The following is a 144,179-nucleotide window of genomic DNA, read 5'->3' on the forward strand; positions in this document are numbered from 1 at the left end:
AAAGGGCATGAGCAACATGCTGTGTGGTCCTGACATGCACCAGAGCCAAAATAACGTTCATGTGCCATAGCCAGGTGTGGTTGCAAGGCCTGGTCATAGTCCCCTTCCCCCCCCCCCCACACACACAGAGAATATTGACCATAACAATGAAGCAGACAGACAGATTGGGAAAGGGGCCTCCAGGGCAATGAGTTCTTGAAAAGTGATAAAGCCAATAGACTAAGGCTGCTAAAAACCTGAGAGCACAGGAACTGTTCAGGCTTACCTGGTGCCTTTATAGACCCAGACAAGAGTGAATCCCTCACAGAGAGGACACACCAGCATAGAAAACCCTGTGATACAGAGAATCACTGAGGAGCTCGAAGCTCTTCCTTTGGTCTAACACCTGGGGAAACCCCAGGGCCCTTCTCAGAAAAGTCCAGCCCAAGGCTACTTGAAGAATATTCATCTAGAAGCCTGGCATGGAAGTCGTTCAGGAATCTCTCTGCCTGTGAAGAGGCCCACGGTCTCTCTTGAGTGTTTTCCTCTTCCCTTCCCTCCCATTCCTGAGAATTTCTAAATAAAACCTGTTTATCTCACTGCTCTTCTCCTGAAGTTCTTTTCTAGTGATGGAAAGGCTAGGACTAAAAAGCCCTGTTTAAAGTCTAGAACTGGTTGGAAACTTGCCACAAGTATGTGGAGGCCCAAGGGCAGTTAGGATAGAGAAGGGGCCAGCATAATGACAATAGTTGGAAATGATCACTTTGGATAGGAACTGAATATTGAAAGTAGGTAAAGGAATACACCTGATAACCTTTCAGTATTTGTACTGAAAACCATAATGCCAAAAAGGAAGAGAGAGAGAGAGAGAGAGAGAGAGAGAGAGAAGAAAAGTGGCTGTGATGGAAATGGGGATGGGGGAGGGAAACTGGTGGTGGGAAAATGACCACTGGTGAAGGAACAGCTGTTGAAACATTATATGACTGAAACCCAATCATCAACAACTTTGTAATTGTGTATCTCACTATGATAAATTAAAAATAATAAATTTAAATTTAAAAATTAAAATAAATAATTTTTTTAAGTCTAGAACTGACTTTCTTTTCCTGCAAAGCGCAATTTCTAGCTCCAGCCTGAATTCACGCTCCCTGAGAAATCAGGTAATGGCGATCAACTCCCACACCACCAAGGACAAGTGGGCTCAGGTGCAGCCTGACGGCTGTCTGTGGAAAGAGTGGGTCATGAAGTTGGGACTTGGAGCTGACTTGATAGTAAGAGGATGTGTAAGGTTCCCTGGGCCCCCGAGGGAAATTCCAGAGCGAAGCTCTGCTAATTAGTAATTCTTCCTTACCTGCCCCCTCCCTAGTAAAGCCTTGAGATGCAAATCCTGCCCCCTGCCTAGTAGAGCCCTGAGCTGTAAATCCACTCTTGACTCTTCCTAATTGGGATGTAAATTCTGTCTCCACTGTTGACTCTTCCTTATCTGGCCCTCCCTTATCCACCTCTACCTGAATGCACGTGCCATGAGTTGTAAATCACAGGGAGCAGGATAGACATAGAAGATAACCAGATGTCTGAGTTATGAGATGCCCGCTAGCCACAATACCCATGTACACAAATTCTGATCTTTGAATCTATAGGCTAAGGAGTGATGTACTTTCAAATGGATTGGTTAAGAAAGTATACGTGTTATGAATCTATTGGCCATGAAATGTGCGGGCTTTGCTGTAACAGCCAGTGAAGGCCTATATAAGATCTCCTTTGAAGAAGTTCAGAGTCTTGCCTAACCTATCGGACCTGCGTGTCTGTGTAGGCGGCTCAACCCTGGCTAGCCAGTCTTACACTAAAATTGCTTGCTGTTTGCAGTCTTTGGAGTCTCTTTGTCGTTAAAGGGAGATCACGATCCGTATCCTAACAGATGGTAAAGGTAAGGTAAAGGCCCTCCCGTTGATCGTCGATTTGCTCGAGCGGGCCCAGTAACATCTCCATTGGAGACTTTGTTGTTACTGTGTCTGGCATATCGAATACTCTCGGTAGCTTGCCGGGCTCTCGGAGAGGGGCGGAGGAATCGAACTTGGGTCGGCCATGTTGGCCGCTTGTAAGGCGAACGCCCTACCCGCTGTGCTATCGCTCCATCCTAACAGATGAGAGAGAGGAATAGATAGTGAAAGAGAGGAAGGGAGGAAGAGAGAGAGGGAGAGAGAGGGAGAAGAGAAAGAGGGAGGGAGAGAGAGGAGGAGAAAGGGAAAGAGAGATGGAGAGGGAGGAATAGAGGGAGACGGAGAAGAGAGAGGGGGAAAGGTAGAACAGAGAGAGGGAAGAAGAGAGAGAGATGGAGGAAGTGAGGGGAGAAAGATAAAGAGGGAGGGAGGGAGAGAGGGAGAGAGCAAGAGAGAGAGGCATTCCCTTCTCTGGGCTGCTGCCTCTATCTTCCCCATTAGACATAAATCATCTGGGGCCCCCTACCAGCATCAATAAGGAAGGAAGGGGGCAGGGAATTAAAAATAGAATGAAAATGAATTTTCAAAAACTAGAGCCTTCTCACCAGCTCACCCTGTTCCCAATTCTAATCCTAGGTTACCTGGACCCCAAGGTTTCCCAAAAGCAGTGGTCAGAGATCTCTGGTTATTTGCAGAATTGTCCAGACCTGCAGACTTGCAAGATGTCACAGCTCAGTCCTTGAATGGCACCACCTCCCCCTCCCAGTCTGTATATTTTCCACCATCTTCCCACACTCCTCCCTCCAGGCAGGTATAACAGACCCACATAAGCTATTTCGGCATTTCTGGTTTCTCAGTCCAACCTTCTATCTTCTCCAACCTCCATCCCAACACATTCAGGAGGTATTTGCTGTTTGGAAAACTGTTGTGCTTGTGTAAACTAGTGTGCTGTGGGACTCGATATTAATGTGTGGAAGGTGCTGGCTTTAAATGCTGCAGACCTGTGTTTGAGCCTCAGCAATCCACAGAGTTCCCTGAGCTTCGGCTAGTGGGATTCCTCAGTGCAGAGCCAGGAGTAAAACCTGAGCGCCACAAGGTATGACACAACCCAAACTAAATGCAAGAGCCATTCGTGTGGTGTGGCAGGGAATGACAACTGTGGAAAGCAGACTGTGCTCCACATTGCCCCCAGTAGCAGCCTGGCACATATGTCCACATCTACACACACTCCTCCCGTCTTCCCACAAAGAGCAAAAAGGAGTGCAGTGTAGTTCTTACCATACCTTCTGGAAGCTTCACACTCCCAAGTCGGCTCTGAAATTGGCCACATGGAGGTTGTTCTAAGAAAAGGGAAACACTCCCACAAGCTGCAAAGGTGCCTGGTTTTGCAACCCTCAAGTCCTCTTATGAAGCAAGTCAGGTAACACCAGAACTGACCAGTGCATTCTACTACTGGGTGTGTTTCTTTAGGCAGATGTGTGAAATCAGTGTTTTAGTGGAGCCCAAGAAACATGCTGGCCAGGGAAAACCTAAATTCCATCTTTCACCACATACTTGTGAAAAATTCTAGGCTAAATAGGATTAATTTAGAAGCATCTTGTAGACATCATGTGAAGCTTGGTCTTTTTGTTGTTGAATGTTTTTTTTTTTCAGTGGAGACTGGTGAGACACAGTATAGAGACTGGTGAGATATAGTGCAGAGGACAAAAAATTTACTTTGAAAGTTACCCCTGGCCCCCAGTTCAGTCCATGCATTGACTCAAATATGGTGACATGAGATTGGAGTAGATCCCTGCGCATACTCAGCAGAAAGTTGTGAGCATTGCTGGATGTGGATCCAACATGACAAAACAAAACAAAAAAAAGAATTACACCAGTACACTTTTATGAAAATCATTTTTATTAAAATGTCTAGGATCACACAAAAGTTATAAATCAAATGTATAAAATAAGAAACAATGTGTATACAGCTATAAATCACCAGGAAGATGGTGCAGCCCACAGGTTCCCCCGGAGCACAACTCCGAGTGCTGGAACCCGGGTCCCCCCACATCCCCCCCCCCCCAGAGCTTATGTTTGGGTATCCCGGCAAAGGCAGAGGAGGGGGAAGCATCCAAACACGTCCTGAGTCACAGGCAAAAACGTCCCGCAGGCAGCAGAGCACACACACTCGGTGCCAGGCTGGGTCCGGCGTTGCTGGGCTGTCAGAGGCGGGGCCCCCGTGGGAGCGGAAGGCTGTGCAGGACCCGCAGGCTTTTCTGGCCTTTCCTGCTCTTCCTCTTGGCGGCCGTGGCACACGCTTCCGGGACAGCTTTCTGGGGCGCAGGCTGCTCCCAGGGCGCCCCGTGCCCGCACCTGGAGCCGTGGATCACCACAGCGTCGGCAGGCAGGGTGGCCTCCGTCTTCCTGAGGTTGGGTGGCGGCTTGGGCCGGCTCTGCTCCTGCAGCCGCCTCCAGCAGTCCAGGCTGAGGCCAGAAGAGTCCTCACCAGACTCGGGGTGCCCGGACGCCGAGGGCTCGCGCTCACTGTCAGGGCGGCCCGGATGCTCCCCGGGGATCCCCGAGGACACGCAGCCCGGCCCGTCCGGCCCGGCCCAGCCCCAGTCGCCGCCGCCTCTCTCCCACTCGGCCTTCTGCGCGTAGAAGAGGACGTAGGCCTGCTGGCTGAGGACGCGGGACACGTCGCAGGCGCTGACCTTGGCGTCGTCCATCTGGTACCACTGGCCGTCCGCCGCTCTGACGTAGCACAGGTAGTGGCCGCTGTGGGAGTCCCAGCCGGTGTGCACCAGGACGGCATAGAGCGCGTAGACGAGAGGCCCCTCCTGGCGCTCCGACGTGCAGCCGCCCACGTCCAGGCACTCGGGGTAGCGCACGTGGCCAGCCAGCTTGGCGCCGCCGCCGTCCTGGCAGAACCTCTTCAGCACCAGCATCAGGACCCGCGAGGCCGCGTGCAGGGTCAGCGTCTTGGTGGCGGGCGACTTCTGGCCGCAGGTGCCGCACAGGTAGGCGTCCGGCCCCTCCAGTCTCTCGGGCTTCACCAGCTCTCGCAGGGCTCGGGCCACGCTCGGAGCTGCTCCCACGTCCAGCGCCACGTCCAGGTACGGCTCAAAGGTGTCGGAGACGGCCAGGCAGCGCAGACACTGCATCTGGGACCGCCAGCGGCCTCCAAAGATGCCCGCGACGTCGGCCGGCTCCCGCCCGCCACCCTGCGGGCAGCCTTGCTGCATGGCGTCCAGCGTGAACAGGAGGAATTCGTGCGCGTCTTCCTGCCGCTGCCTGTGGAATCCGGCCAGCAGCGATGGGCACGGCTCGAGGACCTCCCCGGGGCGCCGCAGGGCCCGGCTGATGTGCTGCCGCACGCCGCACGCCCTGCAGCAGGCCCGCTGGCCGGGGGCGCCGCCATGAAGTCCGGACGCCGCCCAGCTGGCCAGGGCCGGAGTGTAGGTCAGACACTGCAGGGCGGCGTTCACGTAGCAGCTGTTCCCGACGTTCCGCAGCCCGGCCCCCACCGCGCGTCCTGTCTTCCCCTCGGGCGGGGGAGCCTTGGCGCCAGCCCGCGCCTGGCCCCTGGGAGCCAGACCCATCTGCGACGTCGCGGGCAGCGACTGGGGGGCGGCCTCAGCCAGGGGCGCGGCGCTGCTGACCCCAGCCTTCTTCTTGCTGCTCCAGGATGCGGCTTGGGCCATCCCTCGGCTTGAGTGCAAGCTGTCCAGGGCAGAGAAGGGGCCTCCGTGCCTCCAGAACTCGGCGATGAAGGCCTCGTCGCAACGACGACGACTTCCCTTGGCAGAGCGCTGGAAAGAAGCTCAGCCCCCTGGCGCGCGAGTCCCTAAATACCTGGATGCAGCCCCGCCCAGGCACAGTCTCTGCCCACCGATCTCCAACCTGTCCAATCCGGTGAGGGAAGAGTAGGGTGTGTGACCAATCCCTGAGCTCACATGAGCCCTAAGCAGCTGGCCACGGCAGGGTGTGGCGGGCGTAGGGCGTGGCCAGTTGCGGAGGCCCTAAGGCCACCGGAGCCCTGGGATGCTGTGTCTCCAGAGGCCCTTCAGACTGACCCGCAACTCTTCAGGAAAGCTCCTCTGCTGCACCTTACACTGAGCGAGGAACCCTACTGAGAAAGACATCTTGTAGAGGCATCAAAATGAAGAACCGAAGAAAAAGATGGATAAAAGTTGAGAGATAATGGCGTCATTTGCTCTTTCTAAAAGAGAGTGGGGGATAGAGAGTGAGAGGGAACACTGGTGTGCGAGTGTAAGAGAGAGAAGAAAAATTTCTGCCATAGTGGTAGGCTGGAAGGGTGGTTTGTGGGAGGGAATCTGGGGACACTGGTAGTGAGAAACATACATTGGTGAATGGGACAATTGTCAGAACATAGTATGACTGATACCCAACCCTGAACTACTTTGTTACTTTGTAACTCACAAATAAATTTAATTTAAAAAAACTAAATTATAAAAAAAGAGGAAAATACATATTCCAGGCTTATGCACTGGAAAAATTAATGTCTTTTATCATAAATTTTTCCATTCAAGGCCATGGGTCCTGATGTGGAGTTCTTCGGCTGATCTTCTTGGTCCTATCTTGGCATTAAAATCACCGACAATGATCTTGTAGACGGTATGGTCTTATTTATAGAACTTCTCCAGCTCCATGTAGAACTTCTCAATTTCTCCTTCATCATAATTGGATGTTGGTGTACAGACAACGAAGATAGAAACTGCCGGCAGTGAGCCACATCTATTCAAGTGTAGTTGTCCGATTTGGGTTGTTTGGCATTAAAATGAATCAATGCTTATGGCCAAGTTCGTGTTGACAAGGATTCTGACACAACCAACACCTCTTTTGTCGAATGTTCCTAGGAGCAGTTCTCCAGTGTCGAAAAGGGCATGATGTGATTGATGCCTTCTTGTCTCAGTCAGACCAATGATGTTGTACTTGATCTTTCGTGCTTATACCATCAAGTCCTTGATGGATGCATCCGATACCAGTGTGCGTGCATTGAAATTACAGACAGTCATTTTTGTCTTTCTTCGTTTTGGCAGACTAGTTCGGCCTTGAGATTTTATCAGCCTCTCCTTCCTCATCCTTCTTAACGCTGCCATATTGGGGGCTCTTTCAGGGTCAGGGGAATGAGACCCATTGTATTTACTGGTTTTAGCATATCGAATACGCCACAGATAGCTTGCCACGCTCTGCCGTGCGAGCAGGATATGCTCAGTAGCTTGCCAGGGTCTCCGAGAGGGATAGAGACTTTTAGGGTGGCCTCTAATCACCCTTGTAGGTGTTCCCATGGTTTAAACCATTTTTTATAGAATAAGAAAGGATATTTATTTCTATTTCTGAATAGAAAACAATACAAAAATTGCATTCAATGTGTCTGAAATTGAACACAATCTGTGGTCTATGTTTTTCAAGATACACATAAATATAAATTTATAAGAGTTTTATTAAAATAACAAAATGTTAACACAGTCAAAATTTTATCATTGAAATATCAAATTTACAGTCACAAAGGTGTTTTCATTAATTGCACTATTTGTATTGAATTATGTCATATCATTATAAAATATAAACATATTTTACCCACTCATTGCAACAAAATAACATTTTGAGGAACATCTATCATTGCCCTACTAATTAAAACTCAGTTAGTTATTAAGAGAAGTTACTGTATATGTGTTATTATATTTGCATTTTAAAGTAATAAAACTTTATAGCAATGTAATTCAAGTAATAAAATTCATTAAATATCCTCATATTTTAGAAATAATAAAAATAGTGAATTATTAAATTGTCCTAATACCAGAGAAGTTTATTTAGAAAAGTTTCTTTTCTAATGTTTTATTTAAATATAACTATGACTCAAGACAATTTTTTATGTACGGTGATTTAATTATATTTTTAAAATTTCAATGTCATAAGAAATATTAATCCCTTAAATTAATATAAATTAGCAAAAGTGCAACCGTTTCTTTAAATTCTTTGTTTTTACTGCTTTAGAACACCATGTTTCACAGAAGTTTTTTTTTTTAATTTTTATTAGTGACAAACCAAGAGGTATAGGAGTATACTTACAAATTTTTGTGCTTGGGTTTCAATTATACAATGATTAAGTACCCATCCCTCCACCAGTGCCCATTTTCCACCACCACGGATCCCAGTATCCCTCCCACCCCCATCCCCCCATTCCACCCTGCCTCTGTGGCAGGGCATTCCGTTTTGTTCTCTCTCTCTCCTTTTGGGTGCTGTGGTTTGCAAAAGAGGCATTGAGTGGCAATCATGTTCGGTCCATAGTCTACTTTCAGCATGCTTCTTCCATCCTGGGAGGATCCTCCCAACACCCTTTATTTATCAAACCGTATTTGAACCCTATCAAATATGGTGCGGCAATCCTGGAAGATGGGTATTAAGTGTCTTATGATGTGTCGCATGGTCCAGAAACCATCCTGGAGTGTGGCAGCGGCTGGATAGTGAAGGTAGTGGAGGTAATGGAGGTCTGCTGGTAAGGTATTTCTCTGGTACCGGTAGGGTGGGTCTTCTTTGCGTAATCCTGGGGTCACAGACAGGGCAGAATAGGGTGGGGCTCCTGGTTTTAATCCCTTGGTCACCTGTGGTTGGTGGGAGCAGGCAGAGGATCTCTGTGCCCAGGTCCCTTGAGCCTGGACTCCAAGGTCTCAGAGTTCCTCTTACCTGGTTCTGTGGGGCTTCACTCATGCGTGAGTCTTGGCCCGAGCATCCAGAAAGTGTCTTGGAGCATGGTGGCAGCTGGGTAGTGGAGGTAGTGGAGGTCTGCTGGTGAGGTATTTCTCTGGTACCGGTAGGGTGGGTCTTTTTTGCGTAATCCTGGGGTTGCAGACAGGGCAGAATAGGGTGGGGCTCCTGGTTTTAATCCCTTGGTCACCGGTGGTTGGTGGGAGCAGGCAGAGGATCTCTGTGCCCAGGTCCCTTGAGCCTGGACTCCAAGGTCTCAGAGTTCCGCTTATCTTGTTCTCTGGGGCTTCACTTGTGTGTGAGTCTTGGCCCGAGCATCCGGAAAGCGTCCTGTAGTATGGTGGCATCTTGGTAGTGGAGGTAGTCTTGTTTCTCAAGGCATCGAAAATCAGATGGGTGGACACATAATGAGATTTGGAGATGACCACTGGACTAGAGCCGTTACCAACTGGATTCCACTTCCACGGGACGTCAAAAGACCACGTGGCGGCCCACCTACTAGATGGTAAGACTTCTTTGTCAAGACCCTGAATGATCGGTTTGAGGCTCTTCGTGTTCCTAGAATGCGCAGATGCCATTGGACTACACTAGTACGTGACAGGGACTAATGGAGACATTAATGGCACCCGCTCGAGCAAATGGATGAGTCATGAGATGTTGAGTGATCAAGTGATCATAAATTTATAAAAATATAATGCGTTATTATATGAGTATTATACATTATAAATAAAATAATATATCATATATGTGAAACATGTAGTTAAAATCTTATGAATATTCTTCATATTATATGTTATTTATTTATTTTTAATGTAGGAGTACTGCTATTTATTCAGCCACTGGTTAGCTGATTGAATTTTGCATGAACTCCACTATATTATATATTATTTATGAAAATATGTCACTTGTATCACTTGTCATTCCAGTGATCTTCGATTTGCTCAAGCAGGCGTCAGTAATGTCTCCATTCATTTCTGTCACATGCTAGTGTAGCCCAATGGAATCTGTTTGCTCCAGGAACACAAAGAGCCCTCAAGCCATTTGTTCAGGGTTTTGATGAAGATGTCTGGCTATCTTGTACATGGGGGCCCACGTGTTCTTTTGACTTCCCAGTTGGTAACAGCTCTAGTCCACCGGTCATCTCTAAATTGCATTACGTGTCCAAACCTTCAGATTTTCCACCCCTTGGCAAATGAGGCAGCGTCCCTGACCTTTGATCATTGATGGAGTTCAGAACTCTGGACTCCTTCTCTCATTTGAGTGGTGTCATATTCCAAGCAAAGCTCTTTCAATTCCTCTTTGGGAGACCCGAATAGCGTTCTCATCCTATTTTTGTAGGGCCCAGGTCTCTGAGGTGTATGTTAGTGCAATGAAAATATAACTAAATATAAATGTGTTTAAATTTTATAATACAAATTGCATAAGAACCTTCCTTTGGGAATGCTTTCCTGAAGAGTTGCGGGTCAGTCTGAAGGGCCTCTGGAGACACAGCATCCCAGGGCTCCGGTGGCCTTAGGGCCTCCGCAACTGGCCACGCCCTACGCCCGCCACACCCTGCCGTGGCCAGCTGCTTAGGGCTCATGTGAGCTCAGGGATTGGTCACACACCCTACTCTTCCCTCACCGGATTGGACAGGTTGGAGATCGGTGGGCAGAGACTGTGCCTGGGCGGGGCTGCATCCAGGTATTTAGGGACTCGCGCGCCAGGGGGCTGAGCTTCTTTCCAGCGCTCTGCCAAGGGAAGTCGTCGTCGTTGCGACGAGGCCTTCATCGCCGAGTTCTGGAGGCACGGAGGCCCCTTCTCTGCCCTGGACAGCTTGCACTCAAGCCGAGGGATGGCCCAAGCCGCATCCTGGAGCAGCAAGAAGAAGGCTGGGGTCAGCAGCGCCGCGCCCCTGGCTGAGGCCGCCCCCCAGTCGCTGCCCGCGACGTCGCAGATGGGTCTGGCTCCCAGGGGCCAGGCGCGGGCTGGCGCCAAGGCTCCCCCGCCCGAGGGGAAGACAGGACGCGCGGTGGGGGCCGGGCTGCGGAACGTCGGGAACAGCTGCTACGTGAACGCCGCCCTGCAGTGTCTGACCTACACTCCGGCCCTGGCCAGCTGGGCGGCGTCCGGACTTCATGGCGGCGCCCCCGGCCAGCGGGCCTGCTGCAGGGCGTGCGGCGTGCGGCAGCACATCAGCCGGGCCCTGCGGCGCCCCGGGGAGGTCCTCGAGCCGTGCCCATCGCTGCTGGCCGGATTCCACAGGCAGCGGCAGGAAGACGCGCACGAATTCCTCCTGTTCACGCTGGACGCCATGCAGCAAGGCTGCCCGCAGGGTGGCGGGCGGGAGCCGGCCGACGTCGCGGGCATCTTTGGAGGCCGCTGGCGGTCCCAGATGCAGTGTCTGCGCTGCCTGGCCGTCTCCGACACCTTTGAGCCGTACCTGGACGTGGCGCTGGACGTGGGAGCAGCTCCGAGCGTGGCCCGAGCCCTGCGAGAGCTGGTGAAGCCCGAGAGACTGGAGGGGCCGGACGCCTACCTGTGCGGCACCTGCGGCCAGAAGTCGCCCGCCACCAAGACGCTGACCCTGCACGCGGCCTCGCGGGTCCTGATGCTGGTGCTGAAGAGGTTCTGCCAGGACGGCGGCGGCGCCAAGCTGGCTGGCCACGTGCGCTACCCCGAGTGCCTGGACGTGGGCGGCTGCACGTCGGAGCGCCAGGAGGGGCCTCTCGTCTACGCGCTCTATGCCGTCCTGGTGCACACCGGCTGGGACTCCCACAGCGGCCACTACCTGTGCTACGTCAGAGCGGCGGACGGCCAGTGGTACCAGATGGACGACGCCAAGGTCAGCGCCTGCGACGTGTCCCGCGTCCTCAGCCAGCAGGCCTACGTCCTCTTCTACGCGCAGAAGGCCGAGTGGGAGAGAGGCGGCGGCGACTGGGGCTGGGCCGGGCCGGACGGGCCGGGCTGCGTGTCCTCGGGGATCCCCGGGGAGCATCCGGGCCGCCCTGACAGTGAGCGCGAGCCCTCGGCGTCCGGGCACCCCGAGTCTGGTGAGGACTCTTCTGGCCTCAGCCTGGACTGCTGGAGGCGGCTGCAGGAGCAGAGCCGGCCCAAGCCGCCACCCAACCTCAGGAAGACGGAGGCCACCCTGCCTGCCGACGCTGTGGTGATCCACGGCTCCAGGTGCGGGCACGGGGCGCCCTGGGAGCAGCCTGCGCCCCAGAAAGCTGTCCCGGAAGCGTGTGCCACGGCCGCCAAGAGGAAGAGCAGGAAAGGCCAGAAAAGCCTGCGGGTCCTGCACAGCCTTCCGCTCCCACGGGGGCCCCGCCTCTGACAGCCCAGCAACGCCGGACCCAGCCTGGCACCGAGTGTGTGTGCTCTGCTGCCTGCGGGACGTTTTTGCCTGTGACTCAGGACGTGTTTGGATGCTTCCCCCTCCTCTGCCTTTGCCGGGATACCCAAACATAAGCTCTGGGGGGGGGGGATGTGGGGGGACCCGGGTTCCAGCACTCGGAGTTGTGCTCCGGGGGAACCTGTGGGCTGCACCATCTTCCTGGTGATTTATAGCTGTATACACATTGTTTCTTATTTTATACATTTGATTTATAACTTTTGTGTGATCCTAGACATTTTAATAAAAATGATTTTCATAAAAGTGTACTGGTGTAATTCTTTTTTTTGTTTTGTTTTGTCATGTTGGATCCACATCCAGCAATGCTCACAGCTTCCTCTTTACTCTGTGCTCAGGGATCACTCAGTCCAGGACTGTATGATTCAGGGGACTGAACTGGGGTGGACAGTGTGCAAAGTTAGTTCTTTTGGTCCCAGGATCAATTGCAAACAAAGGGACAAGCTTCATGTAATCTTCACAGCCCACTGTTTCACCCTTCCTATTTGGCCATACATCTGTAATGCTGATGTTCTGAAATATGGAATCTTAGATTTTCTGCACCATCTTGCTCCTTAAGCTGCACAAAAATGAGCAACTTCACATGCATTATCCTAAAGAAACATACAAACTAATAGATTTTACCGGCAGTTTCTTATGTTTACAGATCTGAGTCAAAGAAGGACGCCAGCAGGCCCCTTTCACTCCCTAGAGAATATTCTGCTATTTCAACCACCTCCTATCGTCTGTACCCAGAGTTGTCTCTGCATCGGGGAAGCTTCAGAAAAGCATTGTGGGAATGCGCCACACTCTCCTGCTCCTCATGCGAGGCCTGGACCTGGAGACAACATATCAGACCTGTGCTGAGGATACTCTGGGCATGTCACACCAGGGCTGGACCTTGCCACATTTGGGCAACACTGTATCATGTCCCTCTACACATGTGAACACATGTCTCTGCCACAGCTGAGGATCCGTGTAGTGTATCTGGCAGTGAGGGATGCAGTGAAACTCTTCAACCATGTGTAGGTGTCCACAGGTCGAGTTTTAGCTTCATGGACTGACTCCAAGACGGTCCAATATGAGCTGAGCCCCATAATGGAGAAGCCCCTTTCCTAGCCTAACCCCCTCCCATCATTCCATCCTTGAAGATTTGAAGTCAGTGGAGGAAGCCAGGCCATACCTCCAGCCTAAGGCTGGCCCAGGTGTGTCCTCAGGGGTCACCCAGTAGACACACAGGTGGAAGGGACACGACTTGTTCACCAATGAGCCCTCAGGCATAAAGAGCTGTCTGCAGCACAGGCATTGCTGTCTGCTCAGCTCTGTCCAGCCTGGAAACGGGCATTTTTCTTAGTCTTGCTTTAGTCATTCTATTTTAAAATTATAGTTTAGGGAATAAGGGTTGAAACATATTTTTGATATGAAATGTTAGCAAAGCACCACGTGCAAGGCTATGAGGTCAGAGTTACAGTGAGCATCTCCCTCCTTCTCTCTCTCCTTTCCTCCCTCCCTTCCTCTCTCTCCCTCCCTCTCCCTCCCTCTCTCTCTCACTTTCTCCCTTGTGGTTGGGGGCCATGTGGAGGTGAGGAAGGGGGAAGCTGATTAACACATTTGCAAAGGTCTCATGGAACTTGGTGCATCAGGAGGAGTTAGATGTCCCCTCCTTCAGAAAGACCTGGGAATGAGGCTGTAGTTGCTCAAATTGGGCCTGGAGGGGAGAGGAGAGAGAGAGGGAGAAAGAGCATAAAGTCAGCTTAGGGATCTCTACTAACCCTAGAAAAGGAGAGTTGGCTGGGGGCAGTGGCAGTGCTGTGCCTCACCCACAGGCATGGACGAGAATTGTCCTGGAGACTTGGATGTTGAACCCAAACTCACAGAATCCTTCGGAGACAAAGTAGGAGGTCCAGGAGCTCCCCCTCAGAGATGCACTTGGAGCCTCAAGTCCAGCGACAAGGGAGACTAAAGCAAGAAGGAGGAAATGAGTCTGTGGCGTGACTACCTCAAGAGGAATTAAAAAGCTTTCCCATGCCAAAAGCCCACAAACAAGTCAAACCCAGAAGCCATCTCATAGTTTGGAGAAGATAGTTGCACAGCATATATGCAAGAGCTTCCTCTTCAGACTGTATCAAGATAAGGCTGGGACAGTAGGACAATGGGGAGGACCTTGCACACATCCAACCTGGGTTCAATCCCTGGAACCCCATCGGGTTTTCCAAGCACCACCAGGAGTGATCCATGAGCACAGAGCCAGGAGTAAGCATTGAGCCCCAAACAAAATAACAACAACAACAAAACTCTTTCAAGATGTCACCTAACTCAAGACCAAAACAGAAAGGAATTCAGCTAAAAATAAATGGGCAAGTGGCCTGAGGTGTGGGTGAGTGCAGAAAGCCTGCTTTGAGATAATGCATCCCTAGGTTAAGAAATGAAAAGCACATATATAAGGGCAAAAACCCTAAATAAACCCTCTCTGAACCAAACCAAATCACTAGCCTATTTATAATGAGTCATTGGCCTATTTTCCAGCCCTCACATTACTGGTTGTTGCCTGCTCTGAGGAATAATTCTCCCTCTCCTCCTCTCTAATTAGCAAGCAGCCTCCTGACTACTGCTTATAACGGGGAGTCACACGTTAGAAAGTTGCTGAGAAGCAGGTCCTGAAAGAGCTTATTGGTGCTGATACACATAAACACACACACGCACACACACACGCATGCACAATCACTCACGCATGCACACAGCTCATCCTAAGGAAACAAATCATTGTAACTGCAGTGATGTAGGGTTGGCTTTGAGGATCATTTCATAATATGCAGAAACTTCATATTGTAAGCCTGAGAAAAATGTGCTTAGATTCATGCATATTTATGGTAAACATTACATATGTATATATTCATATTCATATATATATTAGGCACTCTGCATTATATTATATTGTATTAAAAGAGATATTGATAATGGTGGCAGTGTGAGGGTGGAGCACCAGGTCACACATTGAGCTAGTGGAGCACCAGAAATCCTACTTCCACTGCTGGTTATTTTAATTTTGCCTACCTGAAAAGGTGTTCAATCAAGAATAGATGCTGGGGGACCAGAGCGAAAGAATTCCGGTGAGGGTTCTGGCCTGGGTTCTATCCCTGCACCCCAGAGGGTTCCCTAATCACTGCCAGGAGTAATTCCTGAGTGCAGAGCCAGGAGTAACCCCTGAGGCATCACCAGGTGTGACCCAAAAAGCCAAAAAGAGAAAAAAATAGATGATGGGTAACAATTAGGAGGAAAAATAGCAGGAGATAAAAGGAATATCAGGCTGGCTCCTGGCCTGCTCATTCTCTCCTCACATTCACCTGCATGCGTGCAAGTGGCAGAATCAGGCAGGACTTGAATGCCCAGACAATGACGAGGGACTGAGCACAGGAGTCTCAGCTGCATGTATGTGACCATGGTTGGAGGAAAGCTGGGCAGGGACAGAGACTCACTGGGGCAGAGAGAGAGAGAGGCCCAGTGACAAGATTTCAAACTTAGGGAGTTGTACATTAGATTGGGCATCAAGGGACAAGACTAGGCCATCATCCATTGTAGGCGAGCAGGACGGTATAGTGTAGGGACAGCCAAATCATCATACACAGGGAATAGCGGGGACCGGGAGCAGAGAGAGGCACAGGGTGAGTGGTATGGCATTGCTATTTTTTTATTTTGGTTTTGGGGACACACCTGGTGATACTCAGGGTTTACTCCTGGCTCTGCGCTCAGGGATCACTCCTGGTGGGTTTGGTGGACTATATGGGGTGCCGGGAATTGTACCCAGGTTGCATGCAAGGCACATGTTCTCCTCACTATGCTATCTCTCCTGCCTCGGGTGAAAAAAACTTTAACCTCTGGAGCACCTGGGTTTTATCTGCAACTCTTTTTTTACAGTTCTCAAGAACCCAGCGGCACAGAAAAATCCACTTTTGTGGTAACAATATTAGTTTATACTGAAGTTGTTAACAGTTTTTGACACACTGGAATATTTGTTAATTATGTTATAATCAACCAAAGCATTGAACTTGGCACCAACAAAGGTACCAAACATTGAAGAAGAAGGGGAAAACTGGGGAGAGGAAAAGAGAAGAGAGGAAGGGAGGGGAGGGGAGGGGAGATAAGGAAGGAGAGAGAAGGGAAGGGAAAGGAGAGAAAGGTAGGAGAGAAGGGGAGGGGGAACAAGAAGGGAGAGAAGGGAAGGGGAGAGGAAGAAAGGAGGGAAGGGAAAGGAAGGGAGAGGAGGAAAGAGAGGAACCCAGACCATGTACTTGAACTGTAAAATAAACTTTTTGGGGGCCATACCCAGTCATGTTCAGGGGTTACTCCTGACTGTAAACTCGGGGATCACTTCTGGTGGTGCTCAGGGGACTCCATGGGATGCCGGGGATCAAACCTGGGTCAGCTGCATGCAAGGCAAATGCTATCCCCGCTGAACTATCACTCCCACCCCTATTACATGTTTAGAATGAATCTGCCCATCTCAGCCTCTGGGTCTGAGGGGAGTCACTCAGGTATGAAATGTGGGTTTTAGTGGTGAGCGCTCCTAGGGCCCTGGGCTTTGGGTCTGCCCTTCCCCTGGTGGCTCAAGGTCTGGAAACAGCTCCCCAACACTCTGGCAGCCTCCAAGAAGTAAAGTATCCCCTGACTCTGAGCTTGGTGACACCTGATATGCAAGTCCCATGTCCTGAAAACAGATGCTCAAATGAGACTCCAGCCCCACCTGTGTCATCTGCATCCAGGCCCAGGTCACTGTTTGTGCTGCACACACACTTACCAAGACTGGATCAGTGTTCTAGGAGGGACCACCCAAGTCTCCCAATGTAACTGAGATGTTTGCTTCTTTGCTGTGTAGAAACAGCACTCCCTCTCCCTTTATTTCTAAGTTTTGAACCTGAGCTCAACACTTCTGAACATTTTGGAATCTTCTGAATCAAATTGAATATATGCTTTTGGGGCATTCTTTCTCCAAAGTTTCACCAGGGTTTTCTCTGCTGATGGCCTGGAGCGGCTGCAAGAGAGGGCCTGGAAGACCCAAACACTATCAGTAGGAAGCAGAGACCCAGAATAACATAGGAAGGTGAGCCTGCTCAAGGGAGCTGGAAAGAGAGTGCAGGGATCAAGATGCTTGCCTTGCATGCAGCCAATCCAGTTCAAACCCTGGCACCCTGTAGGGGCCCCAAGCTCAAACAGGAGTAATCCCTGAGTTTAGAGCATGAGTCATCACCACAGGGTGTGGTCCAGCCTCCCAGCACCACCCTCCTCCCACCCTGCTGAAAAAGGAATGGACAGAAGCAGATCATTTTAAGGGGGTGGTAATTTTTCCAGCCTTCTGATATTTTTAACGTTGAACAGTGATTGAGATGGGACAGCAAGGGCCCAGATATACACAAGGAAAGCTAACACTCCTTTTGACTTGAAAATACTTATCTCAGCAAGAACACTCATTGTTACTCTTAAGTATTTCTTTATTTCTGCAACATTCTCCTTGCCTCAAATGAGAAGAAGGAGGTGGTCAGTACTAACACAGGGCATGCAGACAGCAGTGGCCAGTCTCACTTAGCACAGAGAGAAACACGGGCAGAGAGATGGAAAAACACCGAGCTCCATGATGACAGAAGATCCTTCAACACAAAGATCGATAGCTTCCGCATGCAGGTGAAAACATCTGCCAGGTCTCTGTCAGTTTACTGCGCGTATAACTCCCCGCGGCCCGGTGCTACGGTCTGATGCTCTCCACTGCACCTCATTTTCCTCAGGGAGGTCAAGGGCATTAGGGAGAAATCATGAGGCTAGAATGCATCCCAAAATGCTGCACCCAAGCAGAAAGGCAAGGCATATCCGAGAGAGTGCTCTAGAGGCAGAGTATAGGCATGGCCCTGAGTTCCATCCCCAGGACCACATGCCCCTGAACACTGCCAAGTGGGGGTTCTGGTGGCCCCTGCAGCTCACTGGGCCAAGCACCCGATCATCAGGCTTCCACTGCCATGCTGTGCATGTCTGGGGGTGGCCCTCATTGCCCCCCCACACATGTTATACATAGAAAAGATTAAGGGGTGGGGTGTGTCTGCAAAGCCCTAGACCCAATCTCAGTGTGATATTATTCAATACCCCCTGAAATGCCTGGTTTATTCTTCCTCCCCATTGAAGGGGGTTGTGGAGGGAGTGAAGGGTCGCATACTTCAGAATTTTGGTTCACTCCTCACTCAGTGCTCAGGGTCCGAATGGTGCTGAGGGGTCCATGCAGTGCGAGGACTTGAACCCTGGCCTCCTATATGCAAAGCATGTGCTCCAGTCTGTTGAGGCCTCTCTGATCGTGGACTGAGTTTGAACTGAGAAGCTATTGTCTGGGGAGGAATGTTCTAGAAATCCCATGAGCACAGACTCCTTTACAGAGCCCCTTGAGGATCTCAGTGGAATTGGGAAACATATGGGGTGCAGGGGGGTTGCAGTATTCTCCCACAGGGGCAGAAATTAAATGAATGTGATTCCAACCACCATCCACAAAGGTATAATCAGAATCTCCAGCCAGTCTGCTGGCTATATGCATGAAGAGCTTCTCTTCTCTCTGAATCAAATGGCATGGGTCTGATCCCCAGCACCCCACAGTCTCCTGAGCATCACCTGGATAAACTCTGGAGCTCCCAAGCACCTCCAGAAAGGCCCCGGGATCCCCAGCACCAAATGGCCCTAATAACAATGCTTCATCCCGCCCTTGTAGGGAACCCCTGGCTAGATGAGCTGAGAACCTCCTGAGCATCACCTGGGAGGTCAGTTCCCCAAAACTTACCTCAAAGCATGGGTGTATGGGAAGTATTGTGGGGCGGTCCAAGGCCAAGACACTCAATGAGAGCATCAAATCCTCCCCAGGAGCTTAAATGGGAGAGTAATGTGAGATTTGGGGAAGAGAGTCTTAAGCTCTCACAGATGGAAATAAGGTCCCCCACACAGGAACCCAAATTAAGCAGGAGGAAGATGAATTGAAGGACTAGAGAGATGATACCAGGATAAGATGCACATAGCCAACTCTGTTTGACCCCCTGCACTGCATGGGATCCCCCAGTCCCAGCACAGCCAGGAGCAAGCCCTGAGCACAGAGCCAGAAGGTGGCCCTGAGCACCACCAACTATGAAAAAAAATGTATGCCTCCTGAATTATTATTATTATCAGTTACATCTGCCTCTTCTCAAAAGCAACTGGCCAGGAACAAGAAATAAATAATGAAAAAGAGACACAGAAACTCTTAGATATAATAAGAAACCGAAATTATAGTAGTTGGTTACCTGAATACACAAAATCAATTACTTTTCTCTATTTTCAATTAGAAAATAAAATGAAAGAATCATTTCACTGAGAATGGTAACAGAATGATAGGATCCCTAGAAATAAAAAAAAAATTCATGGAGTTCTATCTCAACAAAACAATAAAACCCCTGGAGTGGACCAAAATCTAATATTTAAAATTAGATTTGAATATGAGCCTAGATTGTTCTTGTACTCAATTCATCTATGGAGTCAGTATGATTTAAATTAAGAAATAAGGTGCATGTTTGTGAGAGGAGGTAGATGAGTGGAATGTGTGTGGGGTGGAGGGGGGTGCTGTGTTGACTTAAAAATACTGATTACTATAAATATTTGATACTTATGTAATGAAACTGCATCAATTGAAGACATCCTTAGAGAGATAAATTAATAAAACAGAAAGAGATACACATACTTAGGAGTTTACAATAAGGTAGAATTTTAATATGTGGAAAAAGACTATAATTATTTTATAAGAATGCAATGTTACATATTTTTCTGGCACAACTGGTTAACTGGTAATCCATGTTTACCTTCATTTCTTGTGAAAAAGAAAAAAAATCTAGGAAAGTAAACCATAAGTACTTAGAAAAAATAAAAACTAAAACCATAAGGACTTAGAAAAAAATATGAGTACGTTTATTTATAATTTCAGAAAGGAAAATTATTGAAAATAGAAACAAATTCCAAGAAAATATGGAAAAGCTGCACATAAAATCATACATTTTCTACATACAAATAAATAAATTAATAAATAACATCAAAAGACAACTAATAAATGAACCAAAATATTTTCAAGATATAACAGAAAACTTTCATGGTGCACAGGCAAATTAATAATTAAAAAAATCCAAACAACCCAATTGAAAGTTGCATAAAAAACATAAATTTATAGGAATGCAAAGTACCAACAAACCATTTCCAAAGAGTCTTCACTTTGCTCATGAGATGAACTAAATTTGAATGCTATTGCAATATGTTTTTTTTCTTACTCACCAGATTGGGAAAAAAGTTCCTTAATGATTCATAAAACAATATGAGGAATCACCCTATCTATAGGTGTTATTGAGAGGCTAATCTGACAGCGTCTATGAAAAGGTTAAATGCTCACAGTCTTAACGGAGAAATTCCATTGCCACTTTGGAATTTACACCAAGACAGTCACAAGAGGATGCCGGGCTCCAAGTCCACGGATGCTAATTACAGGTTTATGTACAAAAATAACAAACAGCAGATACTCTATAGATTCCCCAACAATAGCCTAATCAGAGAAATGAGAGGCCACCGAGATAATGGAATGTGAAGCATCAGTTAGAACGAGGTAGCTCTTCCTATGTTGCCATGGAAAAGTTCTCTAAAATACACTCAACAAAGAAAGCAAAGTGCAGAGAAAGGAAAGTGCATCTGTGCATAGCAGTGTCCAAAAGGAATATCTCCCTCACTGAGCTCCCCCTTCTTCCCTTCCTTTCTGGAAGGACACGACTCCCTCCCCACAACACACACACACACACACACACACACACACACACACACACACAATCCACAGTAGCTTGCCATGAGCATCTATGAAGCAGAGAGGGAGACAGATTTGACCTTCTCGTGCTTAGCACTCACGTATCTGTTCCTTACTAGGTCCTTACTTGGGTGTGCAAAACCAGAACCACTTTGTTTTTTTAGGTTATGCCATCTCAAGTGCGAATCCAAATGCATTCCTTTGTTTTAAAGCCAAAGATGGAAAAAGTGAGTCTGTGAGCAGCAAGAGAAATGAAGTCTTCTCTTTAGCTGGAAAACACTTGGACTTGTTTTATTTTGCTTTCTTTTTAAAAAAAAAGACAATAAATTGGGGGGTGGGGGAAGTGCATCAACCATTTATCTCTTGTAGAATAGGGAAGGGGGGGACAGGACCCTGAGGACACACACACACACACACACACACACACACAGGCACACGCACACACACACACAGTCTTCCATAGCGCAAGCAAATTCATCCATTTTCCCCAGGAAGGACTGAAATACACAAGTGAATACATGTAGGCAATTCCTTTTGCTCTGAAAATCAATCTTCTCTTATGATGTGCCCATGGCAGGGGGAAAAGCGAGTCAAAGATGCCCTGGAGCTCAGAAGCCCGGAGCTCCGAGTTCTGAGCCACTCCTGGGTACACACAGAAGGACAGAAGAGATTTTTCTAGGTGAATCACCCTCTGATCTCACTAAGAATGGGAAAGGGCCCAGAGGACTATTATCAGACAATCGAAGGGGCGTGCCCTATCGCCAGGGTCAAATGAAAGTTTCTTTCTTGAAACACACGTCTTGACTGTTTCCTGAGCTGGAAATAAGAGTGAAAGGGGGACAAAGCCAGAGGCTGGAGTTATGGGGACCGGACAGCTGTCTTTACTCATCCTCCAGCAAAGCCCAAGCCTTTCTGACACATAGGGAGCATGATGAGGTCTAAACTGCCCTGATATGGATAAAAAACAAAACAACGTGGGAATGCTCACTTTATGTTGCCTACTTGGATCCACGAATGCCTAAATCTAATCAACTGCAACATAGGTGAAGCATTTAACAGGTGAAGCATTTAATAGTGTACAATTTAACACACACACACACACACACACACACACAAATTCAACTTCACTTCATTTAGCTTTAGCTGTTATATTGGACTGATAGTTCTGAAGCAACCCTTTCCTGTGGTCTCTGCAGACAGCAGTCACTCCACAGCCCAGGGTTTAGCAGAAATGCCCTGGGATTACTGGGTCCAACAACCCTAGTCCACCATCAAATGCAGTCAGTAACATCCTGATTCCTCGGACAAGGTTGGGTTGGAGCCATCAGGCTGGTGAGAGACTTATTTACAAGCCCAGTTTGTCTGAACATAGCATCAAACTGTCTCTTGACCAGGGATTGGTGGAGGAAAACACAAAGAACAAAATAAAGAAACTTTCAGTTTTGGTTTCATGTCCTCTTTCCTGACTTTCCCTCCCACCAACCAGTCATTTGAGTGGATTTGCAGTCATTTGAATGGGTTTTGAGAGTTTTGAGGCAATCTGGGTTCTTACACAGGCAGAAGCATACAAGGGTTTTCCATGGAAATGCTTCATGGTGAGTGACATGCAATCATGCATACTGACCGTCCAGTGCCCACCCCGGCCTACTTCTCTGAAAGGCTTGCCTCTAGGGGTGAGGCCTTATGGGAATGGGGGGGTCCTTGCAGATCTGACGCTACACACGGTGATGACAGAGCTGGGTGGGAAGGGTGAAGCTGAACCAGGATGAGCCCCTCTGCAAGTGACAAGTGACAAGGGAACCAACATGACAGACAACGTGGGGGACAGACACTTGGGGGGCACAGACATCCCAGCAGCAGGGTCCATCTGACCCAGCTCAAGCGAAGTCTTTGGACACAGCCTCCACAAAGTTGGGAGCCGACATGAGGATGCCGATGGTGCAGATGATGGTGAAGACGGAGAAGGCCATGAGGCACAGGCGGTCCACGACGCAGGCAGCAAACTTCCACTCACTGCAGATGGCCTCGCTCTCATCTTGGCAGCGGAAGCGGCTGGCGATGTAGCGCACCTCCTCCAGGATCTTGACCAGCTCAGGGTCCCCATCAGCCGGTGGCCCACCATGCAGCAGGTGCTCATCGTGCGCAGGTGAGCAGGCCAGGCGGCCGCACACCACCCCGGAGTCTGGCGTCGGGGCGCAGTGCATGCCATCCAGCCCGCGGAAGCCGATGTAGAGCAGGTTGCCATTGGCAGCTGGGGGCCCCGCGGCCACAGCGCTCATCTCCACGCTGGCCAGGCTGCAGCGCCGCGGCTGCTTGTGCGGGCAGGCCGGACGCACTTTGTCCTCGCCCGGACGCTTCATGCGCAGGAACCATGCGCACCAGTTCAGAAGGATGATTCGGGTCTGCAGGACACAAAGAGTGTCAGGGGCGGGCGGTCACACTACCCATACTACTGACTCTGCAGGAGCACCCCGCACCTTCCCCTGGCAGTGTACTCAGCGCAGCAGGGCCTCAGCGTTAGTGCTTCATGTTATCATGGTGGCAAAAGAGCAAAGCGAGGTGAGAATAGAAGAGGTCAGGCAGAACAGCCTCCTCCCCCCCCCAGAAGTCAGACTATGTGGGGGTCCTCAGCTGTTGTGTGTAGGCAAATCGCCAGCCCTCTCTGATCCTTTCCTCATCTAGAACCGTACTTCCTAGAGGGCACCCTAGAATGCCACAGCAAACTCAGGATTCTATGGGAGAATTGAAATGTTTTTCAAGTTAAATTTTTTTTTGTTTGGAGCCATACCCAGTAATGCTCAGGGGTTACTCCTGACTCTGTGCTCAGGAATCATGCCTGACAGTGCTCAGGGGACCCTATGGGATATGGGATACCGGGGATCAAACCCAGGTGAGCTGCATGCAAGGTAAATGCCCTCCCCATGTTACTAATGTTTCAGCCCAAACACTTTTTTTTTCTAAAAGTGCCAAGTAACTGGGCTGAAAAGAGAGTGCAGCAAATAAGGTGCTTGCCTTGCACGCAGCCTGATGCCTGGGCACAGCTGGGGTCCCTGAGCACAGAGCAAGGAGTCATCCCTGCGTGAGTCCCTGTGACTGTAGGTAGAAAAGCACTTTGAAATGACAGGCCAGGGCGACAGGCCAGCAGGGAGAGCACTTGTCTTGCACACGGCTGACCTGGGTTCGATTCCTGACACCCTATTTGGTCCCCTGAGCCTGCCAGGACTGATTCTTGAGCACAGAGCCAGGAGTAAAGGTAGCCCTTAAAACCAAAAACCAAGAACAGTCTAGCCAAGGCTGGCTGGCTCATGGCACAGGCCACGCAGGAACATCATAGCTCAACAGTTCTGCCCAGCTGCAAGAGAGCAAAATCCATCACAGACAACAAGCCTGTTGCTCCTGCTCCCAAGGGTTCTGTGTGAACAATGCCTGTGGAGTTAGAAAATTCTGGATGCTAGGGCTAGAGAGGCAGGATAGTGTGTAGGGCGCTTGCCTTGCACATGGCTGGCCTGGGATAGATGCCTGATACACTGTATGGTCCCCTGAGCACCACCAGGAGTCATTCCCTGAGCACCAGAGGTGTGGCCCAGAAGCAAACAAACAAACAAACAAACAGAAGAAAATACTGAGTGCAAATCACTCAGCATTTCTATTGCTTTTCCTCTCAAGGAGAGAGAGCCACCCACTCAAACCCAAACCTGCAGAACCCAAGTTTCTATTCTGTCCACCTGTCACATGAGCCCTAGCTCCCTCTGGAAGACTGTGCAGAAGAATGTGCAGACCCAGTGGGCAGGATCTGCCCAAATCCACAACTGTGCCAGGCTCCTCTTTTGCATGTTTTGGGGGCTGCATACCGTGGGGAGGGGGAACAACTCAGGTGGGCACGCTGCACATTCCAAGTCTACTCTGAATTCCACAGCGTGAATCATTAGCTTTCAAAGCTCAGGCATCTGAAATGATGAGATTATCCCCGTGGCATCGAGCGCACTGTGTACATGACCTCTCCTGTTCTGCGACTGTCTGGACTCTGGCTGTGCAAATGTCACCTAATGCCACCGCTTTCGGCAGTATCTTCTTCATAGCAGCAAATCATAAGAACCATCCCGGGGAGGCCATTTATGCTCCAAATGCACAAGGGAAGGCAAAACGTAGGGGGCTGGGGAAAAGTAGAGTGTCGACTTCCCCACTTCCTCTGCCGCCCTCAGTGTTACCGTGATCGTGTACTGACGGGAGTGATGAGTCTCTGCTCAGAATTCAGATTTCTCTGAAACACGAAAGAGCTACTAGGTCATGAAAATCTGCTGGGTGTTTTTATGCCTAGACTCTTTTATATTTTCTAGGGGTAGGGGGGTGTCTTTTAAGCAGTGGAGAGGCAGTCCCCAGATTTCTCCTATCGGCTGGAGGGTCAATGCATGGAGGTGAGGATGTGGTGCAGCTCGGACCCTTGGAGCCCAGGATACCTGGCGGTGCTCAGGGAACCAGGTGGTGCTGGATCTCGAACCAGGGTCAGCCACTGGTGACTCCCCAGTTGCACCAAAACCAGATTGCGCAGATAACCGAGAAGTACAGCTGGCACTGGCCCTGCCAATGGAGACTGTCAAGGCATGCGTGACCCCGGTCAATTGCCACAAGACCATCAAGAACAACAAAGGGTGGGAGGAAGAGAGAAGCGATTTTCGAAGTTGATAAAGAGCGGGAAAGTTCTGCTAGGTGGACCATGGATCTGTGCAGGGAGGCGATGCAGGATCCCCACGCAGCCTACTCAGAAGGATATCCCGCAAGGCTGGTGCTGGGGTTTACAGAGTCAGCCTCTTGGGCCTCACCTCTGGGTAGAGGCACCCCGCTTTAGGTGGTGGGCCAGAAGGACAATGTCCCTCGCAGTGGGAGGGGCCTTGAGCAGTGGGAGGAGCTATGGCTCAATGGTGGTTGGGGTCTATTCACCTATTCACAGTGGGAGGAGCCATGTGTCCATAGTGGGAGGGGTCTTGTGGAGGGAGGGGTCATGTCTCCATAGTGGGAGGAGCCATGTCTACAGAGGGTGGGGTCTTTGCAGAGGGCAGGGCCATGTCTTCGTGGTGGGCGGGGCCTTGCAGTGGGAGAAGCCATGGTTCCATGTCTCCATGGTGTGAGAGCAGAAGGAACATACCCATTTGGGCATCTTGCCGCCATCAGGGTCATGGTGGTGGTACTGCAGCACGATAACCGTCACCACCACCGAGAGCCCCACGATGATCATGGTACTGGCAAAGTACTGAGCTGCCGGGAGAAGAGAGTGGGTGAGGCCAGGAGCCCATGCATTGAAGGCCCCCATGCAGGGCACCGTTGCCACGTGTTCTCAGATGCTGGGGGATGGGAGTGCCCAGGGCACAAAGCTCTGCTGTTCCCACCTGGGGCTCACTCACCAATCAAGGGCACCGAGTCGGAGGTCGCAGGCATGATCTCTGCCACCAGCAGCATAAAAACGGTGAGTGAGAGCAAGACGGTGATCCCTGAAACACACACACACAGTGGCGCTGTCCAGGCGCAGCAAAGTACTGAGCTGCCGAGAGCTCCACAAGCTACCCACTGGGTTCCTTAGTCCTGGGGAGTTACTGCAGGAGGCGCCTGGAGCATCCTGAACCATAATACATGCTTCTTGGGGCCAATGGGCAGGACACTTGCTCTGGAACTTGAGAAGTGTTAAGAACTGAGCCTGGCACACAGGGGGATGATGAAAGAAGGTGTGTGCACACAGGAGTGGACCTGACATTAATGGCAGTGCCTGAGACTTGGGTAGGAGAACAGGACACTTTCAACACTAAGAAGGAAGTTGAAAGGGAGGCACTAAAAAGGAATTCGGAAGGGAATGAAGCTGGTATGTCTGCTCTTCATTTGCTCCCCTATCTACAGGCTGAGGGAGGGAAAATCAGTGCCAGGTGAAATACACAAGAAAGCCAGTAAAATATACAAGGCAAAAACTGAAATATATAAGGCAGAGGCTGAAATACACAAGCTAGTTGGTGAAATGCACAAGCCAGAGAGCAAAATAAATACACAGCCAGTGGGGTGGGGTATCTAACCAGCAGTATCAGTTCTATCTTTTCTGTACCCCTAACCCACAATGTTCCCCAGCAGCTAAAGTGAGCAGGGATGTGCTCAAAGTACCTCTCCTCCACTGCAAGCTCCCAACCACCCCCAAATCTCAGAAAACAGCATAAGGTTCACCCGGACTCTCAAGATTCCCTCTCTCTGGGGTCAGAGCTAGGGCTGAGGGGCATGTGAGCCTGGAAAGAGTCAGACCTAGGGCTGAGGGGCATGTGAATCTGGCAAGAAGAGAGAGCTCACAGGTTGAGCTCAGTGTGAGTGGAATTTCTCTTGCCCTTGAATAGACCCATTCAACAGTTTCCTGCCCACCAGAAATGCTGCTGGGCGCCAGGAAAGCAGTGGACAGAGACCTGCTGAGGAAGGGCATAACCCAGCCTTCCTGGCCAACTATGTCCTAGTGCTGGCCCAGGGGAAGGTGGTGGGGGGGGGGTGGGTCTGGGACATGCACATGACCATGGGGACAGAGCCCCGGGGGGCCCAATTTGCTTGGACATGGAATCAATGGGTGGTAGCTCCCTCCTTTCCCCACAGGCCCTGGGACAGTACAGAAATCCCCAGTCCCCACTCTGTGCAAGTACTGTGGGTCCAGCAGTGCTGCCTTCAGACAGGGTCACCCCACCCCCACCCTATCCCATAGCAGACCCCCACCAAAGTCAGACGTGGAAACATACCAAGGGAGATTTTCTCCCCAGAGTCAGCAGGCAGCAGGAAGACCAGGAGAGCCAGGGCAGAGATGAGGACGCAGGGAATGAGCAGATTGAGGCCATAGTAGAGGGTCCGGCGGCGGATAGTCACTGTGAAGGTGACATCTGGGTATGGCTCCTTGCAGCACTCATAGAACTTCTCACTCCGTTTGCCCGGGATCCCTCCAGGAAGGAAGGTGACATTGGAACTGAGAACCTGGCTCCACTCTGTCCATTTTTTTTTTGGCTACTGCTCAGAGCAGTGCCAGGGTGCCAGGAACAGAACCCGGGGCCCCACGACCTGTGCCCCTTCCCAGGCCCCCAGCACACTCACTTTAGTGGGAACCACACAGCCAACACACTCACTGAATCTTTGCTTTCTGCTATACTGTCTCTTTGGTTATCTCAGGGACATTTGAGCAAACAGATTCTGGTTTTGGTGGTGAGAGGGGCTGGATATTGAGCCCCACGTCGAACTAGTACTTCTCCCTGGAGATGCATTCCTAGCCCTCACCATCTGTTGGGACAGCCCGATATTCTATGGGCAACAGACGAAATGCTTGCATCAGCTCCAAATCATGTTGGCTCCTAGAGCCTTTGGAAGGTGATAAGCATGGAACCCACCTGAAAAGGATTAGTAACTTCAAGGAAAGAAGGCCAGAACTCCACCACTAATTATCAGGGAAATGCACAAACAAACACCAGTGAGATATACCACCTCACACCAGTGAGACTGATGTAAAAAAGAACAAAAGCTGCCAGTGCTGGGGGAGTGGGGACCAGACACTAGGGACACCCTCATCAACTGCTGGTGGGAATGTCGACTCTGGAAAACACCACGAACACTTATCAAAAAAGCTAAGAACTGAACTTGCATCTGTTTCAGCAATTCCACTTCTTGGCATCTACCCCCAAAGGCACCAGAACACTACTTTGAAAAGGCATTGGTGCTCCCTGCAGAACTACCCACAACAGCCCAAGTGTGGAAATTACCCCAGTGTCCATGAATAAATGAGTGGATAAAGAAACCGTGATCCATATGCTCAATGGAATACTACTAGGTTGTAAGGTGGGGGGGGGGGGGGAATCAAGCAATTTGATGCTAAGTGGATGGGACTGGAGGGGATCACGCTGAGTGAAGCCAGCCTGAAGGAAGGGAAAGGGATAGACACAGAATGATCTCTCTCCTATGTGGAATATAAAATAGCATAATGAGATAATAACAAAAAGCCAAAGGCAACAGAATCCCAGAAAGAACTGAGCTGACTATGTCTAGGTGGGGTGTGGGGACACTGAAGCAGGGGTCAGGGGAAGTGGGCAAATCTGGTGGGCGGCGTGGGGCTGGCATGTTGGATGCATGGCACTCTATAATGAACAATACAATAAGTCATGGTGCTTCAAATGAAGAAATGCACCGTAGCAGTGTCACTGTAGTACTGTCCTCTCGTTGTTCATCGATTTGCTCAAGCGGGAACCAGTAACGTCTCCATTGTGAGACTTGTTACTGTTTTTGGGCATATCAAATATGCCACAGGGAGGTTTCCAGGCTCTTCCCATGTGGGCGGGATACTCTCGGTAGCCTGCCGGGCTCTCCGAGAGGGATGGAGGAATTAAAATATAAAAAAAGAAGAAATAAGCCTCAGAGAGTTGCCTGGTTTCTTCTGCTCCAGGAGGACTAACCAGGAGACAGTCTATAAATCAGAAAGTGAGTCCCCACCAGACTTGGAGTTCTCTACAAGATCCAGGGCTTCCTAGATGTAGGTAAGGTGACCTTGTCTGAGGTCGACTCTGGGAGGCTCATGGAGCCAGCACCGGGAGACGTCACTCCTGTCTTTTGTAAGGTACTTGTTCTGTGACACTCAGTGAAATCTGGCCTTTTCAGGGCTCATCACCACCAGTCCTCATTCTCCCCAGACATATGCCGGGTGACTGAGGTGGAGAGACAAATAAAACAACAAACACACCTCTCAGGTCTGCCACTCTGTTTGTCCCCCTTGACATAAATCACCAGCAACAATCCCTGGCACTGTGTGGTCCCCTGAGCACTATCAGAAGTGACCCCCAAACACTGAGTCAGGAACAGTCCTTAAGTACCAATGGGTGTGGCTCCCCACCAAATTAAAACCACAGACCCAAACACACACAACCCAAAAGCAACTACCTGGGTCCATTGCTTGCCAAGTGAGCTGACCCGCCTAGCGAGAAGGATATTTGACAAATGCAGAGCAGACTCTCTGCTCCTATAAATGTCAGGGCTATTTTCCAATTTCAAACCAATGATTCTATGTCCTTCTTCCCCCCATCTACCCCATGCCATTTGCAGTCCAAGCAGACTGGGTGTGAGTAACGAAGGGCTTCCTACAGCAATGATTCTCCTCCAAGTTCCTCCTGGAAAGCACAGGCTTCCTAATTGTTTTTCGTTTCTCCTGCTATAGCTCTCTGTGAATTATGGACAACGCCGCAGGCTCCTATAAATGCTCATACTAAAATGCGGTCAGGGGATCGGGCATTTTTCTTCAAGGCTGCTAAGTTCAGCTCCTGGTTTTTGCTCTGTGTGTGTGCGTGTGTGTATGTATGTGTGTGTGATGGAATCTGCACACACACAGACACACAGACACACACACACACACGTGGCAAAAGCTCCCAACTGCCCCCACTCAGCACGCCCCTCCCTATGCCTCAGGCTGGTCGGGAGCTCCTTACCCACAAGGTCCCACTCGCCATTGGGGATGTAGCCGCTGATATCTGCTTCTTGCATCTGGAGGTCCAGGGACCAGCCTCCGTAGGACCAGGAGCCAAACTTGAGCTTGCACTGCTGCACATCAAAGGGGAACCAGCGCACATCAATGTAGCAGGAGCTCTTGAATATACCTGCATGGGCCACAGGTGCCGTCAGGGGACATGGAGAGCTGATTGGGCTTTAAACACAAACTGGCAAGCACCGGGTCCTTGGGGCTGAGGACACACACCTCAGTGGAGTCTCAGAGGCTCTTTGAGAAATTACAAATAGAACATCCACGTGCTCCAGCAATCCCATACCCGGGGCTGTGGTCAAGGCAATGAGGTTGCTGCCCCCCAGGAGACATCCAAAGCCCACGGTCTCTGCAGCCTGACCCATGACAATAGGAAATGAGTGCAGCACATTTCCAACAGGTGTGAACCCCTGAGTCTGGCCTCAGGCACGATGCACACCTACCTCATCACTCAGCACTGCCACATGTGGCCCCTGTAAAATCAGTTTCATCAAAGATACCTCCATAGAGCTAAACGCAGAGCGATCAGGGGTGGTCCCCAGGGTGCTTGGGAGGTGCAGACACCAGGCCTGGCAACTCTCGATCACCCAGGACAGTGGTTCAGTGCTAGGGCCCTCGGTGGCTGTGCTGGAACCACAGGGGTCACATTGGGAGTGCTTGGGGGTACTTCAGGGATGCCCCCTGACTATGGTGCCAGGGACTAAACCAGCTGGCCGCAGGCAAGGCCAGGGCCTTAAGCTCTGTGCTCTGTCTCTGATCCAGTGCATTATTTATTTGCAGTACCAGCACTTGACAAGAGAGTCACATGCTCTCCCTGGCCCTGGGAAACTCTCTAGCACAGAAACATGGGCAGACCCTGTCTCTGTCCTCAGACCCTATCATGCCAGGCAAGCACCCAGGCACAGTGAAGAGAGATCTGTCAGCCCACAGAGACAGGCGAGCTGCTCCTGAGCCGAGCTCAGTCATTGCCATGTTGCACATGTCTGTCTGTCCACTCTAGTGTGTCCTACAGGAAAACATTGCCTGATTGTACCATCACGTTGGACTGAATGACCAGAGAAAGTGCAGCAAGTTGGCACTTCAGAGGCTGCAGGTTGTCACGAGCTGGCAGCCCAGGAGGGGGGTAACCTCACACAGACAACATAATCTTTCCAGAGTTCGAGTTCCATGGCTGTGAAAAAAAAATTCAAAAACAGAGTGGGTGACACTCGTGTCAGTCTCAGCCTTTATCAAAATCACCAACTCCTGCTCTGTGCAGGGCAATATTCACACTGTCCCAGTGAGAATGCAAAGAGAAGATGAGATGGAGAGTAGAGTAATTTTCTAGTCGAACTTCTGTGGCAGAGCTGCCCCCCGCACCCCCCCCCCCCACACACATACACACAAAAAACTACTGTGCCAGGGCTTGGCTGCTGGACAGGACAGCACTGTCATGGTCTCTGCCACCAACAGCCTTTGTCACACAGCTCAGGACTGTCCAGCCAATATACGGTGAGTCCTGTCATCATGGCTCAGTTCCCTGGGCGCCCCAGAGCCCCGAGATCCTGCTGGGCGGCCTCGTGTGGTAGGTTCTGTGGAGCGGCACTGTGCCCCCCTTGTTGAGTCTTTTCTGGTTACATCCTGCTCTGTGAAGAAGACTTGGGTGAGTGGGGGCTGGTCTCAGGCTTGGGGTCGGATGGGGTCTTTGTGCAGTGGGTTGGGGTCTGCCACGGTTTGCAGGCTAGAGGGGAGGAGGCTCAGGGCACAGTACATGTGATCCCCAGTGTGGATTGTCACCACAAACAGGACAGGCGCACAGAGCAGGTGCAGAGCGGGGACCTGGGAGGCGTGGCACATGAGATGCAGGAAGAGGCATCTGGGCACACACGTGGAGGGGAGTCTGGGGGATGACAAGCAGGAGGGGCCATCTGACTGACCACTGGCTTCCATTCTGGTCATGGGGGCCAAGGAGGAGGCTCTTACCTGGAGGGAGGTACTGGCAATGCCCTGAAGAATTCACTAGCACGTTGGTGTGGAATGTGGCATCAAATCGCTCGTCAGCGCTGCAGAGAGCCAAAGGGGACTGGGTGAGCGACTTTGCACAGACCCACCAGCCTCCACTGTTAGGGGTTTGATGATGCCAGGTTTGATGATGCCAAGACACCATTGCCTGGAGCCGGGCACCAGTCTGGGAGGGGGCCCACTGCACACACAAGGCCCTAGGCACTGGGGCTGCTTTCCTGAATGTTACATTCATTATCCTCACACTTCAGATGGATCTTGCATATTTTGTTTGGGGGTGGGGAGGCCACACCTGGTAGTGCTCAGGATACCAGGTATAGCTGTGAACCAGACTATTGGGGCACCTGCAGAGGCACGCCTCTATCTGCATCTACAAACATTTCTTCGTCGGGTTGTGGGCCATACTCAGCTGTGCTCAGAGCTTACTCCTGGCTTTGTGCTCAGGGATCCCTCCAGGAGATGCTCAGAGGTCATTTGTGATTCCAGAGACCAAACCAGGGGCAACTATGTGCAAGGCAACAGTCTTAACCTTGGCAGCTCACTTATATTTTTATCCCATCAATTTTCCTTAAAGCTGACAGCTCTCTGTTCAGCCTGAGCAGAAGTATGATGGAGTGCCTTTCTCCTGCAACTTTTATCAAGAACTCTTTCTTGGGGCACTATTTCCCAATATTTTAATGACACTTTATTTTAAGGAGCTCCAAGCTCAGCATTCTTATTTTGCATATTCAAAATTGCTCATATTTACTGGAATTTTTACCAGTTGCTTTGCTTTCTAATCCTGCCCAAATCCTGTTACTCAAATGTCTATTCTGAGTGTCTCCATAATAACTAGTGTTTCTGAGCCTTTCTTTCTGGCAATTTAACCTCTGCAAAGTAGCTTTGATTTTCTGAAAATGTCCTGATTTTGCCTCTCCCGCAGAGAATGGTTTAATAAGTGACAGGATTCTAGGTGGATAATTGTCTTTCAGTACTCAGAAGATAATATTTTTTTCTGGCTTCTGTTCTTGCCTCCGAAATGCACACATCAGTGCAACTGGCATTCCTTTCTGGGTAACCTAGGATCTTTCTCATGTTTGTAGGGTCCCCTAAGCTTGTGCATCCTCTAGCTTTCATCCGTTTGTCCAGGGCCCTTTTATGACCTATTTCCTCAGACTTCTTCCTAAACTACTTTGGCCATTTGAGGATGTCTGTTTTTCATCAATATCACTGCATTGTCAGCCATACCTTTGGCACATGGTTTCTGTAGAAAAGAAGTTTGCTTTCAAGTGGAAAACATGGATCTAGGTTAGCTGTTGCACCCTGCCTTGTGTAGACAGGACTTCATAGCTCTTGCTAAATTGCAGGCAGCCGAAAGATATATAAATTGGTGGTAATTTAATTGTCAGGGATTTGACTTCCTGCATCCTGTAGATAAATAGCTGACGTGACCCCTTCTACCATTTATCTCAATATTCTTTTCTACCAGATAAATTTGTCCTGATTTAACATCTTTGAACTCCTTCTAACATCTGCTTGATCCCCTTACATCAGACGCTTACAGCAAATTTTCTAACAGGTGTTTATCTTTTCAACACTGAGATAAAGCTGGCACGAACACTGTGTACCTCTACTGTCGACTGGGTTACATTTCTGCATGGTGATTTCCATGGTACATTTAGCTCCCACTTCTCACAGGGCACATCATTGTCATTAGTTTTTGGTGTATGCAGTGAGATTAAGATCTAATTTTGTTTTGATTCTTTTTTCTTTTTTGGCCACACCCGCTTTGCTCAGGGCTTACACCTCATTCTAAGTTCAGTGATCAGATCACTCCTGGTGATACTCGGGGGTCCCCAGGTGGTGCCAGGCATCAAACTCAGATTGGCTGCACCTAAGGCTACTGTGCTGTACATGTATACATACTAGAATCTATATATTGTATGAATTACATAGAACATGCGATCTATATATTATACAATTGTATATACAACTTGTATGCAATATATTAGAATATATCATTATAATGCATATTTTTAAGCATAATACTTATTATAATTTTTTGTTTGTTTGGGAGCCACACTCAGCTTACTCCTGGCTCTTTGCTCAGGGGACCACATGGAATGCCTGGATCAAACCCAGGTCGACCACAGGTAGTGCAAGCACCCAACCTGCTGTACCCCAAGTTCTAGTCTTTTTTAAAATATTATTTTATTATAATGTATTCAATATGGCAATAGAGGTAGCTAACAGTGTAAATGTTTCTGGTATTGACATATAGTTTTTGCACTCTCCCACCCCCCAAATGACCAAGACCTTCAATCACTGTCACTGTGTCTCTCTTGTCCTCCTTTTCCTTCCTCCTTGTCCTGACCTCCCAGTGCCTCAGAATTTGGGTTTTGTCAACCAAGGCCAAGGGACTACCATCGTTCAATACTAGCATAGAGTTTCTTCTTTCTATACACCATAGATGTTTGAGACCATCTGGTATTCAAGGAGCAACACGATCACAGAATGCAATCATTTCTTTGTTGTGAGGAGTGCATAATTAAGACAGTCTTTGGAAAAATTTGATACATTTCAAAACCATAAGAGCCAACACTTGTTGAAGCATCTGACCCAAGCAATAATCATCTTTAAATGTTTGCTAAGGAGGTGGGGTGGAGTGGGCAGGAACACTGGCAGAGGAAGGCGCCGACACTAGTGGGGAGTTTGGGGTTGACACACTGACCACCTGAAACTGTGACCAAAAACTTTGTAAATCACAATGCCAAACTAAAAGCAAAAACAAATGAATTGTGAAAGATGAAGAATGGGGCTGAAGAGATAGTACAGAAGATAGAGCACTTGCCTTGCATCTGGAAGGTCTGATCCCCAGCACCACACTGGGCCCCTGAGCCCCACCAGGAGTGAGCCCTGAGGACAGAGCCAGAAGCAAGCCCTGAACACCACCAGATGTGGCCCCCAAACAAAATATGAAAAACAAAGTTCGAAACCTAAAATACAGTATTGCTACCATGTGCTCATTCTTCAGTAACTGCATCCATCAGGATTTGCCTCTGGAAAGTAATCACACTTCTTACTCTCATTCTTTTATGGTTTCCTTCTATGATAGCAGCGAATGTGAGTGACCCTCCCCAGAGGTTCCCTGTGCCTTACAGGGTCAAGCTTTTGGGGGCTGGGTCTGCCATCCTACTTTCTCTATGTCCTTGGCAATGTGCACCAAAATGATTATGACAGCACCTTCCTTAAATATTGGGCCACAGTGGAATGCATTGTACACAGAACCTGGCACTCAAAAACTCCAGCCAAGTATGGCATTCGCTGTGTTTTCCTTCATCTTTTCCATCCATCTATTAGCTCATGGGGATTCACCCAGGAAATGCTTCTTCAACGGTGTTCTATTGGTCAATCTGAACTTTCTCTGAGTTTTTCATTTGGATATTTTTTTTTCCTCCTTCCTATTCTCCTGCCTTTTCCCAAGCAGATTTTTATTGACACTGAGGGAGGGAGGAACTTGGGGCCACTCCTGGCCAAGTGCTGCCTGGCAGCACTTGGGGGACACCAGTGCCACATCATGGGGTGTTGAGGTTGATGCCAACCTTTTGGGAAAACAATATGAACACTTCTCAAAAAAATAAGCATTGAGCTTCCCTATGGCACAGCAATTCCACTTCTGGGCATCTCCCCCAAGAATCCCAAATCTCTATTCAGAAAAGGCATCTGTGCTCTTATGCTGCAGCACCATTCACAATCACCAACATCTGCAATCAACCGAGTGTCCAAGAACAGCAACTGAATCAAAATACACAATGGAATATCACTCGGCTCTGAGAAAAGCGAAATCATGTGACATGCCACCACTTGGCTGGATCTGAACAGGCTCATGTTGGGGGACATGGACCAGAGAGAGAAGGGCAGACATAGAATGATCTCTCAGAATGGCCGAGATTAGTACCAGGAATTTTGCTCCATGGCTTGGAGGCCAGCTACACATGCTAGGGGAAAAGGGAGCTCAGAGAAGGGTGTTGGGAGGATCCTCCCAGGATGGGAGAAGCATGCTGAAAGTAGACACTACAGACCAAACATGATTGCCACTCAATGCCTCTTTTGTAAACCACAACACCCAAAAGGAGAGAGAGAACAAAAGGGAATGCCCTGCCTCAGAGGCGGGGGGATGGGAGGAGGGATACTGGGATCCGTGGTGGTGGGAAATGGGCACTGGTGGAGGGATGGGTATTTGATCATTGTATAATTGAAACCCAAGTACAAAAATTTGTAAGTCTACATACAACTGTACCTCATGGTGTCTCACTAAAAAAAAAAAAAGAAGAAGAATAGGGCATAACAAATGCCCCAAGGCAAGAGAAACTAAGAACTGGTCTTCAGTAGGAAGTTTCCCACAGGACCATGGTGGGAAATAAGACAGGTGGGGAGGCGGGGGAGGAGATATGGAGACAATGGTGGGTAGGAGTGGACATTTGGGGGGTCAGAGTGGTAGTGGACATTTTAGGAGGGACAGAGTACTGCTGGATTGTGTTAGGAATGGAACGTGACCATTAATAGTATTGTAAATCACAGTGCCCAAAATCAATAAATATTTTTAGCTGCTCCCTGAGGGGATTGGGGAGAAAGAAGGTGGCCCCAATTTTGCAGCCCAGAGGGTACCAACCTCTCCCCGACTGGTTCTGACCTGGAGCCCTCCCCTAGCTGAGCCTCCTCCAGTGGAGTTTCCCGCACATTCTCCTACTCCAAAGAGCAAATGTTTCTCTAGAGCTGACACTCCCAGCTTGCTGGCGGTTTTCCTGGTTTTGTGCTAAGTAAGGCAGGGGAGCACTGCTAGAGATGCAGGCAGAGAGCAATATAAGACCGAGACATGGGAAATTATTTAGAGAGGAACTGAGCTGGATGGAGCGACGGGAAAATCGGGGTTGCAGACAGAACCCTGAACCTACCCGCATCTCGCATAAAGCAAAACTCAAAGGGAGTCACAGACCTCAATGCGAGTCTCTAGACGCCACCAGAAAAGAAGCAGGAAAGAAATCAGGGAGGATTTTGTTCCACGCTCATAGTTCTTTGACCAAGCACACAATCCATCAGAGGGGAAAAAAAACAAAAACAAAAACAAAAAAAGACTTGATAAGCCAGATTTCATTACAATGGAAAAAGTACAACACAGCACAAACATTTGTTCTGTGAAGATCCCATGAAGGCCTTAGAAAAACACAGTTAGGCCAAACACAGATCAGATCTATTTAGAAGAATGAACTCTCCAAATTCCATGGTAAAAATACACTAAAAATGAATGACTCAAGGCCAGCAAGTGCACAGTTAGGAATGAGTTATCATTCCAGTTATTGGAGGGGCCCAAGTGAGAAACAATGAAGGCAGAATGCAACTCCTTTATTTCAATGTTTGGGGGGTTGGAGGGAATATAAGTGGGGCAGATACTCTAGGAAAAAAATATAAAGACAAGTTTGGCAGTTTCTTCGAAAACTGAACATCTACTTATCATAGAGCCCAGCAATCACACACACCTATAAATAGGTGATTTATACCAGAGAAATGAAAACTTAGGCTGCCATACAAGTTTAATCATGCTTCTTCACAGAAGGTAGATTTATGTTAGCCAAAATATTAAATATTTCAAATACCCCTTCAAGGTGAAAGGTTAAATACAGTACATCCAACCACAGAACACCCTCATCCAGTGCCTCTAGGTTCCGGGCTGTATGAGTTCATGTATCACCATAACAATGAAACCCAGTAAGTCTAGAGGTAAAGAAGTGTTAAACCCGGCCCAGATGTCCCTAGAGGAATCACATGAAGACAAGTTGTGATGCAATAAGCAGAGTCTTTATTGGCTAGCTCGGGTAGTTCGAGGTAGGGCCTTCGTCCGGCTCACTGACACAGCAGCAGCCTTCTCGAAACAAGCAGACCCGAGTCTCAAAAGTGAGGGGCTTTGATAACATAACATTATATAACAGGGACTTTCCGAGGCCCACCCTTTTGGTCACAGTCTGAGGGGCTCTCCACTACTTGTACTTAACTGATTGGTTATAAGTTGGAGTTATATAAGAGTTGCGTAAGAGTTGCATAAGGGTTATATGGTGGGGGGAGGGGGGCTACCTGCATCTGATTGGTAACGCTTAGTTGACCTCACCACAGCTATCTCACTAGAAGAAAATCATGACTCAATTCCAGGTCACTGTCACTGTCACTGTCCTCCCGTTGTTCATCGATTTGCTCGAGCGGGCCCAGTAACGTCTCCATTTTGAGACTTGTTGTTACTGTGTTTGGCATATTGAATACGTCATGGGTAGCTTGCCAGGCTCTGCCATGCGGGCAAGATACTCTCGGTATCTTAGTATCTGTGCTCAATTCCAGGGATTCTGGAACCGAAACCTAGGCCTAGCTTCTTCTGGCTTCTTTATAAGCCTGTAATGGCGCTGCCTTTGCGTCTCTACTCTCAGAATCTGTTGGTATTTTCCAGAGGAAAGGATGAGGAAGATGTAGCTACAAAAGGACTGTTCAAGTGGTCTTTGGAGTGCTGAGACAATTCCCTTCCCTTTACTGAGTACTTGGTCCTTGTAAATACCAGGCCAGAGAGATCGCACCGGAGAGGCCTTGCATGTGGCTCACTTCAGTTTGATCCCTGGCATCACAGAGTCCCCTGAGCAAGTAGGGATCACTACTGAAGAGCCAGGAGTTGACCTTGAGCATGACTGGGTGTGGCCTAAATTTTCCCCTGGCACCGGGAAAACATATTATAAACGCACAGAATTATTCACAGTTAGACACATACACACCTCATACTCACACAGAAACATAAAACTAACAATGAGGAGCTTGAACAATAGTACAATGGATAGGGTGTTTACCTTGTATGCAGCTGGCCTGGGTTTGATCCCCAGCATCCCATATGGTCCCCAAGCATCACCAGGAGTGATTCCTGAGTGTAGAGCCAGGAGTAACCCCTGAGCATTGCTGGGTGTGACCCAAAAAGCAAAAAAAAAAAAAAGCAGCAGCTGACAATGAAATAATCTCTGTGATTTGTACCTTGTCCATTCTTGATTATATTAAGTTATTAGACTACTGAACCTATTGAATAGTCTAATAGTGATTAGACTATTAAACTATAAGTGGAGGTGGGACTGAATCAGAAGAAACATCTATTTTTTTAATGTCCTATTCATCAGGAGTCCATGGTGATAGTCTTATATGAAAACTATGAGAAACTTAACTAAACAGCAAACAGTGGTAGATTAGGCCATACTTGTTCACTGGGATATTGTCACCATGAAAACAAGGCTGAAGTAATAGTGCACCAGGGAGGGCACTTGTCCTGCACATAGCAGGTCTGGGTTCAATCCCCTGGAAGCCCGTCTGGTCTCCAATGCCCCACCAGGAATGACACCTGAGCACAGAGCGAGGAGTAAGCCCTAAGCACTGCCGAGTGTGGCCCCCCGCCAAAAAAAAACCAAAAAATTAAAATAAAATGGTGATTTAGGAAAAACGGGAATGTGTGAGAGGACGGAAAAATTCACATGAAATTCACCAAGTAGCTGGACTGTAGAAATGGTATGTAAAATCAAATTTAGGCTGGGGGCTGGTTCAAAGCTGGAGCATGTGCCTGAAAGGCAGAAGTCTCTGAGCACCTCCCCCAGGCATCCCATGTCCCCTGTACGCCCCTCCCCAAGTTGCGGGCCTGGTGGCCCCCGGTCTCATCAGCCCCAAGACCTGAACCACTGGGCCCATACAACCAGGCTGACTTATTAACGGAGTGGCTTCAGGAACCCCTGCACATATCTGACGAGTCCTCACACCCCCCAAAGAATCCACAAAGCAGCTGGAGCCTTCACTGCCCCATCCTCCAATACCACCACTGCCAGTCAGTGCCCTGCGACAGAAGGAATGCTGAGATGCTTGTATCAGAGCAGAGCAGAGTGGCTTAAGGACCTGACCAGAACCTTCTGCTGCTGCCCTACTGCTGAGTCCTCCCTACAAGATCAGAGCTGAGGCGGGGGACAGAGGCAATGGGGAGCAGGGGACACTGCTCTGGGTGCCATAGGTCTGGGTAACTCTGATCAAATCTGACAGCCTTTTCCCCCAGTGAGGCTCTGCTCACTGTTTTATTTGTGTTTGGTTTGAGGGCTACACCCAGCAGAGTTCTCAGTCTGTCCTGGTGGCAATTGTGGGAAGCCAGGGAGAGAGCTCAGGCCACCAGCATGCAAAGCTCAACTCATTGGGCTTGCTCTCTCACTCTCTCTTTCTTTCTTTCTCTCTCTCTCTCTCTCTCTCTCTCTCTCTCTCTTGCTCACTCGCTCGCTCGCTCTGATATAGCCTCACTATTTTCAGCCAAATCCTATTTTTCCCAAGTGACTTCACCCATCACTAATGAGAAGCTATTATCTCTTCCCTGTTCACTTCTCTGAGTTCATCGAATGTTAGAACTGGTTCTATTTTTAGGTCAACAATCAACTGGAAGACATGACTATGTTGTAGCTTGCTCTGTAGTATTCTGAATGGCTTGTTTTTAATTACACTCGCCATGTGCTGGCTCTAGCAGCCAGAGCTGTCATCCTTGCCTGCTCGAGGACTTGCCGTGAATCGGGCTCACTGTGCAAGGGTCACCTTTCAGCCAGTCGCAGCCTTCTTGTGCATAAGAGTCAGTCAGTTGTGGAAATGCTCTTTGATTCTCAAGTGCTATTCCCAGCTGGAGGTGGACTCAGCAGTTCCTTCTTCTCCACCGAGACTGAGTCTTTCCTTTTAAACATCACTGTGCAGTGAATCCCACTTAGTTAATGTACTAAATCAATCCACCCTTGTCTACACTTACCTGGTCTACTGGATTTCATCTGCTAGTATTTAATTGCAATATCTACAGTCATGTATGAGGTTTGCTGATAGTTCTTTAGTGAAGCCTAAATATTAACATATTTAATATGTGTTGGTTTACAAACTTTCCATCTTTTATCTATGTTCTAGAATCAATGTCTATATAATTATTCTTTTATTAAAGAAGCACATTTTTCTATTACAAGGGAGAAATGTAATGTCAATGTTAAAATGCCATTTCTTTATATCATCTAATATAAATTCACCTAATATTTAACTACAAATATTTCATTTTTTTCATTTCACAACCATAAATTACCTCTTATGAATACTATGAATCATAACTTATGAATCAGAGACACTCCCTACCACCATTCTCCACTGATACTCCTTTATTCTCAATCTTCTACAACCCAAAACCTCTAAGCTATCATTTACATTTGAAGAGATTATCAAATACTTAAATCTGACTGATTTCTGTGTGGTTTCTTTCCTGACAACTGCTGACAACATCCCACGGTTGCCTATCCCTAGTTTTATCTCATTTTATTGAAGCATATCCTGGAGACATTCTATTGGACATGATGTCAATCACTGAAGCCTTTACCTATTTGAAAATTTCTTCATTTTTGCCAGGATTGTCCAGTTCACCTATAGATGCTTATTTTTAAAATAACGCCCTTCTCAAACTTGAGTCCAATGCTCTATTTGCTTGATTTGCTCAAGCGGGCCCAGTAACATCTCCATTGAAGACTTTGTTGTTACTGTGTCTGGCATATTGAATACTCTCAGTAGCTTGCCGGGCTCTCCGAGAGGGGTGGAGGAATCGAACTTGGGTCGGCCATGTTGGCCGCTTGTAAGGCGAATGCCCTACCCGCTGTGCTATCGCTCCAGCCCTGGCTGCGACATCTGTCACCCCATTGATCACCAGGGTTGATTCGGCTGATCTGGCTGGCTAGGCGGGTGTCCCTTTCCTCCCTCACCGCTCCATGTGCATCCCTCCCGAAGCTGCGCACTCGGTCGAAGAGGACGGCCTTCCCCGATAGAGATGGACCGGTCTTCGGTCAAGGGTATACGAGTAGCTGCACTCCCCTGCTAGAACCTCCAAAACAATGCTCTATTAACTTAGGCAAATCTGCTTCTTGTTACAAAGGCCTCTTCATTTCAGGGCTTTTAAAAATGTTTTACTTTGTTCTTGGATGTTTTAATTTTCAGCATGATAATCAAAGCCTATGCCTCCTTTACTTTTCCTTACTTAGTATTAGTCATTCCTGAACAGACAGATACAGTCGCTCCATTTCAACTCAGTGGGGGGGAAAAAAGAATGATCAGTAAATCATGTCAGGACCATTTCCTACCTTCAAAGGGAGATAAAGTTAGATCCTTATCTCACAACACATACAGAACTTTGGGGAAATACACACAAAACGCAATTCAGAGCTACTTGTTTCATGAAGAGAAGGGAATGTAACAGAAGGCATTTATAATCTTCTGGTATGGAACTCCAAAGTCACAGAGGTTACATTAAAAAGTAATAAAAGATATGATTAAGAATGGATCATTTATTTTGAATAAAAAGCCATCAATCCTACTAAAAGATAACTTGAGCTAATTAAAATAGGATAATCCTTCATGAGACATTGGTATGGGAAGGAGAAGAGAAATACTCTCTAAATTAACTCTCAGGCTAAAGCCATATACATTTTATGACCTAGATTCAATACCTTTGCTACCTCAAACTAGAATTCACATTTTTAATTATGTCTTACAAGGGCTCTCTCCCAGGTTCTGGCCTCCAGCAATTATCTCCTAGGTGATGTTCACCAGCAGTACCTGGAGTCCAGTATGGTCCTTGTTTGCTGTCTCTGACATTCTCCATGTGTCACACTAACTTCTGGGAATAAAAATTGTGATGAGAACATGGTCCCTTAGAGTGACTTACATTAAAAGTAGCAATAGCAAGTATGAGATAGGGATGAAGAATGAGGAATCTTGTTCACTCATAGAATATCCTATAATTTATCAGAGATTCCCCACTGACAATTTCTATTGATCTGCCTTTATTCTCAATCTCCTATTAATCCAAACCTCTAAGCCATAGAGGTCACATGAATATAAATTTATGTGACCAAGCAAAAAAACACAATGGAGTATTGTCAAAACTAAGAAGTTTCAATGGGTCCAGCCAGCCCACTTCTGGGTTTGAAATGAGAGAACATGAAACGTCACCACAAAAAGTTATTTGTACGGCCCAAGAGTTAGTACAGCAGGTAAGGTGCTTGCCTTGCACAACCTGGGTTCAATCCTCAACACCTTATAGAGTCCCCCACGCACTTCCTGGTGGGATCCTTGAGTGCAGATCTAGGAAGAAGCCCTGAGCAATTATGGTGTGACCCCAAAATCAAAAAACAAAAGAAGAATTATGTTATATGTGCCCTAATGCCGAACATTTATGATGGTTAAACCGTGGACCCATCTATCCAGAGATGACTGGATAAATACAATATGGTTCTTGTACATAATGAAATGCTCCTCAGCTGTAAAGAGAGATAACATTTTCCCATTTAAAACAAACCAGAAGAAACCTGAGAGGATTATGTGAAGTAGAAAAAGTCAATCACTCATGGTACAATTTAAGGACATAAAACTGGTGAATGAACGAAACAAAACAAAATGACAAGACAGGGGACACTGACAACAGAACTTAGGTTAACTGTGGAGAAGGTAGTGGGAGAAGGAGTCAAAGTGGGGGGAGATCATGGACAGTTGAAAAACTTGGTGCTATAATACAACCATACATGAAACTATAAGAGACATGAACAATAACAGTACGTGCTTTTAAAACAAACATCACCTAAAACATGTTATGAAAGAACCGGCCCACCTCCTACAGCTACTGTCAAATTGACTCACCCACCAGCCCTGATATTCAGGTTCACAACCTAAATCTTCAAAGAAGTCCAAGCCAAGCAGCTGAAATTCATGGGCACGTTGTGGGGCAGACCAGTCCCTACCAGGTGGTGCTCTGGCAGTCACACCCACATACCACTTTTGCTACCACACCAACAGCCTATATGGCCCAACTCCACGACTTTACTAAGAATCTCTGCACACTCATCCCAGTCCTACAGTTTCTGGACTGTGTGGCAGCCTTGTGTGACACGCCCCAAATTCCACAGTACTAAAATTCCAGTAGGAGCACTCCAAATTAGACCCGAAAAAGTAATGTAGAAACCAACTAAACTCAACAACAAGAACAAGAAACCAGAGGCTCAACTGGCAACAAACGTTCAGTAAATCCTCAGGCTAAGACTCAACAACTCTGTGTTGAGAAATAACAATTTTCACATTATTTTCTTTTATTGAAGAATTTTTAATAATTCCTTTAGCCATTGTAATAAGCAATATAAAAGAAATTAATTGGTGTTGGACTATTGAATGTAATAAATTACTGTGAACAACTTTATTAAAGTAAAATTAAGTTAAAAAAAATTGTATGCCTGCAGCAACAAATAAGAAAACCACTGGCAGGCTCCACAGCTCCCGGAGAATGCTCCAGGTCCCAAACAGAGCCGAGATCACGGGGAAGTCCCAGATGGGGTAGGTGCTGCATCCCGCCTTCTCCAGATGGAACCCCGGTGACCATGAGCCTCTACAAGCATTGCTCGGGCATGCGGGAACCAGGACATTTACTCCAAATGTCTGCGCGACATCTCCTTAATACAAAGTGGTCAATGGAAAGTAAATCATCCAACGTTTCTCCCTGAAAATCAGCTTAACTCTTTTGCAAACCACAACACCCAAAAGGAGAGAGAGAATAGAGGGGAATGCCCTGCCAAAGAGGCAGGGTGGGATGGGGGGATGGAGGATGGGAGGGATACTGGGATCCGTGGTGGTGGGAAATGGTCACTAGTGGAGGGATGGGTATTCAAAATTAATTAATTAATTAATTTTAAAAATTGTGTGCCTGCTATAAGGGCAGACTTGAGGAGATGGTTGAGAAAATGGCAACAGTGGTGGAGGGAAGGTCATTCAGGTGGTGGAGTTTATGTTGGAACATCAAAAGCCCATAACAACTGCATTATGAACAACTTTGTAAACCAGGGTATTTAAATAAAGTTTAAAAAAAAAAAAGCCAGGCTGCCCACCACATGGAAGCTGAGGTTTCCCCAGTCATGATTTGCATACAAGAAGTTGTAATTTGCATATAGGAAGCTGTGGTCTACACACAGGAAGTTGTGATTTGCATATAGGAAGCTGTGATCTGCACACCAGAAGTTATGATTTGCATACAAGAAGTTGCGAGTTACAACCATGAAGTCAAACAGAGCGCACAAGGAAAGTTGTGGTTTGCATAAAAGAGGCATATGGGGGGCCGGTGGGTGGGGGGGAATCCCTGATCCTTCTCCAAGACCTTCACTGTCCCCTCAAGGACCCTAGACCATGGGGTAATTTAGTGCTCCCATAAAGGTGTCCTATTCTGCCTGGATCTAACTGTTCTCTACCTGTGTCTTAAGCCGAGAGGCCCTGCAGCTCCCATCAATGTGGGTCTCTCTTCGAAGTGACAGGGTCACATTCCCAGGAGGGCCAAGTCATGGGCAACAGGCTTCACTGGCCACCCTCCCCACTACTGCATCTCCCTTCTTTTGCTGGCCCAGGATGCTTTTCTTCTCAAGATGCCAGATCCTGGGGGAAGGGAGCAAATGGGTTGGGAGTCTGGCACACTCCTCGTGCAGCTTAGAAGCAATTCCACTCCTCAGGGCTTCAGCCTCCCAGGCAATCAAATCAGAGCAGACTCCCAGGGTCAAGGGCTTGGCTGCTGATTACAGCCTCAAAGGCAGCCAAGCATGTCTTCCTCTCAGGAAACCCCCACCCCTAGTACCTCACAATGAGTGGAGGCTCAGAAAATTGCCCTGAGTTAAACTGACAGGTCGCCACAAAAGCCCTGGCACCACTTCACCAACCCCTAATCCTGCCCATGTGCTGCAGATTCTCTGGTTTTCAGCATACTCAGCTAGAGGACCCCCACCCTGCAAAGTGGTTCTCTAGAGCACCGCCCACCCCTCGCTTGAGTCTTCCCTGAAAATTTCAACTTCCTGTGTGTTCACTGTGTCTTCCAGCCAATGTAAGTCAGGAAAAGGCAGGAGTAGGGCTACTCTTGGTCCCCACTGCCCACTGCTTGTTGCACCATCCCTTCCTGGGGCACCCAAGATGCTGATTGAAGCTCCCCTTGGATTCCCGCCTCTGGATTGATTCTGTAGACCCTGATAATCCTGTTTGCTCTGTGTTCATCACAGAAAGATCAATATACTCATCTCCAAAAGCCAGGCCTTGGGGTCTTATCAGTTCCCAGAACCCCAGGGGTCAGGGGCCACTCAGTAGTCAGATTTCTGGCCACAGGCAGGAGGACAATTCACCTGGGGACACTCTGGAAGCAAAGATCACCCAGAAAACATCAAAAGATGCTCAGTTCTATTTGAAATTCTGCTCCAGCTCCTGACATAGCCTTTTGCATTCTGTCATTCCACTGTGCTGGCAAGGGATTTGCCCCGAGAAAAGAGGGATGTCAGATGCCAAGAAAAGATCATCCCGATGTGAGAATATGAAAATCCCCCAGCAGCCTTTCAGTCAGGGAGGGACAGGCTCTCCCAGCCCAAATCCAAAAGGAAGAACTGCTCTCTGGATGCAGGTCAGCTAGCTCAGGAGAAGGCAGAGGATTTCGCTTCATCTAACTGGCAGAGATATCAAACTTGAAGAGCTGTGGAAAGGCAAGACCAGCTGCAGGGGACTCTACAGTCAGGCCCCTTTGGCTGTGTGAACAGGGCCAAGTGACTGACCCTCTCTGAGCATCCTGAGAAATGGAGGTGCCAGTATGGACTTGAGGGCAAGCAGACCCTTTGCAGAGAGTAAACCCAAGCAGGTTGGTGGTGCCATAGGTCCAAAAGGAGCAGTTTGGGCCAGGGCAGACAGGCTGGGTCCCCCCAGTGGCTTGATGGAGGAGGTCAGTGCCTGCTTCCCAGTCACTGAACAAGGACACCATTCACAGACCTGCACTCCCTCCATGGTGTGGACCGTGTCCACCCCCTCATGCCAGCAGGGGCACAGAGTAGAGCAGCTACTCACTTTGGGAGCAACTACCCAGGGAATCGGAAGTTGTTTCAGTAGACCAGACGGAGAGCGGTCAGCAGAGAATTATTCAAGCAAGAATAAGGGGAAGGAAATACAGTTTGATGAGAAGGATTAGCAGGCTGGGAAGAGGGGAAGGGGCTAGAGCAAGTGCAGGCAGGGCAGGGCTCAGGGCCCCAAGGCTTCTGGAGCATCCCAAAGTGTAACTCTGATACCCCCAGCACTGCTGTGGAGGCTCAAAGCTCGAGCACGCACACACATGCACACGCGTGCGCGCGCACACACACACACAAACATGCATACACACAAGCGAAATGAATTAGACTTTGAGACCCACCCCTTATGTCATCCCCTAGCCTTCTGGAAGCAGCAGGAGCAGAACCAACAGTTCAGGGGGTTTGGGGAACCCCCAGGTCAGGAAGTAAAAAATCTGATTCTGGAAGCTTCTTTTTATCTGGGAGGGTGAGTCAAACGTAGCAATGTTCAGTGTCACTCCTGGCAGTGCTTGGGGGACCATTTGAGATGCGGGGGATCAAACCCAGGTCAGCAGTGTGCCAGGCAAGCTCCCTTCCTGCTGTGCTATCTCTCCGTTTCCTCTGGAAGCTTCTTAAACAGAGAACCGCTAGATTCCTTTCTCTGTGTCTGTGGTACTCAGGAGCATTTTAACACTTCTAGAAACTGGCCCTGCTGGATGCCTGCACTGCGGACCTCTGCTGTCTATCAGACCAGCTCAGATGATGGATAAGTCCCTATTTCCGCGACCTCAGGAGAAGGATAGTTGGAATAAGACCACTCTCGGCCCTTCTTTGTCACATATCCAACCTGTGCGTCCCTTGGGTCTACTCTGCTCGAACTGCCAGCACCGGCTGACTCCCACACAGCTCCCTTGGGCACACAACTATCCCCCAGAACCCAGTAGAATGTGGCAGGGTCCAAGCAGCAGGTGCCAGTCCTGCAGCCTGAGAACAAGAAGTTTCTTGTGCCATTTGAGGGGCAAAGGGTTGCATGGACTGGCACATTTCTCTCTCTCTCTCTCTCTCTCTCTCTCTCTCTTTTTTTTTTTTTTTTGCTTTCTGCCTATGCTCAGGGGTTACTCCTGGCTCTTTACTCAGGAATAACAACTGGTGTACTCGGGGATGCATATGGGATGCTGGGAATCGAATCCAGATCAGCTGCATGCAAGGCAAATACCTCCTTCCCGGGTCTCCCTCCCTCGCCCCTCCTGCATCCTGCCCATTGCCAGCATTTCTTAATGGTTAAACTCTGGCAGGAAGAAATCCACTTTCCCCTTCAGGCCCAGGCGCTTACCTGTTGTAGAGAAGAATGTCTGGCTTCCATATCTGGCCATCTGGAAACCGGACGTTCTTCACGCCCGGGTACTCCGACATGTTCCACTGTAAGTAGTGATCTGTCCAGGACTGACACACACAGACAATGCCATTAGTGGCATTAACGGCTCTGCAAACCAGTCTCTTTCCCAGAGGCTACTTGTGATTCCAGAGCCAGCAAGAGGCTCAGTATTCATTTCCAAAATGGACTTGCTCTCTGCCTCCCAGGAGGAGGTGGGAACCAAAGAAACTCTTCTGGAATGCTTTGGAAGGGCATAAAAATCACGCCTCCGGGCCAATGGTCACCAGGACCACATAGTGACAGAAGCATTATGGAGAAGCCAGTCTGCTGGCTGCCGGCTATCTCCGCCTACACCAGATGGCCACCCGCTGGCCCAGCACAGTGCATTGCTCCCCAAGTTGTTCAGTGGAGAAAGGTTCGGAACAGCTGCACACCGCTTTCCAAGGGGATGGCACCTCACAGACAGCCACAGGGCACCTGTTTGGAGCCAAGATTTTTTTGGAAAGGGTGCACTTCTGAAACCCCAACAATCAAAACTCAGAAAAGGGAGTGAAATGCTGAGCCAGGTGCAGTCACAGAAGGCATTCAGAAAGCACAGGCATTTCCGGGGGGCTGGACCCCAGTTTGGTTCCAAAAGAGGAACCATGCTTGGGGTCCACCCTCTCAGCCAACTTGGGGTGCATGGGCCTCAAGAGTTGTCCTGACACATCATGCCAGCAAGTGAGACACAGAAGCCCCCATGAGTGAGCTCCTACCAGGTCCCAGCCCTGTCCTCAGGGGCCACCTGTGGGTATGCATGGGTCAAACTTTCTCAGTTTAGACCAGCCAAGTTCTGAGTTGGTTGAAGGGTTAGCGGCAGGAGCCTCCTTAGGGCAGTGTCCATCAGAGACGATCTGACTGGTCTTTTGTTTGTTTGTAGGCCATACCCGGTGATGCTCAGGGCTTATTCCTGGCTCTGATCTCAGGAAGCACTCCTGATGGTGCTCTAGGGACCATATGGATGCCAGGGATCGAACCAGGGTCAGTCATGTGCAAAGCAAATTACCCTTCCTGCTGTCCTATTTCTTTTAAGGCCAAGAAATGTCCACTTGGGGCTGGAGCAATAGTACAGCAGGTAGGGCGTTTGCCTTGCATGAGACCGACCCAGGTTCAATCCTCGGCATCCCATATGGTTTCCCAGCACTGCCAGGAGTAATTCCTGAGTGCAGAACCAGAAGTAACCCTGCACATTGCTGGGTATGACCCAAAAAGCTAAAAATAAATAAAGAAATAAAGAAAAATTAAAAATGCCCAATAATTAGGGCACATGACTAAAGCTACTGAATTAGGTACTCTCCAAAGATCCTTAAAAAATAATAATAATAATAATAATAAGCCCAAAAAAACAAAAACAGAGCATCAGTGTGGTTTAAATTAGCAGAACAGAGCAAAGCTTTAAATTAATTTTGGTTTGGGGGTCACTCCTGGTGGTGCTCAGGGAAGACTCCTAACTCTGCACTAAGGAATCACTCCTGGTGGTGCTCGTGGACCATATGGAATTTCAGGGATCAAACCCAGGTCAGCTGCACACAAGGCAAGTGTCCTTCCTGCTAAACTATCGCTTTGGCCCCTAAGATACATCCTTGAGTCGCATGAGTGTCCCAGGAATCTAAGGAGTCATGGGATCCTCTGATTCTGGACCTGCAGTGTGGGTAGCCAGACAATTACAGCTGGCTTCTAGGGGGCCAGTGTGGGGAGTCCTGAGAGTAGAGATTCTGGGGAAAATGCTGGAACGGGTCTTGTGGTCTGCAGACACCCACAAACAGGCCTTGCTAGCTTTCCCACTCAACTATTTTGAGCTCCAAGTATGAATGAGAGTGTCCTTCTCCCACTTCGCCCCTTTTGTCCTCCTCCCTGAATCATCGTGATATTTGTATGGATCGGAGGTGAAGTGATGAAGGAGGCAGATATGCCAAAAAGCAGCACTGCCAGCATCTATCTGCTCTGCTGTCTCACCTTCCATGTGGGAAATGATAGAACTCCCAGAAAGAGGCGTGGGGATGAGAGGGGAGGAGAGAGAGTGAGAGGGGGAGAAAAGGGGGAGGGAGAGGGAGAGAGAGAAGGAGAGGGATAGAGAGGGAAAGAGACAGAGAGAAAGAGCGGGGTGGGTGAAAGAGATTAACCTAAAACAGATAGGAACGCCTAAATCAGAAACAGTCTCCAAATTTCAAAGTCAGACTCTGTTTAGCTTCTGTGTTGTAAAGTCAAGGCCTTTTTTCTGGATGGCTCAGATGTCTCCCCAGAAATGGATTCTGTCCTTTCTCTTCACAGATGAAATCGGATTATGTCAGATGGGCCTCCCCAAATGATAAAACCAACCCACAGAGAAAATATACCTTCTGCTTCCTCCTGGCAATAAGAAGAGATAACTGGATCAGCAGAATTTCTCTTCCTTCAGCTTCACTAAATGAGTGGTTTTTCAACCTTTTTATGTCCACAGACCAGTGAAAATAGGAGACATATTTCATGGGCCACTAAGGCAGCAATAAAAACCATTATTTATAATAACATTTTGCCTATTGGTTTTCAAATCTAATAGTGTGAAATGAAAGCCATGTGTTAAGTGGCAATAACTTTTCCAAGAATTGGCAGGAAATTTCAGTGGACCAGCAGCTGAAAACCTCTGGTCCCAATAACCAGAAAGTTCTACCAAATGGAAGACACTCAAAGGAGGAAAATCAAAGCAAGCAGGACCAGAGACAGGGTAGAGATCAAGGCAGTACCAGTACGGGCCAATCAGGACAAGGTGGTTCCAGCATGTACCAAGCTGTGCCAGTCTGTGTCAGCATTGCTGGGTGGTATCTTTCTGTTCTGAAAGGTGCCAACTCATGCCAACAGATGCCAGTCGTGTACACCTGTGACAGGTGGGACCAGTCTGTGCCAAACTGCACCAGTCCATACTAATCTGTGCCAGGTGATGCCAACCAGTGCCAGTTTACCTTACAAAAAGTCCAGAGTTGTGTCCAAGCACCACAAGGTTTGGCCCAAACCCTCTCCGCCAAATGAAATAAGATCAATACAATTCCTAAATTTGAAAAAAAAAATAAACAAAGGACCAAAGAGCTGGTAGAGGGGTTAAGGTGCTCACTTTGCACATGACTGACCACACAGGATCCCCCAAGCCCAGCAGAAATGCTCCTTGAGCACAGATTCAGGAATAAGTCCCAAGCACCTCCACCCCCATCCTTAAGAAGGACATAGACTTAAAACTAAAGTAATAGATTTACAAATTTTAAAGAACTGTAAGGGAATGAGAACTTTCTCCACACTCTTTCCTGCCATTTGAGAACACAAGAAAAATCAAGCCTTCACCAGCATGACCTTACAAACAAAAACCTTAAAGGGAAGATCAAGTATGTGGGCTGAGATTTTTAGGACAGGAACTCGGTGCCAGGAAAGCTGGGGGAAGGAAATGGACTCACTGAGGGAAGATTTCTAGGCTCTCCTCACCCCTCCTCCCTGCTAACTCTATCCTCCCCCATGCCCTGACCAGCTTCACTATCAAGCCCTGCTTGGGGGCCAGATAGGCCCCTTCTCTGGGGCTGGCTCAGGCCAGGCTTGGTCCCCAGCCGGAGAAAACAAAACCCACACTAGTTTTGGTGACATCAGGTGACATCATGTCCATGCTATGAATGGACATGGTAGGTAGCTGGGCGGAAAGAAGTTTCTAACTGTAAGTGTTCATATGTGTAATTCCTTCTAGACCAGCAGGGAGCTGGTGTGACAGCCATGCCACCACTGACACCCACTCTCTTCCAGACAAACACACCGTACACTTTCTAAGTATTCCTGTGTCAAAGACACCAGCGTGTCCCACATGCATAAGGTCTGTGCCCCCAAGTCTCCAGTATGCCCCGGTACTGCCTTCCCTCTTCCCCTGCCACAAAGCCAGCACCTCCCCCCGAGGCTGGCCCACATCCATAACTCCAAGCCGCCTCCTGTCCTGTGTCTCGGGAACTGCCCAGCTTGGCTATTTTCCCCTTTCTGGGTTGGCACACACCCCAACATGGCTCGACTCTCAGGGCTAAAAGTGGAAATGAGGTTTCGTGCCTCACAGCCATCCGGCTCCAGGTCCTGCCCAGTTCAACGCCTCCCGCTCAGCAGGTGCTCCCAGAGAAGAGATGAATCGGTAAATGAGACAAAAAGGCTCGGAAACAAATGATGCTGCAGCTGCTTCTGCCAGAGGAAATCTTAATTAGAAATAAACTGCACTGGAAGGAATTTTAGAAGTCTCCAACGACCGGCCCCCAAGCTGCGGGTGCTTATCTATGGAAAGTTTCATCTCAACATCTGACTAACGTGTCTTGGGGACTTCAATACCCTGTGACCAAGAAAAATATTCTTTTATTTTTATTTTACCTTATTTTTTTGGTGGTGGGAAATGAATACTGGGTGTGGGAACGTTATATGACTGAAACCCCATCATGAACAACTTTGTGTATCTCATGGTGATTCAATTAAATGAATAAATTAAAATATTTCATGTGAACATGTATTTTAAAATGTTTTAAAGGGCCAACTCATATATAAGGCTGAAGATGAACCCCTTAGTTGGGCTGAGGAATGCAGATACCAGGGAGACAGGCCCTTCCCTGACCCCAACCTGGCACACAGGCTATGGTTCCCTCTGTGTAGAGTGCCAGGGATCAACCCCCATGCAGACAAATGCCCTTTAGCCCTGTTTATTTCATGTGTGTGTTTTGTTGTTTTTCTTTTTGTGGACAGGTCTTACAGGGCGCCGCTCAGAACTTACTCCAGGCTGTGTTCAGGGATCACTCTTGGGGTGCTTGAAGAACCATGTGTGGTGTCGGAAACTGAACGGGGGTCGGCCATGTGCAAAGCAAATGCCCTCACCCCTGATCCATCTCTCTGGCTCTTGCTTGTCATTTTTAAAGAAAAATGTTCATAGTATCTCTGTTCCTCAGTAGACATGGGGCCTGCCTGGTTTTATGTATTAAGGAAAACTCCCACCTCACCCTCCAAACTGCAGGGTTGGTTGGTTTGGGGATGTTGGGTCACACCCGGTGATGCTCAGGGCTGACTCCTGGCTCTGTGCTCAGGAATCACATTTGGTGGGGCTCTGGAACCATAGGAAGTACCAGAGATTAAACCCAGGTTAGACATATGCAAGAGAAATGTGCAACCTTCTATTATAGACTTTGAGAATCTGGGTGACTGTGCTTGGCTTTATCTTGTCTCAGTCCTAGCCTAGCTTGATATTTTCTTTTCATGCATTCATTCCATGGAAGTCAGCTTCCAGCTGTGTGTGTTAGGGGCGGAGGGGGGAGGTGGGGTGGAAGAGTGGAGAGATTCTAGACTAATCCCAGCCTCCTAGTGCACACATTATGGTAAAGAAGGGAGGATCGGGGTCAGTGAGCAGAAAAATGGCTTGACAAAGGATGTGCCTGGTGGCAAATGTGTTGAAATGAAGCAAGAGCTAGGTATCACAAGTCTGTGCACCCACAAATGTCACACCATCTCTCTCATTCCATTGTGAATAGGTCATGGAGTGACTGTCCTCCTTCTTGGAGTGCATGTCCTGAAAGCTTTCCACCAGGATGCAAAAGGCCCCAAATGGGAAAAGCACCAGCATCCGGCTTTCAGCTCCAGAACCTTGACATGTAAGGCCTTAAAGCCTTACCCAGATCCTGAGGTCTTGAGACAGGAGCCCAAACTGAGAATAGACACGAGGGTAAGAGAAGCAAGGGGAGGAGCAGAGAGCATGACACTGTACCTAGGACTCTATAGGACTCACAGAAGTGATCCTTGGGGAGAAAATGGAGAAGAGCCAACTGCAGCTTTGAGAGAAAGGCTCTTCAAGGCCAGCGAAACAGAGCAAAGGCCCTGGGGTGGTGTGTGCATGGGTGATGAATGCAGGATAGCCAAGAATGTGGGGACACAGCAGAGACAGGAGGGAAGGGAGGAATGGAGTTGAAGGTCGCTCCAAGGATGTTTGCCTGTTAGCAGTGCAGCCAGACGAAAGTGCACATTCCCTGCCACTGCAGAAACCAGACAGAGGGGTGTAGGAAAGGCTGCTCAGTGGCTGATGATGAGGAAGTAGGGGGACAGTGGTAAAGGGATCTCCAGCAGGAGATCTAAGGGCACCATAAAGCCAAGGAAGGTCTAGAGAGGCTGAGCACCAGAAAACCAAGAGGGGGATAAGGAGGAGTGGAGAGAGAGGAGTGGAGAGAAGGGAGAGTAGAGGGGAAGAGAGGTAGTGGAGGGAAGGAAGGAGAGTGGAAGGGGAGGAGAGGGGAGATGGGAGATTGAAGGGGAAGGGGGTGGAAGGGAAGGAGGGGGAGGAGAGGGGGAAAGGAAAGTGTAGAAGAGAGGGAGAGTAGAAGGGAAGGAGAGTGAACAGAGGTGAGGGAGAAGGGGAGTAGGGAGAGTGGAGGAGGAGGAAGGAAAGTGGAAGGGAGGAGGGAGGGGGAGGAGGGAGAGTGGGGGAGAAAGAAGACTGGAGGGGAGAAGGAAGAGTGGAGGGGAGAAGGAAGAGTGGGGGAGGAGGGAGAGGGAGGAGGAGGGAAAGTGGGGGAGAAAGAATAGTGGAGGGGGAAGAGGAAGAGTGGACGGGGATGAGGAAGAGTGGAGGGAGAGGAGGGAGAGGAGGGAGAGTGGGGGAGAAGGAAGAGTGGAGGGGAGAAGGGAGAGTGGGGGGAGGAAGGAGAGTGGTAGGAGATGAGGGAGAGTGGAGGGGGAGGAGGGATAATGGAGGGGAGGAGGAAGATCCAGAGCATTTCCAAGAGACTCTCAAGAATAAATCAAAAGGAATCAATCCACTGACAACGAAACTTCTTCAAGTCCCATGAGCTTCCCTTTCACATATGACATTTTATTTGGGGAGTGAGAGGGCACGTAAGTGGAGCTCAAGAAGACCACTAAGGTCTTTCCAGTTATGGCCTAGGTACCACACAGTGTTGGAGATCAGACTGAGGGACCCCTCATGCCACACATGTACGCCAGCTCTTGGTGCCATCTCCCAGCCTGACAACAGTATTGAGACCCTGTTAAGGTCACCAATAAAATCGTGACCTCCAACATTTTATTTAGTTCAAGGCCCCTCAGACCTGCCACTCTCTCCAGTTTCTGGTATGCACTATTTGTCTCTGCAGCTAATTAAGGCCGGAGAAGCAAGGGGACAAGGTTGGAACCAAAGGTTAATGAAGTTCTCCGCCAAGCATACAGTTATTTTTTTATTTCACAAGCACAGAAAGCAAAGTTGCTTACAGAAAGCTAATCTCAGCAAGAGATGTGGTTGATGGTCTTTGATGGGACTTATGAAAGATTTCAAATGAATCTATAATATATTTTTAAAAGATAAACATAGAGGAAGTTAGATCAACAGAAGGATGAGAGGTGGCTGAAAATGGGGCAAGGCCAGGCGAGATAAGCATCAAGCACAGGATCATGAGAGTGTGGGGGAAGTTTAGTGAAAATTCTCTCAATCTGACCTTCTGGTGTGTTTGAAAATGAAGTCAGTGGCAGTGTGTGTCTCAAGGTGTAAGAAACCCCATGTGGATTTTAAAAAGTCACTTTGTCTTTATGCCAAAGTAGAACAAAAACATGACGGCTAGAAGCCCGCTGAGATGAAGATTGGGGGGCCCACAGCAAGCCTGGAGTGCAGGAAGGAAAATCCTTGATAAAAACATAAAAGAAGACCACCCCACTGGAAGTTCCAACTCTTCACCCACAATATCCTAGCAACACTCTCTACCTCCCAGTGCCAAGTGAGGCAGTCTGGGGAAGCAAGGGAACATAAAACCAACTTTCAAAGACCAGGTGTGATTCACACCTTGAATTCTCTGCATTTGACCAACAGAATGAGAGACTCACTCATCAAGTTACAGGCAAATAGATCTTGATGAACTTACCTGGGTGGGTGGTGGAAGCAGCTGAAGCAACTGAACTGTTATTCAAGTTGCCATAACAAAATGCTCTTCGTGGGGGCTGGAGCGATAGCACAGCGGGTAGGGCATCTGCCTTGCATGCAGCCGACCCGGGTTCGATTCCCAGCATCCCATATGGTCCCCGAGCACCGCCAGGAGTAACTCCTGAGTGCAGAGCCAGGAGTAACCCCTGTGCATTGCTGGGTGTGACCCAAAAGGAAAAAAAAAAACCCAAAAAACAAAAAAAATGCTCTTCGTTACCAGCCACGTGTGAGGACATCTGCTCTTAAAATGACAGAGCTGATGGGGAAACCTGTCAGTGTCTCATTCCAAGAAATGGAAACTTCATCTGTGAAGACATTAATTCATTTAAAGCTAAGTCCCACATTCAGGTGTCCTTGGTGGAACCCAGGACTGTGGATCCAAATAGTGAACCAGGCCTGGTATCACGCAGACCCTAAACATTTCTTGGTAGCTTCCACCCCCAAGATGTATTTTTATGACCAAGTCCCATCTCTGGTAGGTGACTTTCCTCTTTTTTTAAAATGCTTCACACTTATTAAAATTCATCATTTGCAACACCGTGATGAATTACGAGCCGTATTCACTGGAGTTCTAAATCAATGCAGAAGAAAGAAATGTAACACTAGTTTCAAGGCAAAATGTTCAGGTTCGTATTTACATCACAGAGAACCAGGTTGGGCAATGAAGAAAAGATTTTCTAACAGAAAATTCTAAGACTTAGGGAAAAAATTGGATGTGAAAGTGGGGAAAGAGGAGATGAGCAAACTGTCTAATGCAGGAAGAGCTTGTTGGGGCTGGAGTGATAGTACAGTTTGTAGGGTGTTTGCCTTGCATGCAGCCGACCCATGTTCAATCCCTGGCATCCCATATGGTTCCCCCAAGCACTGTCAGAAGTAATTCCTGAGTGTAGAGCCAGGAGTAACCCCTAAACATCACTGAGTGTGACCCAAAAAGCCAAAAAAAGAAAAAAATAGTTTGTTACCAATCTAGTTGTGCGTATTGAAGTGCTGAGGGCTGACATTAGGAGACATGAATGAATTTCCTTTTTTGAAATTTCCTTTTCATAATTTTACATTACAGTTTAGGTAACATGGTGACATTACTGTTAAGGTTTATGGTTCTGATGTACAAAGTTTCTGCCCCTTCACCACCACCAAATGCCCCATACCCTCCATCACTGTCCCTATGCCACTTCTTGTCACTCTCATCATCCCTCCACCCACTGGCACCTATTTGGGCAAGGTCAAGTGTCTGTCATCATATAATACTATCATTCCTTCCCTTGGTTTCTCTCTGTATTCCAAAGTCCTTTTCTCTTAGACTTGTTTCATCTAACACCAGGTCCTCAGTTCTTTCAATGCTGCAGTGAACTGCAGATTCCATCTTTCCTTGGGTCACGACTGGGTTCTAGACTGCTGGAAGGTAGGGGTTGGGTAGGCAGGGCAAAAAGACAGTAGGCGACCACTAAGCACCCTAATTTCTAACAGTATTTATGATCATATGGCAGAGATGCCATTTGTAATTAATTAAATGTGGCTTCAAACTTTAGAGGCCAGGCTGAAAGATAAAAAAAAAAATATCCATCACTGGAACACAGTGATTCAAACCTCTTGCAGGGTTAGTGGGGCAGGAAGTGATCAGGATCCTAAGAAAACACTAAGGATCCAGAAGGATTCTATAGCACCTTTCAAGGGCAATGAGTTTTGGAGGGGCTGGGGGGCTGGGGCACGGCGGCACCCCAGTACTGGACTTAGAAATGTAAGGGTTGTCTTGGGATAAGAGGGAGTGTGGTGGTCATCAAAGAATACCCAAACAATTGTATAAAATAATATTGGTTTATTGTTTGAATTTTTAATTAAAAATAGGGGCTGGCTGTGCATTGATCCAGGCCATCGGGTCTGCCGGAGGGGAGGAGGTGTTGCCCCATTCGCCCTCTCCTCTCTGGAAAGAAGGATGGCGGCCACATGGGAGCCGTGTGGACAGCAGGTATGAGCCGGGAGTGTGGGGGCGACTAAAACCTCATGGGAAGGGGGGCGTTTCAGTCCGCCCTTCATGCCCTATCGAGGCCACCAGTTGCCCCCACGAGCGGTTCTCCAGCACGGCCACAGCCCCAGAAGCACAATGACCTAATGCAGAGCCCGGCAGCTTGGAGCAGAAAAGTGAAAGGACTATGCGTTAATCCAGGCAATCATTTCTGCCCAGAGGGGAAAGGGTGTTGCTCCCTTCCGCCCTCCTCCCTCTGGAAAGAAAGATGGCGGCCACATGGGAGCCTTGTGGACAGCAGGTATGAGCCAGGGGCGTGGGGGCGACTAAAACCTCATGGGAAGGGGGGCGTTCTGGTCCGTCCTTCACGCCCTACCGAGGTCACCAGTTGCCCCCCGCGAGCGGCTCTCCAGCACGGCCACGGCCCCAGAAGCACAAGGACTTAATGCAGAACCCAGCAGCTTGGAGCAGAAAAGTGAACGGACTATGCATTGATCCAGGCCATCAAGTCTGCTGGAGGGGAAAGGGTGTTGCCCCATTCGCCCTCTCCTCTCTGGAAAGAAAGATGGCGGCCACATGGGAGCCTTGTGGACAGCAAGTATGAGCCGGGAGTGTGGGGGCGACTAAAACCTCATGGGAAGGGGGGCGTTTCGCTCCGCCCTTCACGCCCTACCGAGGCCACCGGTTGCCCCCCGCGAGCGGCTCTCCAGCACGGCCAGGACTCCAGAACACAGAAACCAATTTCTTAACTATCTGACTTTCAGTAGAAATACTTCCAGGGTCAATAGGTAAAAGAGCAGAAATCCAAAACCAACATTTAATTCTTGAACCCAGCCGTAGAAAGCAAATCACTTCACAATGCTTTTTCAACATGTCTGATTGGGGGGTGGGGGTAAACTCTAAATAATAGTGGTGAATCTTTTATTGAAACAATGAATCTAATCAAAGCAGATAGAGTGTTAACTAGAATTCATCTGCCTCACAGGGGCGGGGAGGGGTGGGGGGTGGGGTTTTATTGGGGTTCTTCATGGTAAAAAATAAGTATTGGTAAAGGGAAATGTGTTTGATATTTGCATGACTGAGACATAAACCTGAAAGCTTTGTAACCTTTCCCACAGTGATTCAATTAATAAATAAAAAAAAGGAAAAAATAAATAAATAAATAAATAAATAAAAAATAAAAAAAAATAGGGGCTGGTCACATCCACAAGAACAAAAGCAACTGGTGCTGGTGCAGATATGGCGAGAAAGGGACCCTCCTTCACTGCTGGTGGGAATGCCGACTGGTTCAGCCCTTTTGGAAAACAGTATGGACAATTCTCAAAAAATTAAAAATTGAGCTCCCATTTGACCCGGCAATACCACTTCTGGGAATATATCCCAGAGAGGCAAAAAAGTATAGTTGAAGTGACATCTGCACTTGTTTGTTCATTGTATCACTCTTTACAATAGCCAGAATCTGGAAAAAACCTGAGTGCCTGAGAACAGATGACTGGTTAAAGAAACTTTGGTACATTTACACAATGAAGTACTATGTAGCTGTTAGAAAAGATGAAGTCATGAAATTTACATACAAGTGGTACTACATGGAAAGTATCATGTTAAGCGAAATGAGTCAGAAAGAGAGGGATAGACATAGAAAGATTGCATTCATCTGGGAAACATAAACTAACAAAATAGGAGTCTAACACCCAAGAATGGCCGATATTAGTACCAGGAATTTTGCTCCATGGCTTGGAGGTCAGCCACACATGCTAGGGGAAAAGTGAGCTCAGATAGAGAAAGGAGCACCAAATAAAGGGTGTTGGGAGGATCCTCCCAGGATGGGAGAAGCATGCTGAAAGTAGATTATAGACCAAACATGATTGCCACTCAATGCCTCTTTTGCAAGCCACAACACCCAAAAGGAGAGAGAGAACAAAAGGGAATGCCCTGCCACAGAGGAAGGGTGGGATGGGGGGATGGGGAGTGGGAGGGATACTAGGATCCGTGGTGGTGGGAAATGGGCACTGGTGGAGGGATGGGTATTTGATCATTGTATAATTGAAACCCAAGCACAAAAATTTGTAAGTCTACAACTGTACCTCATGGTGTCTCACTAATAAAAATTTTAAAAAAATAGGGGCTGGAAGGATAGGACAGCAGATAGGGTATTTGCTTTGCATACAGCTGACCCAGATTTGATCCTCAGCATCCTATATGGTTCCCTGAGCACTGCCAGGAGTAATCCTGAGCACAGAGCCAAGGAGTATTCTCTGAGCATCGCCGAGTGTGAATCCCCCCCCCAAAAAAACAACCTTTTTTAAAATTAAAAATAGGGCCACAGAGCTAGAACAGGGGTGAATAAGGCACTTGCCTGGCACCTCATTGGCCAGGGTTTGAATCCCCAGCTCCAAATCCCCAGGACACCACCAGGGGACACGCTTGAGTGCAGAGCCAGGAACATCCCTTGAGCACTCCTGGGTGTGGCCCCCAAAACAAAACAGTGATGATGATGATGATGATGATGATGATGATGATGATGATGATGTATTCCTGCAGTTCACTGGTCCTTTGCAATGAGGAACCTCTGAGACTGCTTCCCAGTGCTCTGGGATGAGACAGCCTAATGAACTCAGCTGGGGCTGAGTGCCACGTCCAAAGGCTTTGTGTCACCACTGTGCCCATGTGAGCAGCGGGGGCCAAGTCCTAACTCAGGCGGCCTTGGATTTCCTGCAGTGACAAGCAGGTCTCAACTTACCATCTGCAGCCAAATGTTGGTGGTTAAAACTTGGTTCTTCTCATCCTTAAAAGAAAAAAGAAAAGAATCGTAAATAGATTTTTCTGTGGTTCCCACATATGTGGTGTGATAATTCTGTGGCTGGGCTCCTTACAGGAGTGCGGATTGGATTTATTTTTGTTTGTTTTTGTGTGTGTTGGGGGAGAACCTCCCAAGTGGTGGTTAGAGGCTGGTGTACTCAATCGCTTTTGGGGGACATGATACATTCTCTCCAGGGGACCAGACCAGAAGCCAGAAAACTGATATGACCTGAGCTAGGAGTCAATGAAACTTGCTTGGTACAGGTGATGCTGTTATTAATGGAATAAGAATTAGTCTCTTCTGCAGGGAAAGCTTCCATCCATCTAAGAAACTGCATCTGTCTCTCTGATGCCAGAGAAGGAAAAAGGCTGCTGGGAACAGGCAGAACAAAGCACTGGGGTATGATGATGATGATGATGATGATGATGATATACTTCTCATTAGTTCCAGAGTCTGGGATCTGGAAATGTCACCAATGCCAGGCACTGCTTGGGATGTAGGAATGGGAGTCATGGATGCCCCTGCCAGAACTGGAAAGAAACCACCTCTGAACCAGGGACCCCTGCTGAGGTGTCTTTCCTCAAGCTTTACTTCAGCAAGGGACTCTTATCTCCCAGTGACATGAGGATATGCATCCCCAAAATTCACGTGGAGAAGCCTAACACACATATATACATACACACACACATTCACACATCTATTCACATCACACATATACACATACATACACACATACATCTATTCACATACACACATACACATATACACACATACACATATACACACATATATACACACCTATACACAAACACACATATATACACACATCTATAAGCACACACATATACATACATTCACACATATACACATACACACATATATGCACATCTATACACATACATACGCAATCACACTTATTCACATATACACATACACACACCTATATGCATACTCATATATATACATACACACATATACACATACATACATATACACACCTGCACACACACTGGGGCATTGAAGGTGAAGTCATGGGGAGGCGAGCAGGTGGTGGGGTGGGCCCCTGCCATGAGATTGTGCCCTTTGGTAAAGGCCCCCAAGCACACCACCTTCATTAGTGCAAAGACCCTGCCAGGTTCCATTTTCTTTTTTCAGCTGAACACTTCAGAACATTATTCACTGTCACTGTCCTCCCATTGTTCATCGATTTGCTCGAGCGGGCCCAGTAACATTGTGAGACTTGTTACTGTGTTTGGCATATTGAATATGCCACGGGTAGCTTCCCAGGCTTTGCTGTGCGGGCGAGACACTCTCAGTAGTTGTCAGGCTCTCCGAGAGGGGCAGAGGAATTGAACTCCGGTCGGCCATGTTGGCTGCATGCAAGGCAAATGCCCTACCCACTGTACTATCGTTCCAGCCCAGAACCTTACTCAGCCTTGTGAAATATGAAAATCAGGGCCCAAGAGATGGGCAGGCAGGAAAGGCACTGGCCTTGCACTCAGTCACCTGCAGTGGCATCCCCGGCACCCAGATGGTCTTTTCCAGGAGGGATACCTGTGCACAGGGCCAGGAGTAAGCCCTAAAGACCACCAGGTGTGGACCCCCCAAAACAAAAAGAGTACATGGAAACTATGGCCTGGGAGATGAAGCACTGGGGCGGGTGGTATGAACATTCAGTGCATGAGACCTTGGTTTCACCCTGATACTGGCCCTGGCAGCACCACCTCATCCTACTAAAGCCTGCATGAAGGTGAGGCCATGTGGACAAGCATAGTCAAGGGCCAGGTGGAGGTGTCTGTCTGGTTTGTGCCCCGGCATTTCCCAGTGACCCAATCTCCAGCGCCACATTTTTGAATACTTACCAGAAAATAACCAAGAGGACCTCCCAGTCTCCTGCCAGGTTCCCCCCTATCAAATAATTCATGAATCCAGAGACCAGAGGTACAAACAGCGCATGTGTCACTGACTGGGATGCAACGTGGCTGGTGGTGAGGAGAGTGCCAAGACAGGTATGGGTCAGGAGGTGGAACCCTACAATCCCCAAACATTCAGTTCTATAACTAATCTTTTCCCATGGACCTACTAAGAGACTGAGAGTGTAAATATTCTTTCCCCGGAATAATAATGATAATCATAACTGCCATAAAAAAAAAGATGGCCAGTAATTTGGGAGTTGATGAGAATGATTCTGGGGTGGATGAGAGGATTTCATGGAAGTATATATATTTATCTACAAACTCCATCCAATTCTATGCAATTAACTATGCACATTTTTTACAGAGCAATCATACCTCAATAAAGTGTTTGTTTTAAATACACTTTTAGGAACCATGTTTTTAAAAATCAATCTCAAAAAGAAAAACAATAATCAATCTTCCCAAATAATCAAACCTCTGCTATAGATTACAGTGATTCTGATGATAAATAATAGACTATCTTTCATTTCTATGGCTATTGTATTTCTAGGAGTTACAAACTGACATTCAAGATTATTATATGGACCTACCAAATACTTTTCTCTGTTTCTGTGTAGTTGTGGAGGGAAAAGGAAATAAAACAGAAAGCCATAGATCAGCGTCTAATTCCTTGTTTGCAGGGAAAATTGCTGGAGAATAAACATTCGTATTTATGTAACACCAAGATTACTTCTTTTATCAATTGAGTCTTTACGCCAACCATATTTCTGATTTAGCATTACAGAGCAATAAACCAAAAGTCGGATTTTCCCTGATTGGTGAGATATTAAGTCTGACAACAGCCTCATATCCCAAATAAGGAATAAGCTAGCACAAAACAGTAAGAAATAAAAGGACAAGGAATCCAATGCCAAAACCAGCGGAAAAAGAAAAAGAAATCTACCACAGAGGTATCCGGAACTAAGCTCTGAAAAGCACACTGCTCACTCGCAAACACAATTTCCTTTCTTCTGAGCATCACACACACACACACACACACACACACACACGCATGCATGTATGCATGCACACATGCACTTCTCAGAACACTCATTGACCGTTGTGTCCACTCCCCCAGCCCCACTGGTGCTAATCCTGAGGATTCTGAAAGCACCCGCAGATTGAACATGCCCATATCTGTTCTGTGTGAATTTCCACTCCCAGCACCTCTCACCTTCCCAGCTGGAGGGACAGCCCCCAACCACTCATCTATCAAGCTTTCTGACTTATTCTCTGCTCCCCTTGCTTTGTTTCTCTCTGGAATGTCTGTTGGACTTGATTCACTTATGGTAGCATGGCTGGTCCACCCAGACTGCCATAGACGGAAGGATGCCACCTAACTGCTGAAACGTGTTCTGGGAAGTGTAAGAGACCCACGTTTTAGTCCAATCTTCCATCGAGACACTGTGCTGAATATGGTACAGACAAAGGTGGGCAGAGTTGGCTGCTGGCCTCTACAAGCTGTATGCCTGGGGTCCAGCACATTTCTCCACAAACCTATGTCCTAACAGAAGCAGGTCCTCACTGTCCCTCCAGCGGGCTTCAAGGATCTCTCTCTCTCTCTCTCTCTCTCTCTCTGACACACTCATACACACAAACACACACCCTGTAGGTGACACTCAAGCTGTGGCATACTTCAAGATGCAACTCTTAGTATTGGGAATATTTCAATATTTCAAGCTGGGGACAATGTAAAGCTCTCACAGGCTCAGGAGAAACTTTTTGTGACCTGCAGAAAACTTTGAAAATTCGGGACTGGGGAATGAGTGTTTGGATCCCTGTATTTCATGGCCCTCCAGGGTAGTCCTGCGTCCGGGAGGGCTCTAGGGACTGACCCTGGCTCTAAAGCATCACTGGGTGTGGCTCCTAGCTAAAACAACGATGTAAAAAGCTACAAAGAGTTGTCTCTGATGAGGAGTACTGCCAGAAACAGCGTTTCCGCCAAAGCAATGTCTCCAGGCAAACATCGAATTACAGAACGTCCGGTCTTTGGTACAAGACACCATCCCCTGTCCCTGATGCTGTTCTCCCTCCTCTCCCCTGGACGCTGCCAGGTCCCACAAGCCATCCCTTAGCTCCAGGGTGCTGGGAGGGGGCGTGCACACCATGCTAAGGCGTGCAGATGGAACACCTGTACCTAAGCTCCACCCCAGCCTTCTGCCCTATAAGCGCCGTGTCAGCTGCGGTGTGTGAGTTGCATGTGTGACTCCATTCAAGGGGAGTGATTTCCATATGACACCTCACTCGCCAAGCCCACACTGCCCCAACCTGGCAGAAGGCACAGCCAGGGCACCTCCAGGTTGCCCTTCCTGGAGGAGGCCTCCCGAAGCCCGCTGAGACCTTTACAGACATCTGCTGGCTCCCCACGGAACTGCTGCATCTGCGGGGAACAACTATATGCATGGGCTGGAGCAATAGGACAGCAGGGAAGGTGCTTGTGGCGCACACAGCTGATCCAGGCTTGATCCCCAGCACCCCATAGGGCCCTCCAGGCACCTCCAGAAGTAATCCCTGAGTTAAGAGCCAGGAGTAAGCCCTGAGCACAGCTGGGTGTAGCTAAAAACCCAGAAACAAACAAATGAAAACCCCACACGTTCCCGTTGACTCTATCCCAAGCACTGCACAGAGGCCAAACGGATGGTCTCTGAGCCATTTCTGCCTCCAGGACTCTCCAGAGAAATTCCAAACTCTTCCCCTCTATTTCTGACTCCCCAAGTGGCAGTTGCACAGGCTCTGAGATACTATATTTAGGAGCACAGCCATGAGAAAGGCTTTGACCTTTTTTCCTTTCCTAAAAAATCATACGAGAGTTCACGCATAAAAGCGATCTTCCTTCCAGCCAGACTGGTGTGTGATTCCCAGCCAACAGTCACCCCAGAAGACACACATGGTCCAGTCCATCAGGCTGAGACCTCTGGGAAGCCCATGTGACTGATGAAGGGGGAGAAGGGCATCTCCTCCTCTGGTCAACACTCACCTATGTCCCCTCAAAGACACGCCGCCTGGTGCCACACTGAATTTGCTAATGATTAATTAGGGACATGTACAGGGTGGAGCTTCTTGAAGTGTCTACTTATGACCGCTTTATGGCTCAGAAATGCAACCCAGCGAGCAGCTGCCAGAAAGCTGGATTCATAACAGTGGTTGGTTTCTGAAGTTCTACTCTTGGCCCATTCTGAAACCTTTTACTAATTTTTCCAGTGATGCCACAGGGCAGGGGGTGTCACAATTCACAGTCAGAGAAGCTCAACTCTAAGACATGAGAGAGAGAAAATTGGAAAGAGTCAGGCATAAGCCTTGCAGGACCGTGGATGAATGAATGAAAGTTCAAAACTCACAAATACAAGAGCAGGGGTAGGACTGATAGCATAGTGAGGAGGGCACTGGCTTTGCATGTGGCTGACCTGGGTTCAATCTCCAACACCCCATATGGTCTCCTGAGTATGCCAGAAGTGATCCCTGAGTGCAGAGCCAAGAATATAAGCCCTGAGCACTGCCAGTTGTGACCCCAAAAGGCAAAAACAAAAACAGAACAAACACAAGGACAAAGATGGTCCAGCCAGATATAAAGAAGCATCTGGAAAATAAATAAATACATACATACTTAAAAAGGCCAGGATGAGAACAGACTGCTGTGTTTTTCTTCTTCCTAACTTAATAAAGCTGTGGATCAAATTAAACATGATTCCAAAGATGAGATTATAAAATACCTGAATAAAATAAAAGGGAAACGGCAGAGCTAAACAAATAAGCAGTGAGGCAACACAACATCGTGGCAGGGCTGAAAAATTAAGACGCAAAGAGGAACAAAACAGACACTGTGGAAAATCAAGTTAACGGCACAAAGACCAGGCATGAGGTCATCAGAGACTGTCCAGAGGAAAAACACAAGGCCATTAAGGTGGTCAAAGAAGGGGGTGGAAAGAGCCAGGCGTAAGCCTTTGCAGGACCTTGGGTGGAGGTGGAGGTCAACCGAGGCAAAGGCAGAGGGAGACACAGGAAGGACACAGCGTGGGGACATGAGGTCTCAGGGTATCTGGGAAATCACCTTTGGATCTGGTAAAATCACTAAGTCTAAGGGAAAAGTAAAGAAAAAGCTAGAAGGGTTGGTGTCCCAGGGGGCAGAGTAAAGGGAGAGAAATAGCATTGCCAGTTCCATGGGCCTGGCTTTGGGGGACAACACAGAATCTGAATGCACTTCCATGCTCAGCCACAGGCACCAGGAGGAGAAGTTTATTTGTCTCAGTGGAGTGGAGATCAGGGGTGTACGCTTATCAAATTTCTCAGCAACAAGGGTTGGCGTTCCATTGGAACTATGATGGACGGTATCTGTTGGCCCCTGGATCCCATTGACTCTACCCCAAGCACTGCACTGGGGCCAAGATAATGGTCCCTGAGCCATTTCTGCCTCCAGAACTCTGCAGAGGGATTCCAAACTCTGGAAAGTAGCAGCAACACTGAGCCAGGAATTGCTGGATCATAGATGACCCGAGTTTGGAGGAGGAGTTATGGAGAGGTGTGGTATAGGTATATACTGAACATATATGGTAAATGTACAGACATACATCTACAAACTACAGAGCCCACAATACTTCAAGAATGGGAACTAAACTTCAATGACCAAACTGAAAATGCACCAGCCAAGAAGACTGACCAGGCATCGGGGGAACCTGGGGACACTGGTGGACAGAAGTGGACATTGGGGATACAACTGGTGTTGGAACACTGAAATTCAACTATGTATAACTATGTAAATCACAGTGCCTTAAGAGCTAGTAAAATTTTTTAAAGCTTTTTGAGAAGTGTTCATATTGTTTTTCCAGAGGCTGGACAGCCAAGTTGACTTTTCCCACCAAGGGTGGGTACCGTCTTTTTGCCCCATATCCACACCAGCACTAGTTGTTTTTGTTCTCCTTGATGTGGCCTCACTGGGGTGTGGTGATATCTAAGTGCTGTTCTGGTTTGCATTGATGGTAAGAGATAGCAAACGCTTTTTCATATGCCCATGGGCCATCTGTCTGTCTTCTTTGAAGCAGTGACTGTTCATCTCAGCATCCACCCAAAGGCCCACTAACATTACTGCCAAAAGCAGTGTTTACTGCAGCACTATTCTTAGAATCCAAACTCTGAAAACAACCCAAGTGTCCGAGAACAGCTGATGGGATAGAAAAACTGTGGTACAGACACACACCAAAATATGATTCAACTCTACAAAAGAGATGAAATTGTGCAATCTGCCACTACATGCTGACTGGAGTTGGCCAGAAGTTACGGATGTGGGATATAATATATGATAAGAGAACAACAGATCATCTGAGACGAATAGACTCTGTGAAATTGAGAACTGAAATAGAATTGAGCTTAGCAAAGACAGAGGACATGGAACTTGGTTGGAGGGAAACAGACACTATGGTCGAAGGTGCAGAGTGAGAATATTGCATCATGGAGCCCCATCATTAGCAGCATTGGAAACCACGGTGCTCAAACAAAAAAGAATATAGATTCTCAACCAAAAAACTTCTGGTCCAGGGATAAACAGGGGATAAGGCTCTTAACTTGAATCCTTGGCAATCCTTGTCTCATATATAATCCCCCAAGCTCCCCAGAGTATCCCTGAGCACAGGACCGGGAGCAGCCCCTGAGCAATGCTAGGTGTGGTCCAAACACCTTTTTTAAGGAAAAAAAGGGGGTGATTCAGGTCAGTGGAATTCAAGGCACCAGATGAACGCAAAGAGAACACATATAAATAAGCAAGCTCAGAGTCTAATGAAATAAGAGAGCAAATGTAATTTAAATATAAAATCTTTTTTCCCCAGAAACCAGGGCCAAGATCATGTACCGCCAATGCAAGATATTAAAATGTTTCATGAACAAGAGACTAAAGGTCAAATGCACAGGAATAATTCTCCAGCCCCAAACTCAGACCAGAGAGCCAATAGCAAGACAGCACCGAGCACATATGTGTAAGGGGTGGAGTGGGGTCAATGCACAGATAAAGGGGAAGGGGCAGCACAAAAGTGAGAACAGGACAGATGGGAAATGTGACCCATAGATCACAAGGCACTTTAGGGGTTCAAGAGCAGAGGAGGGACAAGGGAAATGGTCCTTCCTGAAAGCAGACGGAGGCTGGAAGCATCAAGCTTTAAAAGACAGGAAGAATGAGTCAAAGAGATCCAACACACCCTGAAACAGTTTCAGAAAGAGGAGATGCAAAGAAGGAATGGCTGAGACATTTCCAGAAGACAACCTCAATTCTCAAAACACAGTTCTCAGGGCCGGAGCCACAGTGTGGTGGAATGGACACTTGGGTTGCACATAGCCAAGCCAGTCTGCTCTGTGGCATCGCAGGGGGAGTCATTCCTGAGCAGGGTTGGTGGTGGGGGGGCGGGGGCTCAGACACAAAACAAAAAGAACTGAAGATAAAATTGCAGTGAATGAACTTGCTGGTGGTGATGTCAGAACACTAACTCAAAGAACTCAACAGAAGTTGAGGATCCCATCAACTATGTCCAAATAGTTTGGGTCACTCTGCACCATGCACGGAGGATTTCAGGGGAAAAGCAGAAAAGCATGGGAGTCTGGGGGGGTGGGGACCTGACTCCCTGACTTTCGGGACTGGACAGAAAAATAAAACAGAAAAAATACCCTCGGGAATCCAGACTGGAGTCCCCTCAAAAGCCCAGAGGATCAAAGATTCTATCCAGACAAGGAAAAAATGTGGGTACTCGCGCCCCCATAACTAGTTCACACTGTCTCGAGACCTCAAAGACCCCAGAGGGCCCTGTGGAGCTGCTGTTCCCAAAGAAGTCTGCAAAATGTTTTCTGCTTCACTATCAAATCTAGGAACAATAAGTCTCCTGCAGATATTTAGGTGCAAATCCTACTCTTTGAGATAGGGAAGAAAGGAAAAACGTAGTGACTGGCGCCCAGAAATACCTTGCCTTTCATTCAAACTTGTTGTGGCCAAGTTGGAGTTCGAACACGCAGTTCTCCCATGCCAGGCTGATTCCACCCAGAAAGGGAAATTTTACACCTCTCTCCTCACCAACCCTCAAGTCCATTGTCTCAGGCCAGAAGGGCTCCTTGTTCTCTTCTGCCTGGAACAATGAGACGCTAAATAACCCCGCTATTCACAGAGCTCTTTTCATCTTCAGAGAAGGACCCAAAAAGCTGTACCAATTACCAAGAAAAATGTTCTCTCACAAACCCAGAGCTGGAAGAAGGGCGCTTCTTTGTAATTCAGGTGATTAACTAGTTTGCATAAGGCTCCCAAGAAATTCTTACTTTTATAAATGACCTTTTGCAGGGAGGAGAGGGGTGGGAAACCTGTAAACCTGTAAGGGAGAGAAATGTTTCCACCAAGCACCCTAAACTGGGCCAGGAAGAAAGAACTCAGGGTGGGAGTATGCCCTGGTTGAAACAATCCACACAAACCTCCCAACATGCTACCCATGACCACTTCTGTACACTTGGACAAAAAATGAATGAGCAGGTTCAGAGAGACAGTACAGTGTGGAGAGCAGCCCTCTCCCCACGGCTGGCCCTGGTTCGATCCCCTGCACCCCATATAATCGCCTGAGCCTGTCAAGACTGATACCTGAGCACAGAGCCAGGAGGGAACCTGGAGCAACACCAGGTGTGGCCCCAAAACCAAAATAATACTAATAATGGGCACCTATTTTAGGGGAAGAGGCACACCCTGGGCTTACTCCTGGCTTTGTGCTCAGGGATTAGAAAGAGGTGCACATGAAAAGGATACGCTGGGTCCTTTGAGCCACCTTTTCACCTTCCTTTTATTTTTTCTTAATAGGAACCACACCCAGTGGTGCTTGGGGTACCCATCAAAATCAAGGCTGGGCACACACTAGGCATGAGGCGTGACCCAGCTCCTAAATTACTATTTTAGTCCGACTGAGAGATGCTGAGGGAACTGGTAAATTGTCACCCCAGCCACTAGTACAAATTGATACATACTTTCTTCAAAGCAACCTTTAAGTTAACCTTTAAGTCAAGAGACTTTTAAAAAAATGGTAATCCACCTCTATAACGGCTCTGAGCTAATTCCACAACCATGAAATGATTCTAAAGCAGCATCAGAATAAGTCTGGAAGTCTAATGATGCTGTCTCTGTGGTTATTGATGGGTTATCAACTTGCTAAGTGCCCAGTAATAATAATATGGAATGGCAGATCCAGGACGCGAAGACTGCATAATCACAAAATACTTCCAAATGAATATCTTCACGTAGAAGATACATGAAGATATTTTTTGCAGGGAGTTCAGGGTTCTGCCGGTGGCCGCCATTTCCTGCCTTTACACACCTTCTCCAATTCGGTTGCAGTGGTATATTTGAAGTCCTGAACCATGACAGCTCTGGAAATCATACTCTCCTGCCCTTTGGTCTGTGCTGTGCACTCTTTTAGCAGCTTTCCTGAATCAATTCTGAGAAGTCTGTATTGTTGGCCCCTGGAAGTCTTGGGAGCCTGGTTAGCTGAGCTGTCAGCAGATTCTGACGGCTTGACGGAATCTACAAAGGTTCATCTCCATCAGCACAGAGCACATGCCTGGGAGGGAAGGCCCAGGTGACAGCCACACAGAGTGACAGGATGACAGGGAAGAGCTGCAAGATTCTGCACATACCCAGCTCCTTCTCCACAAACAAGTGGACCTGGAAGACCCTTGCCAGGGCTCCCAGCATGCTTCACTCTGGAGAGAACCATCCAGAAGGGCAACAATTATGGGAGTGACAATGCACACTGCATTTGGAAGTCAAGAATTCACAGGTGAGTTTCACATTTTTCCAGGTGGCGTGTTTAAAATGGGGGCAGAGCAGAACTACCAGCCCCCTCAGCCCGCTAATGGGGGTAGGTAGGACTACCAGGCCCTTCATCTCACTCAGCCCAGAATTCTGATTGCCAGGTTCTAATGCCCTCATGCATGCTGGGTCACCTCAAGAAAAGAGTGAGTCCTACAAAGGTCCCCAAATACCAGCCCATCTAAAGCAGGCGATGGGGAAGCCAACTCCTCCACCAGCACCAACATCTGGCGTTAACTGGCACACATTCACACACACAGACACACACACACACACACACACACACACTCTTATACATGCATGCTCACACACACTCAAGCACAAACATTCATACAGACACAATCACAGCTGCTCACACATGCTCATACACACACTTATACATGCATGCTCACACACACACTCAAAAACGATCATTCACTCAAACACAATCACAGCTACTCACACACTCACACACACATATACTCTAATATATGCATGCTCACACACAACACACTCAATCAGTCATTCATACAAACACAATCACAGCCACTCACACAAACTCGCATACACACACATACATGCATATTCTCAGTCATTCACACAGACACAATCACAGCCTCTCACACACTTGCATACACACAATCACTCACAAATACACATGCACACACACACTCTCTCTCACACATACTTAAGTCATTCACCATTCACACACATATACAGTCACATGTAGTTACTCACATACACAGTCACACACATTCACATTCATTACCAAAGTCACCCACCCACATACATACTCTCATTCTCATCATACATACTCATACATACTCACAAACCCTCACTCCGGTTCTCTCTCTCTCTGTCTCTGTCTCTGTCTCTGTCTGTCTCTCTCTCTCTCTCACACACACACACACAAACCCACACTTCCACTACTAATCACATACGCACACATGATGACATTACTCACATATATACAAACACACACCCATTTAAACACCCACACAGACACCCTCACATAGACCACACGCTCACACACATATCGTCCCTTTAACAGGAGAAATGCTTCACCATGGGAAGCAGGGGAGGGAGATTTGGAAGGCGCAGACCATAAACGCAGCATGTATCACCTTAACAAGACAAATCATACCTGACGGCAGCAATTCTGTCATATAGGACAAGCAAACACAGAGATGCGGTCCTGTTACAACATCATGTTATACAGAGCAGATGTTCTCCTGTTAAAACATCTATGTCCTGGACATCAGGAATGAACAGATCAATAGCAGCTCATATTTATTTATAGGCATAATGGCTCATGCACTGAAAATAAGGATTGAGGGAGGGAAAAACCACAAATAAGTGACCCCACACAGTTGAAACCTGTGTCCAGGGCCAACTCTGCTGGCCTGCATGAGTTGTTCTAAGAAAAGGGCTGTGAAAATCCCAGAATTTAGTCATGCAGATTGAGCTGCTGTGACACAGGGAATGCACTCGAAGCCGCAGAGAGAAACTGAGACCATTCTGGTAGGGATCATATTCGTTTCAGATCGGAACCGTACACCAAGCCCTCGGGGCCAGAATTATTGGACATCATTGGCCCCTGTTGATATCAAATTTGTTGACAGATTTCCTCCAAGATAAAAGGAAATCCAGTTCCAAAAGTCTGTGCAGAGGGGACAATTTTGTAGCAGACAAGGAGACAGAAGGTTTCGTGAGACAGGTCGGGAAGATACAGAAGTTGCATCTGAACACAAGAACCTTTCACAGTTCTCATGCCACGCGCAGACATGAGTGAGCAAGACTCACCAACAGGAAAGAGATGATACCATCCACTCCAGAGAAACTCGACTAGAAAAGAAGTATAATCCTAGACCACTACAGGGCTCGGGGTTATATTCATTTCAAATTATTTGCATATGTGCATGGTATATTGACTTAATTCAGAGTTGCCTGAATTTATTTAGCTTATCACTGCCTTTTTCAGAAGAAAATGGTAACAAATCAGCGTCCCCCACCCTGGGAATCTCCTGTTAGATAACAATCAGAAAGCACTCTCCAGTTGTTCCTAAAGCGATTATACTACCACTCTCGCATGGTTCGAGCACCCACCAGGGGGCCAGGATTGCCTGCCCTCAGAGACACTGATTCAGCCTGAAGGTGAGCCAAGGAGGGGGCGAGTGTTGTTACTGAGATGTGCAGTAGTGGCCAGTGAGAATAGCACTGAATCCTCACTTTCATCTAAGGATGACCTTAACTGCGGCCATCAAGCCAAGTCAGATTGTAGTAGCTTTGATCACATGTGTTTGATTAGAGGTGGAGATGGAATCTCCAGAGCTGAAAGGATCTGGAAAGTGGAGACTGAGATACAGGAAAGCTGACTTCCATGGCATTGGTGTCTAACTCAAATTGCAAGAACTCCAGTGACACAGGGGCATTTCCTCTTGGCTTCCCACCCACACCCCCAGGGACCCTAAGTGTAGGGCTCTGACTGGATGGGAGTTTCTGAAGTTCCCACCACGAAGGAGAATCTAACCTCAATAGCAAACTGTTGTTTTTTATTTCACTTTAGTTTCTTTGGCGGGGGGGGGGGGGGGGGGGGGAGCGGGAAGGAGGGGAAGGGTCTGAAGTGATGCTTCAAGGTGCTTCTCTCCCCCAGCAATTCTCAGTCAACCAAATCCATGGTCCAAGCATATAGGGCTGCTCAGATGCTATGGTGCTAGGGATTACCCAGGCTGTGCCACATCAGTCAAGTGTTTTGGGACTGTGTGGTGCCAGGGATCGAACCGGGATCAGCCACATACAAGGTGTGCGCCTTACCTCCTGTACCATCTCTTCAGCCCCCTTATACTGTTTTTAACAATCCCAAATCTGGAATTTCTCCCTGAATTATCCTCTAGCAACTCATAAATAAATCACTGGATATAATGGTAAGGGGAAGATAAGTTTGGAGTAGAAAGGATCTGAAAGATTCTTTTTAAATGTTTTTGAGGTGGCAGTTTTCAGATCTTAAAATTGCTGTTTCCTCCTTGCAGCATTGTATGCTGCAAAAATCACTGGTGTCAAAATCCCTCCACTTCTGTCCCATGGTCCTGATCCACCTCCACCCTGTCCCCGGCCCCAGGTCTATTGACTGAGCATGTGTCAGGATTTGTTTTCACTGGAGATCATGCAATCCTTTGCTTTATTTCTTTATCCTCTGCCTATGGGTAAGAACAGCCAATATTTGTCTTCTACTTTTCAACTCACTTCACATCACACTACGCCCTCCAATTCCATCCAAGTTACAGCAAACTGCCTCGTTTCATCTTTTCCCATAGCTAAGGAGTATTCCATTATGCATATAGACCAAATTCTCTTTTTGTGGGTGGAGGGTGTCTTTTAAGGGGCCACACCTGTGATGCTCAGGGTTATTCCTGACTCTGTGCTCAGGGATCGCTCTTGGGGGTGCTTGGGGACGCTATGTGACGCTGGGAGTTGACCCAGGGTTGGCTGCATGCAAACCAAGTGCCTTAACCAGTGTATTATCTCTCTATCACAAGACCACAATTTCTTTACACACCTATGTGAATGTTTTTATATAGAAAGTGTCCTCTAAGACTTGCCTGGCTGCCATGTGCCCGCAGCGAGGGACTAGACACTGGTCTTCTGCTTTCTCCTGCTGTTTCCAGGCTTTTCGCTCTTGGTCTGACTCCAGTAAAGGCTAGCACAGCCCATTACCTGGCTGCAAGCACTCTTGTGGTTCTGCTGAGCCCACCGCATCATAGACACTGCTTCGAGTTTCTTGGAATCTGGTGACTCTGGTAACTGCCAGAAACATGGCCCAGCTCAGGCATCCTGGCAATAGACTCAGGCGAACACCAGGTCTGACGGTGGGGATATGCTTATGATATGGCCGTGATGCTTTTGGGGAGGATCAGGGAATCCCTGAGAAATTGAGTTCCATAGTTTAGCCTGATATGTGTTTACTGCCCCCTGTGGCCCAGACATAATAGCACGGTGGTAGGGCGTTTGCCTTGCACACAGCCAACATGGCCGACCCGAGTTCGATTCCTCCGCCCCTCTCGGAGAGCCCGGCAAGCTACCGAGAGTATCTCGCCCGCATGGCAGAGCCTGGCAAGCTCCCCGTGGCGTATTCGATATGCCAGACACAGTAACAACAAAGTCTCCAATGGAGACGTTACTGGGCCCGCTCGAGCAAATCAATGATCAACGGGAGGGCCTTTACTTTTACTTTACTTTACACATTTCAGAGTAGCCAGTGCCAAGGCCCTTTGCAGATGGCTTTCCTTGATGGGTGCATTTGTCAGAGTTCTCCAGAGACACAGAACAAATTGGAGACCGGCATTTATCTGAAGAGATTTGTTATAGGAATTGGCTCGTGCTGGACGACAACTCATCTCCCCATCTGCCATCTGCTTAGCTAATTTGGCTCCACAAAAACATGGAGCCAGGGGGACAGTACAGCGGGGAGGCACTTGCCTTGCATGCGGCCAACCTGAGTTCTATCCCTTATACCCCATGAAGTCCCCCGAGCACTGCCAGCTATGAGTAATCCCTGAGCATCACCAGATGTAGCCCCAAAACCAAATTTAAAGAAATTGTTCCCATCCAGGGTGAGCAGCTAGCAGGTCCCAGAGCAAAAGCAGGAGATGCCACCCCAGAGAGACTTTGCCCTTCCTCCACCTTTGCGTTTCACATAATCCACAAGGTAATCACGCATTGCATGATGCCATCTGCAGGGCCAAGACTGTCTTTACTCATCTACTTACTCATCTACTAGCTCAAACGTTCTTCCACCCCAGACACACCCTCGCGCACACACACACACACACAACTGGGAACCTGGTTTCCCAGCTCTCTAGCCTTGGCACAGCTGGGCCGGGGCAGGTGAACAAACCATCACAGAGGGTCTCTCTTGGAGAAGGTGGGGTGCTGCGGCCACCACCTGCCCCTCCACCTGATCTTCCGGGTGTCTGTCTTCCTGCCCAGCTGTTCCTGCTCTCCAGGAGATTTTTAATATCATTATTATTTGATTCCATCTCTTGGGAGCTGCAAAGAGATGGCACCTTTGAAACTACATCTGGTGTCCAGGGCTTCCAGCTTTCACAGTATCATGATTCACAGTATCATGATTGCGGATGAGACTGGACTTGTTCCTGTAATCAAAAGTGCCACTGCTTGGTTGGGTTTTTTTAGCGTGTTTTCTTTTCTTTTCTTTTCTTTTTTCATTTTATTTTGTCATTTTTACTGAAACTATTTCCAGAGTATTCCACGGTGCATTATGAGACTTAGGTTCTTGGTTCCACTTTTCACCTTCAAGGTTTGAAAATTATTGGCCTATTTTCATTTTTGTGGTTATTCAAGGTTTTTCGCTTTTGAGAAAATTGCCTTTTCATATAGGCACGTTTCCTTTTATTTGTGTGTCTATGGACCTATATGGTTACTAACAACAATTCTGGAAATGTTATAGAGATTTGCCTTCCTATTTGTATTTCTCAGGCTACCACTCACTGTGGTTGAGTGCTGTTTTTGGTGGGGAGGTGGGGGGAGTGCTGCTTGGGGGCCACACCTGGAGATACTCAGGGATTATTCTTGGCTCTGCATTTCCTCACGGTGTTCAGAGGACCATCTGGGATGCCAGGGATCAAACCTGGGTCAGCTGTATGCAAGACAAGCATTCTACCTGTTGTTCCATCTCAGTGACCCCCAGAGTGCATTTTTGGTTTTGCTTATTAATATTGTTAAGTGGAACAAGAATAAGCTGGCCATTCTTTCTGACAATTTATAGGTGGTCAATGTTGGGTCATTGCTTCTTTGAAGACATTTTTTTAGACTGCTCTGCATGGTCTTCAGGGGATTTGGGGAATAATAATCGGTTTCTGGTCTGAGATTTCACATTTCAGCCCACCATCTTCTCCAAGTCCCAATTTTCTGATCAGGGAGCATACGTGTCTTCGGCAGTCATTCTTTGGCAAAGATTTTCATGTTTTGGGTGAGTAAAAGAATTTTCTTTTCTTCTGTGAGTTCATGGAAGATAAAGTATTCTGTTATATTTGTGTTGTATCTGTGTTAAGTGTCTATTATATTTAAGTAGAAGATATTTCCTGCACTTTTTGAAGCATTCTTGAAGCTTCCCAAAGGATTTGTTTATAACTGCACTTGTCTTTTTCTTAGGTTTTCTTTCTGAGAGATCTACGAGACTCAGGTCCACATTTATACAAATACCTACCGTCCATCACTGGTTTCCAAATACAATTTGCCTCCAAAGGGTTCAATAAAGTTTGAGTCAGCCTGGAGTAAATTATACAAGATTGGCCTAGGACACCCTCACTGTATATCATGTCAGAAAACAGAGGCATTATCCAAAACCCTAGAGATTATAACGAACAGACCAGGAGACAACCCGACCATTTAAGCATCAGAAACAATGGCAAATTAATCCTCAAAATGCATCAAATAACCCCCTAAAGTCAATGATTTAAAAGAAGAATCAAATCTTGGCATTTATTTCAGTTTTTTTTTCTTTTTCTGGTTTGGGGGCCACACCTAGTGGTGCCTAAGGATTGGACTACTCCCAGCTTTGTGTTCGGGGCTCCATCCTGGCCATGCTCAGCACGCGATGCTGAGCTCAATCCAGTGAATCATCTCGCTGTCTCCAAACTATCATTTCACTCTTCTTATATTTGTATACTTTACTTTTGGGGGGCCATGATCTACACTTTCTACTTTGTGTTTGGGAGTCTGAGGGAAGTTGAGATTAAACCCAGGTCTCTAGCCCTTTAGAGCGATGCTCAGTGGGTTAAAGCATAAACTTTCCAGGTAGGAGCCCCAAGTTTGATCCCTAGCCCCACGTGATGCCCTGAGCACCCCTTAGCTGCTGCGCTCCACTGGGCATGGCTCTCAAACCAATAATGAAATGAATAATTTAAGTATTTTAAACTTACAAACAAGAGAGATTAGGGGATTAGAGGGTACAGGGGATTAGGGGCTGGCCTTGCATTTGATAGACTCTGATTTGATAGACTCTTGATATAATTTGACCCGCGAGCACCACCAGGAGTAATTCCTGAACACAGAGCTGGGAGTCAGTCCTAAGCCGTGCTGGGTGTATCTCAAAAAACACCACCAACGATAACAGAACAAAAACAAGAAATAAATAAAAATGTCTCCCAACCAGAAAAGATGAGAGCCTGCTAAGTGCCATTCCTCAGATATTCTCATTCTAGAAAAACAGAGACAAAATAATGATCAACAATACCCAGCCCCCATGATCAATGAGGAGACGGTGGCCTAGGAAAATGTGAGTGTGAGAACTTAAAGTGACATGGATCAAGACAGTGTATTTTATGGTCTGTCAGGCACAGGCCTTGAGCGACCCCCACAACTGAACCACCTCTGTGACCTCTTGGGCAGAGAGACAGGGGACCGACTCCTCTGCACCCCGGGCCCAGGCTGGCCCATACCCAGACAGCATGGCAGATCCCACACTGCTCTCATTTCACTTGATGCCTCCGGCTAAGGAGCTTTTCTGAACTTACTCTGCTGTGCCTGACTCCCACCTCTCCTGTTCTTCCCTGGGTCTCTGCCCAGGCCCACACGCCCTTCCAGCAGTCTCCTCCCTGACTCTGAAGGGAGTCTTGCAAAGGATCATTGAGAAAAGCACTCAAGTGGGTGGCCAGCTGCTGGCCTGCACCCCCAAACCTTAATTTCACTTCTCAGCCTTTTGTCCACTCCCACCGCTTCCCTTTGGGCAGCAACTGAGGCACCATCTTCCCCCCACTGTTTTCCTCATGTGGCTACAGACATGGAAGGATCCCAGACCGTGGCATCTATTCCATGCATGGCTCTACCCTTGGGAAGCCGTGCACTTTGGAAATGAGAGAAACGTCCAGCTGCTCCCTTCCAGGGAGAAGAGAAGAACCGGGATCTGGGCTCTGTCCACCCTCCTAGCCTCCGTGTCCAGAGGGGCAGTGAGTACTCTTGTCACTCCCAGCCTAGAGGCCAGGTGAGTTGGTGAGCAGGTTTACAGCAGACGCCTCCATGCATTTCTTCTTTGCTCTGGAGTTGGACTTGATACACACCCTTTCGGCCAGAGGTGAAGAAACCTCCAAAACACTGCTGCTGAGATGATCTAACCTCAGACAAGAAACACAGGCTCAGGACACAGGTCAATGGCAAGGGTCTGCTTGGTGGCCATGAGACACGGGTTTTGACAATGCCAAAGATAAATAAATGAACAAGCAGTATTCAGGCTGCAAATATGGCTTAAGTAGTAGAGAATGTTCTAGGGCTTCTAGAATGTTCTGGGCCCTAACTTTCTCCTTCGATAAACTCTCTAACTCTCCTAACTCTCTAATTCTCCTAACTCTCTCCATATGCCCACCTGGGTATAACCCCAATTTAAAACAAACAGGACCGGAGAGATGTCACAGCAGGGAGGGTGCTTGCCTTGGACCCAGTTGACCCTGGTTGAATTCCCAGCACCCCATCGGGCTTCTGAGCCCTGCCAAGAGTGATCCCTGATGAGCACAGAGCCAGGAGGAAGTCCTGAGACTGCCAGGTGTGGCCTCAAATTAAAGCAAAACACAATAAAAGCAAATGAAACTTTGTAAATAAAACAGACAACATCCATTTCCACTTAAATAAAAGAGTGGGCAGGTGAGAAGCACAAAGAAACGCTTTACTGCTTCCTTCCTGAGACACTGAAGTTGAGGGGGAAACCACAGCAAAGAAAACTGCAACTTGTAATTGTATTTTGTAGACACCATTCCCTTAAGCATACTGAAATAGGCCATAAAAGACCATCTGGAGAACTTGCTCTTCTACCCTTCAGTAAAGGACTCTGACTGAGAAATGACAGATGCACCGGTGATGCCTGTAGGACTGAGATCCCCAGAACTGCAGAAATCCCCCATCCCAAAAGGGCCCAATTATGGCAAAAATGACCCCATGATATCCATGCTCTGGATAGAGAAGGTCTGAGTTCAGTGCCCAACACATCACACTCCCCTGAGCATTGCTGGGAGCAACCCCTGAGCTGGATTGCAGAAGGAGGTAAAAACCACCACAGTGGGGCAGGAGGGCACATACCCGTGACCAGATAGTTTGATGAGGTCTTTATGTTTTGCTTTTTTGTAACTGAAGGTGCTGAAGCCAAACTAGGGGTCAGTGGAGGTCGGGAATCGAACTCGGGGTCTCGTAGATGCAAGCAGTAGCCGAAGGGAGCCCTGAGCCTGGCCTTTGAAGGGGCCAAAAGTGACCGGGGGCCAGAAAAATAGGACAGCGGGTAAGGCTCTAGCCTGGCATGTGACTGATCCATGTTTGATCCCTAGCACCCTATATGGTCCCCCAAGCTTTCCAGGAGTGATCTCTGAGCACAGAGCCAGGAGCATGGCCGGGCATGGTCAAAACAACAACAACAAAATGTGATGAGTAGGAAAAGGGAGAACAGAGTTGTGAGTGACGGGGCAGGCTAGGATAAGACACATTCAGGTCCAGGATAACCAGTAGCACAGAGAAAACAGACTGAATTCCCAGAGAAAACAGAAAGAAAACAGATTCTGAGAACAGAAACAGAACCAGAAGCAGACAGTGTTTGAGTTCTCGGTGGAAAGGCTGACAAAGGGACTCCTCCTCCTATACCACTGGGCTTGCTTTGGGGGCACATTTGGTGGTGCTCAGGGGCTATTTCTTGCTCTGTGCTCAGGAGGGACCCTTTGGCAGTACTCAGAGGACCTTATGAGGTACTAAGGTACTAAGGATTGAACAGGGATCTGCTGCATGCATGGTGAGAACCATAACACCTGTACTATCCCTCCAAATGTCTCCAAATACACCACCAGGCTTCCTAAATGCTGTGTCATAGTGACATATTTTTTTAATTTAAAAAAAAGCAAAACAAGAAAGCTCACCATAATTAAAAGTTAAGACATTTAAATGGAGTGGAGCTGGCACAGAGAGATTTGGCAAAGAAAGCTGTCAGCTGTATCAGATAGCAATATCAGCAGGGGCTGAGAGAAGCCCAGGCACCTTCTTCCACGTTATACACATGCCCATTGGCTCAAAAGTCCACGGAGATTGGGGTCAGAGCAAGAGTACAGTGGCCTGGGCATTTGCCTTTCTCATAACCAACCCAGGTTCAATCCCCTGAGCCTTGCCCAGAGTGATCTCTAAGCACAGAGCCAAGAGTAAGCTCGGGGCACAGCTGGGTGTGGTCCCAAAACCAAAACCATGAAAAAAAAACAGAGGTAGACATGGATAATATGACATCTTCATAAAGCCCCACAGTCATGCCTTCATTCCACCAACAAGCCTTTAAGTATATTTCAAAACATTAATAATCACATAAGGGTTCCAGGGAAAAGTGAAATAGAGACATAACAAAGTAGCCCCTAAAATGCAGAAAACTCCGTTCATGAGCCAAGTTTTAAAATACAACATAATAAGCATTAAACACAATTTCTTATATTCTATACCACCTATACTTTATGAATTGGGCTACATTAAAACTAAGAATTTCCATTCAGGGCCAGAGAGACAGTACAAGGGTTAAGCATTTGCCTACATGAAGCTGACACCAATTTGATGCCCAGCACTACATACGATCCCTCAGGCACCTCTGGGACTGATCCCTGAGCAGAGTCAGGTGTAAGCCCTGAGCACCACCAGGTAAGGCCCAAACATGACCCCGCCCCAAAATAAAGAATTTTTGTTGATCAAAAAATACTCCTAAGGATGCAGATCAAAACAACAATGAGATATCATTTCACACCACAGAGACTGGCCCACATCCAAAAGACCAAAAGCAACCGGTGTTGGTGTGGATGTGGCGAGAAAGGGACCCTCCTTCACTGCTGGTGGGAATGCCGACTGGTTCAGCCCTTTTGGAAAACAGTATGGACGATCCTCAAAAAATTAGAAATTGAGCTCCCATTTGACCCAGCAATACCACTCCTGGGAATATATCCCAGAGAGGCAAAAAAGTATAGTCGAAGTGACATCTGCACTTGTTTGTTCATTGCAGCACTCTTTACAATAGCTAGAATCTGGAAAAAAAACTGACTGCCCGAGAACAGATGACTGGTTAAAGAAACTTTGGTACATCTACACAATGGAGTACTATGCAGCTGTTAGAAAAGATGAAGTCATGAAATTCATATACAAGTGGTACTACATGGAAAGTATCATGCTAAGCAAAATGAGTCAGAAAGAAAGGAACAGACATAGAAAGATTGCATTCATCTGGGGAACATAAAGTAACAAAATAGGAGACTAACACCCAAGAATAGCCGAGGTAAGTACCAGGAGGATTGCTCCATGGCTCTGAGGACAGCCGCACATGCTAGGGGAAAAGGCAGCTCAGATAGAGAAGGGAGCACCAAATAAAGGGTGTTGGGAGGTTCCTCTCAGGATGGGAAATGCGTGATGAGAGTAGACTATAGACCAAACATGATTGCCACTCAATGTCTCTTTTGCAAACCATAGCACTCAAAAGGAGAGAGATAACAAAAGGGAATGCCCTGCCACAGAGGTAGGGTTGGGATGGGGGGATGGGGGGTGGGAGGGATACTGGGACTGGTGGTGGTGGAGAATGGGCACTGGTGTTGGGATGGGTATTCAATCATTGTATAACTGAAACCCAAGCACAAAAATTTGTAAGTCTACAACTGTACCTCATGGTATTTCACTAATAAAAATTTTTAAAAAAAGAAATAATAAAATAAAATACAATTTAAAAAAATACTCCTATGCAGCTGGAGAGCTAGTACAGGGTTAAGGCATATGCCTCATATGCATCTGACCCCAGTTTGATCACCAGAACCTTATGGTTCCTGCCCCAAGCACACCCAGGAGTAAAGAGCCTGAGCACAGAGCCAGGAGCAGCCCCTGAGCACGACTGAGTATAGCCCAAAAACTACCCTCACACACAAAAAAAACTAAAGCAAAATACTATTTATCTGTTAATATATTTTATTTCGATTCAAAGTTTACCAGAAAGGAAAAGGAAGCCCCACGTGAAAAGGAGATAGACAAGTGAAGTGGTGTGCAGTTATCTCTGGCGAAGAATCCCTCAAATTCATAATCCAGAAAAATTCCACAAGGATAATAAATTCACCCCACCTCAACCTAAACACCAAAACCCCAACAGAAAGAACCATGAGAAGGCACTCCTCGAAGGAGAGAGTCAAGTGGGAAATCAGGAAATGAAAACACATTCAGCTTCACTGGCAATCAGGGAACTGCCGATTAAAATCAAAAGGTAATGGCATGCATGCCACCAGAATGACAAATGTCAGAAAGCTTAAGATGCCAGGCTCCAGGGTGAGTATGGAGCCTGTGAGAATGTTCCCTGTGCAGCTCTGAAGGTGGGTGAGCCTGGACCCCGTGAGAATGTTCCCTAAGCAGCTGGCAAGATTATTCAAGAGGAGGGCCACTGTAAAAAGGGGCTTCATCTGGAAAAGTGAAAGCGAAGCCATCATATCCAGCCAGCCCTGCCTCTGAGTGCACACATATGCGCATGCATGCACAAACAGACAAATGTGTATGCCAGAAATGCTAACATCAGGATCTCAGAAGGCAGGTTCTATAAGACTATTCAGGCGCTGGGAGAGATTACAGTGAGTAGGGCACTTGCATTGCCTGTGGCTGACCCAGGTTTCATCCCTGGCACCCCATATGGTTTTCAGAGCCTTGCCATGTGTGAAAAGGGGGAAAATCAGAAGTTTAAAGCTCAAAGAGTAAGTTCCAAAATAAAATTTAAGTCTGGGAGTTCACTGGCGTATTCAAAGTTTCTTCAAAATTCTATCCAGCATCTAAATGGAAAAGTATGAACACACTCAGGCTTCCTGAAGCATGATTTCGATGGTAAATCCTAGCAAGATGAGCTTATCACATTGACCAGCAATCAAGAAGCTATTTTATTTGCTTAATCCAACCACTGACTCCCACACAATAGATTGGGGTGAGCGTCTTCAAACAGAAATGCTCAGGGCCAGAGCAATAAAACAGAGGGGAGGCCTTGCACAAGGTCAAACCAAGTTCAATCCCCAGCACCCCATATGGTCCCCAGAGTCCCAGCAGAAGTGATCCTTGAGCACAGGACCAGGAGTCAGCCCTGAGCATGGCCTGGTATGGACCAAAGACCAAACAAACAAAAAAGATCTGTTCAAAACATGGTACAAAGTAAGGCTCTTGCCTTGACTGTAACCAACCCGAGTTCCATCCAGGCCTCTGCATATGGTCCCCTGAGCAGTGTCAGGAGTAACCCCAGTGCAGAGCCAGGAATCAGTCCTGAGCAAAGTCCAATGTGGGAAAATAAACAAACAGATTTGTTCAATTAGAAAATTATTTACAATTCTGAAATTTCAAAGTTCTCTCTCCCCCCTCTATCCTCCCTCTATCACCTCCTGTCACACACACACACACACACACACACACACACACACACACACACACGTGCGCGTATGCTTATCCATAATCCCCCTCTCTTGAATCTACATACCATCATTATGACCCCAAGATTGGAAATGTTTACTATTTGCTTCCCTCCATATATGTCAACTTCCCCAGGGAGACTGTCACAATGGGCCTTCATCAAAGACAACAACTAGGGCCTTCCCTGGCCCCACCTCCACCAGAGACAGGCCGACTTCTAACCAACTGGGCACCTGGTGTCATACTCAGAGCTGGATGGCTCATGTGACTTTTAATCCAGAGTTCAGACAACTATATAATCTTGTTAGTTTCAGCCAATTAGTTCGACTGACTTTCTAGGAGTTGGCCCTCGCTGGCTGGGGCTGTAACTTCTAAGTATTTGCATCCAGAAACAGAGTTAGCATCTTCTAAGACGTCTTCTCTGATGATCTGCAGAACAAAATCATGCCATTTGCATAGTCAAGATCATGCTGAGTGAGGTCAGTCAGAAGGGAACAGATCCAGATAGTGTGATCTCTCTCATCAGTGGCACTTAGGTACAGAAAGGAGCAACAGAGAAGGCAACGCAACAGGAGAACTGATCTACACAGTCATGCTGATGAGGGGGAGAGAGAGCCCTAGGGCGAGGGAGGGGAGCAATTGTGGAGAGAGGGTGGTATTGTAATTCTGAGCATGGAAAACCATCATCAACAGTATTGGAAATCACAGAAGTTCAATCAATTATAAAAATTGATATAACAGCAAGGAGAGCACTTGCCTTGCATGCAACTGACCCAGGTTCCAGCGCCAGCACAGCACAGAGTTCCCTGAGCATCACCCTGATCCCAGAGCTAGAAGTAATCCCTGAGCACCACCAGGTGTGGCCTCAAAACAAAAACAAAATCATTCAACAATGAAACACCATCCCAGAAGCGTACGCATGTCTACACACAGATATGCCTCTATCACACTGTTTTATACTAGCTGCAGGTTTTTACTGGGGGACTGAAATAGGTGGGTGGTGACTGCTATGCATGAAGAAGGAAATTAGCAAGAAAAGCTTTGGTTTGAAGGTTAGCCCAGAACTTTCTTCTCTGAGAAGCCAAGAAACATGACCAGGTCGTGATTCATCATTGATGCTAGTGTCTCACTGGCAATCACACAACAAGACCACTTCCCTCCCTTCTCACAGAATGTTGGGGTGAAGTGGGAGTCCTGAGCACCAGGAGCCCATCAGGGAATATTCCATGGGAGAACTGAAAAGGCAGTGTTTCCAAGAAAGATTCCTTCCTTGATAGTGACTGAGTCCTCCCCGCTACTGATCGGCATTTCAGACACGTTCAGTATCACACAGCAGTAAAAACGTTTGCAATTTTTGCCATCATAAACAGAGATCCATTTTAAACAGGCCTGTACTAAAGTTGTCATTTGGAATCTCAGCTTTGCTCCTGCCCAGTTACACTTGGTGACCATCAAGCAGCCTCCAGTGAGAACTGGGGAAAAAAGCAATGATGCTGAACTCGAAGAGATGGAAACTACAGGGGGGTAGGGTCTGAAGGGCAGGAAGTTTAGTCTCCTGGGCTGAGAGCTGGGAGGACCAAACAGGAGTCTGAGGTCATCGACGAAAGGGGAAATGCTAGAAAATTCTCTCTATGCCCTAAATAGAGATTCCCAAACTTTTTCATCTACCATCCTTGGCAGAAAAAAAAATCACTCAGTGCTCCACCCCACCCCACCCCCAGAAATCTCTCTGTTCTATTTTGATTTATTTGATTTTGTCAAGGGGGGTTTGGGGATCCTCTTGACAACCAGGCCCGCAGTTCAAAGCGAGCATCAATGGGGGCCAGAGTGTTAGTAAAGAGGGGAGGGTGGTTGTCATGCATGTGGCTGATCTGGGTTGAATCCTCAGCTTCCCTGAGCACTGCCAGAAATAATCCCTGAGTGCAGGGCCAGGAAGAACCCCTGAGCATCACTGGGTGTGACCCAAAAAGCAAAAAACCAAAAATTTTTTTTAAAGTGAGCATTTGGGATATGGTGCTGCTGGGGCCCTGCAGAGCTGGAGATCCCCTAGGACAACCCCCCCCCACATACCCCAGCATTGTATAGACACCTCCAGGGCAACACTCAGCAATGCTCAGGGGCCCGTGTGGTATAGGGATTGAACAGGGGCTCAGCATATGCAACGCACACACCTTAAAGTCTGTCCTAGCTCGCTGGTAAAAGCCTACCTTCTTTGAGAGAATAGATAATGCCCTCTGATTGCATCCCATCATTTCAGCACCCCTGGTAGGGGGACAGAGTCACCCACTTAGACAAACACTGAGGCAGACAAGTATGCATGCATGGAAGTCTGGCATCTCCAAAGGCAGGACTATGCAGATCTGTTTGCTGGGGCCCTTAGCCTGGAGGTGGGTCAAAACCAACTTCCAATGAGAAGAAAACTGTTTCCTTAAAACCCTCAGGTTTGGGGGTGGAGTGATGGTACAGCGTGTTGGGTACCTGCCTTTCATGTAGTCAACCAGGATTCAATCCCTGGCATCCCATATGGTCTCCTGAGCCTCAACCAGGCGTGAACCCTGAGCATAGAGACAGGAGTAAGCCCTAAGCATTGCTGGGTGTGACCCAAAATTAAACAACGTCACCAAAAAAAAAAAAAAGTCAGGTTATTGCCACCCATTATTCACCAAAGTGTCTGTGACAAAATTAAAAAGTAACCAGGCTTAGAAGTAACATTATGAATCATTTGTGTACACTTTTAAACCATTTCTAAAATAAAAATAGGAGTGAGAATTAAATATGCATTGAGGAGACTTGGTGAGGGTGAGGGAAGAAGATGCATTTTCAAACTCACATGTGTTTACTACTTGGCCTAATTGTGTCACTTTCAAATTAACGCCCGTTAATACGGTGAGAAGCATGTGGCATGATTTGACTCTGTTTTTTTGCCTTAAAATGTTCCTCTCCACATTTACAGAGAGCTTAGCTTCATCAGAATTCCTGGAGGAGGGTGATTATGGGCATTTCCTTCCCCACCCTTCAAGTCCTTTTTATCTGTGCTTTATTTTGGTTTCTTGTATGAAACATATGTTTGTCATTTTAAGAACTACCACGAAGAGAAGAGAAGAAAAGAGAAGAGAAGAGAAGAGAAGAGAAGAGAAGAGAAGAGAAGAGAAGAGAAGAGAAGAGAAGAGAAGGCAGGCTGCAGAGAGAGAGAGAGAGGAGAAAGAGAGAGAGAGAGAAAGAGAGAGAGAGAGAGAATTATAGCCAGGACTGAGCACAGAACCAGAATAAGGCCTGAACACAGACAAACAAAATAGCTATATCACTTCTAGAAAACATGGTTAGTGACTTAGTTGGACCTTGGATTTTCTTTATCTGTTTTCAGGTGAGTCCTTCTATTACAGTATGTATTTGTTAATATGAACTCAGAGTTTCAGTCTTTTTAAAACTTGAGTCAATTTTCAGGCCAATATAATAAACTAATTCTAAGTCTCACAAACGTGGACCCCATTAGATTTCCGAGAACCCACAAGTCCTGATGATCTCGTCCCCCCCCACACACACATACACAAAACCTGCCATTAGCCACTGAGAACCCCACAGGCACAAATATTGTGTTGGCTTGGAATTAAAGTTTCTAAAAGGCTGAATCTTGACTCCAAACTCTGAAACCCATGCAGGCATTGCTCATTTGTGTAAAATTATATGTAGATGCAGATGATTCATTTTAAATACCTTCCTTCCGTACATGCTTTCCCAAGTGTGCACGTGAACTTTATGCAAATCCACAGTGAGCTGGCCCAGCAGGGTCCGTGGATGATGAGGCAGTACGAATAAAGCAGAAATATTATTGAAAGGGTTGGCAGCTTACAACCTTCCATTTACATCACTTCAACATGATTTCTTGGATATTATCTCCTTCCTCGCCCAGTTACAAGCCCATGAAGTAAATTAATAATCACCCAAAGTCAGAAGATGCATTCAGGGATAATTTAGGTACTTCCACTGAGCAAATTTATCTGACTACCTGCACGCAGTTCATCTGCACAGCAATACATCATGGCATGTCTGCCTGGACTGTCTCTGGGACCTGACCACTCTGCATGCCTCCAATCATTCTGTCCCAAATGTCTGGGTTCTTCTCTCTAGTTCTTCCTCCCACACACTGACCTGTGTCAAAGCCCAGAGCTAGCACCTTGCTTCTCTATTCAAAATCTGCCTTCTCAGCAGGGGTGTGGTAGGAACTCTCACTTAGTGCTGATGAAAATGTCATCTGCTTCTGCCTCTGTGGGAATCTGGAGATTTCTTCAACAAGCAATAGAGGCTGGAGTGATAGTACGGTGGGTGTGGTACAGGCCTAGCACCTGGCAAACCGAGGTTCATTCCCCCTATTCCAGATGGTCCCTCAAGCCCCTCCAGGAGTGATCTCTGAGAGTAGAGGCAGGAGGGAGCCCTGAACATCACCCAATGTGCCCCTCACAAACAAACAAACAAAAAGAGCAGAACTTCCATATAGCCCAGTGATACCACTTCTTGGCCTCTCCCCCCAAATCACAAAACTGTCAACTCAAATGTGATGGATATTTGCACACTTATGGTAACCACAGTGTTCGGGCCAAGAGTCAGTGTTTGGGAAGGGATCTGAGTGCCCAACTATGAATGAAAGAGTCAAGAATATATAAAGCCCGTACACAACAGAATCCGACACAGCTGGAAGAAAAGCAGAAATCATGCCACGTGATGCTCGGCGGATGAACCTGAAGGGCATCACAATGAGGGTTGTCTGTTGGGACAACCAGAAAATAGAAGTATGTGCTCTCTATATGGGCTATGAAGAAACCTCATCAAGGCAGAGCCCATGGCCAACGGCATCAGAACTGCAGGCCTCATCTGCAGGACTGAGCTGAGTTGGGGGGGCAAGGGTGAGGTTGGGAGATGGGACTGTAGCTGAGGGGTGCCTACTATGTGCCTCACCTACATATCAATCCCTGGTACCATTGATTGAACAAGCATCACCGGGAGTAGCCCTGGAGGCCCCTGGCATGGCCAGACCCAATCAGCACTGCATCCTTAGCCCAATGGTTTGGTGAATGAGACCAAGACCCAATGGCTTGGTTGAATGAGACTCTCTGGTGAGATCCTGGAGTCCCTGGACCCCATATGAAGCCCCCCCACACACATACACACATTTTTAAAATAATAACAATAAAATGAATACAAATCTCCCTACACACACACACACACACACACACACACACACACCTATTTCTGATCTGTTAAACTTGTTCTGAGTGCCAATAACCTGGTTTGGATTATTTCTGTTTCCGGGAACAGAGGTGAGAGCACGATGAAGTTACAGCTTCATGAAGCCCTGTAAAGCTGTCCTGTCTTTTCCTCTGGGAGCAGCTTGGATCAAATCTGAGCTCTGGGGTGGGGGGGGAGGGGGGCTCGTGGGGGGGATGGAGCTGAGATACTGAGTTTACTGACATCTCCTATCCCTGTGTCATTTCCAGCCTTGATCTTGCGGTGTATCTCGAGAATCAAATTCTTACCCAAGGGGGCTATAAAGGTCTGACGCACTTGGTCATTCCTCCAGTCACCTTCTTTAAAAATCCAACAAGCAGAAACCCATCCAATATCCTGAGAAGTCTGGTGCAAAATCTCTAGCCAAAGGCCAGTGGGAGGGGGTGGTGCTATAGATTCACCCCGATGGGGTGCTCTCCTAAACCCCACTTTCAGCTCTTGGCACCTCCTCCCCTCACCACGTAGAGTCTTTGCAACTCTCTCTAATCCACAAAACCGTGCCCATATTCAACAACTCCCCTTGGAAACCACTTCCTGCCCCCAGGGCTGGGAATAACCATCTCCCCTCCTGGTAACTGGTATACTCTTATGATCACTTATATCCTGTTTCACCTGAGGTCATGTGGATCATAGCCTGCCTGTCTGTCTCCCTAGCCAGACCGTGAGTTCTCAGAGGGCAAAGTATCCCTTTTCCATTTGTGAATTCCAAGAATCCAGCCCAGGCCATAAGCCGAGCACTATCACTGGGTGGAGAGTTCAGCTAGGAAGGGCACTGGATCTTTCTGCAGAAGTCCGCAGCATCCTTTTGACCTCTCTCCCCTGCTGGGAACTGTGGGCCCAATAAGAGAACCACACCGAGATCTGGAGGGTCATGGGGCTGCTGAAGAGCTCCCCCCTGTCCGGGGGTGGACAAAGGCGCAGGGAACTGAATTGGTCCCGGAAACCTGGCCTCTGGCTGAGGCTACCTTACACACGTCCCAGGAAGGCCTCGGCGGGTCACTGAGGACACTGAGCCACTGGCTGTAAAACTCTGGTTAGTTTCAGAGCCAGACCACCTATGCCCAGCTGGGGAACTTATGAGTCCCATTATCTTTGTGACAGCAGCTCTCTCCCCACCTCAGGCTCTGGGGGCTTGCACGCTGGGTTGACTGGAGGCATAGCTGACCTGCTCTGCAAAAGTGACTCTAAAGTGTGTGTATGGGGGGGGGGGGGAGACGAGGGCGGGGAGGGAAACTGGGGACACTGGGAAATATACATTGATGGAGAGATGCGTGTTGGAACATTGTATGACTGAAACCCAACTATGTACAACTTTGTAACTGTGTATCTCATTGGATTCAATTTAAGAAATAATTTTTAAGTGGGTCTAAAGGCAGCAGGAGATGCCGAGGATTTGCTCCCTCCCCAACCCAGCCACTCCCCCCCAACACACACACACACACACACACACACACACACACACACACACAGCCTGAGGCTGCATCTTCCTGATCTTGGGCCTGAGTGGTGACCTCACAAAGATGCCCAAACTTGCCAAGATGGAGCTGGCAGGTAGCCGCGGTCTGTAGGAGCTGAGGTTCCACCCCCTCACACTCCTAGGCACTACCCCTGAGGACTGAACTAGGAGCAGCCCCCAACACCACCCGGTGTGGCCTCTGAACCAGAGAACTCAGAAAATAGAGAGGGATCAGAGCGAGTACAGGGGTCAAGCTCTGACCAGGCACACATCCCCTTCCCCCATTTGATTCTGGCGTTGCCTGAATTCCCCATACTATGTCAGAAGTTATCCCTGGGCACAGAGCCAGGATGAAGCCCCTGAGTACAGCCGGGTGGGGTCCAAAACAAAAACAAAGTTCCCAGGTGGATCTAAATCTCCTTCCATGCACCAGGAACAGGAGAAGCAAGGACACCTCCTACGGGCTGCCTCCTGGAGCTGGCAGCATTCCTGGCGGGAAGCTCAGTGCATGTCCTGATGCATGCTGGCCAGCCAGCCTCCTTCCCTCTCTGCCTGCCTCTGCCTCTGCTGCTGACCACTGGCTCCTTCATGGTGTCTCATCCTGGAATCTTCACCTGACATGCTGGGCTCCCGACTCTCATGACAGGTATATCTGCAAAGCTGACAAGGTGGGGTTTGCAAATACACTTTCTCTTCTACGCTCTCTTCCTGCAGCCCCTAGTTCATGCCCAAATTCCAGGAAGAAGCCCTTCAAACCTGATCCTGCGCGATCTCATGGGCAGGGGGGCACTGAGAAGAGGTTGTCCCGGCAGGGGAAAGAGGATTGGAAGGGGCTATCCAGGTAGGAGAGACTAGGAAGGGGTTGTTGGGGAGAGGGGCTGGGAAGAAGCAGCAGCTCCTCAGAGCAGAGAGAAGACACATCTCTGGAAGAGACTGCCTGGGCCAGAGACATGGCACAGGACTGGGTGCAGCCTTGAACCTGCAAAGACCCGGCCCCACCTGGCCCCAGTGTCACTGCAGCACCAGGCCCCACCCCTGAACCAGTCAGTCAGATTGGTAGAGGGCAGAGTGGACTCTGCACCCCTTGAGCACCTGAGACAGGGATGGGGACGGAGGAAAAGAGGGAGAGAGAGATAGATGAAGAGGGAGGGAGGGAAGAAGAGAGGGAGGGAGAGTGAAGGTAGAGGGAGGAGAGAAGAGAAGGAGAGAGAGGGTGGAAAGAGAGAGGGAGAGAAGAGAAGGGAAAGGGAGAGGGAGAAAGTGAGGGGGAGGGAGGGAGGGAGGGAGAGAGAGGAGAGAAAGAGGAAGAAAGAGGAGGAGAGAATGAGAGAGAGGGAGAGAAAGGGGAGGGGAGAGGAGGGGTGGAGAGAGAAGTCTCCACAGCCTGCATGCCAGGCCATGGTCAGTGTTCAGCAGAGAGCATGTCTGACTGTGTGCTCCAAGTTGGGGAGGGGAGGGGAGGATTCTGATATGACCCTCTCACACTGACAACATGGGGGTGCAGGGTGAGTCGAGGTACCAGGACAGGGGAGGGGGCACTGTGAAAATGCCCAGGACTAGGTTCGTGACCCCTCTGAGATGCCTCCAGGAGACAGAAGACACAGCGTGATCTCTCACATGCAGGCATAAAAAAAAAAATCACAGGGAATAAGGAACACCCAAAGGCAATGGAAACAATGTGAGAGCCGCTGAGGGGCTGGGGACAGGAGTGAGAGAGGGCAGCGTCCCTGGAGGTGATGCTGGAAGTGAAATGTGTGTCTGAAACCCCACCAGCATCGGGACTTGTCAAGCACAGCACAAACACTCACATACAAGAAAATCAAAAAGCACCGCTCTCAGAAGCAGACTGGTGGGCGGGAAGCAAAGGAAGGGATGGGTGGGGGGGCGGGGGTTGAGAGGGGACACTGGCAAAGGGCTCCGTGTGGAAACACTGAATGCCTGAAGCCCAATTATGAATAACTTAGTAGTAATTTCATAGTGGATAAATAAAATTTAAAAAGTAAAAGAAATCACGACTGATAAAAAAAGAAAGCAGCCTCCACATTCTTGTCCTCATCAGCAGTCAGGGCAGGACACCCGTGATTTCAACACGTGGGAAAATCTCCGAAGGCCACGCGGGCAAAACCCAGTGGACATCCGGGATTCCGGCCCACAGTGCCCAGAACCAAGTCCAGAGCCTCCTGCGAACTCAGCTCTGAAAGCCAGGAATCAGGAGTTCCACCTGCTTGCCAAGCGTTTGTTTCCCTGAGGGACAGGCGTGAAAACTGAATATTCAGAGCCTCGTGTGCATGTGCATGTGCGTGGTGTGGGCGTTGAACAGAGACTTCCCAGGGGCAGAGACACGGTACAACCCAGAAGGCACTTGCCTTGCACGTGTCCCACCATGGTTGGATCCCCAGGACCCCAACACCCCCAACACCCGTCCCAGAGTCCCCCACAACCCACGATGTGGTCCAAAAACGAAAAACAAAAAAAGCACTTCCAGAAACTTCCAGGTTTTACAGCTGTGCCTAATCAGGCTGCAGGCGGGGGTGGGGGCTGCCGTGGTCCCAGCAGAAGCTGACCGGGGTTCATCTGGAGATTCGCATCCTGATCAGCATCAGAACAGATGGCAAAACGTCCAAACGCCCTGGACCAGGCACTCTGCCTGCACTAACGGCCCAGACACAGTCAAGCCCCTTCCCCAAAGCAGCTCCACCAGCACTGTCGCCTCCTCGGGGCTGAGGAGTGGGGGAGCCTAAAACATACCCACACCCATTCTCTTGTCCTGAAGTCCCCACGCACAGGTGGCCGGCACTGGCTTTCTCCTTAGCGGGGCAACGGGCCTTGGGGAAACTGAGGCACGCAACAGCGCGCCAGCTCAGTCACCACTCCGGCCCAGCTGAGAAGGGTCCCGCGTCACGTCAACCCCGAGCAAGTCCCTCCTCACCCCCAGGACCCCTCCCCAGCCCTCTCCGCGGACCCCTGCTAGCTCTCGCCGGGAACCTCTCCCAGCCCTCGGCGCGGACCCCTCCCCAGCCCTCGCTCCGGCGGGGTCCCCGGGCGGGACTCACCACATCCATGATCTGCAGGAGGCTGAGTGAGAAGTAGACGGTGAGGGGCTGCGAGTCGTTGGCCACGGGCCTCTCCAGGGGGTTGTAGTTCTTGATCAGCTCCTTGTAGAGCTTCCTCTGGAACTCGCCTTGCAGGGACACTTTGGGGAGCAAAGGGGGGCGCGCGGCTCAGGGCAGGCCGGTAAGGGGCTGCGCCCTGTGCCCGGCGCCCCGCGCCCCGAGCCCCACGCAGCGCACTCGGGCCAGGAGTCCCCAGAACCTTCCTCCACCCCAGCCCCGAAAGGGACGCTCCAAGGAACCCCCGAAAGGCGCCCGGGACCCCGGGGCTGCGGAGCGCGCGGAGGCTCCTACCGTGCAGCAGCGACGCGGCCAGCGCCAGCCAGACGCCTCCCCGCGAGCGGCGCATGCTGGTCCCCGCGCCGATCCCCCCGCACCCCAGCCGCCCGTGTCCTGCTGCCGGCCCGGCCTGCGCCCGCGGCCGCCCGCCACCTCCCCTGCCCGCCTGGCGCCTGGCAAGCGCCCCGCGCGCGCCCCCGCGCGCCCCCGCACGTGACGGGCCCCGCCTCCGCCCCCCGGGCCGCCGGCCGCGCGGGGAACTGCAGGCGGCCGCGGGGGGCAGCGCCCGAGGCCCCCCCAACCCCGCCGCCCGCGCGCCCGACTCGGCCGGGCTCCCTCCGGCGCGGCGCGCGCGCCCGCCTCGCCCCCGCGCTGTCCCGGGCCGGCCCCTCGCTCCTTCGTCTCCCTCTCCAACCGGGAAGGTTGTAAAGGATGGGAATCTCTCCCTGCACCCCTCCACCGTGCCAGAATCCTGGGGACCGCGCCCCAGCGGGTTCCGAAGTGTCTCCACCCCCGCCCCCATATGGGCTTGGGAACTGCCCCTCCCCACTGCCTCCCTCCACTCCTGGGTGATCTGGAGGGTCCCCAGCTTGAGTCTTCCAGACGGGGTTTTCCTTGAATATCTTTTCTGATGCCCAAAGACTGAAAAGTTTGAGAGCCAGAGCCCTCGTAGAGATGGGGAGGGCGCCTGCCTTGCACTCTGTCGACCCGGGTTCAATTCCTGGCACCCCACATGGTCCTCCGAGTACTGCCAGGAGTTATCCCTGAGCACAGAGCCAGGAGTAAGCACTGAGCATGGCTGGGTGTGCCTGTCCCCCCACCCCCCATTCCCCCCAAAAAACTGAAAGTTAAACAAACTCCTTACTGGTAGAAAGCCCCAAATTGTGTGGGGGGGGGGGGGGGAGGGGGGATGATCAGAAGTCAGGGGTTAAATCTTGTTCTAGAAGATAAAGAGATACATAGCTTTGCGGGAGGAAGGATTGCCTGTAGCTGGGGCCCTGCGGCTGACCACCGGGAACGGGGAGGTATCTCAGCTCAGCCCTGGAGCATTTATCCCAGCCAGGGAGGACCAGCAGAATCCAAGACCAGGATGCACAAGTGCAGGAGAGAGAACACAGCAATGAAGGAGCTTGCCTTGCACACCACCGACCTGGGCTGAATCTCTGCATCCCAGATGGTCTCCCAAGCACTGCCAGGAGTGATTCCTGAGTCCAGAGCCAGGAGTAAAACCTGAGTGTGACCTCAAACCCACCCCCCAATAAAATAAATTCCAGGAGACTCAGAATTTGGGGAATGACACCGAGAACCCAAAAATGGGGAGTTCTCACTCCAAAATTTCGCAAAATTTTGGATGGACCCCTAGCAGCAGGCACAAGCCAGTGACCCTAGTTATGTGGTTTGGAGGGAACCACTTTGGCCCACGGAAATGCAACAGCAGCTGTGGTTTTGGTCACCCTGCAGGGAATGAACTTTCTGGAAATGGATTTGTTGGGGCTCGCCCCTGGAGTAAAGGGAACTGGACTGCTGGTTCCTAAGGAGCAGACAGGCTGTGCCGTTAGCTTCCTCCAGTTCCTACGTTCCCCCATCAGCTGTGGCCATCTGGATACACACAAAACTGGCAGGTGGGAAGGAAAGAGCTGCAGGATACTTTGACTGTTGGCGAAAAGGGAGAAGAAAAAAATAAAACCAACCCAGCAACAGAGGAAAAAATACAAATTAGATTGTCAGAGGCATTATCAAACCGCTGTTGATTCCAGGAAGGCAGGATCTCACACACCTACATTTTGAAAGTGCTGAAATACCTATGCTAAAGGTCTGGCTATGAGGTGGGGTGGGGGTCACTGAGGGGGGGTCCAGAGAGGGGGGTGTTCATAAATCTTAAGTATGAGCTTTGGGATCATTTTCCTAAAAGCACAACCACTTCCTTATGTCCCTCATAGCCCATAATATTAGAAACCTAGAAATCAACTATTTTCCAGTCAGCCAAGAGGTCAGTCCGTATGCATTTATGCCCTGTGCTCTGCTAGGTGCCTGAGAGGGTTTACAAGCACTCACTCTACCATTCAGAATCGCTGAGTTTGGATATATAAATTCACTGCAATGAACGTCTTAGTGTGCCTCCATTTGTTCCCCTCCCTGAGACTCGAATCTGCCAGGAGCAGAAGATTCTAGAAGCAGGACCAGTTAAGTCATTCAAGTCCCACACACACTCTCTCTCACATACCCAGTAGAAATAGGAAACAAAATCAAGAAGCAATTGGATATATACTTGGACTTAAAAAGAGAGTGGCCACCAACCAGACTAGTTGTCAGTGATTTTCCGGAGCAGATGATGCCATCGAGACGTTGGTCTGCAGGGTAACAAGGTAAAAACTGTGAGACAGGCTCCGCAGTGAGCATTGCCATCTTTCCCAGTTTCACAGCAACTGCTTGACAAAAGCTGGAGATAAGGAACAACTGCTTGGTTGGTTGTTCTGGGGGCCAGCGCACTACACAGTGGTCAGGGACAATTCCCATCTCTAGGCTCAGGGGACCATGCACACAGAGTGCCTGGGTGGACTATATCTAAGCAAGCACCTTAACCTCACACTGTCTCTGGTCCCAGTGCAACTGTTTTGGGTTTTTTTTCCAGAAAAAAAATAAAAGCAAGTAAACACTCACTTGGACACCACCCTTCTCCTTTTCTCGACTTGTCTTTTAGCTTGAAAACAGCCACATGATTCTAAGGCCTGTTACTGACAGCGTTTAATGGGGAAATGCAGAGAAAACACACCCTCTTTGTACTTACTCTGAGACAGCCTGCTTTTCTCCTAATCTCCCTCCTGTCTTGAAAAATAGCCTCTGTTTTTCAAGAAATAGAACAGTGGCACCGAGCCCCTCCTTCTACCTGGATAAATATGAACTGAAGGAATGGGAAGGTGGATTTGTGCTTTGCTCCGCCCCGTTGCACTCTGCCTTGGAATAAAGTGTCTTCCTTCTTGCAGATGCCAGCCAGGACATGGTTAGCTTTGGGATGTGGTCATCAGACTTCACAGCTGTGGTCCAGGGAGTAGCAGCCCAAGATTACATGGGCAATTGAGACTTTGAGCAAGTGGGTGGGAAGCAGGCGGGGACACCCGCATCAATCCATAACTGAAGAGTCTCCCCTTCATTGTCAGAGAGACAGGAACCCCCAGACCTGGGGAAGTGGGATAAAGCGTGCTTCCTCTTTTGGCTTGTGGGACGAGCAGGTGGAGTTGGAAACCACACATTAAAAAAGAACAGCACCCAAAAGGAGAGAGAGAGAACAAAAGGGAATGCCCTGCCATAGAGGCAGAGTGGGAGGGGAGAGGGGATAGGGGTGGGAGGGATACTGGAATCGGTGGTGGAGAATTGGCACTGGTGGAGGGATGGGTGTTCTCTCATTGTATAACTGAAACCCAAGCACAAAAATTTGTAAGTCTACAACTGTACCTCATGGTGTTTCACTAATAAAAATTTTTTAAAAATCTGGAGTGTGGAGTTCAACTCTACATTAGCTACTCAGGTTAGAATTCAAGAATTTCATAGCTTCACACTCCAGACTTTAAATATATATTAAATATATATATATTTACATACTTTTATAAACTGTAACATGTCCTCCCGTTGTTCATCGATTTGCTCGAGCGGGCCCAGTAACATCTCCATTGTGAGATTTGTTGTTACTGTGTTTGGCATATCAAATACGTCACGGGTAGCTTGCCAGGCTTTGCCGGGTGAGCGAGATACTCTTGGTGGCCAACCAGGCTGACCGAGTTCGATTCCTCCGCCCCTCTCAGAGAGCCTGGCAAGCTACTTTTATAAACTAAAATTTATAAATTCACAAATATTTTATATGTGAATTTATATAGTTAGAAAATTTATATAAATTTAAATATATATGGCAAGCCATGTACACCCCCATTCTTGGAACAGCCACATGCCAACTCATCTCAATTTGGGATTTGTAATTCCTTTCTTCTTTTGTTTTGTCTTATGAAGTTCCTCTCTGTCTCCCTATCTCTCTCTCTCCTCCTCTTCCTCTCTCCTTTCTTCTCTCTCCTCTCTGTCTTTTCTCTTATTTTCCCTAAATAAAGCTTTTTAACTTCAAAACACAGTGACAACCCTCATGAAAATAGCCTCAAACTAAAAATTATAACGTCCATGAGAAAATGAACGCCATGCCATACGATAGGCATAGAGGGGAAAGGCCATAGACAGATGAACAGGATGATGAAAACCCAGCCATTTGGAAGAATGGATGAATCTAAAAATGATCTGGAAAATAATGGTAAAACATGTATGTTTAAAATGCTCAAATATTGGTGGTGAAAAATGAGTACTGGTGAAGGGAGAGGTGTTTGATCATTGTATGACCAAGATTTAAACCTGAAAGCTTAGTAACTTTTCCCACAGTGATTCAGTAAATAAATACAAGAAGAAAAATAAATAAATAAAACTATGAAAAAAAAATGCTCAAATATTGATTATGGTATCAGTTACAGTAATAGCCCACAATATCATTGGGTCAAAGTTGATTTCTCCCTCAGCAGGCAAATGTGTAAGTGGCTTTCCTGGCTGGCTGCCTGGGACTTTCAAGGATGTTTTTATCATCAGGAGTAACTATTCTGGAGCAGAGGGAGGCTGAGACCAAATGCTTTTGCATTCTCAAGGGTACAAACAGGTACAAGTGCACCTAGTCATACCTAGAAGCAACCCATATCACTTCTATTCATGGTCCTTTGGTCAGAACCCAGTCACTGGGCCAGAACCCCGCCTCAAAAGAGGGAAGTTAGAATGCCAACTTCCTGTCTAGGCCTCAAAGGAAAAATGCCAGGAACAGCAGAATCACCTCCATTGGGTACAGGACACAGGAGTAGGACTATATTCTCAGCCTTCTCTAGCTTCTGAGAACTTTCATCCTTGCTATCATAGGGATATAAATAGTTTGCATGCCCGTTCACATGTTGAACAATACTTTTCTTTCAGTTTGGAGCAATTTTGAATAGAGCTATATAATTAACCTTCAAAGCATAGTTATATGCCCATGTGTGTTTGCCCATAGCTTTCAAAGTATTGGGTAAATACCTAGAAAAGGGATTGACTAGATTCAGTGCAGTGTTTGTGTGTTTGTGTGTGTGTGCACACGCGCCCGTTTGTGTGTGTTGGGCAGGAAGGCATTCCCCTCAGCATATAGGGGATTTCTTGGGAGAGGTTCTCATGATTGCCAGGAATTGAATCCAGGGTCATGCACTGTACCACATGAGCCATATCCCTGCTTAAGTGTGTTATATTTTCTAGGTCTGCCCTAACATAGTACTAGAAATTGAGAGATTTTAGTCACAGAGATCTTTTGGCTGTAACCTACAAGTTCCAGGCTGTCAAGGTATAAAGAGGGATCGGTTGCTTCTGAGAGCTATGACAGACAATCTAGTCAGTATTTCTATCTTATTTTTGCATGGTTTCATGAGCCTTTGTTACAAAGAAGTATGATCTTTTATTTGCTTCTCTGCAGAGCAATTCTCTATGTAAATGTCTCCCCACTTCCTTTTTATAGGAAGTTAGGGTCTAGCTTACCCCAGCACAACCCCCCATCATCCACGATGACTAATTACATCTGCAACAAGCCTACTTCCAAATAAGGTGACCTTCTGAGCACCTTCATAGAACATTCAACTTATGAATGGAATAGGGGCACAATTCAGTTCATGAACTTCCATTTGTCTTCCAAAATGACCTTATTTTGCTTTCCATCAGAAATTTTTTCTTAAAGTTTTCCTGTCTTTACAAAAAGTCTATTGTCAGGTTTGGGGTTTTGTTGTCATTTTTTTCTTGCTAAGAAGACTGAAGTGGTAGTTAATGAAGTACAAATTATTATTACTATTATTAGTTCATGTTTGGGGGAGTGTAACTAACAATTTCTTACTCAACCCAAGGTCATATGAAATTTTCTCTCCTGTTTTTGTAATTTTTTTCTACAGCTTGTTAGGATTTTAATTGGTACTAAGTTGAATTTATAGATAAAATTGGGGAGAACTGACATCTTAAACATTCTGGGCCTTCATCTGCTTCATCCTACACTAGTTCTCCATTTATTTAGATCATTTCTGATTTCTCTCATTTGTGTTTTGCAATTTTCTGCATTAAACTATTGAGTGTGCGTTTTTGTTGGATGTAGACCAAATCCCTTCATTTCTTTTGGTGCTGGTCTGAGCAGCATTGCCTTTGAATTTCAAATTCTGTCATTGGTATGTAAGAAATCAGTTTGTTTTGGCATATTGACTTTGCATCCCGAACTCTTGCTCTTCTCATTTCATTCTTTGATGTTTACATTCTTCAGTGTTTTCGACATAAACAATCATGATATCTGAAAACAGTGTGCTTTTATTCTCTATATGTAAACTGTCTATTTTTCTTCAAGGATGTTGATGAATAGGAATTATGAAAGAGGACATTTTTCCTTTTCACAAGATCTCAGAGGAAAAGAGCCTAGTTCTCATTATTATATATGTTAGGCTTAGGTTTTTCATATATTTGCTTGGTTTGGTTTGGTTTTTGAGGACTTGTACTATGAGTGAGTCTACAACTTTATCAAACACTTTTTCTGAATTTTGGTTTGGTTTTTGAGGACTTGTACTATGAGTGAGTCTACAACTTTATCAAACACTTTTTCTGAATTTAATGGTGTGGATTTTATCTTTTATTCAGTCTGTTGTTTAATATCCAAGCACTAAGTATATAAAATATAAATATATAAAATCAGGAATAATAAAAGCTGTCCACTATTTTAAAAGGGCCCAAAGTGTGGGGTCCCTATACCCTCAACTGCTGAAATGTGGAGGGACAAAGGATGAAAAGTACCAGAGAGAGAGAAAAAGAAATGGAGGCTATGGAACTAACTTCCATATATTTCTTATTCCAATAGAAGAGCAAAGTAAATAGGGGACAGATGCAATATTAAAAAGATAAATCCTAAGGGCTTTTCAATATTGATGAGAAGCATCAAGCCATAGATTCACTTGATCGTGGATTTTATTAATTCTGCACTTGATTTGCTAATAGATTTCAAAGGAAAAAATCCATTTACATCAATAAGTGATGTTGCTTTGTGCTTTTTCACTTCTTATAATGCCCTTGCCTGATTTTGGTCAAAATACTAATTTTGTCAAGCAAAAATGTGTCCTGCCTTATTTTGCTATTTGTGCAAGAAACTATTTTTTCTTTAAAGACTTGTAGTACCAGTGAAATTATCTTTCTTGAAGATTTTCTATAAGAAAATTTATATATATATAAATTCAAGTTTTAGAAGACATAGAATCTCTCAAAGGGAGATAGAGTTTCTCCCTATGAGAGTATTTTAAGTTGCATTTTTCAAGAAACATATCTTGTTACTGTATTTATTGGCACAAATTATTTATTATATTCCTTTATAACTATCTTTATGCCTGCCAGTCATATAATACTAATTTCTTTGCATTCTCATTTCCAGTAACTTGTATTTTTATTTTGTTGCTTATTGTTTGCTTCATTTCTATTGTTGTTGATTACTTCTGCTAGGGTTCACCAATATTCTTTTCAGAAAACAAACTTTTTGCTTTATTAACTTCCTCAACTTCTTACAAATTTCATTCGTTTCCACTCAGATTTACTATTTCTGAGATCATTCCTGGGTTTTCCTTTTCCTTTCAGTTGAGGGTTCTCCATTTTGGGATGATTCTTGCCATCCGCATACACATTTAAAAACTCAGCTCAGTTCATTTGACTTGAGAGGGGGCTACCACTGAAATTGCGCTGGTTTGCGCTTCTGCCTGGTCTTTCAGGAAATGGGAGATTTCATTGGAAAATGCTCTGTGAAAGTACACAGAAGGGCATTAACCTATCCAAAAACAGATGGCTTCCTTATTTTGCTGTTTTGAAACTCAAATTGACCTGATCACCCAATTTCCTTTAGAAAACAGGGGTGGCCTTTAGTGGAACAGGTCATTTGTGGAATTCCTGGTAATAGCAATAATAGTAGTAGCAATGGTAATGGCGGCAATATAGTAACTATAACAACAATCATAACAATGAGATTTCAGTCACCTCGGGAGCATTTCTTGGGAGCATTTCTCCTTTAGGAACCCCTACCAGCTTAATTTTTCAGGAAGATGGTCCACATGTATATTCTAATGAAGTGGGCCCAGTTAGCTAAAAGTAATTTGGAACTCCAGTGACCATGGCTTGAAACTTAGTAAAAAACAAGCTCACTTTCCTTAAAACAGAACTGGCCTGGCATAGTTCTGAACTTGTTACAGAAGGAGAATCTCCCCCCACATGGCTTCTGCAGGTGCCCCCCCCCCGAACGTTACCATTTTCCTCTTTGCACAACAGCAATTTATAATTCAGGGAAGCTACGTGAGAATTGAAAAAGAAGATAGTCTTCCCTGCAGATAACCTCTCCTTCTGCCCCACCTGCTTGTCCCCATACTTCCTCTCCAGAGCCATCCTGCTGTGTCTGCCATCTCCAGAACCCAGAACTCCAGCCTACTCTTTCTACATTACCTGCTCAACTACCCATATTCACTGAACCTTGTTCTGAACCTCTCTTTTCTCAATTCATCAAAACCTATTCGTGGAGTGCCACCAGGAGTGATTCTTGAGTGGAGAGCCACGACTTGCCTCTGAGCATTGCCATGTGTGGCCCCAAGAAACAAACCAAAAGACCCCCCAAAACCTACTCATGGAAAATGAAACTTTCTGAGGGTTGAGACTAGATCCTTCACCTCCCTTACGGTGATCCATAATTACTAGCCCTTATCCTTGGATTGAGGATTGGATATGATGCTTCAAGAAGCTCCTAAAGGAACTGCTGGCTCTGTGGTGTGATAAAGAGTTTTAAGAATAGAGAACCCTATCTGCTTGCTCCTTCCGACTCATACCAATTCTGTCACATGCTTGTAGGGAAAGTCAAGGCAAACATGAAGTGAAAGTGGCCAAATGGGAAAATCCTGAAAAGGATTTAGACAAACAGCACCCCCACTTAACATTCCACAAGACTGTAGGACATTCTCAAATAACTGTATCCAAAGTGCTCCTGTGAGCATCCCTAAGCCTGCTGTTGGGAGCAAAGGTCAGACTATGAACAGAAACTTCAGCATCTTCGTAAGGAGTTCAGCTCAGGTTGTTTTCAGTGTATTTAGGGTTAGTGAGGTTCGAGGTTGTTTGTTGACCTTTCTCTTTTGGTGCAGGAAAAACCAAGTAGAATAGGCAAAACTGTGGCAATCCAATCTAGGAGACTTGGAAAATCACCTAAATTTACACCTCAAGGGGCAATTTACAATTTATAAGTTTACACGATAAATAAACATTGCAAATATCCTTAATATTTAGCCACACCAAAAGAAGGGTTCTCTCCACAACTCAAACTTCCTATCCATTGCCATCACTGCAAAGCAAAACAAAAACCATTGCAAAAAGAGATCACCACAAAGTTAGGAGTTTGAAACTTTGGCAGACTTTAAACATCCTGGGACTATCACCAGGTTTTCTAACCAGGACTATATAAAGTCCTTCTCATTCCCAGTGATCGGGCTTCAAGGAATCAGAGGGGCTTTTCTCAATCCCCCCTTCTTATGTGCTTCAAAGAACCAAGTCTCCATCCTGGGAATAACTCTGTGCTTGTGGCTACATTTATGCCTTGATGCTTAATCCTCAGACTATTAAGAGCCTCTAGGTTGAAGTACTCCAACAGTTCAGTAGTGAGGGTTTCTCATAAACCTCAAAAGGTTCTTGTCTCTGAAAGAAAGCATTCATTTTGTTTAGGCCCCTTGAAAGACACTGGTTAGTCCCATCCCTCTGCTCATGTCCATGTATTCCAGCAAGACTTCTTAGGGAAGTAGAATGCCAGGGAAGTGTGCTTCCTCAAAGAGGAGAAGATCATTCTGAAGATTGACAGTCACTGTCAAAGAAACCAGTCATGTGAATTAAACGAACCGTTGCCAGCCTTCGTTTGCCCTTTCTGAATCCAGGAGAGTTGATTTTGGAGACGCTGGTCTTCGGTCCTTAGGAAATTAGGTACCATTTTCCTTATCAGCAAATCCTCCTACTGGTGCAGAAAAAGTTCACAGTCACGGCCCAGCACAATTCAGATCGATCCCTCTAAACATCTCCCCAGAATTAAGCAATAACCTATACGTAAAGAAGCCTCTCGAGACATAAAACCTATAATAGGAGATTACGAGGCAAACAGCCTCATTATTCCTTGCACTTTTCTTTGCAGTTTTCCAATTTTACCCGCAGGAGACCTGCAGACCCGGGGTGGAGCTTTGCCCAGAACCTCCAGGCAATGCACAACATTGTCTATTTCTCCACAGTTCCTTGCACTGAAACTTCCTAGGGTAGAAACCCTCTCAGATTCTTGTCACATGGCACTTGCAGCCAACCAAAGGGGCTTCAAGTGAAACCATTTATTTTTGAAGTAGAACTCTTTCCTCAAAAACACACCAGCAACACTACCTACACTAACGCCTGTGTCATCCGTGAAGGTCCTCCAGACTGGCTGATGCTACACATCCCCGTTTATCCCTCCTGATGCCCAGCAAGGCCTTTGGATAATGCTGGCACTTCGTGGCTCACTGCTGATTCATATCCAAAAGGGGGACATGGTTAATACGGCAGGAGCAAAGCAACATCAACTTCTGGATGTGTTGTCCTTTGCTATGAAGCCTGAGATGCCGGGATACATGCAGCAGTGCGGGGTTATTCCCCCTGATGGACAGAGCTTCAGACCCTACCTTGATATGGCAATATGCACTCACAATAGTCCATGACTTTGTGTTTTGGGGTTTGTTTATTTTTTTTAGTTTATGGATTCTTTTCTTTTTACTTTCTTTTTTAATTGACTCACCAAGAGATAGACCATTACAAAGTTGTTCATGATTGGGTTTCAGTCTCACAATGTTTCAACATCCATCCCTCCACCAGTGTGCATTTCCCATCACCAATGTCTCCATTTTCCCTCCCACCCCCAACTTCCCCCACTCCCCAGCCTACCTCTATGGCAGGCACCCTCCCTCTCTCTATTTCTCCCTCTGTTTCTCTCTGTCTCTCCCTTTCTCTCTCTTTCTCTTTTCTTTTGTGTATAATGTTTGCTAAGATACTAAGCAGTCATTGTATTTATTTAGGGCATTCAATATTTTTATTGGGAAGGTACAGCTAGAGTAGCTTCTTTAACTGGGGTGGCAGCTTTGAGGTGTGGACATGACTTCTGGGGCTTCTAGAAGAAGTACAGGGAGGAGGGGGTCGGTAGCCCATCCCTACTCCGAGAAAGCCTAGAAATTTCAGTCACAAAACCCTCATACCCAAATTTCTATCAGATTAATATCTAGGTTAGGTCTAGCTTAGGGCATGGTGGTGATTATGGATTGTGGGAGCAAATGGATGCCGTGGGCACTGTTTGGTTGGTAACTAGGCTAATCCACCCACCCCTCCAATGAATCCCAGGTTATTCAGCCATGTGCAGGTCCAAGCCCATGACTTTGAAAAGGGGTGACATCATCACGGTTTTGTCAATTTCCAAACCACCTTTCTTTTCAGAAATTAAGGGAGGGCTTACAGCTAGTTTAGCTTTTATCAAAGTTCGAGGATGTTCCAAAATATGACTCTCTGACTAAAGATCACTTTGCTAATATTTCTGAGAGAAATTGTGCTATCTTTTGTTTCATTTTGGGGCCACGCCTAGTGGTACTTAGGGCTTACCCCTATAGATCACTTCTGGCAGGTTCAGGGGACCATATGGGGCGCCAGGGATCATATCCTGGTCAGTTATATACAATGCAAGCGCCTTACCCACTGTGCCATATCTCAGGCCTGAGAAAAGTTACTTCTACAGGACCAAATATGGTCAGCCTCTGCCATGGTCCTATGGGTTGTTGCTCAAGTGAATAGCCTAAGGGGAGAGGCTCAAACCTTTCCATCCACAATATAACTCAGAGGCTTCTGTTTGCATGAGTCCTAGACATTGCTGGTAATTGAATTCCATCTGGCCACCTGGGTCTCACAGACAATGTAAATCTCAGTCATGCTCTATGTGTCTTCTCACAGTTAACAGGCCAAAATCATTCTGGAATAGGTTAGACCACCTTGGGGGTTTCCTCTTGACAGCCACAGTGCTCAAGGAGCCTGTTTTACTGGCCTGGTGCTCTCCCAAGTCTGTGCCATGTTTTCAGGTTGTGTGGCAGTGTCACTGTGCCAGAATTCTAGGTCATGGCGCTCTGTAGAAACTCAAAATGGAGCCAGGAGCCAACATGAGTGTTTGAGAACATGCCCAGAATGTGTGAGGCCTTGAGTTTGATCCTGAGTGCGGCATAGGCCTTCAGGGCTATGTCTCTGGGGGCCCCAATCACCAGTGGAGCTCAGCACAGTGAAGTTCTTTCTCAGGCCCCTACCCCCCTCATTTCTCACTAGAGCACTTCGAGGTATGGGTCCTATTTAAAAAACTTGGCAAAGGGAATTAGCCAAAACTAACCAAAAAGCCTTGCCCCAAGTCTTCTAAATCTCAAATATACTGCTCTGGGGACTGACACATGTTCCCCCTTCATTGGGCATTGGGTGCCCACTAAACCTTGCCCCTGTTTTGATTGATCCAAAGGATCAATTAGATTCATATCATCTGGTTCCCTGGAAATGAAGGTCTCTGGGACTTGAAGCAGATGGTGCCTAAGGCGACAGGCTTCCCCCAAAGGAGCAAAGCAGGCTGGTAAACATTTCTCTCACTTCCTTCACTTCCTTTCTGTTATTTTTGTTTGTCCCGGTCCAGACCCAGCTGTGCTCAGGGATTATTCTTGTCCCTGTGCTCAGGGATCATTCCTGGTAGGCTTCGGGGAACTGTAAGGTGCAGAGGGCAAAACCTCAAGCCAGACCAGCGCCTTCCCCACTATCTCCTCTTTCCAGGACCATCTGCTGCTCCTTATCTCTTTTTCTCACTTGCATGGACAGACAATGATCACAGAATTGATTTTTGTATCTATTCCAAAGGGGGAAGCCTCCCTGACTGTGGGTGATGAAACAAGAAAAAGCCAAAACACCACCACTTCTTCAACATTGAAGAGCTAAGTTCACAGTCAGATCAAATTTCAACTTAGCTATCAGTCCTTGACTCATGGGCTAAGTTTAGTTTTGATCACCTCAAATGATCAAAATGAGTAGATAGGTATCTGCACAGTAGCAAATATCACACAACACATCAGCTGCTAGACAAGGAGAAATGCCTGAGGTAAAGTGATATTTGATGATCTATAAACACCAAAAAACAAGTGTGTGTCTGATCACATATGGCCACCAGCACTCCTGTCCTTTTCGCAATCAATTTTTGCGGGCTTGCTTGGGTCTGTTTTCATCCCATCCCACACCAGATGTCTAACATTGTGATGCTTCTGCTGTTTGTTTATTGCTTCGTTCTATACTTACCTAGAAAGAGTTTGCAGAAAATTAGGTCAGGTGATCTAAGACTGAATCAGCACTCTCAGAAGATATCCAACTCTCATATTTGACATAATACATAGTCAAGAAATCTCTGGGAAATGGGGACATTGGTGGAAAGAAGGCACACTGGTGGTGGGACTTGTGTTGGAATATTGAATGCCTGAAACCACTGTGTTATGAGCAACTTGGTGAATCACAATGTTCTGAAAGGAAAAGGAAGAAATATCTGCAATCTCTCTCCTACCCTTCCTGTCCTTCCAATGTGACCTCAGTATGTTGCTGATCTAGATGTCTCCTTCTAACGTGGGACATGGCACCAAGAAACCCAGGGAACCCACTGAATCCAAGAGATATCTAACTTGTGACGGGTGGGCCTCCAAGAATGATCTAGATGAACAGGAGAATATGTGAAAAATAATACACCATTTCAATGGGTGGGGAGACAAGAAGAGAGAACCAGTACATGGAATCAGCGAAGGGAAGGACCCAGCCTGCTCTTCTTCTCTGACAGGAAGAGGTGCAGCTTTTGCCCATAAGAGAATTCCCAGCGCATCTGAGGCCCTTGGATTTGAAGAAGCACATCTTGCCAGAAGATGTGCACTTTCTCTGTGCCCTGTGTGGTCCTCTGCTGTCAAATTAACCTATTTTGCTGTTGGGATCATGGATCACTACTGTTCTAGGGCAACAGTAGTTTTCTATCTTGGGCTGAAAGTTAACCATCGAAAGTTCCCTGTTTTCTCCACATTTTGGATTAGAACTGTACCAGTGGCTCCCTCATTTCCAGTTTGCTGGCTCATCCTGCGGATCTTGAAACTTGCCAGTCTTTATGATTACGTGAGCCAACTTCTTACAATAAATCTCTCTCTCTGCTCACACACACAGACACACACACACACACACAGAGGCACACACACACTGTCTCTCTCCGTATGCATTTATGAGAGATAAGGAGAAGCTTATTCTAATTATAGTCCCACCAGTGCATGAGCGATCTGGTTGACTATGCATACTCATCCACTTGATTTAATTTTAGCCATTCTGGCTTATGGATAATTTGATCTCATTGTTGCTTTTAATTTGCATTTCCTTGATGACTAAAGAAGTTGGACAGCTTTTCACATGTTTATTGGGGTTTTTTTTTAATATCCTCTTCTGTGAAGTGACTTTTGCCCATTTTTCCTCTTTAGCTATATGCCTTTTCTCAGTTTTTAGTGGTAATGCACTCTGCTCAAGATATGATTTTTTGTCAGACATATATATAACAGTGTTTTACAATTCTTCAAACTTTATAATCACTTTCTTAGTGGTATCTTTTGAGGAACAGATGTGTTTAATGCTAATAGAGTTCCAGTATCCAATATTTCCGATCAGTTTGCTCAATTTTATGATTTACTTTATGTTTTTGTCTGCCACAGGTTGTGAAGATATCATCCAGGTTTTCTTCTAAGAGCTTCGTGACATGACTTTCACACTGAGAATTGAGAATCTTAGCCCAACTGGCATTAATTTTTGTCTATGTTATGAAATCTGGTAGCCCAGTAGGAAGATTTATCAATTGACCTAACTCCATTTAATAGGAGGTGAGGATTTTTTTCCTCCCTGAATTGCTGAGCCACCTTTTTGCAGTAGAAGGAACTATCCATGCCAGTCTGATCTGTTTGCTTATCATTGGTTCAATATCATATCCCCTTTACTTAAGTAAACTGCTGAAATTGTTCTTTCTTTCCCTGTTTCTTCAAGATCGGTTTTTGCTATTCTTAACCCTTTTTGTCTTCATATATTCATTGTTCAGGTCCAAAGAAACAGCTCCGTGGTTTAGACGGCCTGCTTCCAGACATAAGGCCTTGAGTTCAATTCCTGGGGTAGCCACATGCACTGGCCAGGATCCCAGCAGCTCTGCCATCTGTGATCCTCTCCCAGTGATGACAGGCTGAACCACTGGCTGATGTGTGAACACCATAGCGAAAGGTGTGAGCACCCCAACTGAAAAAATGTGCAAGCCCAGTGCCAGGAAAGATGGCCGCTGCCGTGAGCACCGCAGGGACCCTCACTGAGCAAAGAGCACTGTGACAAGAGTACAGGTCAGCTGAAGTGTTGATCTCCATGTGCACATGGCAAGTACCTCGAAAGGGAAGTGCCAGCCACAGGGCACCACAGCCAGCGTACATGGACCCCCATCAGAGCAACATCAACACCAGTGGGGAAGGGCCTGAGGCAAAGAAAGATGGCTATAATTCAATTTTTTTAATTTGTAAAATTCTATGAGATTTTTAGATCAATTTGGGGGAGGGGGATAGTTGATGCCTTCATCATTCTGACTTCTCCCAACAATGAACATGGTCGTTCAGTCCATCTTTTTCTATTTTTTTCAAATTTCTCAACAGTATTTTGTCATTGTCATTGAGAATATTTTGGGACACTTCTGTAAGGAGCATCCATCACCCTTTAATTTGTTGTACTACTAAACAAATTTAAAATTTCATTTTGGGGCAATCCCACAATTCTAAGACAATATAAGAGTTGCATTCACATGAATTTATATACAATATATGTATCAAAAATATAGGTAAAGGCCCTCCCGTTGATCGTCGATTTGCTCGAGCGGGCCCAGTAACGTCTCCATTGGAGACTTTGTTGTTACTGTGTCTGGCATATCGAATACTCTCGGTAGCTTGCCGGGCTCTCCGAGAGGGGCGGAGGAATCAAACTCGGGTCGGCCATGTTGGCTGCTTGTAAGGCGAACGCCCTACCGCTGTGCTATCACTCCAGCCCTATCAAAAAAAAATATGTATTGAATATATTTAATATGTAGTATATTGAATACATTGAAGATTGTATATTGAATTGAATACATTGTATGTTATATCAAGTGAATTAAATACATATATATTAAATATACATGTATTAAATATGTCCTGGGGCTGAGATCTCCAAACCTGCTCGGATCGGGGCTGATCATCCTCCACCCAGATCCTCCAAATTCCAGTAGGCAGGGGTCACACCCACCAACTGGCCCCGGGCGCCGTGTAATCCCATCTACAGCCAAGACCCAGAGACTATAAAACCCAGCTCCTGGAAGCGCGTGACCGCGAATGCAGCTGCATGACATTTTATTATCTTATTCTTACTTTGGACAAACTGGCAGGCTACCGAATGTACTTGCCCACATGGCAGAGTCTGGCAAACTCCCCGTGGCGTACCCAATATGCCAAATACCAGTAACAATGATGGGTCTCATTCTCCTAACCCTGAAAGAGCCTTGAATATGGCACTTTTTAAAAAATGTCAGGGCTAGGACGAAGGAGACGTTACTGGGGCCTGCTTGAGGCAATCGACAAACAACAGGATGGTCGTGACCGTGATCGTGATCGTGATCGTATTAAATATATATTAAATACTTTGAACATATTCAATTTCTTATAAAAAGGATCATAAAAGGGGCCAGAGAGATAGTATAGCAGGTATGGCACTTGTCTTGCATGCACCTGATCCGGATTTGATCTCTGCCATCCCACATGGTCACCTGAGCCCTGTCAGAAGTAATCCTTGAGCGAGTAATCCAGAAGAATCCTTTTATTCATATTAAATATATGTATTGAATATATATTGAATACATTGCATACATTTAATATAAGATGTATGTTGAATATTTGTATTGACTACATTGTAATATATGTTTTGAACATATATGTGCTGAATATATGTATTGAATACATTGTAATATACTTGTAACCCGTGAATTCCCAAATTCACAGTTCTAGTAGTTTTTCTGTCGTTGTTTAAAATATTCTTAGTCGGTGCCAAAGGCACAGTTACAGTGATTAAGGAGATTTCTTTGCATGTGGCCAACTGAGGTTTGATCCTGAGTCCCACCAGAAGTGAACCCTGGGCACAGAGCCAGGCATAAACCCTGAGCATAGTCCAGTGTAGCCCCAAAATGAACAAACAAAACATAAATGTACTCTGTCGTAGAAACCGTCAAACCAAGCAGTGTAAAGTTTTCTTTCCTATCCTTATTTTAAATCTTGCTAGCCAGCAGCGTCAAATTCAATATTTAGCAGAAGCAATGGCATGCTATTTCATCTTGTTCCTGCTCTCCATAGAAAGCCTTCAATAATTCACTACGATATTTATTTCCTCAGGCTTCCTTAGCAAAGTATCAAAAACTGGGTGACTTTTAACACAGAACTGCATTGTCTGAGAGTTCTGGGAGCCAGAAGTTTGATACCAAAGAGTCAGAGAGTTCCTTCTGAGGTCCTCGGTAGACCCTGCCCTGCATATTCCAGGTTGAGCTGATGGTTAGCAACCCTGGCTTCGGTAGGCTTACAGCTGCTTTGCATCAGTTTCCCTGCATCTGACAGCAGGGTTTTCACCCATGTCACTATCCAAATATTCCCCTTTATAATAATGCCATTTATATTTGTAATGATGTCATTTATATTTGCGTTTATATACCTCCCCCTCGGTATTCTTATCTTGATCTTGCTGTATCTACAAAAACCCTATTTCCAAATAAGTTCACAGTCACATGTCCCCATGGTCAGGGTTAACCATTTTGGGGGGAATACAATTAGACCCACAATGAAAACTGCACCAAATGTTGACTGTTGGGCTGAAGAGATTGGCCAGGGATATGATAACTTGTCTTGCACACAGCTAAACCTGGTTTGGTTGGGGTTTTGGCCACAACTGGCAGTGCTCAGGGCTTACTCCTGGCTCTGCACTCAAGGATTACTTCTGACAGGGCTCAGGCAACCATGTGGAATGGCAGAGATCAAATCCAGATAAGGTGCATGCAAGATAAGTGCCATACCTGCTATACTATCTCTCTGGCCCCTTTTATGATCCTTTTTATAAGAAATGTCTCTGTTCTTCTCAAATCTACTGAAAGATCACCAGCAGACATGGAAGGATATTTTTTCAGTCACTATTAAGATGATCTATGTTTCTCTTTCCATTCAGTCAATAGTTTGAATTGCATTGACTTTGCCTGGTTAAATTAACCCAGTGCATACATAATGAGAAGACCCAAATGATCAATCAGCCTTTTTCAGCCCTCCAGCCTGATCCAGCATCAAGCTTTGCTAGTGATTAGTACAAGATGCAAAGCAAGAGCGATGATATGCGACACTGATCTCTCTGCCATCAGCCCTCCAACTCTCCCTTCCTGATGCAGAGTGAATTCTCTCTTGAGTGCTTAGAACTTTTCGCACAGGGGTGAGTTAGCCCCGGAAACAGCTGTATTTTGTTATCGCTGCCTTTCTCTCCTGCATCTCAGGGAGTCTTGCTCTTCTTGTGTGACTAACTCTGATTATTCGACACAGATGGTCCATGAAGTACAGATTTCTCTATCAGAAACATTACAGATAAGCCAAATGGATCATGCAAAAAACAAAAAATGCTGGCTGAAGCTAGAGTACACTGGGGAAGGTGCTTGTCTTGCACATGACCAACTAGGATTCAATCCCTGGCACCACATAGAATTCCCCCAAGCTCCACTCATAGTGATCCCTGAGCACTGAGCCAGGAGTAAGCCCTGAACACCACTGGGTGTGGCCCCCAAACAAAAATGCTGCTTTATCAAGCATGCCAGGCTCTTACGTGTGGGCAAAATCAAAAGCTTATCTTCAGTTCTTCAGTATCAATATTTCAAACCCAAATGCCCAAAAACAGAGAGGGAAAGAGACGAAGAAGAAGAAGAAGAAGAAGAAGAAGAAGAAGAAGAAGAAGAAGAAGAAGAAGAAGAAGAAGAAGAGCACTGAAGAAGAAGAAGAAGAGCACAGAAGAAGAAGAAGAGCACAGAAGAAGAAGAAGAAGAAGAAGAAGAAGAAGAAGAAGAAGAAGAAGAAGAAGAAGAAGAAGAAGAACAAGAACAAGAAGAACAAGAAGAACAAGAACAAGAAGAACAAGAACAAGAAGAGCACAGAAGAAGAAGAAGAAGAAGAGCACAGAAGAAGAAGAGCACAGAAGAAGAAGAAGAAGAAGAAGAAGAACAAGAACAAGAAGAACAAGAAGAACAAGAAGATCAAGAAGAAGAAGAAGAAGAAGAAGAAGAAGAAGAAGAAGAAGAAGAAGAAGAAGAAGAAGAAGAAGAAGAAGAAGAAGAAGAAGAAGAAGAAGAAGAAGAAGAAGAAGAAGAAAAGCACCTGTCAAAGAGGCAGGCAAGGGGTGGGGAGGTGTAATGGTAGGGAACCTGGGGACACTGGTGCTGGGAAATGTATACTGGTGAAGGGTTGGGTGTTGGAATACTGTGTGACTGAAATTCAATTATGAATGGTTTTGTAATGCTCTAAAAAATAATAATAGAACTGTAGCACTGTCCTCCCATTGTTCACTGATTTGCTCATGCGGGCACCAGTAATGTCTCCATTGTGAGACTTGTTACTGTTTTTGGCATATTGAATACGCCACAGGGAGCATGCCAGGCTCTTACGTGTGGGCAAGATACTCTCGGTAGCTTGTCGGACTCTCTGAGAGGGACAGAGGAACCGAACCCTGGTCGACCGTGTGCAAGGCAAATGCCCTACCCACAGTGCTATTAAAAAAAATAATCAAAGGTCTATAATCTCTGCTGGAATTCTATTTGTTTTAGATTCTATCAGTTATTCTTTTTTGAGTCCTCCTCAGCGGTGCTTGGGGCTGGGGGATTTCAGGATATTATATTGCTCAGACCTAGTCTGCTTGGCACCCTCCATATCTATACCCTGAGGTGTTTGGGAAGACATGTGTACCGGGGGCTCAAGCTCAGGGTCTAACATGTAAATAGCAAGTATTCCAGCCTGTGGGCTCTCTTTCGAATCAGGCTATTTGTGGGGGAATGATGTACACCCAGTAATATCCAGGGCTTACTCCTGGCTCTGTGCTCAGGGATCACTCTTGGCAGGGTTTTGGGGAAAATATGGGGTGGCAGGGGTTGCACAGGGACGACAAATCCATGTTGTCCATGTGCAAGGCAAATGCCCTACTTGCTGTGCTATCACTTCAGCCTTTCCAATTCTCTTTTAAATGTAGCAGTATGCACGATTTGGGGTGGGAAAAGCCACATCTACCATTGCTTTGGGACTATTCCTGACTGTGCTCATGAGTGACCCGCTGGTGGTTTTGGGCACCATATTGGGTGTCAGGGGTCAAAGAAGGGTCTTCTGCCTGCAAAACAAGCACCTCAACTCTTTCCTGTCTACCAGTTTTCTTCTAAAACTTTTATTGGGGGCGGAAATGATAGAACAGCTGGTTGCCTTGCATGCAGTCAACCCATATTTGATCCTCAGCATCCCATAGGCTCCCCCAAGCACAGCCGGGAGTGACCCCTGAAAACAAATCCAGGAGTAAGTCTTGAGCACGGCTGAGTGTAGCCCAAACACACAAAGAATTAATTAATTTAATTTATTATTGATTTTATTTCTGGCTTAGAGGTAATACCTGGCTGTGCTCAGGGCTTACTCCTGTCTCTTTACTCAGAGATCATTCCTGACAGAGCTCTGGGGACTGATCTTATGGGGTGCCTGGGATTTAACCCTGTTGTCTGTGTGCTAGGAGAGTGTTCTCCCCGCTGTCCTATCACTCTGTCCCTACCATATTGACTTTTTTTCTCTGACACTGAGAGCTCTAACCCATCTGTAATTAACTGTGCATGCTCTGAGGCAGAATTGAAGGCTATCTTTCCCCTTGTGTGGACATGGAACTTAGTGCACCACTTACTGAGTCAGCTTTCTCTGATAAATTGCAATTCCACTGTTGAAACGATATCCAGTGATAGTTGGATTCAAGGACAGTTTATATGGGGGTTTGCTTCTCCACCATGCTCCTTTCATTTCAGTCAATTTGCCTTTATGCATACATCGTAGAATTAGCTTTTTTGTCAACAAAAAAGAAAACCTGCACCTCATCTTTTTGTTCTCATAGTTGTTGCTCTTTATTTTTTTTAGTTAGAAAGTTCATGTGGTAAACTGTACAATCTAAAATAGAGACTCTATTACATTCCATTACAAGAAAGTGACTCTAATCCAAGAACCCTTATTCGGGAAGCAATCATTCACTTCCAGAAAGGAAATGGCTTTATCTTAGAAAGGGCTTTATCTTGGAAAATATTTTCACTGGATATAGGATTTTAAATCCACCATTCTTTCCTTTTCAGCTCTCACAAATGTGAGGTATTCCCCCTTTTCCCCTGTCCCATCCTGATGTCGCTGAGAAATCTGCCATGATGGGAAACATTTTTTTTATAGCACGATCATTCAAATGTGACTGCTTTCAAGATGATTTTCTCTGTCTTCAGTTTTCAGAAGTTAAATATGTTGTATCTGGAGACAGATTTCTTTAAATTTGTTCTGCTTGTGATTTCTTTGAAACCTATTGAGAGAGAGGGACAGAGACAGAGACACAGACACAGACAGAGAAAGAGATGGAGAGAGAGATAGAGAAAGATATAGAGAGGAGGGTGTGTGTTTGTGTATGTGTGTGTGTGTGTGTGTGTTTGGCAAACTGAACACCTTGTCAGCCTTTATTCCTGCTCATCACTTGTTTTTAGCAGCACTGTCTTTCTCTCTCTCTCTCTCTCTCTCTCTCTCTCTCTCTCTCTCTCTTTCTCTCTCTCTTGGATGCTGATGACATCAATTTGGGCTGGTGGTTGTTGTCTCCTGAAACGCTCAGACTATATTTGGGTCCCCCACCCCCACACATGTTTAAATTAGATGATTTCTATCATTCCAGCTACAAGTTAACCAATTCTGTCCTTTGTTTCTGTTGTTCTGCTATGGAGTCATTAGAGCAAATTTATTTCAGCCATTGAAATTTTCCATTTGCTCTTATTTATACCAGGTATTTATTTTCTGAGTTTCTATATTAACTGAACAAAGAGTTCCCTGAGCATTTTTTAAAAAGAAACAAAAATGTTTTCAAGGACTTGTCAAGTGATGCCAATACTCCCAAGCTGAGGTCTGTTGATCGCCTCTTCTAATAGCAGTTGAGGATGTGTGAGTTTCTTTGCATGCTGAATAATTTTGGATTTTACCCTGCACAGTTTGAATATTATGCCAAGAGATCCGAGGTCTTTGTTAAATCTTATGGGAAATGCTGATATTTATGTCTTAGCTTTCTGGATGCTGTGAGTCTAATCCATGCCAGTTTTCTAAGTTTTGCTGTGCTGTTCCACTAAAAATGCACTACCCAGTGGTCAGTTCAGGACCAGACATGGGCCTTTCGGTTGTAACAGTTCTCAAAGACTTTTAGTTCCCAGTGAGGGTAAGATCCAAGAATGTTCTGAAATCTCTGTGGGGTCCCTCTCTCTTTCCCTCTCTCTCTCTTTCTCTCTCTCTCTTTCTTTATCTCTCTCTGCCTCTCTCTCTCCTTGTTTCCCTGCCATAGACGAAGCCCAGGAAGAAAGATTGACATGGGCACCAATTTGTTCATTTCATCAATAAATTTCTTCATAAATCCCAATGGACATTTCCACACCTATGTGCATTGCAGCTTTATTTCTAATAGCCAAGATACGGAAACAATCCAAGCGCTCAACAACAGATGAGTGAGGAAAGAAATGTGGTCTCTGTACACAATGGAATTCTGCTCAACACTGGGCGGAAAATGAAATCTTGCAATTGGTTGCAACTTGGATAGAATTGGAGGGAGGCATGCTAAGTGAAGTGAGTCAGAAAAAAAGATAAACATCAGATGAGCTCAGTTATTTGTTGAGGATGAGGAAAGAAAGAAAAGGATTTAGACAGACCCTGAAATGAAACCACCCTGAGGTAACATCAATGGCACTATAATCTAAGGGAGTACAGGTAATGGTGGTGCAAGGGGATCTGCAGGGACCCAGGTAAGAGGCGCCTGTAGTAGTATGTATAAAACAATGATATTGTTCTATGGTTAAAACAAACAAGCTTAAATCATTACTCCAAATCCCCAAACACTTCTTATTCCTCTTTCTTTCCTCTGTGTTCACTCACTGCTCTTGTGCACATACATTTTTTAACTATTTTAGTGACCTTATCTGGTAAGCTTCTGTGGTTATGCCTCTGTCTCCCCATCAAGTTCTTATATTTTTCTTGTCAAAATAATACAAATTCAGAAAACACCTTAGGGCAAACGGACCCCTCAAATAATTATTATGTGATAAACATCTGTTTAATCCACCCAGAAACCAGACAGAATTAACCACAACACCAGAAAGCTTATGTTCTCCCTGAAGTAAGAAAGAGCCCCTAATGAGAGTAACTAAAACTCTAGATTATAAAGTCCCTCAATTATTTTAATTGTAATTTTGTACATAGCTGAACATTATGACTTAGTCTGATTTCTAAAAAATATGTCTCTTGCCCCTCTATATCTTTTTTTAAAAATTTTTATTTTTTATTAGTGTGACACCATAAGGTACAGTTGTAGACTTACAAATTTTTGTTCTTGGGTTTCAATTATACGATGATCAAATACCCATCCCCCCACCAGTGCCCATTTCCCACCACCACAGATCCCAGTATCCCTCCCACCCCATATATCCCCCATCCCACCCTGCCTGCCACTGGCCAAGCAAGTGAAAACAGAGATAGACAAATGGGACGATCTTAAACTAAGAAGCTTCTGTACCTCAAAAGAAACAGTGACCATAATACAAAGACAGTCTACAGAATGGGACAGGATATTCGCCAAATACACATCCGACAAGGGGTTGATATCAAGGATATACAAAGTACTGGTTGAATTCCACAAGAAGAAAACATCCAACCCCATCAAAAAAATGGGGCGATGAAATGAATAGAAACTTTCTCAAAGAAGAAACCCAAATGACTAAAAGGCACATGAGAAAATGTTCCACATCATTAATCATCAGGGAAATGCAGATCAAAACCACAATAGGATATCATTTCATACCACAGAGACTGGCCCACATCCACAAGAACAAAAGCAACCTGTGCTGGCGCGGATGTGGCGAGAAAGGAACCCTCCTTCACTGCGGGTGGGAATACCGACTGGTTCAGCCCTTTTGGAAAACATTATGGACAATTCTCAAAAAATTATAAATTGAGCTCCCATTTGACCCAGCAATACCACTCCTGGGAATATATCCCAGAGAGGCAAAAAATTATAGTCAAAGTGACATCTGCACTTGTTTGTTCATTGCAGCCCCTCTATATCTTTTTAATCTTTCAAGTTTTTGTTGAAGAAATCAACCCCATAGAATTAAATATTACTAATTGCAGTCCCATGATGTCGTTTGATATTTTCATTTGTCCTCAGGATTTCCTGCAAAGGAATAGCTGCATCTGGAAATAATCTGATTCAAATTTTACTTTGGGAGGAAGATGACATCCCTGGTACGATTGAGTTCATCGTCAGGGGGCAGATAACAGTCAAGCTCTCTGTTGATGTGGTTGACAGCAAGAGATTCTGCGTTAGCAGTGCTCTGAGCTCTAATTTATAGACGTGACAAAATGGTAATGCCCCAACTTTCTCATTCATTATTCATTTAAATAAACACACACATACACACACACACACACACACACACACACACACACACACACACGGCTGTCACTGATTGTCCCAATAGTAGAGTTTGCTCAGGAAAGGGAGGAAGATGGATGTCTGAGTCTTCCACGTTATTAACAAATTTACTATAATAAAGTACTAGTGCCTGAAAAGTGCCTAGTAAGGGTGTGGGGTGGTGGCAGGAGGGAAACTGGAGATTTTCCACTTGGTGGTGGTAAATGTGCACCAGTAGAGGGATGGGTGTTGGAACATTGTATGACTGAAACCCAATCATGAACATCTTTGCAACTGTGTATCTCACAGTAATTCAATAAAAAATAAAAACAAAAAATAATTTTAAAAGAACTAGTTTTCTGATTACCCTATGATAAATTACCCTGGGTTGTATAAGAGAGAGAGATACAGAGAGAGAGACAGAGAGAGATCGTGCAGACTTCAAGTTTCAGGAAGCACAATGTATCGGGTTCCAACTCCTCTGTGCCAAGGTCACACCCTTGTTTCTGCGAAACATGGGCCCTAGATGCAGAATTTTCCAGCTGTCAACTTTGTCTGAAGCTATCCCCGTGGTTTCCTGGAAACTTCTCAAATCGCAACCCATGGCCCTTCCATCCAACCTTTCCCCTCTCTTCCTTTCACTTGAGGTCAGATTTAGCCTTTAGTTGGCTCCTACCTGTCTGGTTTCACTGCCTGTGCTCTTCCACCTGATTTTTTTCTCCAATAAAATGTGTGCCCACATCACCCATTCTTGGTGTGCTGCTTATAGGGCCTGAGAAAATACCATGTGACATGGTGCACTCACAGTGGCTTACGTGCAGGGTCATTCTCCTCTCTGAAATACTTGGGTATTTGTTTCTCTTGGGTCTTGTATATGTTATTCTTGGGTCTTGTCAATGGAAAGATCCAATTTACCTATTACTGACCAATCAACACCAATCTCTTTCTCTCTTTACATCTATTTGATCTACCTTCTTCATATCTACTTATCCACCTGCTTATCTACACATCACTGTGCTCACTGTCAATCTATCTACCATCTAGCTATTGTAAATGTCTCAAGCTTAAATTCAGAATTACAGTGTGAGTCTTTTCCTGTCTTCTCTTTGCAACCCCTTTAGCTTCTCAAAAGCAGTGAGGGAGCAGTTCCTGGTGGAGAATGTGGTGTTGGACCATTGGGTGCAAGAAATTCTATGCTGAACAGGATTGCAAATTGTAGTATCTCAAAAAAAACTAGACATGATAAAAAAATTAAATAAAATGCAGCCATGAGGCCAGGGAAAACAGGTGCTAGGAATATCGGTCAATGGTTGGAACTAACCAGAAGTGTGTAGAAGGCTGAGGGTAAGTAAGATAGAGGAGACCAATATGACAATAATAGCAGGGAATGATCAAGCTGGACAAGATCTGAGTGTTAAAAGTAGGAAAACATATATTCTTGATAACATGATAACATTTTAGTATCAATATTGCAAACCACAATGCCCAAAAGGAGAAAGGAGTGAGGGGGGAGGAAAGCACCTGACATAGAGGCAGACAGGGGGTGGGGGAGTTGGGGGGTGAGGGAACCTGGGGACACTGGTGCTGGGAAATGTACAGTGGTGGAGGGATGGGTGTTGGAATACTGTATGACTGAAATCCAATCATGAACAGCTTTGTAAGGGTATTAAGAAAAGGGGAAAACATGCAGTCATGAAAATAAGTAAAAATCTAAGTGCTAGTTTAAAAACAAAAACAAAAGCAATGGGGAATAATCGAAGCAAAATACATCCAAGCTCATTTGCTTTTTCTCATTTTAAAAACAAAATATATTCAGAATAGGAATATCAATGTTACTAGAGAAACAAGGTTACTCTCTAGTAACAGCTTTAAAATCGCTCTCTTATGGAGCCAGAGTGATAGGACAGTGGGGAAGGTGCTCATCTTGCATATGCCAGACCCCAGTTTAATCCCAAAACCACAGATGGTCCTCTCAAACAACAACAACAAAATTGCATCCTTGCCATTTTCTCTTCCCCTTGAGAAAAAAATTCCTACTGTGCAGGAATCATCAGAGCATAGAGTTCTACCATGTGACACTCTTCCCCTCCTATCTGCCACAGATCTGAACTTCAACGTACCACAGTCATGACGCCCACTGCTAGTCTTCACGCCAATGTCGGCTAAGTAGGATTTGCTAGCTGTTGTGCCAGAGCCACAAGATTCCGAAGGTCTCATAGTAAAATGTTCTCAATGTATTTTGCATATTGAAAGCAGTTTTTCTCTTTATACTTGAAAGTCAGTTTGCCTGGATATAAAACCCTTGGCTCATTTAGAAAATTCAAGGATCTTTGAATGTATTACCCCTGGAATCAGTGCAGCTCTTGAAAGGCCTGACGATAATCTAATCTTCTTTCTGTTTTATGTCACTGTTCTCCATTCTGACTTTTCCCCCCTTGATACTCAGAGGAGAGTTCTCTTTTGTCTCACTTTCACTGAAATCCTCTGGCTTCATTTCCACCATTTTAAAACCATCTCCTTTCTTTCATTTCTCTTAAGACCTGTCTTCTGTGTTTACTTGTGCCATCTTTTTGTTTACAAAAAAGTTCTGGTTTTTTTTTAATTTGTTTTCTTTTTTTATTAGTGAAACACCATGAGGTACAGTTATAGAATTACAAATTTTGTGCTTGGGTTTCAGTTATACAATGATCAAGTACCCATCCCTCCACCAGTGCCCATCATCCACCACCACGAGTCCCAGCATCCCCCCCACTCCCCATCCCCCCTGTCCCACTCTGCCTCTGTGGCAGGGTATTCCCCCTTGTTCTCTCTCTCTTCTTTTGGGTACTGTGTTTTGCAAGAGAGGCATTGAGTTGCAATCATGTTTGTTCTATAGACTACTTTTAGCATGCTTCTCCCACCCTGGGAGGGTCCTCACAACACCCTTTTTTTGGTGCTCTCTTCTCTATCTGAGCTTCCTTTTCACCTAGCACGTGTGGCTGGCCTTCAAGTCATGGAGCAAAATTCCTGGTACTAATCTCAGCCATTCCTAGGTGTTAGTCTCCCTTTTTGTTGCTTTATGTTCCCCAGATGAATGCAATCTTTCTGTGTCTATCCCGCTCTTTCTGACTCATTTTGCTTAACATGATACTTTCCATGTAGTACCACTTGTATGTAAATTTCATAACTTCATCTTTTCTAACAGCTACATAGTACTCCATTGTGTAGATGTACCAAAGTTTCTTTAACCAGTCATCTGTTCTTGGGCACTCAGGTTTTTTCCAGATTCTGGCTATTGTAAAGAGTGCTGCAATGAACAAACAATTGCAGATGTCACTTCGACTATACATTTTTGCCTCTCTGGGATATATTCCCAGGAGTGCTATAGCTGGGTCAAATGGCAGATCAAATTCTAATTTTTTGAGAATCGTCCATACTGTTTTCCAAAAGGGTTGGACCAGCCGGCATTCCCACCAGCAGTGAAGGAGGGTCCCTTTCTTGCCACATCTGCGCCAGCATTGGTTGCTTTTGTTCTTGTGGATGTGGGCCAGTCTCTGTGGTGTGAAATGATATCTCATTGTGGTTTTGATCTGCATCTCTCTGATGATTAGTGATGTAGAGCATTTTCTCATGTGCCTTTTTGCCATTCGGATTTCTTTGCGAAAGTTTCTTTTCATTTCCTCGCCCCATTTTTTGATGGGGTTGGGTGATTTCTTCTTGTGGAGTTTAACCAGTACCTTGTATATCCTTGATATCAACCCCTTGTCGGATAAAACCTCCCCCCTTCACACTGATAGTGTTGGAACACTAAATGCCTGAAACAACTGTAGAATGAAAAACTTTGTAAATCATGGTGTTTTCAATAGAAATCAATAAAATAAAATCAACACCCAAAAGGAGAGAGAGAGAACAAAAGGAAATGCCCTGCCACAGAGGCAGGGTGGGATGGGGGGATGGGGGGTGGGAAGGATACTGGGACCCGTGGTGGTGAAAAATGGGCACTGGTGGAGGGATGGGTGTTTGATCATTGTATAACTGAAACCCAAGCACAAAAATTTGTAAGTCTACAACTGTACCTCATGGTGTTTCACTAATAAAAATTTTAAAAATATATATGATTACAAAGGAAAATAAATAATACCTTCCCCTGAGTTCTATCACTAAGTTTTTGGGCTTACTCTTCATCTTTGATGACATTCCCTTCCATTATTTCAGAGATGCTACTATATAGACCTTATCTCTCCATGTAGATTAGAATCTTCTTACCAGTGTATATTTCCAGAAGACTTTTGATTCCTATGAAGGCTTTATGTGACTGTAACTCTCTCCTGACACAGTTGGCAAGGCATTTGGCTATTCTACACTTTCATGTGGAGACAGGGTTCTGGAGGTATTCTTGGTGGCAGTTCCCAACTTCTGTGATGGTATTTAATGCCCCTGCTTGAAAACTGTTTCCTAGACTCCTCTTCACTGGGTTGCTATGCTAAAAAAATGTTTAATTGAAATATCGTTGTCACAATAGAGTTGTTTTTGGACCTGAGCGATTGTACAGCAGGGAGGGTGCTTGCCTTGCATACAGCTGACTCACATTCGGTTCCCAGCATCCCACGGGTCCCCTGAGCTCACCTGGAGTCATCCCTGAGCACAGAGCCAAGAATAAGCTCTGAGAATCTCCAGCTGTGGTTCAAAACACAAAACCAAAATAAACTGTTATTCATTATGCTTTTGGCACATCAAGTTACTGTACTTCCACCAATTTTCCCAAGACTCAGGGCTTCACTCAGCAATATTCAGGAGGCGACATGATATACCTGGTTCCTACCATCTACTCCAGCTCCACATTAACAATTTTAAAAGATATCCAGGTAATTAGAAGAAGGAAAATTTGAGAACTTCTTGTATAGACAATATTGTAATATACCCTTACAGTCCATAGAATGCTGCATTGTGATGTTACTTCAATTTAAAAGTTTTTTAATAGGGACTGGAGAGATAGCACAGCCGGTAGGACACTTGCCTTACACATGACACACCTGGCTTCTTCTCCAACACCACGTGGATCTCCAAACTCTGCCAGGAGTGATCCTGAGCCAAGAGTAAATGCTGGGGCTAAGTGTGGCCCCAAATGGAAATAAAACAAAAAACAAAAATATGTTTTAAAATATACTGTTCCTTGCACCATCTTTCCAGAGTCCTTGAAAAATGTCTTTTAACTGCACATAAAATTTTACCATAACAGTTGTTTCCACTTAACCCTTTAGAATATTTTATTTCACAGTATTCAGAAATTGTTTTCCCTAAATCTGACATCATTCTTGATTGTTTCCAGGTAGATAATTCATTTTTTCTCTTCAGAAGAGTAACATGGCTTGGTGTTTGTTTTTTTTTTCCATTGATAATCTTCTGTTTCTCTGGGACACGCCTGATGTGAACTTTTGCTTATCCCATCTAATACTCAGAGTAAATTTTAATTTGAACTCTCCTCACAGTGGAAATTATTCTCTGATGTTATCTCTTCTAAAGTTGCTTTTCTAATAAAAATGGAAATTTCTGGGATTCAGTGATACCACTCCCAGGCATTTATCTGAAAACACTAATTAGAAAGGACTTACACCCCTATCTCCACATTGGCCTCTTCCTGAAAGCCAAAATATACCTAAATAAATACCCGTGGAGAGATGACTGAAGAATAGACTCTGTATTTCCAAACTCTCAAAGGAATACTACTCTGCCGTTACAAAAAAATAGTGAAATTATGTTCTTTGGAAGAAAATAAATGAACTCTGAGTTCATTATGTAAAGTGATATAAGCCAGGAAGTGTGAGAGAATTCCAAGATGATTTCTGTTCTGTGTGGGATATGAATAACTATAGCATACATATGGGCAAGAAAGAGCAAAACTCACTCCTAGATATAAAAAAAAAACTCACTACTGGTAAATCCCAACTCCAACTTCAATGCTCATGGGGGAGGGGGGGCATTTCCTTTCTGGAGTGGCACTTCCTAAGCCTCAGGTCATCCAAGGTCACCAGAAGACTAGAAGGAAAGCATGGGTCAGGGTCTTCTGTATGTGCTGTACTTCCGGCTATCTCTCACAGCCCCTTCCCTGAGGCAAGAACCTCACTCAAACATCCACATGTCCCCCTTCTCAGGGTCAAAGGCGACCACAGTCCACTGACTCCTATTTTCTAGGTCCTAACCCCACAGAGGGGTTTGCTTACCTTGCAGTGCAGCTGTCCATTTGAAAAAAAAAAATATATATATATATATATATATTTGTTACAATAGTACCAATAATGGGCTGGAGCAATGGCACAGCGGTAGGGCATTTGCCTTGCATGCTGCTGGCCTGGCCGAGGCGGGATCGATTTTTCCGCCCCTCTCAGAGAGCCCGCAAGCTACCAAGAGTATCTCGCCCGCAGGGCAAAGCCTATCAAGCTACCCGTGACATATTCGATTCGCCACAGTAATAACAAAGTCTCACGATGGAGATGTTACTTGGCCCGCCTGAGCAAATCGATGAACAAGAGGACAGTGCTACAGTGCTACAGTACCAATAATACAGTTTTATGTTTGAGGTACTGCTACACCACCCCAATGTCAAAGCATTAAGAAGAATTTTGCCCCAAGGCCCCTCCCTCTACTACCCTTAGCACCCTCGAATCAAAACCCTAGAAACTACATCTGGGGTTTAGTTTCTATTGGGGATCTCCAATTGCCTCGATTTATCTCTTTAATACCTGTGAATGAGATCATCTGACCTGGGTCTTTTTCTTTCTCACTTTGCGTTAGCTGCCCACTTGGGCTCTCATCCTCAGAGTTATTTTATCTTTGGAACTGGAGAATAAAAAGGTTTTGAAAATGTGATCTCTCAATGCCAGCTTACAAATGAAATTTCATATTAGCCTGTCAAATTAGTAAAGACTAAGAATTTCAATAATTCAGTCTAGTGTTTGTGTGTGTGTGTGTGTGTGTGTGTGTTAGGGTAGAGGGTGATTGTTAAAAAAAAAATCCCCTTCCCATTCACTGTTATTGGGAGTTTGGGGGGATGCCACTGTTTCAAAGAGCAATTTGGAAACATTTATCAGAGTTTCCATTAGCTTCCCATTAAATACATTTCATAATGTATCCTAAATAATCCAGTGAGGAATACATTTTCAATTTATGTTTTAAATATTTACTTCATACTTTGGCTAACTAAAAGAATGAACGAATACCCTAAAAGGCTATCCTTGAAGAAATAGGTCCAAGTCATGGTAGAAAAACACAATGTAATACTATGTAAGAAATGATAAAATCGTGCAGTTCTTGTGGATGGAAGAGGAGGGAATCTGTCAGATGTAATAAGTCAGAAGGGAAAGGGTAAACATGGATGATCTCACTTAGCTGTGCTGTCGAGAGAGACAAAATAAGGAAGTATTATGACAAAACCCTTGGTCTTGGGTGACAGAACTAAGTAAAAAGTAAAGTAAAAGGCCCTCCCGTTGTTCGTCGATTTGCTCGAGCGGGCCCAGTAACGTCTCCATTGGAGACTTTGTTGTTACTGTGTCTGGCATATCGAATACTCTCATACTCTCGGTAGCTTGCCGGGCTCTCCGAGAGGGGCGGAGGAATCGAACTCGGGTCGGCCATGTTGGCTGTGTGCAAGGCAAACGCCCTACCGCTGTGCTATCACTCCAGAACTAAGATTACCAAGAATTCGGTGGAGAAAGGTAGAATGAAGGCAAGACTTGGGGATGTGAGGTGACTTAAGGATGGGGGTGGAGAGTCTTGGACATTTGCGGGGAGGTGGGTGCAGTCTCTTTGCACATCAAAACCATACATGTAAACACAATTGTAATTGTGTTACCTAAATGTAATAATAATATTTTTAAAGAAAGAGGTTATGGCCAGAGATATAGGTAGGACGCTTGCCTTGTACATGGTCAACCCGGGTTCTATCCCCGGCATCCCATGTGGTCCCCTGAGCACCACTAGGAGTAATTCCTGAATGCAGATCCAGGAGTAGCACCTGAGCCTCGCCTGGTGTGGCCCAAACACCAAATTTTAAAAAAAGAGTTTGAAAAAAAAAATGGTATCTCCATGAACTCAAGTACCAGAAAGTCACAAGGAATGTCTGCATGCTTATGGCTAAAGGAGCGGCATATGAAGGAAATTACTGGTAGCTGTGATAGTGGATTTGGATAAGACAGTTCTGGAAGGCAGGCATGAGCTGTCAGCAGGCACTAATTGTAGTCATCAGGAATGAGCTCACAGGGATTTTCATATTTGTATCTGGTCACGCACTTGCAGTTTTATTAACATCCCCCTTCTTGTGCCCTGATTTTTAAAAACTATTTCTCACTGCAGGTGGAACATGAAAGCGGGCACTCCTCTAGAGAATAACTTGGAAATTTCTTATCAAAATGAAGTGATGGAACTGCTGGGCATGCTCAAAAGGCAAAAACCTGAACCTCATTGGGGCTGGAGAGATAATAAAACAGGTAAGGTGCTTGCCATACATGTGGCCAACCAGGACTTTTTCCCCAGAAGTCTATGGGGTTCCCTGATCCCTGCCAGTAGTGAGCCCTGAGCACAGAACCAGCAGGAAGCCCTGAGCACTGATAGGTATGCCCTCAATGCAAAATGTTTTTTAAAACCTCACAGTCATGAAAACTCCTTTTCAATTTGCCCCCAAATAGAAATAACTATGAAACCACTCAGAAGATGAAGAAACCACAGCAAATCCTTACTGTGAACAACTATTCAGCAGCAAGAGCTGGGTAGAAGGCCCAAAGGACTAGAGCTTCAAGGGGCTTTGAAGGAGGGGGCCCAGGTTTGATCCCCAGCTCCATGTGCCCCCGCACCAACACTGCTAAGTGTAGCTCATAAAACAGAGAAGCAACATGCTGATAACTGTCAGTGGCTGGACAGCTCTCAAGGAAGTATTTAAGCTGACCTCAAAAAGCAGTACTTGGGTGTTAGTCTCCTATTTTGTTATGTTATGTTTCCCAGATGAATGCAATCTTTCTATGCCTATCCCTCTCTTTCTGACTCATTTCGCTTAACATGGATACTTTCCATGTAGTACCACTTGTATGTAAATTTCATGACTTCATCTTTTCTAACAGCTACATGGTACTCCACTGTGTAGATGTACCAAAGTTTCTTTAACCAGTCATCTGTTCTCGGGTGGAGGAATGGGTATTTGATCATTGTATAATTGAAGCCCAAGCACAAAAATGTGTATGTCTACAACTGTACCTCATGGTGTCTCACTAATAAAAACTTTAAAAAAAAAAAAAGAAAAAAGAAAAACAGTACTTGGCACAGGAGAGATAAAACAACAGCTTGGGCACTTGCCTTGCAGCAGATCACCTGAGTTTAAGCCTCAGCATCACCTTTGGTGCCCCCGTCCCTGCTAGGAGTGATCCCTGAGTGCAGAGACAGGAGTAACGCCTGAGCATAGTAGGGTGCGGCCCCAAAACAAAATGGAAATTCAATTCAATTAAAATGAGTGCACACATAGCACTCAGATCTTCACGGTCACAGTCCTCCCGTTGTTCATCCATTTTCTCGAGCAGGCCCAGTAACATCTCCATCTTGAGACTTGGCGTATAGAATACATCACGGGGAGCTTGCCAGGCTTTGCCGTGCGGGCGAGATACTCTCAGTAGCTTGCTGGGCTCTCGAGAGGGGCAGAGGAATCGAACTCGGTTGGCCATGTTGACTGTGTGCAAGGCAAACGCCCTACCACTGTGCTATCGCTCCAGCCCAGCACTTAGATCTTATCAAGAAACAAACTATAGAAATGGAGAACAGATGTATTAGAGGGTAAGGATGAATGTCTAGACGGGATGGGGGTGGATTAGGACTAAGCTTAGGTTTAGGTTTAGGCTTAGATTTAGGGCTAGGATTAGATTAGAGTTAACGTCTAGGCTTGGAGGTGGGTGTGTGTAGCCAGAAAACAGCAACTTGAACATCCTTGGTAGCAGCAGCCCTGTTTTATGTCTAGACTGTGGATACAAGAGTCCCCCGCCCCCAAGTGATAGAACTATACAGCAAGCACTTTCACTCTAATCAAATGAATCCTTATATGTACCACAAAGGCGATCTGCATTGGGAGGTGGACCTGTCAGTGTCTTTTCCCCAGGGTTGCATAGAACAGCTTCCAAGATGTTACTATTTAGAGAGACTGTGTAAAAGACACATAAGATTTCTGTATTATTCCATATAATTGCATGAGACCATGCAGTGAGTTCCAAGAACAGTTTCCTTACAAAAGCTAAAGGTCATTTTTAAGAAAGTGATTCTTGATCCTCGTATAGATTTTATGAATGTGGGGAGGGAGTTTGGGCCACATGCAGCTGCACTCAGGGGCTTACTCCAACTTCACCTGGTACTATCTCCTTCTGTCTAACCTGAATTTCCTTTGGGGGGCTTAGGTTACCCTCAATATTTTACAGATTTTGTTTTTCTGGTAAGTTGAATCTCACCATCTATGACCTTTCTTCATAGCAGTCCAACAGGTTATTTTCTCATGCTCCTCTTCTACGTGGTGGTTTTGCTAATGTAAAATTGTTGGCTCTCATTTTCTACAAGTTTTCTGTGTAATTAAGCATCAAGAATTTTGAAATGCTTTTTACCTAAATCAACATGATTTTCTTTTGACCACATTCATATATTAAATTCCACGGGCAGATTTTCTGACTCTGAAAAAGTCTGATGTTGGGTTCTCAGGCAACCCTCTTACTCTCCTCCTGGAAGAAATTCTACACAGTCATTTTGTTTTGCTGAGTTTAAAATGCTCTATTGTGTGTTTAATTAGCTAGTCTCCCATTTCTCATTTCTGACTGTATGCTCACCCGTGAAATCAGTCTGTCATTTTCTTCCCTTGTCATTTACTTGCTCTGTTTTGGTACCAAGGTTATTAATTGACTCCATATAATGAGTTTGGAAGCTTATCTTCAAGTTATATTTATTGCAATAGATTGTGCTTTACCAGGCATTTTCTTCTGGCATCAGATTGCAAGGTTTTTGTTTTTCAGACAATTTCCCCTCTTCATCGAAGTATTTTGATTTAGTCCTCTATAGTTATTCTTAATATTCTGGTCAGTGAATTTTAAGTTAAATTGCTTTTTTAAAATCCATACCAAATGAATGAGGCTGAAGAGGTAATACAGTAGGGATGGCGCTTGCCTTGCCTGCAGCAGCTGACCTGTATTTGATCCCCAGCACCCCATATGGTCTCCCAAGTACACCAGGACTGATCCCTAAGCACAGAGCCAGGAGTCAGCCCTGAGCATAGCAGGGTGTGGGCCAACTTCCCCACCAAAAAAAGTCCCAAATTTTTATCAAATGAATATTTCACTCTAAGTAAAAAATGACAAATCAGTATTTTCGAATCATTAATGATAATTACCATTTCCTCCCAGAAACTCTTGCCCTGGATTCTAATCTTGCTTGATCATATCTTGTTTTGCTTTTCTTTCTTGCAGAGTGACTCCTGAAGGATTTTTGCTGTGGAGAAATTGTTTTCACCATCATATTTTTAATTTTCAAGAGGTTTATGCTTTCTGTTTGCTTTTTAAAAGGATCTTTGGTCTTATTCTATAGGTGCAACATCCTTGATGAGGGCCATTGGTTTCATTCCCAATAGGCACTTAGCTTTCTTTGGACTTGTAACATAGACACCACTAACCATCTACTTGGCTCCTTTTAAAAGTTTCAAGTATCTCTTAATTGATGTCAGTTAGCTTGTCTTTCTGCACAAACACTGTCTTTTCTCTTCTGATTTCAGTGGAACTATAAATGTGGGCTCCATCTGCCATGTTTAAAAGAAAATTTCTTTCATTAAAAAAGGCCTCTAGCCTATTGATGGTCATTTCACTTCATTTCAGTTCTCTGCAAGCTTAATTTGTAGGGAGTGGAAAATAATATTGCCGTAAATTTTTATACACCAACCCCTTTCTTCTTACTAGCCAGACTTTGTTTTTATAATCATCTTCATCAAGTCAATTGGTTCTGGAAACTCTTAGGTAAGTATCACTGTGTAATTTTGTGTGTGTATTTGTGTGTGTGCCCCGTTTGACACAGAACTTCTCCTCCAGGGCACTTAGCCTGCACGAAGTGTCAAATGTTTTGTGCTGAAAAGCAAATACAAAGATGTGCAGCCCAGATCACTAGAGCAAGGAGCAGAAAATAATTTCACAATAGTCAACAGCTATATCTGTGTACTAAGCAGGGAAAGCAAAGATATGCGAAGTAAAGGATTAAAAAAAGAAAGAAAAGTCAAGAATGAGATCACGTGGATCAGTGTGCGTGGGGTTCATAAAACTAAGCACTTGAGGCATTAGTCACCTACACACAAAAGAACTTTGTCACCTATAACTAGTGAACATGTAAAATGGTTTGAAAGAACTTACCCAGAGCAGTGCAGGTGGGGAGTGGGATGGAACTAGAGGTAATAAATGAAGTGGAATAAGTGTATTAATAAATGAAGGCGAAATTCGAGTTGTTACACAAGTAATGAAGTGAAGGGTTGAAACAGTGCAAAAGAGGAGTTTGTAGAGAGCAGTGTTGACTACTGCCGGGTTAAGAAATGTGAGAGTTAGTTTGTTTGTCTGAGTTCCTAAAAAAGTGAAATTCCTTAAAAATTAGATACTAGCAATTTGAAAAGTCATCTCTGGAGAAACCCATCTTGGAGAGTTGGGGGCGCAGCCTCTGCTGTCGGTGGAGCAGTCGTCTCTACACCCCACAGAACATTACAATATAATACGACAGAAAATCTATCCTGGCAAGACAAGACAGCGACCTCTGAGAGATCTTCCAGAGAAAACCGTTTTTCTCTCTCCCATTAATGCTGAGATGGATGATTTAGAAGGAAGGCAGAAGATCTCTCTGCTCATGTGCTGTGAGTTACATAAGAGACGAGCCGGTGGAGGTCAGCTGGACTTCCAAATCCAACCAGCCTGAGCATCCACCAAGGCAGAAGCAACCATGGGTGGAAGAGTTCTTTCTGTGCTACGTCGCAGTGCAGTGCATGGCCTAAGCACAGACAGACATGGAAACGAAGAACCCACGTTCAGGTGGGGACTCATCATTAGCAAAGCAGCCCCTTGTGTGCCAGGTACTTCGATAAGTTCATCTTTTCCACAGGAGGGTCAGTCTTTCAGTGGAAGCAACAAAACACGATGTACTAGGTCAATGGTACAAATAGGTGGAGGTTTAAACAAAAGCAGTTTTTACTCTACTAGAAATCTCTCAGCGTTGATCACTGAAGGCTGCCATTTCAGAGTGTTACCCACCACGAGGCACCAATGCCAAACCTGGAGGTTCTCCGTGCTTTTAAGATAAAGTGCTGAATGTCGAAAGTAGACTATGGACTGAACATGTTTGCCACTCCATGCCTCTTTTGCAGACCACAACACCCAAAAGGAGAGAGAGAACACAGGGGATTGCCCTGCCACAGAGACAGGGGGGATGGGGGGATGGGGGTGGGAGGGATATTATCCATGGTGGTGGAAGATGGGCACTGGTGGAGGGATGGGTATCTGATCATTGTATGATTGAAACCAAAGCACAAAAAATTGTAAATCTACAACTTTAAAAAAATAAAATAAAGGGAAAAAAAAGAAACTGTCATATATCTACACAATGGAATACTATGCACCTGTCAGGAGAGATGAAGTCATGAACTTTGCTTATAAATGGATAGACATGGAGAGTATCATGCTAAGTGAAATGAGTCAGAAAGAGAGGGACAGACACAGAATGACTGCACTCATATGTGGAGTATAAAACATCATAACATAAGGCAGACACCTAAGGATAGTAGATACACGGGACAGGTAGATTGCTCCATAGCTGGAAGACTGCCTCATGAGCAAAGGAGAGAAGGCAGCTGGAATAGAGAAGAGATCACTAAGAAAAGGATGGCTGGAGGAATTGGCCTGGATGGGAGATGTGTGCAGAAAGTAGATAAAGGATCAAACATGATAACCTCTCAGTGTCTGTATTGCAAACCATAACGCCCAAAAGCAGAGAGATATTATGGGGGATAATGTCTGCTATGGAGGCAGGGGAAGGGTGGGGAAGAGGGGTATACCGGAGATATTGGTGGTGGGGAATATGCACTGGTGGAGGGTTGGGTGTTTGATCATTGTGTGACTGTAACACAAACATGAAATCTTGTAACTATCTCACGGTGAATCAATAAAATTTTTAAAAATTAAAAAAAAAAAAGATAAAGTGCTGAGCCTATAACTCCATCAGAGAAGTAATGGCTAGTCATACCCTGCTCTCTGGCACGAACTGACAACCAATAGCCACTTCAAACATCATGGGGTCTGTAAGGAATGAAGCCCGGGCTCAGCCTCCACACTTCCAACCCAGTCTCATCCCCAGCAGTGTATATAGTCCCCTAAGCTCTTCCAGCGGTCACTTGCGAGCACAGAGCCAGAAATAAGCACTGAATAGGACCTTGTGGGACACATCTCCCTTCCCCAAAATAAATAAATAAAAATAAAGTGACCGAAGGTCATAAACAATCTCCCTAGCAGGTATTATGGATGGAGTGAGGTTGCGTCATCCATTCTGGAATTTAAGCAGTTGCTGGACAATGACTAGATCCTTTGTAGGGGAAGGGAACACCCCTCATAGTCATGGGGTGCCCAAGCAGAGTATGAGTGTCTGCAAGGCTCTGAGCTCGATCCCTAGTACCTACCACCACTAAGCACTGCCAGGTACAGCACCCAAGACAAGAAACCAAAAAATGACATTATCAGGGGACCGGGGTTATGGCTCAAGTGGTAGAGTACATGTCACAAGTGCTCAAGGCCTTGAGTTGGACCCCCAGTACTATAAGCTCAGTAATGTAGCCCCATTAAATAAAACTGAAAAGAACAAAGTAGGGCCAGATACACAGTACAGCAGGGAATGTGCTTGCCTTGATTGTGGCCAACCCAGATTTGATGTCCGGCAACACACAGGCTCCCCTGAGCAAAGCCAGGATGATTCCTGAGCACAGAGCCAGGAGTCAGCCCTGAACACTGCAGGGTGAGGGGCAAATACAAAACAAGCAAAGACCAAAGCAGGTGAGTCCTGTGAGCATGAGGCTGCTGGGCCAGCTCTAGAGCTCACAAGTGATGCTAAGTCACAAGTTACAGGGGGAAACACAGCCACTGGGGTCTGATCATTCACTAGAGTGATCCAGACCAGGTAAAGCTCTCAGATCCACTGGGGAAAGTCTGAGCAAAGGTTGAGGCGGTTCAGGTGTTGGGTGAGGTTGCTGCCTTAATTCACAAAGGGTGTCACCACAGTCAGTACTAGCAACTTTGGAAGCTTCACCTGTAGCCCCTGGCCGACATTCTGTTCTCGTTTGTGTGGTTGTAAGCTCTGGGCTGATTTTGTAAAACCGCCCTTAAGTGACTCCTAGTGGAATTCCCCTTCTCATAAAGAACCTCCATTGTGCAATGGAGTCATCCCAGTGGACAGAGAATTTTCAAAGATGGGGGAATGTCTGCACACCCCACCCTCAGGCAGCATTTTGCTGCTCTGGGCAAGGCTTGGACTTCTGTTGATTTTAAAGATATCCAGGAGCTTCTAAGGAGCAGCAAACTTGAGGGTTGGGCCTCAGGTCCCCTAACAAAGCAGCTGCGGGACTTCAGCAGAGGAAGGGGTGGAGTGGAGATCTTGTGGGGGGGTCTTCCTCTAAAGGTACCCTTTGCAACCCTGGCTGTTAGCGGGTTGTCAGATGATGGCATGAGAAGAAAGCTTTTGAATTTTCCTTCTTCTCATGGCTTGTGGCGTGATCCTAAACCTTCACACCTGCATACCTGCCCAGTAACAACCAAAGCAGAAAACCTGGGGGTCCCGTTCCTAATTTAAATTTTCCTTTTTCTATTTTATTTGTGGTTCCCATAATACAGTTACAGTATAGCTCAAGTTTCTGATTTCGGCAACTCCAGTTCTTCCAGTTACCCAGCCCCCATTATTTGTTGATTGACCACCATTATTGGTGCAAACCAAACCCTTCCATGTTGACCCAGGTCCTCCTTTAGCCCACCCATGTCCTGGAGACCCCCGTTTATGCTTCTGTATTACTTCCTGTCTCCCAGTCATTTTCTCACCAAGACCTGACCCTCTGAGAAGTTCTAGTATTTGAGATTTGTTCTAGTATCTGTGTTCCAGTATTTGAGGTTTGTTATTGATTGAGATTGCCCCTACCTTTGATTGCCTTCTCTGGATAACACAGGTAAGTGAGAACATCCGGTGCATGTCCTTCTGTCTCTGGCTTAATTTGCTGAACACGATCCCCTTAGTTGCCACACACTTCCATAGCTTTATTTTGTGCTGCTGGCTGTACAATACTTTTACATACACAGTTGTGTATCTAGACCACAACTTTGTTTTGGCTTTGTTTTGTTTTATTGGATACCACACCTGATGGAGCTCTGGGGTTACTCCTGTGCACAGAGATCATTCCTGGTAGGGCTCTAGGGACAGAATGGGGTGCCGGGGATCAGCCCCAGGTCAACCTCATGCAATAAAAGTGCCTCACCACTGTCCTATTTCTCCTGTCCCCCTAGACCACAACTTCTTTGTCCGTTCCACTGTGCTTGTATATTTGTGCTGCTTTTAAATCCTGCCTGTTGTACAAGTGCTACCATGAACATTGGAGTATTTAGATCTCTTCAAAGAAATATATTATTTAAAAACATATTTATTTACATGGAGGCAGGGGGAGGGTGGGAAAGGGGGGCATACCAGGAATATTGGTGGTGGGGAATGTGCACTGGTGGAGGGATGGGTGTTTGATCATTGTGTGATTGCAACCCAAACATGAAAGCTTGTAACTATCTCACAGTGATTCATTAAAATTTTTTTTAAAAAAAGACAAACTATAAAACTATTGGAACATTCAGGAATTTTATAATATTTATGGAAGCAAAAAGGTTTCAAACATTTTGGAAGATAAATGAGTTAAATTTTACAGTAAAAAAAGTTAAAATATATATTTATTTATTCAATCACAGTGAGATACATAGTTACAAGGTTGTTCATGATCAGGTTACAGTCATGTAATGTTTCAATACCTATTCCTTCACCAGTGTACATTTCCCACCACCAATGTCCTCCCTGCTCCCCCCTGCCTCTCTAGCATTGATTTTCTTCTTCTCTCTCTCTCTTTCTCTCTCTCTCCTGGGCATTATGATTTGCAATAGAGGTACCGAAAGGTTATCATGTATGTCCCTTTACTTACATTCAGCATTCGGTTCTTTCCAGAGTGACCATTCCCAACTATTTTTGGTCCCTTCTCTTCTCCCCCCACACATTTGTGACAAACTTCCCACCATTGACCAGTCCTCCTGGCCCATTTTTCCTAGCCTTGGATATTGGTCTCATACTATTTATATCAATGAATTTGTGGTATATGAAAAAACATTTTTTTGGATTTGGGGGTTACACCCTTTCTGTCCCCATGGACCAGTGGCTGACTGAGCTGGGCACTAGCCGGGGGGCAAGAGCTGGTGAGTACCAGCCAGCTGAGGGGGACTCCGACCAGAAGTGGCTCCTTTTTCCTCCTCTCCCATCTGTGCTAGTCCCCATTGCTTCAGACACACATGCAACTCTGTGCCCTGATTATGCTGAGCATCAGCTCATCTGTGAGCCGGAACCATGCACAATGCAGGGTTCTTCATCCCTGCCATAGGAATAATGGCGCGCGTGTGCCATGGTGACTTAGCAAAGCAGCTCAGATGAGGTTCCTGCGTACAAAGCCTTCATAGTTCCCTCCTTCTCTTTTTTGGAGAGCAAGTCCTTCTTCAAGACTTCCTTTATAAAAATGAGATAATTCTACTGCTATCAGGAGAGGGCTCCTCTCTGTCCATCCATAGCACTTGCAGTTAAAACTAGGACACGATGGTTCCCTCTTGGCTGTGGGGCTTTGCAACTACAGAATGTTCTCATCAAAGTGGTAGTTTTGAAAGAATGGTGGGAGTCCACTGCTGTGATTCTAATATCCGGAGAGTGCAAATCTGGGGCTGCCAGTCATCAAGATTTTCAAATATTGTGACACTGAGCAGACTTCAGTTTCCACGAATAGACCCTGTGATTCTTTTAGAGAATGACACTGATTTTTTTTTCCATTGTGAGGATCCAGAGGTAGAAAACATATATCTGAATTAACCTCATCAGTGCAAAGAACAGTTGGGGTGGGGGAGAAAGCTGGATTGGTAGAGCACATGCCAGCCTGGGTGAGGGTCAATTCATGGCAGCACATGACAACCCCCACCCCACCCCCAGCCCACTCCCAAAGCAATATGAAGAGAATCTTACCAGGTAAGAAAAGTCAAACACACTCAGCAAGAGACTAGGGTCATATTGCAAATGACCAGAACTCCACCTTTTCCCCCCTCCTTTCTCAGGAACTCTGCATGCCCCCTCACTGTACAGAGACCACTACTGGGTGTGGGGGGAACTCAGCTGTCCATAGCCTCCCAGGGAGAAACACTGGCTCACCCCAATCCTTTCTGTCTGAGTGACCATGGTGGTTGGCATTAGAGTTCGCTGCTCAGACAAGCCAGGTGAACTTCCTGCTTGGACCCTTCCTGCAGGTGACCCAGGAGTTGTCTGTTCAGAAAGGAAGAAGCAGTGTCCCTCTGATTTCTCTCTCCTGAACATTGTCCCTGTTCTTATGTATATTTGCCTTCTACCCTCTCCTACCTTCTTTATATTTTGTTTAATTAAGCTTTTTCGTTTGTTTGTTTGTTTGTTTGTTTGTTTCGGGGGCACACCTGGTGGTGCTCAGGGATTACTCATGGATCTACAATCAGGGATCACTCCTGGAGGTGCTCAGGGGACTATATGGAATACCAGAGATCGAACCCAGACGCACGTGTGCAAACGCCCTACCCACTGTACTATTGCTTCAGCCCCATAAGTAAGCATTTTATTTAATTATTTTGTGTGCAATAGTTGCATTTCTTTATGTGTTTTGTGGTTGCCCAGAGTTTGAAACACTTTTTTTCAGTGAATCCACAACCTTTCTCTGGACCACAACCCCCATCAAGAGCCTTAGATTACTCACAAACCGTTTCCCCAATCCCTAATAAAATTGTCAATCACTTATTTATCTCAGTGTTGTAACCATACAATTCATTGTTGCTACTGGTAGTTTTAGCAAGCATGCGATGTGGTTTTGTAATAGCATTTGTGTCTTGTATGGTAAGGTCCTGGAATTGATCCCCAGAAACACACACAGACACACACACACACATAAACACACGCATTACTTTTAAAATAACTCTCAGTGCATGGGGGATACGGGAGGGAAACTGAGAACATTGGTAGAGGAAGGCTGACACTGGTGGTCAGATCAGTGCTGCAATATTGTATGTCTAAAACTCAACTATGAATAACTTTGTAAATTACAGTGCTTTAATAAAGCACTGCACTGCATTGTAGTAGTGTCCTTCCGTTGTTCATCGATTTGCTCAAGCAGGCACCAGTAACGTCTCCATTGTGAGACTTGTTGTTACTGTTTTTGGCATATCAAATTCTTCACGGGTAGCTTGCCGGGCTCTCCAAGAGGGACAGAGGAATGAAAAGGTAAAAAATAAATAAATTTCATCTCATATCAGTTGAGAACAAGAAAAATAAATCTGATTTTACCTTAATTTCTCCTTCCCTACTTGTCCTTTATTTTTAGAAATAAAACCAAATTTGTACCTGTATCATTTTCTCTTCTCAAAAAAAAAATCTTCATTGTTTGTAAGAAAAAAATCCCTCAATTTTTATTTATCTGAGAAGGCCACTTCTCATTAACTGCAGAAAAATAGATTGGGTTTTTTTCCATCCTTCAATACCTCCCTTTTCTTCTTATTCACATAGTTTATAGAAAAGTGAGATGTCATTCAAAGACAATTTTCCAGGGATCTTGAAGGGTAAAAATTTCTGGCTCCTTCCCAGATTTATTCTACCTTTGTCTTCGAATATCCACAATTTAATTATGATATGCCAAAGGGCAGTGTTTGTCTGTTTGAGGGCCATGCCCTGCAGAGCTCAGAGCTACTTCCAGTTCTGGCACCTGTGTTCAGGGGTGGCTGCTGGTAGTCTTCTGTGGGCAATGTGGTGCTGGGGGTCAAGCCTATACTTCCCTCATGCAGAGCTTTGAGCTGGTTCCTAAGTGGATTTTCTCTGTGTTCAATGCTTTAATGTCTATCATTAAGTTTGGGATATCCTAGCTACCACCACCTCAATCTTTCATTCTTCTTTTTATTTCTTTTTTCCCTTCTTGTATTCTGTGCGTTGATTACACGTTCTATAAATGTCCCCACAGTTTTCAGGCATTCAGCGCCATGTTTTTGTTTTATTCCTTTTACTCTCGGTGTCAGTTTTGGATGGTTTTGTTTGTTCTCTTTTGGGACCACACTGGCAGTGCTCACGGTCTTTTGTCTTTATCCTGTCAAAACGCTGATTTTAGAACTGACTTAGGTAAGCTCTTTTCTTCTTATACCTTCAGTTTGCCTCGATGATTCATTAACAGTGTTTGATGCATTCATCACAGCCAGGACTCAATCTTTCTCCCACATTCTGGTTGATTCTCAAGTGCTGTATCAGTAAACTCCACTTTTTGTAGCAAGCCTTTCTATGAGTCTTGACAAATGCTTCAAGGCTTGTGTGGACCTCTACAGTTTTGTCGGGAACATCATCCATCACCCCCAAACCTTCCCCATACATGGCAACCACTCAGCTACTTTCCTTCCTATAGCTTTGGATTTTCCAGTGTTGTACTATACATTGAATTATATAAAAGGTCATCTTCCAGATCTTTCTAATTTCTCTTAACAAACTGCGGTTAAGAGCCATCTATAATTTTGCATACATGAATGAATTGTTTGTTTCTTTTTTCGCTGTGGAAAAACATTCTATTAATGACATCGTACTCAAATTATCCATTCATCTTCTTCAAGGACATTCACATAAAGGCAGTTTGTGACGGCAAGGTTTCATTTTTCTTGACACAGCTGAAGTACACTTTGGATCATAGATGGGCTGTAGAATTTATTTTACAAAAATTACCCAATTTCCTCCCCAGTTCAAACCAGGGACAGACAGGCAGAAAAGAAAACAAGGTTTAGTCACAACAAATGATCTGGCTCTGGAAATCTCAATATATCTGCTGGGTTCAAGGTCCACATGCAGAGATGGGAGAAAAGAGAAGCGGACCCCTAAATCAGAAACCTTTCCTGGCCAGAATCTGCCTCACTTGGGGACATCTTGGCAGCAGAGGAACTATGAAGGCATCAACCCAGATGAACCGAAGAAAGGAAAAGAGCAGAGACACATTTCTGAACATAATTTCTATTGGGATCACAACCATGAAGAGTAGGTTGAGACCCACATGCTAAACCTACCCAGGGTAATAGTGTGTCAGCACTGTTAGCACTGTTGTCCCGTTGTTCATCAATTTGCTAGAGCGGGCACCAGTAATGTCTCCATTCGTCCCTGTCGCATACTAGTGTAGCCCAGTGGTGTCTGCTTGCTCCAGGAACACGAAGTGAAACTTGTTGTTACTGTTTTGGCACATCGAATACGCCAAGGGGAGCTTGCAAGACTCTGCTGTGGCTCTCTAAGAGGGATGGAGGAATCAAACCTGGGTTGGCCACGTGCAAGGTAAATGCCCTACTCGCTGTGCTATCGCTCCAGCCCTGGAAAACTACAGAATGGATTTTTGCATTTTCACCACTTTTTTTTTCTCATGTAAAAGTATAAAATGCTGGTTTTACTTTTTTTGTAAGTTGGAGTTAGATCTCAGTGAAGGAATTATAGATAAGAATAATAGCCTGCTATAAAGCCAAAGATAAAATAAAGGAATTCAGGGACCAGAGAGTTAGAATAGCAGGAAGGGCGTTAGCTGGCACACAGCCAGCCCAGGTTCAATCTCTGGAGCTGCATATGGTCTGAGCGTTGCCAGGAGTGATCCCTGAGAATAACCAGGTATGACCAAAAATACCCCAAATAAATCATTTTTAAAAGAATTCCAATAGGACCCAGTTTGTTGCAAGTTTGGGGGACTTTTGGGGATTTCAGGGTCAGTGTTGCTTGCCCGAACCCCTGCCTGTCCCCCATTGAGTGCTGAGAGCGACAGATGGCCACACGCTACGGGAGGTCATGGGCACTCAACTCACCCCCTCTATCATCCCCGCAGATAGGCACCCCTGGGGAAGCTGTGGAGCTATAAAAATGCCTCTGGGAACCAGCCTGGGGTGGAGGGCCAAGTGGAGAGGGGCGGTCTGCAGGAATGGTGAAGGGTCTGCTGGCTCTGATCAGCAGGAGGCCAGGCACAGGGCGCCCCCAGCAAGTCCTCTATGCACACATGCGTGGACCCTGCAGGACCCTGGCGGCCTGCAGGCACCCCTTTGCCAGCAACCCGGGGACCTGTGGTTGAAGCAGAAGAGATGGTACCTGTGTCTGTCAGCAGCTCCCATCTCTGCTGGCCACAGTGCTATGTCCGGGGCTGCTTCCCCAGGTAGAGATCCCCACTTGGGAGCTACTGCACATTGTTAAAAATGTGATATCTAATAAGGACTTGGAGTCTTTTCATATCATGGACAAAATAAGTCAGGGGACAATTGAGAAGAATTGTGACCAAAGATTGATAAACTGACACCAGTCAGATGAATGGGATGTTAGAATGATTTGACAAGTGATTCTGAAGTGGTTCATAAAAAAAAATGTTTTAACAATCTCTTGACAAGTTCTCCTGAAACAAAAAGTAGAAAATCTCATCAAAGAAACAAAAGATATAAAAGCAACTGGGTGGAAATTATAGAATGAAATCAGAAACAATTAAGAGAAAAAGACTCATTGGATGAGCTCAAATGCAGGACAGAAATTGTAGGCTATAATATCAGTGAACTTGAAAACACATCAATAGCACTCACTGAATCTGAACAGCAGAGGGAAAATACACTGCAAGGAAATAAACAAAATTTCAGAGGTCTGTGGGGAAGTAGAAAAGTTCCACTGAATGTATTTCAAAGCCCCAGGAGAAAAGAGTAGGATAGGGTCATCTAAAGAAACAATGGCTGAAAATTTCTCCAATTCCATAAAAGGCACAAACCCACAGTTTCAAAGACTGAGAGAAAAAAAAAACCACCAAATAGCATGAACTCAAACAGTGCAACTCATAATGAGGTTTTTAATTCTTTGGTGTGGGTCATATGAGCCTCAAGTTCACTTTGCTATAGACATCAGTCCTCACTCTACTTTCCACAATGAGAGGGCAGAGGGGCTTCAGATTCTTGGCCACTTGGAACTCACTAGACAGAAGGTGTCTCCCAGAACAAGATGCCCTGAATCAAGGATGATTGGGATTTGCAGGGAAGGGAGGTCTGTGCTGTCACTCATTTCAGAGTACCCAATGGTGCGTCAAGGAGCTTAGTGGGAACATGTGGATAAAAAAATTTGAGGCCCAATTGAGCCATTAGCATCTGTTGGGGGTGGAGTATGAGGAACCCCGAGGAAACGGGGAGATTTTGTGGGTTCAATGCTGTAGACCTCAACAGACCCTCACAGAGATGATCG

At 46.4% G+C, this 144,179-nt stretch overlaps 3 protein-coding genes across 4 annotated transcripts; 1 reads left to right on the forward strand and 2 right to left on the reverse strand.

The window, feature by feature from the left end:
• Nucleotides 1-4,123: 4,123 nt before the first annotated feature.
• Nucleotides 4,124-10,403, reverse strand: LOC130033010 (ubiquitin carboxyl-terminal hydrolase 17-like protein 6). The gene is made up of 2 exons (XM_056124709.1): nt 10,257-10,403; nt 4,124-5,713 (listed from the first exon to the last, which is right to left on the reverse strand). Exons 1-2 carry the CDS (start codon nt 10,401-10,403, stop codon nt 4,124-4,126), a joined length of 1,737 nt encoding a protein of 578 aa, XP_055980684.1.
• A 64-nt stretch (nt 10,404-10,467) lies between these two features.
• Nucleotides 10,468-11,949, forward strand: LOC130033011 (ubiquitin carboxyl-terminal hydrolase 17-like protein 6). The gene has a single exon (XM_056124710.1). It carries the CDS (start codon nt 10,468-10,470, stop codon nt 11,947-11,949), a length of 1,482 nt encoding a protein of 493 aa, XP_055980685.1.
• A 10,728-nt stretch (nt 11,950-22,677) lies between these two features.
• On the reverse strand, nt 22,678-95,868 carry LOC130032841 (neuronal acetylcholine receptor subunit alpha-7). Of its 2 annotated transcripts, XM_056124436.1 has the most exons (10): nt 95,703-95,868; nt 95,352-95,491; nt 61,320-61,364; nt 48,606-48,715; nt 32,316-32,395; nt 30,304-30,471; nt 27,589-27,783; nt 26,236-26,322; nt 25,980-26,089; nt 22,678-23,238 (listed from the first exon to the last, which is right to left on the reverse strand). In XM_056124436.1, exons 1-10 carry the CDS (start codon nt 95,755-95,757, stop codon nt 22,714-22,716), a joined length of 1,515 nt encoding a protein of 504 aa, XP_055980411.1. In that variant the 5' UTR covers nt 95,758-95,868; the 3' UTR covers nt 22,678-22,713. The 2 variants fall into 2 exon arrangements, with proteins under 2 accessions (XP_055980411.1, XP_055980412.1); XM_056124437.1 differs by lacking the exons at nt 48,606-48,715; nt 95,352-95,491; nt 95,703-95,868.
• Between the last annotated feature and the right edge of the window lie 48,311 nt (nt 95,869-144,179).

This window comes from Sorex fumeus, unplaced genomic scaffold (assembly GCF_029834395.1).
Source record: "Sorex fumeus unplaced genomic scaffold, SorFum_2.1 ptg000051l, whole genome shotgun sequence".
Lineage (NCBI taxonomy): Eukaryota > Metazoa > Chordata > Mammalia > Eulipotyphla > Soricidae > Sorex > Sorex fumeus.

Bases quoted from the DNA above. Each gene is read 5' to 3' on its own strand.
- LOC130032841 (XM_056124436.1), bottom strand. From the start codon at position 95,757: ATGCGCCGCTCGCGGGGAGGCGTCTGGCTGGCGCTGGCCGCGTCGCTG. The intron at 61,365-95,351 runs GTGAGTCCCGCC...TTTTCTTTTAAG, and splicing joins TCCTGCAGATCATGGATGTG to GATGAGAAGAACCAAGTTTT. The intron at 26,090-26,235 runs GTGAGTGAGCCC...TTCTCCCGGCAG, and splicing joins CGACTCGGTGCCCTTGATTG to CTCAGTACTTTGCCAGTACC.
- LOC130033010 (XM_056124709.1), bottom strand. From the start codon at position 10,403: ATGAAGGCCTCGTCGCAACGACGACGACTTCCCTTGGCAGAGCGCTGG. The intron at 5,714-10,256 runs GTGAGGGAAGAG...GCTTCTTTCCAG, and splicing joins TCTCCAACCTGTCCAATCCG to CGCTCTGCCAAGGGAAGTCG.
- LOC130033011 (XM_056124710.1), top strand. From the start codon at position 10,468: ATGGCCCAAGCCGCATCCTGGAGCAGCAAGAAGAAGGCTGGGGTCAGC.